General features: G+C 45.3%; 1 protein-coding gene across 1 annotated transcript; it reads right to left on the reverse strand.

Moving 5' to 3' along the window:
- Positions 1-20,218: 20,218 nt before the first annotated feature.
- Positions 20,219-112,576, reverse strand: SLC43A2 (solute carrier family 43 member 2). The gene is made up of 14 exons (XM_075335329.1): positions 112,486-112,576; positions 97,802-97,987; positions 66,506-66,728; positions 66,364-66,419; positions 65,407-65,483; positions 41,151-41,243; positions 39,474-39,607; positions 39,187-39,389; positions 34,881-35,027; positions 27,683-27,818; positions 26,272-26,404; positions 26,072-26,145; positions 24,031-24,154; positions 20,219-23,810 (listed from the first exon to the last, which is right to left on the reverse strand). Exons 2-14 carry the CDS (start codon positions 97,959-97,961, stop codon positions 23,649-23,651), a joined length of 1,722 nt encoding a protein of 573 aa, XP_075191444.1. The 5' UTR covers positions 97,962-97,987; positions 112,486-112,576; the 3' UTR covers positions 20,219-23,648.
- Between the last annotated feature and the right edge of the window lie 27,203 nt (positions 112,577-139,779).

The following is a 139,779-nucleotide window of genomic DNA, read 5'->3' on the forward strand; positions in this document are numbered from 1 at the left end:
TGTTCTCCATCTGCTATCCGTGATCAGTGATAGCACATGGAGATCAGGTATTCCAAATTCACCTGTCCCCGCTCCTGCTGTACGTGGTGCTGAATCTTCGGCACTGCTGTATCACTGCTGCTGCTACTTCCGAGTTGGCTGTGCAGAGCATATTCATGAGTGTAATTAGCCGGTTTGGAAGCAGGAGACAGCAGCGGCCGAACACAGCATCGCTGGAAAAGGTGAGCTTTTTATCACAAAGATATGTTTTTTTCTGGTACTTGGTTCAGAGATCACACCATTGTGTGGTCCGTGGGACATCATTGATGCCAGAATAAACGGACTTGTCTCCGTGCAGAATCATGGACACGCATGTACGCCGCACGGAAACACATCAGTGAGAAATCACTGATATGCGCGCAGACCCATTGATTTTAATGGGTCTGCTTATGTCCGTGATTCTGGTATGTATAAAAGCTGTCATATACATAGCAGAATCACTGACGTGGGAAAGAGGCCTTAGATATACATGTATTTTACATTTCTCTAAGCCCATATCCTAAAGTGAACGCTTGACAGAACAGGAGGTCCACCTGAAGTGACATGGGGTTCTCATGGGTTCTTTATTGGGCTAACTATGGATAAGAGTCTAGTGAATTAATTTGCTTTCATTTGGAGATGTATACTTCACTGAAAGGAATTCCAGGTTGCTGTCCCCTATGTATCTGCTATTATTAATGGTTGATATACAGTATGGAAGACTCCAATATAAAGTATCCAAGCAGAAGAAGAACAGCCCAGTCAGTCTAGCCGGGTTTTCCATCATTTACAGCAGTAGGTGCATAGAAATTCAAAGTAGACACCTGAAAAACAGACATGATCAGCCAACAAGCCATAGCAATGCCAAGAGACATACAATAAAGGAACACCTCTACGTTTGTGGGGGATGTGCCTAAAGAAGATTGGCTACTTGGCATTGACTAGGGAAGACACTTTGGCATGAGCAAGCCCTTTAGCACTAGAAGTCCCAGAGAGGATGAAGGATTTTAGCTAACATCCTATAATCACTATCTTTTGTTCTGTAATTAAGGCCATTACTGTCGCACCACAGGAGGTTGTTGTTTTCCATTGAGGTTAGCCATTTAGTTTCTAGTTAGTTCTATTCAGTTTATTGTATTTGTCATTTGACCCTCTTTCGGGACTTCAGGGGGGAGCTCGAAATTTCTGGGACTTCTAGTGTTAGTCTGTGTGCCATGATGAGTTTTTGATGCTGTGTATTTTCACTGCATTGGAAACGCAGTGTCTTACAATTCCAGCAAAGTGGATGGGATTTATAGAAATCTTATTCCCACTAGGCTGTTTTTTTAATGCGCGTAAACTAACCTGCAGTGCGTGTTTTAAATCCACAGCATGTGAATTTGTCTTGTGAGTACATTGAGTTTTATGTGCAAATTTTACCTTTAGACTTGTATTAGATGCGGAACATCTGCAGGTAAAAAGCACACGTGCTTTTAGCGCTTTTCCACTTTAGCAACGCACTAAAAGCACATGACTGTTTGGATACCAAAAACAAGAATGTTTATTTAATACATGACATGGCAACAAGACAAAAAAAAACCGCATGTAAAAAAACATTCAAAAAAGCAATGAAAAATTGCAAGTAACCTAATTTACAGAATAGGTGCAGAAATGATTCAGAAAAGCTACAATATCAAAAACTCACCAAAAGCTCATCGTGGGAACGTAGCATTAAAAAGCTGAGAATCAGCGCAAGCAAGTAAAAAGCATTAGTTAGAGACCAAGGCGGGCTTTGCACACTACGACATCACAGGTGCGATGTCGGTGGGGTCAAATTGAAAATGACGTACTTCCGGCATCGCATGCGACATCGTAGTGTGTAAAGGCTCAATGATACGATTAACGAGCGCAAAAGCGTCGTAATCATATCATCGGTGCAGCGTCGGCGTAATCCATAATTACGCTGATGCAACGGTCCGATGTTGTTCCTCGCTCCTGCGGAAGCACACATCGCTGTGTGTGAAGCTGCAGGAGCGAGGAACATCTCCTACCGGCGTCACCGCGGCTTCCGTAGAATATGCGGAAGGAAGGAGGTGGGCGGGATGTTTACATCCCACTCATCTCCGCCCCTCCGCTCCGATTGGCCGCCTGCCGTGTGATGTCGCAGTGACGCCGCACGACCCGCCCCCTTAATAAGGAGGCGGGTCGCCGGCCAGAGCGACGGTCGCAGGGCAGGTGAGTGCATGTGAAGCCGGCGTAGCGATAATTTTCGCTACACCAGCTTTCACAAGATATTGTACCTGCGACGGGGGCGGGGACTATCGCGTGCGACATCGCAGCATGCGATGTCGCAACGTGCAAAGCCCGCCTTAGGTTGTCACTGAGCCCAGTGATTAGAAATATCAAAAAACTGACCCTCACATCCAACAAATGTGAACAGGTGCTAACTGAAAAAACATAGTAACTATATATACAGTTGCACACTGAAAAAAGCCAAAAATGTACTAGGAAAAATATGGCACTGCATTACTGCAAAAGAGAGATATTTAGTTTATGTATTGGCCAATGCATGTAAGCCCGGAAACCAAACGGCAAGGTATATCTCTGTATTCCGGGAACCTAACTTAAATGCCACTATCTAGGTTAAAAACATCCATATCTGGGAAAAAATGCCACTATTTGGACTGCAAACCTCCATGTACATGGAGCCCAGTGATTGGCTGCAGTGGTTACATGCGCTGCAGTCATGAAATCACTACAAGGACCGCAGAAAGTTTTTTGTTTTCCTTCAACATGCCTATGGGGAAATAACAACTAATTCCAACCTACCCCTTTATAATATAAATAAATCTTTCCTGTATCTCAAGAACTAAGTTATGTCTCCATCCTCCACCTTACTGTCCAGAGTGGTGATAGGCTATAAAAATTCTGGAAAAAACATACCATTACATTAATATCCTTCCTAGAATAAGATTAGAATTTTTTCTGAAGCTGTAAAAAAAATTTGCAACAGAAACAATGGGAACTAATGTTTGTTTAAATAAAAATAATCATTGCCCCTATTTCTGAGCATGTAATTATCCTAGGCAAATCAATAATATATGGAGATGATTATCCAGAGATGACTCACACCAAGAGATCAGAACAGAACTATGACACGTCTGATACGCTCTGCTTCTCGTGTGCTATAGACCGCTCTTTATCTAGATACAAACACATTTATAATTATCTTGAGATTCTTGAGATTTTCAAAAGCAAATATATATTTTGCATTCTGTTTTTTATCAGGAAAAATTACGCAATTACCTGTGACATAGCCCAAATGGTTTACACTTGAAACACAACTGCATAACTGGTAATTACAAAGTCAAGTTTTCAATTGCTCTTTAGGAAATCAATGTGTGACTAAGCAGACCTGGCAAATGCTGTTTTGGAGAATTTTTTATATGTGTTACTAATTTATTAGAGAATAGTACTGTATTTTTCGGACTATAAAGGCCCCGTTACACGCAACGACATCGCTAACAAGATGTCGTTGGGGTCACAGAATTCGTGACGCACATTCGGCCTCGTTAGCGACGTCGTTGTGTGTGACACGTACGAGCGACCGCTAACGATGCAAAATACTTACCAAATTGTTGATTGTTGACACGTCGTCCATTTCCCAAATATCGTTGCTTGTGCTGGATGCAGGTTGTTCGTCGTTCCTGAGGCAGCACACATCGCTACTTGTGATACCCCAGGAACGATGAATAACACTGTACCTGCGTCCTCCGGCAACGAGGTGGGCGTGACTTTCATGCGGCTGCTCTCCGCCCCTTCGCTTCTATTGGACGCCTGCCGTGTGACGTCGCTGTGACACCGCACAAACCGCCCTCTTAGAAAAGAGGCAGTTCACCGGCCACAGCGAAGTTGCTAGGCAGGTAAGTATGTGTGACGGGTACTAGCGATATTGTGCGCCACGGGCAGCGATTTGCCCGTGACGCACAAACGACGGGGGTGGGTGCTTACACATGTCGCTGCATGTAAAGCCCCCTTTAGGAAAAAATAAATAAATTCAGCTCACCTCTCTTCACCCTAGGGTCCACCACCTATGCACGGAACGCCCTGGCTGGCGGATAAAGACAGTCAGAGAAGAAAAAAATGTTTCCAGCATCGGTATATGGAGAATTGTTATAAAACTAGAACATTTATTTAGTCCATTAAAAACAGGATGCCACACACAAAAAGGGCAAAGGGGCACACAGTGAGAGACACGGGGATTATCCCCATCCTACGCGTTTCAACCTTGCGGTCTTAGTCATGGAATGTGAAAAAGCCCCCTTTAGACTCACCAGACCAGATGCATCTATATTTTAGTGGCGGAAAATAGGAAAAAAAATTGAAGCAAAAGATGTGGTCATGATACACTGTTATGGGGGGTTCTGCTGCTGACACTGTCATGGGGTAATGTCCCCCAATTCTGTAATAAAGCCCCCCCATTCTGGGCTCCTTTCAGGTATATGTGTCCTCCATCCTGGAGTATATGTTCCCCATCCTGGTATATATGATCCTCATCCTGGGTCCATCCTGATATATATGTTCTCAATCCTAGAATATAAGTCCCCAGTTCTGGTATATATATATATACGTAACTAATCCTGATATGTATGTTCCCCATCCTGGTATATTTAATGTCCCCAATCCTGGTATATATGTTCCCCATCCTGCTATATATGTCCCCCATCATGAACCCATTCTGGTATATATGCCTTATGTTATGCCATATATACATTGCTCCCCACACCCAGGAGTATAGGGAGCTGCTGGAGGCTGAGACGAATATGTGTGCCTGTTATTCAAGAAAATGAATATTCACTGCTCCCCACACTCATAATCCCACCTACCTCTCGGCGCCGACTTCAGTGCACCAAATTTGCATCTCCTTGAAAAAAAAACGCACTGAAACCGCATCAAAACACATGTGGTTTTCGTGCATTTTTTTTTGCCTGGAGATGCTGTTTTGGTGCAGAAATGTTTTTAAGCAAATACTCAATATGTACAAATTACCTAATCTGGTAATCTGGCATTGAGTTCAATGACTGCACCTGAGGTGAGGTCATGGAGTTTAATGAGTTCACCTCAGGTCAGTTCACTTGTGGTTACACCTGGGGTACCGTGGGAACCTCTAGCTGTGACATCAGGTGAACTCACTGACATCACCGATCACAGCTGCCGCACCGTCAGTGCGTCTCTGAAGCCAGAGTGACCTGAGATATAGCAGAATTGGGATCGTAGTGGGACATCGTGTGGATTAAGTTGGACCTGCAGGGTGTTTTGAACGTTAATATATTGGAGAAAGAGGGGGGGGTTGTTTGTTTTTCAGGGGTTTTCTATGTGTTTTGTGTTTACTTCTTTTTTACTTCCCGGGTTAGCAATGGGGGGTCTCATAGACCTCTCCCTATTACTAACCTCTGGTTTGATGACACCTGTGATTTTTTGACAAATTTGTCACCGCTCCAGGGCAATCGGGATGAGCAGTGTAAAGTGCCGGAATTGTGGCATCTAATGGATGTGCTAATTCTGGGCGGCTGTGTGCTGCTATTTTTAGGCTGGGGGAGGGGTAATAATCATGAGTTTCCCCAGCCTGAGAATACCAGCCCCCAGCTATCCACTTTATCTTGGCTGGGTATCAAAATCGGGGGACTGCACGCTGTTTTTATAAATTTACTTATTTAAATAATTAAAAAAAAAGCTGCATGGGATCCCTCGTACTTTGATACACAGCCAAGATACCGCTCACAGCTGCGGGCTGCAGACTGTAGCCACATGCTTTATCTGCGCTGAGCATCAATATATGGGACTATATCCCATGTTTTACAGTTATTTATTTTTACACTCCACAACCAATCACGGATGCTGGCACTGTGAGATGGTGAAACAGCTCCCATTGTTCATGGCCAGAAATATGTAACTGGTTAAAGATGTGCATGGCAAGCCCCTGTATCACCTCACAAGCATAGTTTAGACGTATATATTTGTGTCTCATAAATGTGAATTGTATATATTGTAGTAGTCTTATGTTGTAAGGCGCCACCCTGTATAGCACAAGGGTCTCAGCCTCTTCGCTGAGTGTTTGTGGATTTTCCCTGAATGTCTTCCCCTGTTTTGATTGCAATCATATTCAAATTGTAGTAAAGCACTTTTGTTAGTTAATCTAGTTTTGGTGACTTCGCTGTATCCTAAAGAGCCCACCCCAGTGCACGGCTTACAAATTTGGCGTAGTCGGCAGGATACAGCGACCGTTATGGACGGGAATGCGGCGGGAGTCAATTCACCGGCATTAGCAGCACCAGTCCAGGCCCCAGCACAGGCAAGCCAGCTTTCCCTAATGTCACCAGTGCAATCTGCCATGTCACCCCAGGTAGGGTACCTTCCAGCGGGGACTTTGTTCCCTCCCTTGGTTAGGTTTGATGGTAGCAACATCGGCCTTGAGAATTGGATGGAGGGGGTTCGGAGTGCAGCCAAGATGTGTAACCTGACTCCGGAATTACAGGCAGAAGTAGCTCTGAATGCCCTAGAGGGTGATGCCCGACGGACACTGATGGTGCGCCCTGAATCCGAGAGAGACAACATTGAGAAGGTATTTGCCCTGTTCGAGAGGGTCCATGGGGCCCGTGTGCAAGTGGCGCAGCTGAGAAGTGGATTCTTCAATCAGCCACAGCGTGAAGGAGAAACACTTATGCGGTATGCAAACGCCTTGCAGGAAGCAATGCAGGAGATCCGTAGGCGTGACTCAGCGGGCATGGGCGCCTTTCAGGAGCTGGACAAGATCCTGAGGGACTAGTTCATTGCTGGGATAGCCAATAAGTCTTTACAGGATAAGCTCCGAGAGATGACTCGGAGCAACTCAACTCTGACATTTAATGACATCTATCTTTAGAACGGGAGGAGGAGTCAATTCCTGTGATCAAGAAGTGGGTGAGCAGTGCCCATATTGCAGAGGGTCAGAAAGGATCAGGAGAGGCGGCTGTCCTGAGGGATGTGATCCAGACTTTAACAGAACAAATGCAGGAACTTCAACTGAAGGTAGCTCAGGTGTGCGACCGACCACTTCACGCACCACCAATAGCTCCGCGACCCCGAGTCTCTATGGCAACACCGGCCAGGAGGCGGAATTCCATGAGGTACGACACATTGGGATCGCAACCCCACCGTGGGCCCCAATGCTGGTGCTGTCAACAATTTGGCCATATCGCCAGAGACTGCTCTGCACAGATGGGAGGAGCCGAGTCGGCGTTAAACTATCAGCTGCCGCAGTCAAGTCCAGTGTATGACGAACACAACTTATATGCCAGAAGCCCTGTAATAGAAGCCGAGTTCGAAGGTCAATGGTTACGCTGCCTTGTCGATACTGGGTCGGAATGCACGATTATGCCGCTGGAATTCTTTGAGAGACATTTTGGGCACTTGATGGAACCGGAAGATGGAAGTGTCATTAGGCTGACAGCTGCCAATAACAATGAGTTGGATGTACAAGGGATAGTCTGGATGCATATCCGATTGTTAGACCAGAGCATTGGCAAGAAGGGAGTTGTGCTCGTGAACCATCCGTCCCGGAGAGGATTGGACGTGACGCTGGGTATGAACGTGTTGAGAGATCTAGATCACCACATGTATGCCAAGGAAGGGCCTAAGTATTGGCAATGGGCTACCACGCATCGGCCGACACAGAAAGTTCTGCAGCAAATGGTGAGGAGCAAAAGAGCACCAGGCGCGGTCAGCCAATCGGACGAGTGAGGGTGCCGCTGAAGACTCAGGTGAAGATCCCACCACAACAGGAGCAAATATTGATGCTGCCTGTGGGTGCTGGGAGACGACTGAATGGGCTGGAGGTCTTGATTGAGCCTGTCACTCAAGGGGAAGCATTAACCCGACCGCTGGTAGCCCGGGATCTTGTCACCGTAAAGAATGGGTGCGCACCTGTACGATGAATTAATGTCCTAGACAGTGAATTAACCATTCCTGGAAATACTCTGCTGGCCGAAGTCTATGTGCTTGATGGGAAATTCTTCGGCGGAGGGATTTCACGCTACAGCCAGATAGGTCGTCAGCCTGGACTTATGCCGTAGGTGTCCAACAAAGAGCGACCCCGACAGCTGAATGGAATGGCCAAGTGATCATGTCTCTGATGGGAGTGGACCACCGAACCCTCACTCCGGGGCAACAAAAGCTTCTCGAAGATAGTCTTTGGGAATACCAGGAAGCGTTCTCAAGAAATGATGAAGACTTTGGGTGTACTTCCGCCATTGAGCACGAAATTCCTACCGGTGGTGCTGCGCCAATCCGGGAACGCTATCGGCAAATCCCACCCAAGATGTATCAGGAGGTGAAAGATATGGTGGCCAGCATGTTGGAAAAACGGGTGATCCAAGAGAGCCAAAGTCCATGGGCAGCGCCAGTGGTCTTGGTGAGGAAGAAAGACGGATCCCTCCGATTCTGTGTGGACTACCGGAAACTGAATGCCCAGACTGTGCGGGATGCCTACCCTCTTCCACGGATCGAAGAGTCATTGTCCGCCCTAGGTCATGCAAAGTTTTTTTCGACTCTTGATTTGGCCAGCGGGTACTGGCAGGTACCAGTGGCCAAGAAGGACAAGGCGAAGACTGCTTTCATCTTACCCATGTGACTCTACGAGTTTAATCGCATGCCATTTGGCCTGTCCAATGCCCCGGGGGGGACCTTTCAGCGGTTGATGGAGCACTGTCTGGGTGATCTCAACTTTGAGTCGGTATTGATATACCTGGATGATGTGATAGTGTTTGGAACTTCATTCGAGGATCACCTCCAGAAGTTGCGACAGGTCTTAGGGCGGTTGCGAGACCATGGTCTCAAGATCAAGTCCAGGAAGTGTCAACTGTTTCAACATCGGATAGAGTACTTAGGACATGTGGTCACCACGGAGGGGGTACAGCCGGCCGCCAGTAAGGTGGAGGCCGTCCAGACGTGGCCGCGGCTGAATACCCTACGGGAGGTGCGGGCCTTTCTGGGTCTGGCCGGGTATTATCGAAGGTTTATACCCAAGTTTGCTCATCTGGCCGGCCCGATAAACGAGTTGCTGAGGGGCACAGCTGGGGGACCCAAGACTCGGCCCATCGAGTGGGGACCACGTCAGCAAGAAGCCTTTGAGGCACTGAAAAAGGCTTTAACGAGTGCCCCAATTCTGGCCTATGCGCGGTTTGATGCCCCATTCTTGTTATATACTGATGGGAGTTTACATGGTCTGGGGGCAGTACTATCTCAAATGCAAGATGGACGTGAGAGAGTAATTGCTTATGGCAGTAGGTCTCTGAGGGAGTCAGAGCGCAACCCCAACAACTATAGTTCTTTTAAGTTGGAACTTTTGGCACTGGAATGGGCCATGACGGAAAAATTCGCTGAGTATCTGACGGGTGCCGAAGTGACTGTAATGACTGATAATAACCCATTAGCACACTTAGGGAATGCCAAACTAGGAGCTCTTGAACAGAGCTGGATGGCTCGTCTTTCCAAGTACCAATACCACATCCAGTTTCGGTCAGGAAGGGAGAACAGCAATGCTGATGCACTCTCCCGAGTTCCTGTAGGAGTGCCCACCCAGAATGTTGATGAGGAGCTAGAGGACACTGAAACACCGAATCTCGGTCGATTACCTCTATTCCAGAACTTGGCACATTCAAGTGGGGTGGCTTCTGGGATGCCCATGGTGTTAGGGAAGACTTTGGATGATTGGGGGAGAGTCCAGCATGGCTGTCCGGACCTACGGCGAGTGAAAGAGTGGGTCCGGACCAAAGTCTGGCCATGGCCGGAAGAGAGGGCCTGCCTGACCACAGAAGGTTAGAAGTTGCTGAGGCAGTGGGATAAACTAAATGTTATCCAGGGAGTCCTGTGCCGAACTGTATACTTAAAGTCTGAGTTGCAGTACCGACAACAGATTGTTATACCTATGTCTTTGGGATCAGAGGCTGCCCGGGAAGCCCATGAGAGGGGCGCCCATTTTGGGAGCGATAAAACCTACAAGTGGCTCCAACGGCTAGTATATTGCCCTGACTTGGGAGATATGGTAACTGAGGCATGTCTGAAGTGTCGAGCTTGCGGATTGAGTAAGAGCCCCGAACAACGGGCCCCTGTCCAGGCCATCTTCACGTCTGCACCCCTAGAAATCTTGATGATTGACTATGTACAGATTGGGTATTCTGCCTCAGGACACTCAAACTTGCCTGGTCATGACAGATCATTTTACAAAATATGCAGTGGCCGTACCCACCATTGAACAGACAGCAGAGTCAGCAGCTGAGGCAGTCTGTAAACACTTTATACAGGTGTTTGGGTGTCCAAAGAGGATTCATTCAGATCAGGGGGCATGCTTCCAGGGCACCCTGATGACTGAGCTGTACCAGCTTTATGGCATAGAGCGTTCCCGCATGACCCCATATCACCCCCAAGGGAACGGGGCATGCGAGCGATTCAATCGCACCTTGCTCCAGATGCTGCAAACTCTGGAGGACAATCAAAAGGCTCGGTGGCCAGAATACTTACCTGAACTGATGTGGGCCTATAACAACAGGGTACACAGTACCACCGGTTACTCACCACATATGCTCATGTTCGGGAGAGCCGGACGGGAAATCGAGGATCTCCACATGCCTGATCCAATGCAGCCACCTACGAGAAATACCACTGCATGGGCGCAAGAGCACCGGCGTCGGCTGAGAGCAGTGAACAAAGTTGTGGGGGAGCGCCTCAAACAAGTGGTACACCCAAATCCGAGACCCGTGCAAAAAGACGAGTATGCTCCGGGTGACAGGGTGATGGTCAAGGCCAAAAAGCCATCTGGGAAGTTGGATGGGCGGTGGGAGGCGATCCCATATGTGGTGAAAAGAAGGGTAGATCCTGCTATCCCAGTCTATGAGGTGGAGCCAGTGGGGAATGAGGGACCCTCGCGGAACCTTCATCGTAACATGTTGAGACGCTGCACCTTTGAAGAGCCCAAGGCAACAGAGGAGGTGCCTATCCCTACTTTGAGTATAGTGGAAACCCCTTTAGTTGAGGAATGGTGGGTTGTCCCTGTCCCGGGAACAACTCAGGTTCCATCTGTGATAAGCTTGCCACCCAGGGAGGGAGTTGCGCAACCGGCATCCCCTCCCCCAATAAATGTACTTGAAGTCCCTGATCCTACGACCCTGCGTTGGACAACCAGGTCCAATGCTGGTGTACCTCCACAGCGCTATGCGCAAGACGAATTTGTATGGGAAGGGTTGCCGAGGACGTCAACCTCTAGTGGGGTGGCATGTGAGATGGTGAAACAGCTCCCATTGTTCATGGCCAGAAATATGTACCTGGTTAAAGATGTGCATGGCAAGCCCCTGTATCACCTCACAAGCATAGTTTAGACGTATATATTTGTGTCTCATAAATGTGAATTGTATATATTGTAGTAGTCTTATGTTGTAAGGCGCCACCCTGTATAGCACAAGGGTCTCAGCCTCTTCGCTGAGTGTTTGTGGATTTTCCCTGAATGTCTTCCCCTGTTTTGATTGCATTCATATTCAAATTGTAGTAAAGCACTTTTGTTAGTTAATCTAGTTTTGGGGCCGTTTATTTCTCGTTCGTGACTTCGCTGTATCCTAAAGAGCCCACCCCGGTGCACGGCTTACAGCACACCAGCATTTTGACTGAAACCAATCATAGATGGGGAAAGCAGTGACTATGCATGAGAGTTAATGAGCGGACCCGGAAGTAGTGTGACAGCCACGTGAGACTCGGTAAGTATAATTCTCCTGTATTTATCTCTATTTTGCTTCCTTTTAACTTTTTTTTAAAAATTTTTTAATCTGGACTCGAACAGTAACACGGACTTCCCTGAGAAGTCTGTGTTCAGGGTCTGTGCACGGACACTACAGTTCGGGTTCGCCCATCACTACATAGCATGTCTATCTGTTATTTTGTTTGCCTTTGGTTAATACTCTCTGTCTTCACATGCCATTTCATCAGAGAAAGGTCCGAGTGTGGCAGAAACGTCACATTAATGTTTTACCTTAAGTTGCGCTAAAATAAAATTTATCGTTTCTATGCCAGAGATCTGAGTTCTTCCTCAACTGAATATTGTATTGAAGGCTTGGGAGACTAGTCTCTACTGAGTGTGATGCTGCTCTGGATCAGGATGGATGAAATGAGGTCACACCTGTTGCTTCATAGTCAATATTCATTCAGTCTCCATCATTTTTTCCCATGACCCATTTTACTAATGCTATTTATATTCTTGTTTTCATTGTCATGTCAAGTGTTGTCAATTATTTGTGAAATTCTGGTGTAATTGAAAGCATTATCTAAAGATTAAATACCCCCATATACATCAGGCTAAAGTTATCCAAACTCATCAATACTGGGCTGCCTGATTCAATTGACTGATGATGTTGGGGGAGATAAGGATTGGACAGTTTGACTACCTGACCCTTTTGTTTTTCAGGAGATAAGTCACTTGACAGCAGATCTGCACTTTCTCCTTTGGAAACACATCAACTTCCAGAAAAGCTGATTTTTTACATGATTTTGGGAGTTGGCAAAAATAGATGTCAGCTGAATGATCATAGCTGTCCAATGTGTATGGGCTCTGTAGACTTGATGGAGATATGAATGGTTTTATATACTAAAGGCCGCTTTATAGGCTACGCTATCGCTAAAGCGATCTCGTTGGGGTCACGGAATTTGTGACGCACATCTGGCCGCTTTAGCGATGTCGTTGTGTGTGACACCTATGAGCGATTTTGAATCGTCGCAAAAACGTTCAAAATCGCTCATCGGTGACATTACTCCCTATTCCCAATTATTGTTTGTCGCTCCTGTGGCAGCACACATCGCTACGTGTGACACTGCAGGAACGAGGAACCTCACCTTACCTGCGTCCCGTCAGCAATGAGGAAGGAAGTAGGTGGGCGGGATGTTCGTCCCGCTCATCTCCGCCCCTCCGCTTTCATTGGGCGCCCGCTTAGTGACGTCGCTGTGACACCGCACGAACCGCCCCCTTAGAAAGGAGGCGGTTCGCCGGTCACAGCGACGTCGCTAGGCAGGGAAATAGTGTGACTGTTCCTAGCGATGTTGTGTGCCACGGGCAGCGATTTGCCCGTGTCGCACAACCGGTATATATCGGTTCGTGTGACACTGCAGGAACGAGGAACCTCACCTTACCTGCGTCCCGTCAGCAATGAGGAAGGAAGAAGGTGGGCGGGATGTTCGTCCCACTCATCTCCGCCCCTCCGCTTTGATTGGGCGGCTGCTTAGTGACGTCGCTGTGACGCCGAGCGAACCGCCCCCTTAGAAAAGAGGTGGTTCGCCGGTCACAGCAACGTCGCCGAGCAGGTAAGTACGTGTGACGCTGCCGTAGCGATCATGTTCACTACGGCAGTGATCTTCACATATCGGCATAACGATAGGGGTGGGTGCTATCACGCTCGCCATCGCTAGCATCGGCTAGCGATGTCGCAGCGTGTAAAGCCCGCTTAAGCCTCAGTGATGCTGGCTTTTATAGTGACAGTGCATCATGTTTCTTGTCGTCCAGAGGTTTCAGGTTACTTTGATATTTAGGCAATGGAGAAGGATCCACAGGACAATGTAGTCCCACGTAATTCTGCAATGGACAGAATAATACTGAAGTGTAGGAAATAAACAGTGACTCCAAAAATACAATAGACTTAATGCTTTTTGCTAGGACACCAGCAGTGAGCGCGTATTTGTTCTTGGCCAATTATATTGCAATAAATTTCAGAGCCATAAATAATTTAGTCTCACAGTAAAATTCTGAGGAGTTTGCCAAGAGATCTGGTGTAAAATGTATAGGTATGACTTGATCTGCTGACTCCAAAAGTTAAATGGTTGATAACAGTCAAGACGTTTATAGCTTCTACTGTCTGTGGCTAATTGTAGCTGCAGAAATTGAGATCCCTGATTTCATTGAGATGAAGGCTGGAAGAGCATTTTTAACCCCTTCAGCCCCGGGGCACTTTCCATTTTTTGCGTTTTTGTTTTTTGCTCCCCTTCTTCCGAGAGCCGTAACTTTTTTATTTTTCCATCAATCTTGCCATATGAGGGCTTGTTTTTTGCGGGACAAGTTGTACTTTTAAATGAAACCATAAGTTTTACCATATGGTGTACTGTAAAACAGCAAAAAAATTCCAAATGCGGAAAAATTGCAAAAAAAGTGTGATGGCACAATAGTTTTTGGGATGTTTTGTTCACGGTGTTCACTATATTGTAAAACTGTTGTGTGGGTGTGATGCCTGAGGTCGGTGCGAGTTTGTAGACACCAAACATGTATAGGGTTACTTGTATCTAAGGGGTTAAAAAAAATTCACAAGTTTATCCAATAAAAGTGGCGCACGTTTTGCGCCATTTTCCAAAACACGTAGCGTTCTTATTTTTTGGGATCTATGGCTCAGTGATGGCTTATGTTTTGCGTCTCGAGCTGACCTTTCTAATGGTACCATTTTTTCACAGATGCTACGTTTTGATCGCCTGTTATTGCATTTTGCGTAAAACTTGCGGCGACCAAAAAACGTAATTTTGGCGTTTGGAATTTTTTTGCCACTACGCCGTTTACCAATCAGATTAATTGATTTTATATTTTGATAGATCGGGCATTTCTGAACGCGGCGATACCAAATATGTGTATATTTATTTATTTTTTAACCCTTTAATTTTCAAGGGGAAAGGGGGGTGATTTGAACTTTTAGTTTTTTTGTGGGTTTTTTTAAACTTTTTTTTTACATTTTTTTTTTATTTTACTAGCTCCCCTAGCAATCCGATCGCTATTATCTATCTGCTGATCACAGCTACACAGCTGTAAACAGCACATACAGTCACTTTCTTTTTCCCTCTGTTCCGTGCCGAGGAAAAACGAAAGTGAAACATCATAGCTGCAGGCATCATCACATGACCCTGTGCTACGATGGCAACCACCGATAGTCACGTGATCACACACGTGACTTCCGGTGGGGGCGGCGGTAAGTAAAAAACATGGCCGCGCGCATTTAGATCTTGCTGCCAGACTTTGGCAGCAAGATTTAAGGGGTTAATGGCCGCGGGTGGAAGCGATTCCACCCGCGGCTAGCAGGCACACATGTCAGCTGTTGAAAACAGCTGATATGTGTGCCGACCGCCGCCGCCTGCCCGCGGCAGTGGGCGGGGCTTAATGGGACACGCTCCATGACGGATATATCCGTCCATGGTCGTGAAGGGGTTAATGAGGAAGATTCGCTGGATAGCTTGTTTATAGCAAGAGGGAGACAACTAAATAACAAAGAGCCCTGGAAAACGCAACATGCCATATAGACCATGTGATGGGATATTGTGGGTTATGTATCATTTTGTGTAGGATAATATTTTAGGCATGGTGCTCTGTCCATTCTATGTATTAGTTGCCCTGTCTGCAGGTTAATCACCCACTGCCGGGCTTCTGTCCCTAGATGTGGGGGAGGGGGCCTGGAATCCACCCAAACTATTTGCTTACCTGGGGATTATTCAGACTGTCTGAAAAAGAGGAGACAAGCATGAAGATTCATCCTCTGGGGGAGAAGCTGCAGCTACAGGCCGCACCCCAGAGAGCAGTTGAGAAAGCCTGATTTTCCTGGAAAAGGACTGCTGGAGGATTGAGACTCATCCCTGGGACATTTATCCCATTACTGAACTACTTTACCCTCTGTGTGGTGGATTATTTTTATGGACCTTCTGTTTTGCTTGGAATAAATGTTCTTTGGATTGTTCATCCATATCTCACTCTGTTGATTGTGTGATATCATAGAAGGACCCCGTGACTATTGGTGGCAGACTTGGGATCAACAGAGCGCAACCTAATGGAGATCCATCCACAGAGTGAGTACAGACACTGAACCGTATCCAGTCTACAGGAGAGAGCCAGAGATCACGGTGACTCAGTGGTTAGCACTGCAGCCTTGCAGCGCTGGGGTCCTGGATTCCAGTCCCACTAAGGACAACATCTTCAAGGAGTTTGTATGTTCTCCCCGTGTTTGCCTGGGTTCCCTCCGGGTTCTCCGGTTTCCTCCCACACTCCAAAAACATACTGATAGGGAATTTAGATTGTGAGCCCCAATGGGGACAGTGTTGCCAATGTATGTAAAGCGCTGTGGAATTAATAGCGCTATATAAATGAACAAATATTATTATTATTATTATTTTATTATCTGGAGCTGATCTACCAGGGACTGACTAAAGAGGTCTTAATTGATCTGCTGGTGGGTGCGAGCCAGACCACCTCCTCCCAGATGTCTAACGGACAATCACTGGAGACGGGGATCCCTGCTCCAAAAAGCCATTGGTTGGTGTGGTTCGAAGAGATGGCGGTTCTGGGCCCAGATGTATCTCAGGAATATAAGTAGGAGGCTGTTCGCCAAGCACAAGAAGCAATGGAGTTCGTCAGAGGGAGGAATATGAGTTGGAATGTAAACCTAGCGATCCAGGATCCTGTATGGATTACCCGGACAGACTTCAAGCCATTTGATGAGGCTTCCGGAGATGTGGAGGGGTTCTTGAAGGACTCTGAGCACCAGTGTGACGTGATGGGGGTGCCCCACTCTGGCTGGATGCGTTTGTTATTGGGACTCTTGAACGTAAGCCTGGCAGAGGCTTATCGCACCATTGACTGACTAACAGCAGAACCGGGATTACAACATTGTAAAGCGGACTATCCTGGATTATCATGCTATCACCCCAGACTCACATAGAGCACATTTCCGAGTCTTCCCATGCACCACAAGGGGATGCATGCCGGAGATGGCTGGAAGCCGAAAATGCTTTCACTATGGAAGACGTTATACAGGTATTTCTTATAGAACAATTTCTTTACAAGTGACCCTCAGAAATACGGGAATGGGTCAGAGAGCGCACGCCATGCACCTTGGATAGAGCTGCATCCCTGGCTGATGAGACCCTTACTATCCGACCACAATGGAGGAGGCTTCTGGACAATAGGCCACAGCCTGCTCCTGCACCTAAGCCCTCTCCGGTTTTATCTGCCCCTCAAACCAGCCGCAGACCGATGACATCCATGGTTCACAATTCTGGGCCCCAACAGTTCTGATCGTGTCCTGGGGGAATCACAGAGAGGAGATGTTATGGATGTGGGCAACCTGGCACCTGCAATCCAGTTTTCCCACAAATAATCGAAGGAACCCCTACGGTTCTAAACCTCGTCCGGTGCATTTTGTGCATTCCATCCCGCCTGAGGAGGAGGTACCAGCACCTCCACTGGAGTGTACCTCTGACCCCTGCACTATAGATGCCCCTGTTGGAGTGTATGGCCTCCAGCCTTTGTCACCAGGTTCTCCTACTGCCTTCTCCAGAATGTACATTGGAAGGAGTACGATGCAGGGCATATGTTATCGATGTGGGCAGCCTGGGCATTTGCAAAACACTTGCCCTGCTGGTCGTTTGAGGAATGACCTTGTACCAAATCGACCTGTTCATTCTTTACAGCCAAATACAATGGGGGAAGAGTTCTCACCCCATCAAGTTGACTTGCCTAATGGCTCAGACACTCATGGTTGACCACTAGGGGTTTATGGGGTGCGAGCCACAGCCCCGAGTTCCTCTTACCATCAAAGTAAGCACTTACAGGAGGTTGTGCTGGGTGGACAGAGAATCATTGGATTTTGTGACTCCGGGGCATTTCTCACAATAGCTGATCCCCGGGTGGTTTGGCCAGAGGCAATACATCATAGATTATTTGATGGACCTTCTGACTTGCTTGGAATAAATGTTCTTTGGATTGTTCAATCAACTCTCTCTTGATTGTGTGATATAGGAGAAGGATACTATGACAGACCATACCAGAGAAAGTCACTATGGTAGACAGTGATCTGGGAACCATTGCAGTTAGAGGGCTGGGATAATCTAGGCGCTCTAAGGAACAGCTTGAAGAACTCTGTGCAGGCTGTCTCTGAAATAGTGTGTGCTGAGCGTGAGGTCAGTCTTGAGGCATTTCTGAGGACTCTACCGGGGCTATAAGAAGGACATCATTTCACGACAACTAGGATAGGGTTGTGGAAGGTAGTCTATCTGGGAAGGTTACCTCTGGGAGTAATATAAGCTATGCAGGATGTTAGCCTGGGAAGGGTTGATGACCAGTTTGTAGCAAAAAAATGCTGCTATATGGCCACTGAGATGGCCTGGACAGTTCCATTGTTTTGTATGATAGACTCAATTTTAGGAGGTGTTGGTTAGAAAAAGAGCTCTTAGAAACAGGGTCAGGAGCAGATGTGACCCACCTCCTGTTTCACTATTTGAACAAGTTCTCTTCAAATGTCATTGTTATCACGTCAAGTTACAGCAGTCAACATTAGTCTGAGTTATCCTGATATAGTTGACAAAGTTATATTCCTAAATGTTCAAGTAATGGATTTCACTAGAATTTAACAGCATCCTAGTGCATAATAGTGCAGCCTAGTGTGTAGGTACTAGACCCATGTGTGACATTGTTTAAACAAAGAAAAATAATGTTGTTTAACAAAATTTGGTCTGTGACTTTGTCTTAAAAAGGGAATTTGTCAGCAGGTTTTTGATATTTAATCTGAGAGCAGCATGATGTAGTGACAGAGACCCTGATTCTCCCGATGTATCACTTAGTTTACTGGGTGCAGCAATTTTGATAATATGCCTGCAGATCTACTAGTTCTCTGAATACTGAGCTCTTTATACCCATGCCCACACCACTTATTGTCAGCTTTCTCTGTACACTGTGCATTGTAGAAAGATGGTAATCAATGGTGGGGACGGGGTTAAACAAACCAGGATTATTAGGAAGCATGAGTCAGCTAGTCCTCCAGTGATAATCTCCTGCTGTTAAAACACTGATATTATTAAAACAACAACCCACAGCCTAATAAGTGACACATGACTGGAATCAGGCTCTCTGCTTCTACATCATGCTGCTCTCTAATTGGGTAGCAAAGACCTGCTGACTACAGTCTTACAAAGCCCAATACAGGTCATCACATGCCCCTTATGTGCCGACCCGTGCCAGCAGCCGGCGCTGCTCGGATCCAGGGCCTACGGTACGGCTCGAGGGGTTCCCCGGACCCGGGGGTCTCGCGGTCACTCCGAAAAAAAGGGGGATGTATTTGTACGGGATTGATTGTAGAATGTCTGTGACGCCACCCATGGTGTGTGGTGAGGTGGGACACCACCGCTGCTGTTGTGGGATACCCAGGGGAGATGTAATGGCAGCCGGATGTTAACCCCTCCGTGGGTAGGGATGGTTGCCCCGGGGCCCAGTGTCTCTGTGCAGGGTATGGCGATGGGAGGGGCTTGCACGCCCAGATAGACCAGGGGATAGTTGGTTACTCACTATTGAATGAATCATATGAGTCTTTTGGTAAACCAATGTGCTGGTGGTCGGCCGCCGCGGCAGGTTGTACTCTGGTCCCCCACCCGGGCTGGTGGTCGCTGTCCTTTCCTCTGCACTGTTTTTGTGTATTGAACTCAGGAGTCTGCTCCCGGATTTCTGTGTGCCTAAGGAGCCGTGCCCGCAGATGCTGACCCGTGGGATCTATGGGCCCTGGCGGTTGCCCTATCCCTCTCTGTGGGTGGTTGTCTTCTTTCGGACTTTGGTTGGGACAGGATCTATAACCCTGCCCTCAATCGGTTAATTAGCTAGGCCGCTGGTTTCGGTCCTGGCTTCAGGGTCCGAGTACCCCCTCTGTGCACGAATTCCGGTCGGGGTCTCCGGTGTCAGTACCGTTGGGCTCCAACCCTTCTCCGGTCCTCCTCGGATCTGCCGAGCCGTCTTCCCGTCTCCTGCTGACGGAGACCACCGTCTGCCACCTAGCCAAGGTACCAGGGCTCAGACCCTGGCACCGTTCAACTTGAACTTCCTCTGCTGGAGCTACACCTAGCCCCAGCCCACACTCCTCTCCACTTGAACTACAAACTTATCTGCTTGTTTTCCCGCCTCGGGCTGTCTAGACCCCTAGGTGGGCGTTCCCTAACCGCCTGGTCCCGCCCACTGGTGTGCCTGTCTTGCCCTAAGGGGGGGTGACTAGGGTTTCAGGTTGGCTGTGTGTTACCAAGGTGAGGGAAGGTGTTGTGTGGGGGCCTATGTGTGACTGCCTGGTTTGCCAGGGTGTCACACTTACCTCACACACTAATTGCATGCAAAAGAAAATAAAAACAATACAACACTCTGGACAAGGAATTAGTTATAAAAAGGGTTTATTTTTTTATAGTAACAACGAGCACTGTATGTAGATAGTACAGGCACAATAAATACCCACTCATGGGAGCTTACAATCTTTTTTTGCACCTGAGGCACTGAGAGATACAGTGATTTGCTCAAGGTTGCACAGCATCGGCCTTACTGCTTCCATATAGAGATGGAATATCAAGATGTCTTCTCCTGAAGGCCAGCTCAGCACTAGACATTGGGAGAAAATAGTATATTGCTTTTGTGCTCTATATTCCTCGCCACTGATTGCAGTTCAGGAAAAATACTGGTGCTTCCCTGTGGTTCCACTCATGGAGTTTAACTGAAACTTTCTGTAGTTACGTTGTATATGACACCACTAGAAAAAAAAGGAACATGAGAAGATACTAAAATGCACCAATTACCTACAAAGCCTCTACAACGCTGAGTCCTAGTTTTTTTTTCATGATCTGTTATGTAAGTAAAGGGCTTGTCCGGGACTTTAACATTGATGACCTACTCTTAGGATCGGTCACCAATGACTTATTGGTGGGGATGAAACACATGGTACCCCCACTTATCAGCTGTTACTGGTGCCGCCACCGGCTGGAACTACTCATTGCGGACTGCACAGCTCCATCAACTGTATAGTGTCCATGGTTGGGTACTGCATATATGCCCCCTATTTGGATCAATAGGGGCAGATATGCAGTACCTGGCAGCAGCCACTATTCTGTCGATGGAGCTGTGCAGCTCCACAATCATTAGTTCCAGCCAGTGGTGGCATCGGTAACAGCTGATCGGCAGGGTGCCATGTGTTACATTCTCACCAGACATTGGTGACCAATTCTAAAGGGGGCTTTACACGCTACAATATCGTCGGGGTCACGTGGTGACGCACATCCGGCGTCATTAGCGGTATCGCAGCGTGTAACACTTTCCAGCGACTTTAAACGTCCTCCAAAGTGGTGAAAATCGTTCACCATGGAGAGGTCGTCCTAAAACCAAAAATTGTTAATGGTTGTTTATAGATGTTGTTCCTCGTTCCTGCGGCAGCGCACATCGCTATGTGTGACACCGCAGGAGCGAGGAACCTCACCTTACCGGCGTCCCGCCCGCAATGAGGAAGAAAGGAGGTGGGCGGGATGTTCGTCTTGCTCATCTCCGCCCCTCCGCTTTGATTGACCGGCCGCTTAGTGACGTCGCGGTGATGTCGCCGTGACGCTGAACGCACCTCCCCCTTGAGGGAGGGACTGTTCGGCAGTCACAGCGACGCCGCCGACCACGTAAGTGCGTGTGACGCTGCTGTAGCGATAATGTTCGCTGCGGCAGCGATCACACGATATTGCATGCACGACGGGGACGGGTGCTTTTGCGTACAATATCGCTAGCAATTGCTAGAAATATCATAGTATGTAAAGCCCGCTTAAGGATAGGTCCTCAGTGTTAATGTCCTTTAAGTATGTAGGTGACAGGTGCATGCAAATATCCTTACTGGGTCTTTATTTTAATATGGAGAGTAAAAATACTGATTCTAAGGGAATTACCTTAGAGTTATCTGATTTTCATTGATTTTTAATGTTTATATAATAACTATGTTGGATGTTTCTCACATAATGAGAAAAGAAGAAGCCTCTTGGGACTTTTAGGCTATCCTGCATTACAACTCAATGCTTGTAGATGTGTTTTGTTTCAGAAGGTTTATATTAATCTTGTTGAAAAAGAAATTAACATATTGAATAAAGGAAATACTAACATGATCAATATACTTTGAGTGCAACAAATCACTAGTAGACCTGACTGTAATCATGTCTTATACACCCTGTTCTGCACAACAACCGGTTTATTGGGGGTGACCGGAGAGTTACACTTAAGCCTTACAGAAGGGCGCACCGGAGTGAGGTAACGGCAGATCTCCCAATGTATTGGAGGGCACCTATGAAAATGTACACTTTACAACAGCAGATGACCTAAGTAGCAGACAAGCAGATTTTGTCATCTTCTAGTAGTTTGCAAAATAAAACTATGTATTTGGTTGCTTTTGTTTACAGTAGTTTTCATACGTGTCCCCCAAAAATCAGAAAATCTGATTATGTCACACAAATATAATCAGAAACGATCAAGAACGAAGAGACATATAAAAATTTGGAACGAAATGATCAAGGAATAATACAACTGAGGAGGAAATAAAATGTAGCACGCTTCAATTAGATTAGCTGGAGTGATCATAAAAACAAAAAATCAACATAGGGAAGATAGACGTCGGCTTTCTGCTTCACCTCACATATTTGGTTGTCAGGATAAAGGTTTGTTACAAGGAGTTTCTGCAGCTCCATTCATCAGAAAGCACTTCACACAAACAATTCTATGTCCAAATATAAAAAATACCTAATTATATCATGCAAGGAACGTAAAACATCATATTCATATTAGTCATTTATAAAAAAACAAAAAACTAAAAAAAAACAAACAAAAAAAACCCCCAAAACTAAAAGAAATATACATAGGTATTGCTTAGAACACAGACTAGAAATCAGTGACGCCCCCTTGGATGCTGCACCCCAGCTCCATAAAAAAGGTTTGCAGTGACCATCGTGGGGCGTCACAGATCACCAATTCCTGGCTTGTGAGCAGTCGCCAGGTATAAGGATATTATGGCACAACAATTATATATGCATCACATATATATCATCACCTATATTGACATAGAGGATGGATGCGTTATCCCTTTTAAAGTGATATGCCTGCCTTTGTCTACTATAACTATATGTGGAAAGCAGCAAGTTCCATTAGTGCAGAGAAAGAGATAATTCAAGGAACTGGTGCATATTCTCCATTGTAATGCACCAACAAACCACAGGCGTCATGCTGCAGGATAGACGAACACCTCGGGGGGTGCGGAAATTTTCGGCTGTGCTTCCTGCTGGCAAGGTTTGGCTTTCACAATACCCATTCAAGAATGCCCTAAGAATGTAGTTTATCTGGTATTGCCAATTGCACAACAGGCATCAACAGAGCCAGAGATCATGCTAACTGGATCATCATAGAAGTAATCTTGGGTAGAATGATAAATCCTGCTATCACTCCGCCGAGCACCCTGAAAAATCAATCCAGACAGCAGGGGATAATCTCCAGCCTTATGGCAAGTTAGTACATCTCATGTCACCAAGAGTTACTGCAGAGGAAGAATCTCCAGTCCAATCGCTCAAATTAATTCACATATGCCTCTGGATTTTCTTTTGTAGTAGGAATTATTGGATTTCTGTGACGAAGACATTCAGCCTCCTGTTCTAAGTAGAAGGCTGGTTCACCGGTGGGTGGGATGCTGGAATTTGAGATATGTTCTAAGATGGTGACTTTTTATGCTGGAGTGACACCTTTCCAGAGAGCGAGTGGAAAGGAACATTGTGAGGACACGGACCTAGCATCTACCTGACGTCACTTAAACAAAGGCTTCATGATCAGGAGTGCCGTTTATTTTCAGGTACAGTTTAGAGTCTTCAATCTTCTGTTTCCTCTGGCGTTCCAGGCTCCGCTTGAAGAAGACGAGGTAGAGCGGGAGGCAGAACCCGAACATGCTCACTGCCAGCAGTCCGACATTCACCTGTCATTACAGCAAGATACCAAATCAGTCAGGTCAAAGGGTCAGACGTGATGCAATAAAACTATGACATTGGATCATTGCTAAAACCAATATCAGACTAAAAGATAAGGATAAGTCCAATTCTCAGTATATGATCTGCAAAAATTACGTGTTCTTGTAAAGTCAAACATATTTTCAAGCATACATATTACTATGACTGATTGGTTAAATGAATCCTTACCCAAAGTGGATCTCCATTCAAGGGTCCCATCATAGCCAAGAAGAGTGGCTGCTGAAGTAGTGCAAAAAGAGCACTGATCAGAGACTGAAGTCCTGTCAAACTGCCAAAATGTGAGGACGGATATCTGCAAAAATACACATGGACGTGAGAAAAATATCTACAATTCAAAACTATATGCCGCTGAAACAAAAATATCACATTTGTATATGCAGCACCAAGCACCTGAGATCACTGGGTGAAGACCACGCTCCCTGGCTTGGAGGTTATTGCCAGGTGCAGCATTGCACTGGCAGCCATGTTACCTTGATAAATGTCATGTTGCCTTAATAAATGTCAATAACCTCGCGTGTAGTAATAGGTTGTATAGAACGTCTGTGGTTTCATTGGTTTACAAACAGAAACATTGAGGTGTCTATCTGGGATTACTGAAGGCTTATATAAAAATTAGTTCCGATGTGTCATAGTTTTCTTTGCTGTCAAATATATTGTTATCTGCATTTTAATTAGAGGGATCTGTCAGCATGTTTTTGCTATGTAATCTGACAGCGGTATGATATAGGGACAGAGACCCTGACTCCAGCGATGTGTCACTTAAGATTACTGAGTGAAGGACTTGTGATAGATAGAGATGAGAAAACCCCATGTTTGGTGTTCGGAGTTTGTACCAAACACAGAGTTTACAAAAAAACAAAACAGAGTTCAGATTCGGAGTTCGGGTGCTTTACATGTAAACCTGTGCTCAGATAGGCTTGGTCCTCAGCCCAGTGCGAGCCGTTTGCAGTGTTTGAACGACTTGCACTGGAGGTAATAGCAGCACCAAAAAATCCCAAAAAACACAAAACACCTACCTGCCCCCGGAAGTGATCTTTTTATGGCTGGCTGTATGGGAGCGGAGACATGAACTGACCAATTAGTAACTTCAATTGGGGTTCAGGTCAAGTCTGGGCTCCAAACCAAATTTTATCTTCCATGGGTCCGCTCATCTCTAGTGACAGATGCACAGTGTTCTCTACGGCAGATCTAGCAGAACTGAATTGTTTAGCCTCGGTAACCCTCACCACACCACGTGCCCATAGTGACAGAAGGTTCCTTATCAGTACGGAGTGCATGGCTGGACCAGGAGACACAAGGCCAGTTTGTCACCTCCCCACCAGAGACCGCTCCTGCGACTTCTGCTTCGGTCATCAGGGGCCGCCGTATTCCCACCATGGACTGTGTTGGTGATAGGGAAGGAGTCAGTGCCAGTGGCTCTGGTGGGCGCAGGCTCTGCGCATCCACTAGGCTGGTTTTCCCTGGGACCTGCAGTACCACTGGCTGACTGTAGGTGGCTTGTGTCTTCAGCTGACGTTTCCACCTTTCAGCTACAGCCAATGAGAAGACACCACACCCTTCTAATTACCCTACCTGTCTCTTGGTTGCTGCCAAATATAGTTTTGTATTCCTGCCTGTGTCTGGTTCCTGCTCTGTTCTGAATACTGATCTCTGTGTTTTGACCTCTGCCTGCTCCCTGACTACTTTCTTGCCTGCTGTTTTTGTGCCTCGCTGCCATCTCCGGTTTTGACCTCAGCCTGATTTCCTGACTACGCTCTTGTCTGACAATTTTTTCCCTTTTCAGTATTTCCTGGTTTGGCAATATGGAATTGCAGCCTTCCACAGGTAGTGATCTCCGGGGCCATGTACTAGTTGCAAATCCCTGTATAGGTGTTAAAGGGTTTCGGGGTTCTCGGGATCCTGCTTAGTGGGCGGCATCTATACGAGCCAATATTTCAGAGCCAGTCTACTGTTGCTTAGGTCTACGTGGCAGCTGAAAAGTATAGTAGGTAAGAGTCTAATATTGAGGCTAGAAGCCAATGTAAAAATGCATAGATTTCTGAATTTTCTTTACTAGAAAGCAAGATATGGAAATTATTAAAGAAATTATCAAATAATTTGGAAAATGAATTAAAAATTGGATTTAAACATTAGGTCATTTTTGATTGTTTTTCCTTTAAGTAAAGTAGAGGTAAACAAAAACGTATTAGACAGTATTGCAGATACTTACACAGCAGCATACAGCCCTCCCACAGCAGAATGGATGAATCCTCTTACTATTGTGTGCAATATAAATGACAGAATCTGTAGAAGCAAATATAATATGGATGTTATCATAATCATATATTACAATAAGAGGGACAGAAAACAATAAGGAGTTATTATGAAGTGGAGAAGAGACAATGAGTACAACAATAGAAAGGACTTTACCTGTAATGGCAGGTTAGGGATGAGACATGTGATTCCAAATCCCACTAATAAAAAGTTGGTAAAAGCAAAAGCCCTTGTAGCATTTGTGATCTTCTGAATCTGACGATCTGGTTTTTTCTTTTTCTTTGCATCTCTGTAAAATAAATAAATACATTAACGATAAAGAATGTAATGTAGTGTTACATGAGAACATAGACCATTTCCAAGTGCCGCGGCATTCTTGGCAAACAACTGATTTTACCAAGGCAAGTCACGGTCAACCAAGCATTTTCCTTGCAGTGGCCGCTACAAGGAAAAATGAAGTGTTACCTGACTGCCATTTATGTTAATCCAAGGTCGTTTTCATTTTTATTTTATAATTCAATAACACGCCTAAGACTAAAGAACTATGTAAGAACTGGCTGAATCCCACCCCTGCTCATAATGTATACAGAGGGGTTATGTGGGGGTTCATATTGTATGTGGGGGTTCATATTGTATGTAGGGGCTCATATTGTATATAGGGGGATTGTGTATGGGCTCATTTGGTATTTAGGGGGTATCGGCATACTTAATTCTGCTCAATATTAAAAGGAACCAACCACCAGGATTTTGCTATATACAGTCTAGGCAGTGCCCTACTGGCACTACGATTCTGTATCCATGCATTCCTTTTATTGAAAGATCAGTTGCTTGGTTGCTGAAATATTTGTGATCAAAGTTACAGAAATGCACTGCACCTTTGCTTGACATGTGCATCGGAGGCGAGCCTTTGTGGACTGGGTCCTCACTGTAAAGTCAAATCCTCCACCTGCGTCCACTATGGCATGCCCCATTTTCTTTATTTAGATATTGCGCCACTATTGCTGCTGTTGAGGACGCTGGAGGAGGACTTTACAGTGAGGATCCATCCTACAAAGGTCTACTCCCAATGCACATGTCAATCAAAGGTGCAGTGCATTTCTGTAACTTTAATTACAGATATTTCAGCAACCAAGCATCGGATCTTTCAACAAAATGTATGCCTGGATTCAGCATCCCAGTACCAGTATGGCACTGCCTTTGCTTCACATAGCAAAATCCTGGTGGTTGATTCTCTTTAAGTGATACAATTAAAATTAATAATAATACTTAATATGTAAATAGTTTAGCCGTTTGATTCGGCCCTCAACAACAGTCTCGGTCTCTCTTGTGGCCCGTCAGTAAAATTAGTGCCCAATCCTGCCATAGGGTTTAGGCTAGTTCAGTTGAACCAATGAAGATTGGAGTAATGTGGCCTTAGTTCAGACCCTAAAGCAATACAGCCTTCTAAAGCTGGCATAGGTTTCACAATAAAACACATTCCTTAAATGAGTTTACGTTATAGCTTGTGACTCTGGACATAAAAATCAATATTGAAATGTCAAATTCAATTAAGAAAAAGATCACATACGGAGCAGCATCCTTATCTTCATCATCATTGCCATCGTCACAGTCCTTAAGCTTCCAGTCCATAATGTAGCCGATCACAGGGGCTGTCATCAGGCACAGAAGTTGTAACACACCGAAGATGGAAGTATACAGGCTCACTGTAAATGTAAAATACCACTATTAATTTACAGATCCAGATCTGTGATAAATCATCTACTTGCAATGTGATATAAGAAGAAATAGGAAGTACAGTAAGAATATCACAAGTATAGGTAGAAAGTACAGGGAATATAAAGCTGCTTTGATAACAGAATGGTAAAACGACAATCGCACCATTCTACCATGCATTAAAAACGTGGCACCTTCTCTTCCAAGAATTTACATTGTAACCAACAACAGAGAATGAGACTACATGTGTCTGCACAGTGGGGGAAATCTTCAAGGGGGAAATCTAGCTAGAGGCAATTACTTCCTATCTACTGGATAAAGACTATAGCCCACCCCCCGTCACATTTAACGACTTACCAGCGATCCCGAAAACGATGTGACCTGATAAGGATCGCTGGTAAGTCGCTGGGATGTCACTGGTGAGATGTCACACAGTCAGACCTTCCAACGACGCAGTAACGATCAGCGACCTGTATAACGATCTCGGCGGACGTTGGGACTGTGTTAGGAGGTCGTTGGTAGGCGTCAAACACAGGGATGTGTCCTGCCCAGCAGGACATCGCCTTTGAAGAAAATGGTCCCAACCATTCCGCAATGACTAGCGATCTCACAGCAGGGGCCTGATCACTGGTAGGGGTCACACATAACGAGATCGCTGCTGCGGCACGAAAATGGTGATGCAGCAACGATCTAGTTAGCGATCTCGTTGTGTGTGATGGGGCCTTATGTCTGCTGGGACCCCCTTCCCCTTTATCTATAGGACCAGGAATAGGAAGAGTATGAATGGAGCGGCGGTCAATAATACACCCTGCTACTCATAGTCTATGGCACATATGCAATCTGCCATATAAGGTCAATCAGAAGTAAGACGTTTTAGTGTATATGCATATGGAACAGGTAATAGCTTACTATTATGCTATGATATTTATACCCTATTCTTAGGATAGGTCATCAATATCAGAAAGGTGGTCTGACACTTGGCACCCCCACCAAACTGCTCTTATCGCCCCCAGTGGTGGCTGGATGTATAGACTGCAAAAGCACAGGTCTGTTTACTACTTAGTGGTCACTAAACAGTCAGATTAGTTTAGTCACAGGTGTCCAAGAGGAGACAATCATATGTGTGGGTTTCAGCGCAGTCCTGTTCTTTGTGTCCTCACTACACCCAGGGGTGATTGAACTAAACATATCGAATTCCCACCTATTTGTACAGTCATGATAGTGATTGACCACATCACTATATAAACTTTTATGTGAGCACTGACGCTCAGATCATGGAGTCAAGAGATGAATAACTGAAATTCACAGTTTCATGTGGTACAACAATGGCAAAGGAACATAAAATTACTGAATCCTGTACTTCTTCTGGGATTTTGTACATATACTTCTCACATCTTACCCGTGTGCATCACTGTATGAGGAAAGCGAGGCAGCATGTGACAGCAGAGGAAGCAATACAAGAGGACAAGAGTTAGCACAGACGGCAGTAAGTGGTTTTAGAAAAAACATATAATAGTACAAAAGATGAGTAATATAGTTATATGCTGACACGAAACTGGATTCAGCCTCCCAGAGCAGAAAGGAAGCCACAACGTCTTCTGCTTACGTATGCTGACAATAGCGTCTATTACCCAGAAAGGGAAGTGAAAAATGTGAACTATTGGAATTAGAAATGTAGAAATGTCACTCACTGGACCGAACCTGAACGGATATCACTTCACTTGCTAAATATTGTATTGTATATTTCTCTGCTGAAGTAGTGCAGTAATGTCCTGATTTATTTCCCATTACATATATAGTGCCACATACGCTACAGAACTTTACAGAGTCTGTCCCCAATGAATCTCATATTCAGTGGTTTTCCTAACTAAAACATACATTATTATTATTATTATTATTAATAATAATATAGCAGGATCTGGTCCTTGTGAATGCAGAGAAAGATCATCATCACCAAAAAAAAACATAAAACAATCATTTATTGCCACACATTGCAAGCTTAGTGTAAACATCATCAGCAATAAACATGATTGTCATATGATGACCCCAAGCAGCCAGAAGATCAGATTTTTAGGATAAAATTTACCATCTAATACTCAAAGTAGGGGTGGACCAAATCATTGGTGCAACATGTGCAGTCGCACAGGGGCCCAAGAGGTAAGGAGCCCATTTCTACCTTCAAAGCAGGTGGAAATGTGCATTATGAGTTATTGGGCTGCAGAGGGCCCATATACTGTTCTAGTACTGGGGCCTTTTTCTCTCTGTATCTGCTTGTGTACTCAGGAATACTCAGAACGATTTTTCAAACCTCCTATAACTCCTAAGTAAATGGATATTTATCTTTCTAGAGATCTGATCTGGCTCATACAGTACCAATCTGTTGTTGGTCATGTTGGCCATGCCCCTTCTTACTAAAACCTGCCCGCTTTTCTTGCCACCTTTCAAAAGTATCAAATAAAAAGTAGAAAACCATAGGGAAAATGTGGTGTTTTGACTTTTTAAAGATGTAATACCTATAGAGACATGTATTATCTAGAAGACAACACTGTACTCAGCTATCCCTATCTCATAGATGATGTATCATGCCTGCCATTCCATTCATGGAAGAATTTAGGAGGGACTGCTTTAGGACCGCCATTTTAGTGATCAATGAGGGTCTCTGTTGTGGCATTTCCAGCAATCACACATTTCTCACATATATAAGATAGCACTGTATTCAGCCATCTCTGTCAGTCCTATAGACAATAAATGGAGTGACATTACTTATAGGTATGAATGGAGCAACGTGGTTGAGTATAAGTGAGAAGGATCAGGGACTTGTCACCAGCATTCTAGTTATTGGTACCAGAGATAAGTGGCCCCGTGGAAGTTCGTTTTGGGACCCGGACTGCACCTGAATCCCAATGGAAGTCACTGATTGGGCAGTTCGGGTCTCCGCCCACATGCAGCCAGCCATAAACAGATCACTTCTGGGGGCAGGTGGGCATTTTGTGGGTTTGTTTGGTGCACACAACATCCGATCACGTTGTTACCCCCAATGTGAGCCAATCAAACACTGAAAGCAGCTCGCACTGGGCCGAGCACCAAGAGTACCTGAGTATAAGTGGTTTGCATATGTAAAACCCATGAACTCCGAATCCTATTTTTTTTTTGTAAAATCTTTGTTTACTCATCTCTAATCAGCGGTCATACAGCTATCACTCATCATGTAGGCAGGTGATGTTTTTTTATTAATACCCTTTAATTTCATGAAAAAGGAGCAAATGTTATAACATCCCCTCTGCTTCCCTTCTATGATTGATCCGGTTATGTATCCGTGTGGTGTTTTGTATAGGCACGTGCGTTACATGCTTGGCACATCTCTAAGTCGCATTATCAGGTAATGACAGGTTATTAAGCTTTGTCATAGATTAGTCATTATAAGAATCATAACCGAAGCTTGGGCAGTCGCGTTCCTTTCCGTTACTTAGATGTACAGGAGCGGAGACTTCCCATATTATTAGATTGCTGCTCTCTTTATACGCACTTTGTTTTTATCCCTGCGCTTATTTTCTGCTTGTATTTCATGCAGTAATTTCCCCTGACTCGATCCCACAGGACGCTTTCTCCTCACATGACCTTACACATTACGTCTCCTCTTGCACCAACACTCCAGGGCAATATTAGGAAACATGAGCTCTCCGGCCGCGGAGGATGGAAAAGGCACAGCGTGTTCCGAGAGGCACAGCTGGATACACAGGTTATCATCGCCCTGGAATATATCTATGCCAAGTATGGAAACCTGTTTGAATATAACGTGTATTTTTCGTTTTGAGCAATTTAATGATATATTGTAATATGAGTCTGTGATGGAGGTTTCTATTGGACATCATGCGATAAATAAGGAGACTCCATGTATGTCCCTATAGGAAGGCCCTATGTATGTAATGAGGCTGGATCAGTGTACACAGATTCCTGCTCTCTCCTCACGTGCCCGGCTCTGATCTATGTGTGTATGGTTGCACGGCTGCCAGCCTGTCTCATTACATGACTTTCCACTCCTGGTTTCATCGCTCCTGATAGATCAGGCTCAAACTGGATTTCCCTCATTGAACTTCTGCCATAAAGCATTTTGTAATCAGGGGTGAGTAACCGCGGCAAACAGCACATGAATTCATCACTTGCTAAAAATAGTTCCCACACAGGAAGGCGCTGTGGAGTCACGGACGCCTCCTTATTGTGCGGGTATCCGGCAGATGGGCGGCAATGCTGTCTGTAAAGGTCATGGATGTATCTGTGAGGCCTCGCTCTTCTGGAAGGTGGCTGTCATATAACACAGACAATGATATCATACTTGTCTGTCTTATGGCCGGCAATAATGGGAGCTCTGCTGGACGCAGCCTGCTACACTGCGGTGAGCTCAGCTCCGATCAATAGGATCACACAATGTCCGAGTCTGGAAGCCATATTACAGACAAAGTAGACGACCATATGAATGCTGTCTGAAAGGGACCACAGGCAGCTGGGATGTATACAAAATTGTGTTTAAGAAATATTGTATCACTATCTCCACCAAACTGCACTGTATGAACATGGGCTTAGGCATATAAGCAAAGAAAGACTATGACTCCTATCTTCAGGAGTGCAGTGCTCCCCTGCCTCCTGCTTGCAAGTAGTGCTTCGCTCCTGAAGATTGACAGTCTGGAGCAGTGTCATGGCTGCCCACTGGTCCAGACTGAGTATTTTTCCACTGCAGCATGGGAAAAGCGCAGGCACGCTGACATTGGCCAGATCCAGAGATACAGCCAGCTCAGGAGCAGCGATTGAAGGCTCTTAATCATAAAAACTGCAAACAGTCCGCGCACCTTGCCTAGGTGACTAATCACGCCAAGCCCGCAGAGGTGACCTAAGAAACAAGATGTGCACCATAAAATTAAAAAATCCCTCAGTCCCTGAGAGCAAAGAGGAGATTTAGGAAGTGATAAATGGCAAAGTTGTTTAAATACACACTTTGTCCATTCAACTTAAGACAAAGGGAACCTGTCAGGTGTAGTATGCACCCAGAATCACGAGCAGTCTTGGGTGCATATTACTAATCCCTAACAGTCCCAGCCTATAGTAGCATACAAAAAGTGATCTTTAGAAAAACTATTTCTAAAGATCCTTCATTATATGCTGATGAGGCCAGGGACTAAAGGCATTAGTTCCCTTGGCTTTTCGGCCACCTGTGGGCATGCTAACATTCTAATGAATGTGCAGCATCAGAGGTATGGTGGCGCTCACCTCTGTTGCCACCGCATCTGACACTAGATTTCAGCTCAGTGTGCATGATCCCCGGACTTCTAGTCATGCGCACTATGAAGCCGGGTGTACATGTCCTGGCTTCAAACTGGTGTAGTGCATATGACCAGAAGTGTCGGGGACTTCTGATCATGAGCACTGACCCTATATGAGCACTGACCCTATGCCTGGCATTCTGAGGTGGTGCAATGGACACAGGTATGCGTGTCACTGTTGATGATAGGCAGTGGTCATTAAATAGCATGTTAGCACACCCCTGTGGGCATGCTAACATGCTAAGAGAGTAGAATGAACGCAGGAACTAACGCCCTTGTGACTAGTCCCTGCGCTCATTGGCATCTTATAAAGGATCTTTAGAAATACTTTTTCTAAGGATCCCTTTATCTATGCAACTAGATACAGGGACAGTTAGGCAGGGATTAGCAATATGCACCCAGAACTGCTCGTGGTTCTGGTCACATATTGTACCTGACAGGTTCCCTTTAATTCTTAGACTGGGGTTATATAGCGACTAAAGGCCGTTTTACACACTGCGATATCGGTAACGATATCGCCAGCGTGTGTACCCGCCCCCATCAGTTGTGCGACACGGGCAAATCTCTGCCCGTGACGCACAACATCGCCCGGACCCGTCACACTACTTACCTGCCCGGCGACGTCGCTGTGACCGGCGAACCGCCTCCATTCTAAGGGGGCGGTTCGTTCAGCGTCACAGCGACGTCACAGCAGCGTCACTGAACCGCCGCCCAATAGAAGTGGAGGGGCGGAGATGAGCGGGACGAACATCCCGCCCACCTCCTTCCTTCCGCATTGTGGCCGGGAGGCAGGTAAGGAGAGCCTCCTCGTTCCTGCGGTGTCACACGGAGCGATGTGTGCTGCCGCAGGAACGAGGAACAACTTCGTTACTGCTGCAGTAATGATATTTGAGAATGGACCCCCATGTCAATGATGACCGATTTTGCACGTTTTTGCGACGATGCAAAATCGCTCATAGGTGTCACACGCAACGGCATCGCTACAGCGGCCGGATGTGCGTCACAAATTCTGTGACCCCAACGAGATCGCTGTAGCGATCTCGTAGCGTGTAAAGCCCGCTTTAGCTACAACATGCGGCCAAATATCACTCTATGAGGCTGCTACATTGCAGTACAGTCCAACTATTGTGACCCACAAGTGACAGAGACCATGATAAGAAAGTTGTAAAAAGTCAGAATCATTTGGATTTTTTACAACTTGCTACTCACAGTTCTCTGTGGGCTGCAATGCGATCCCATTACCTTGCCCTTTTCTGTAATGTAGCAGTGCTATACAGCAATCTTTGGCTGTGCAGCGTGTCTCGTATCCAACTCGCCATGTAGCCCCAGTCTTATCGTGGAAAGAGTAAAGAAATAAAAAAGTTGTAAACTTAAAAGAGTGCTCAGGTTCCTTCAGGATAAAGATGTAGGTTAAATGACGACCTGTGAATAATTCAGGTGCGAGACAACAAATATTTTTACTATGAATCATTAGCCTACGTGTGAACACAATAGCGAATAGAATAACAACCCCCGGCCTATGAATGGGGGACCCGGAAAGCGATGAGTGTTCTTGATTCTTTTGCGTTCTGTCATACAACATTCTCAAACATAAACAAACATATATGCGAATAACTGACTACGGTTATCAATAAAGCCTCGATATGTAATGTGGATAATGTTTATCTTCTTAAACAATGCATATGGTAAAAATGCAATAAAAAGAACCTGCGAGCTCAGTGGAAGCAAAGCACTTACCAGTCTCCAAACTTCCATCCACCAAAAATTCCAGTATGTTGTTCATGGCTCCCATGTAGAAGATGAGACGTAGCTGAGTAACACACATTGTAATAAGGCTGAGCAATAAGATGGGGCTGAAAACACTTTTCATGAAAGAAGGAGTTGCTGTAAGTAGTAAGCATAAAAACACAATGAATATTTTCACATTGTGTGTGCAGAATGCCTTACGTATCCTATAAGGACAAAACAAGATCACCTTGGCACTCGTTTATATTACCATTAATGTTTGACTAAAGCACCACATTCTGCACTGATTAGTTTAATTATATAGTTTTACAGATCTATTTATTTGATACAAAGTGTTAAATCCTCTGCGTTGAGTTAAATAACACCAGGACCTTATGATTGCACAGACTACAGCAGGCTGGTAATGTGACACACCCCCTCCTGTGAAAGGCAGCTCACTGTCTATAGACATTTTACATAGAGAGCCTGGTGTGGGTGGGGTTAACTTTATCAGCTCTTCTGCATTCTAAATCTAAAAACTCTGATTGTGTCAGAACCCCTGCACAAAGTAATCTAAATGATACATTGTTGGATTGAGAGTCTCTTTGACTACATCATGCTGCTCTCAGATGAGTTATCAAAAACTTGCTGACAGATTCCCTTCAATGATACAATACTGACTACTTGCAGTCACCACTAGAGGGAGCTTAGCACCTCACTGCTTTATTGTTGACTTCAAGCTCTCTCTAGTGGTGGCTTCAGGAAGCCAGGGTTCTATTGTTTAACCCTATGACTATGCAAAGCATTCAAAGCTTTCTGTCAGCAAAAATGGAGCATTTTACCTCCCACACAACCAAAGGGATATCCATATCAGCCAATACTGGGACAACCACGTTTATTGAATATTATATCTGCAATGCTGATGTGGCGCCCCTATGGCTCCAGTCACCAGAGAATACTGCACCTTATTTAAGGTGCGGTATTCGCCTCGGGTAAGGAGGGGGTTAATCACCGGTGTTCCACATTCACACTTTACATACAGCTTAGGAGCCTTCTCACTAGGGAGCTGGACTAGGTTAGGCAGGGGGGTTGGCCATCACGAAGCATGGGACTTTCCCGGTCACTAGAAGAACCACCTTGGGGGCGGGTTCCACTTGGAGTAGAAGTAGGAGCAACCTTACACAATCCTCAGTCAGACTTCCCAGGACTTCAGTTATGGTGGCATGACACCACCACCACCTTCTTCCTTTTTCTTCTTTCTTGGGGCCTGTGGCTTGGAGCAGAACACTCAGCCCGGGTTTCTCACTACTGGAGGGGCAATTCAGACTCTTATTATCGGCTCCCCGCGCCTCGGCGCCAACGGCAGCCGCCACTACTACTCCACTCATCATCCTCCCTGGGGCCGCTCCACCTGTGCGGAGTGATACCATCCTCGCTGCTACTACCATCAGCCCCGGAGGACGGCGACAGCAGTGGTGGCTATTCCCTGGCCGCGTACCAAAGGTGGCGTCACGACAATCATCCATCCACCTCCTATCCCCCTTTTATTGTGGACACCTCGAGGCACAAAACTGGGCAGGCCACTGTGACATCCCAGACCTGACATCACCAGCCCGGCGACGAGTAAGGTTAACCCCATGCCCCCTGGGTTCCACACTGAAACTTATCAGCACAGAATGTTTCACCCATTTTACATTTAGAAATCATTGTATTTAAGAGTTTACATTCATTTTATAGGGGTAGCATATGGATAGGTCATCAATTGCTTTGTGTCAGAAAACTCCTTTATCATCATATAATATAAATGGGCAAGCACTGATTTTAATGCATGTCCTCTAGGGCTTTGAAGAGATTTTCTCGCTATACACTTAATTCGATCCAATTTAAGCCACAATACAAACACCTACAGGTTGGCATTTAAAGCACTTACAGTCAAAGTGTAACACAGCACCATAGCAATAAATATGGATGGATTCAACATTGTACTATAGAAGATTGTGGGTTGTAGCTTTTGAATAGACTAAAATATATTCCACAAAGCAAATTTCACAATGACAACACTACTGTGATAAGAATCCTTTGTTTGTAGAAAGGCCATAATCAATTTATGTCTTCATACCATGAACATAAAACTCCAGGACAGGAAATTATTGATCTAATTTAACAGGAAGTTGAGATCATTCCAAGCAGAAAAGCAAATGTCTAACCGTGGGTAATAAATGTAGAAGAGATGGCTGCAAAGCAATATTGCACTTATAGGTTCCATCATCTGTGCAGTCACTAGTTCACATGTGATTTCCACAGACAGACTCTCTCCTTGCATTTCTAGTTTCTTGCCTAAATGAGCAAGTCTAAACGGATCTTTCAATGAGGCCCTAAACCTAAAAGGTGCCAATATACCTTGTACATTGTGAGCTGACAGTCATCTCTCCTGACTTCCCACAAGCATTCATGTGTTTTCCTTGGAGACAGGGAAGAACGCCGTTGCCAGACATCCCTCATCTGTCTTGTTGTTGTTTAAAATGGAAGGGAAGCCATTAGAGAATAACCTATTGTTTAAATCAGGTCTTTGTGTTAAATGTATTTATTAAAGATTTTTGCCAATGTTTTGTTTCACCTTTCTATATTACAATCTGTATTAAAAATAAAAATTAGGAATGTTTTAATTTTCACACTATTTTAAACCCTAACTTCCTGTTGTTTCAGGAAATAACACATGTACATTAGCCACAATGGTGAGACCACCAACACTATCCTTTGTATTGAAGTGTCTAATGAGCGTGTGCAAATGTCATTGTGAAGGGAGAAGGAAGGTCAGGTGTGTCATCGCCTATTGTGAATGGTTGATCCTGTGTTATCAGATGAGTATAAAGGTGTACTCCTACCTCTGATGATAAGGAGTTTGCTGAAAAGGATAGGAAGTATAAGTTTTAAAAAAAACAAGTGGCTAGTATGAAAATTGCAAAAGTACAATTTATTTTTTTTGTAACACAGAGACCTGATTTTAACTATAGGTCATTTTCTGATGATTGTGTCCTTTTAAACGTACATGTCATGGAAGAGTCAGGAGGCCATCATACTCTATAGAGAAGAGGTTGTAAGTACTATGCTGCATGCCTAGGCGACCAACCACCATTAACTGGCTGCAGAGATGGCAGTAACCTTGACAACGAGCAGTAAACGATAAAATTAAAACTCCCTCTGTTCTTGAGAACAGAGAGGATTTTTAATAACAAGTACTTTTCAAAGTTGCTAAAAGTTTTATTCTGATATTGAGAAAACCTCTTCTAGAATATTTGAAACTTAAGCGGGCTTTACACGCTACAACATCGCTAATGCGGAGTCGTTGGGGTCACGGAATTCGTGACGCACATCCGGCCGCATTAGCGATGCCGTTGCGTGTGACATCGATTAGCGATTTTGCATCGTTGCAAAACAGTGAAAAATCGCTAATCGGCGACACGGGGGTCCATTCCCAATTATCGTTACTTCAGCAGTAACGAGGTTGTTCCTCGTTCCTGCGGCATCACACATCGCTGCGTGTGACGCCGCAGGAGCGAGGAACGTCTCCCTACCTGCCTCCCGGCCGCTATGCGGAAGGAAGGAGGTGGGCGGGATGTTACGTCCCGCTCATCTCCGCCCCTCCGCTGCGATTGGGCGGCGGTTCAGTGACGTCGCTGTGACGCCGCACGGACCGCCCCCTTAGAAAGGAGGCGGTTCGCCGGTCACAGCGACGTCGCCGGACAGGTAAGTATGTGTGACGGCTCTGGGCGATGTTGTGCGGCACGGGCAGCGATATGCCCGTGTCGCGCAACAGATGGGGGCGGGTACGCACACTAGCGATATCGGGACCGATATCGCAGTGTGTAAAGTAGCCTTTACTCTGAAAATTGACATCACAATCCTGAAATGAAAATAAGCATCTTATGAGTGATGGAGTCATAAAATGCTCATTTTGAGATTTGAAAATGCATGTCACAATGGCTATATAATCATTTTTTAAAGTCCAGGTCTAGGAAATCTATGATTATAGGCAATGTGTATTGCATTGCTTGTATTTTATCCATTTATATAGCACCAGTATATTATGGAGTGCTGTCCAGATAATGGCATCATTTTTCACTCCTTGGGGCTTACAATCTAATTGCAAATTCACTTATCAGCATGTTTTTGAAGTTTGGGATGAAACCTTGGTCAAACGCTAATTCAGGACCCAGGGGCTGCAAGGCAACAATAATAACCAATAACAGTTGAATACAATTTAGTTTTCTCAGTAGATGACCCTTAAATATCGGACATGTCAGAATAACATATATACCTGCGTTGTCAGCTTGGCATTTGACTTCCAGATCTACCGTAGACAGGCACAGTTTATTCCCTTCCTGCAATGCTGACAGCTCTTTGGGATTTTTCATGGACCCCCCTACACTCAGTCGTCGGCCCACGGTAGTGACTTGTTTGTAGAATTGCTTCCCTGTAATTTTGTGGTCAAATCCCAACCAGCTGAACTTTATCTTCACACTGTGGACATGATAAACGGCATTAGCATGACTGAAGAGTAGTATCATGGTGGCAGTAATATGGTGGTAAAGATGGTGTCCTTACGTGTAGTCCATGTCCTCTGGGCCGGGGAATGGCTCTAGAGGCCAGTTGAAAAAGCAGTTGAAGAAGACGAGCCCGGCACAAGCGGCCCAGACAATCAGAATAGTTATAAAAGTCACGCCAAGGTCATAGATTACCTGTAAATAAAAGCAGACGCTTTATTTCACATACTTGTGATAGTAAGTCACCAATCTAGGAAATTCTGGCTTGTGTGTTGTTTTTTTCTGAATACAGGGTAAATACATGAATCATCTAAATGATTTCCATTTTTCACTTGTAAACCCGTTGCCGAAGTTTGAAGGGCATTATGGCAAATGAAGAAACACTGACTAGTTATAGTCTTATGACCCGTCTCCAGGTAAGATTTCTAAAGAACTCAAGCTTCACTGTAAATATAGTTTGCATTCTATTTTCCAAGAAAGAACATAAAGCGTGTAATAGTTACTCAACAGGTCGCTGCATAACCCCTTAGGCCTTAGAAACGCGGCTAACTAGAAACAAGAGTATCATTAACAGCAGTGAAAACAGGCTCCTGTATATGGCCCGGGCACAGAGGCACATTTTTGTTTCTAGTGCAATCTTTCCTTAATCCTTGAAGACCCCTGCAGGTCAACAGATGAGTATTTCCCAACAGGTGTGTTCACACAATGCAGTATTGAAGGCCAATATCAAAGAGCTGTCAATTGCTGCATTTTAGCGTTGATGTTCTGCCCATGGACAATATTCTCACACTTCATCAAGTGACAAAAATATAGTGTGAGATGCAGCTTATTTTCCCTGTTAACTTTAATGATAACAATATAGTATAATATGGCGGCACGGTGGCTCAGTGGTTAGCACTGAAGTCTTGCAGCGCTGCGGTCCAGGGATCACAACCCACCAAGGACACCATCTGCGAGGAATTTGTATGTTCTCCCCGTGTTTGCGTGGGTTTCCTCCGATTTCCTCCCACACTCCAAAGACATACTAGTAGGGACTTTGGATTGTGAGCCTCAATAGGGACAGTGTTGTCAATGTATGTAAAGCGCTGTGGAATTAATGGCGCTATATAAATGAATAAATATTATTATATGGTTTGTGCATTTTTTACTAGGCAGTAGTGTAGAAAAGATCTCCAAAAATCAAATCCTCCCCCATGTTTTTCTTCAAGAGAGCATAGCCTAAGTGGATTGGATTTCTGAATAGCCCCTTCACACGTTGCACAGCATGCCATGTCATTGTGTTATGTTACGTCTTGGTCCTATTAGCTTTGAGCTTCATACACGGCCTTATTACAGATCCTTCTGCCATGGATCTTTAATACAGAGACTATACCCTGGTATGGGATCTATTGTTGGTCCACGGGCCACTAATTTTACACATTTTTTTTAGGATTTCATGAGAACTCACAAGTAACAGATTGTGGCATATGGGAATTGTTCCCTAGAAGCTTTGCTTTTTGGGACTACCTATGGATGTGTGAAACGGAGACTTCATTTGCTGCTGTACATTATATTTATAATTCTATTTTTTTCACTTTTTGGAACCACTTCTTACTACTTGCCCCAAATGCTTATACTGTGGAAGGTCCCCCAAACATGATTCGTGCAGAGAAAAACTGCTCTAGTGGATTTAATGTATATAATTCACAGTCACCAAATAAATAACCTTAGAAAGCACAAGTAGATAACAAGTCCTCACCTTGATGAATGGGAAGGTGACTGCGGAGGAGGCATAAGACCCGATCATCAGTGCAATAAAAGTGGAGCGCAGGTCACCAAACATATTGGGAAGCTGTAAGCAGAAAGTGAGACAGTTAAAGGGACCGTACGTAGCAATGAACGCTTCCATACACTCACCAGGGGCGGCAGAGCATGGTTTCAAGAAGCCGTAAGAAGGAATTATTATATTTTATCTGTCCAAAACGGAAATTAAATGATATTATCTGCCTGTGTTTGACAGATGAATGATATGACGGTCCGGGCTTTATTACAGAAGTTTATCATGTGGGTATTGTTCTGGGGTACAACGCACGGCAGGATCCCATAATGCTACAATAATACGCACCGCTGAGATTTCCTGCCATGGCAGCGAGACTTTCTCACCGAGTTTCAGGCAGCATTTTCAGGAAGGTTTTTCCCCTGATACAATGATAAGACATTGATATATAACACATACAAACGCAACCATATTTAATTAGTTTTGCTTTTCACCATCAAAGGGAGACAATGTATTGTGGACATCGGTATATCTTCAGCGCTGACCACAAAAAAAATCTCCATTCAAGGGACTTAATTATAGATAGGAGATCTGACTTTGGTCCGGTAGGTTCTGGTATTGTTCCAAGAGGTATTGCCATCACAAATCCTTAGGGCATATTCATGAGGTTAAGCCAAAAATTTTAATGAAAGGAGATCCAACAGCAGGGACCTAGCCCGGACCAAGAACTGTCGTTACATGTCTCATTTATCTGTTTTTCATGGGAGACTGAGTGCTCACGTTCTCTGTGTAAGGCGGCACTTTAGTCAGGTTATATTTCTAGTAAGATCAAATTTTTTGGCCCATAAATCAGATATTTCATGACAAAACTGACAAGGTGAAGAAAAATATTATGCCTGTATAGTACTTTAGGAGTGTATACTAAACTCAAAAGTATACCCTGTGAGTATCCTAATGGGGGTTGTCACATGAAGGCAACCCCTGTCCATACTTCATATGGAAATCATATAGGGAGATCCCGGATCATGGCCTCTGTATATGAACCAGATACACAGTACGAGCACCTCCCCTCTAACACGAGCCCCCTTGTATCATTCATCTCAGTGACGGTACCTACTGCTGGTCTCAAATTACGTGGCAAAAATCTTGTGGCAGATTCCCTTCAAATGTACTAAAAAATGTATTAAAAACATTGAATCAAATCCGCATCAAAAACACATAAAAGAAGGGAATTTTGTTTACTTACCGTAAATTCCTTTTCTTCTAGCTCCAATTGGGAGACCCAGACAATTGGGTGTATAGCTACTGCCTCCGGAGGCCACACAAAGTATTACACTCAAAAGTGTAAGGCCCCTCCCCTTCTGGCTATACACCCTCCCGTGGGATCACGGGCTGCTCAGTTTTAGTGCAAAAGCAAGAAGGAGGAAAGCCAATAACAGGTTTAAAGACAAATTCAATCCGAAGAAACATCGGAGAACTGAAACCATTCAACATGAACAACATGTGTACTCGAAAAAACCAAAAATCCCTAAGAAAACAGGGCGGGTGCTGGGTCTCCCAATTGGAGCTAGAAGAAAAGGAATTTACGGTAAGTAAACAAAATTCCCTTCTTCTTTGTCGCTCCTAATTGGGAGACCCAGACAATTGGGACGTCCAAAAGCAGTCCCTGGGTGGGTAAAAGAATACCTCGTGATAGGGCCGTCAAACAGCCCTGTCCTACAGGTGGGCAACCGCCGCCTGAAGGACTTGTCTACCTAGGCTGGCGTCCGCCGAAGCGTAGGTATGCACCTGATAATGCTTGGTAAAGGTGTGCAGACTCGACCAGGTAGCCGCCTGGCACACCTGCTGAGCCGTAGCCTGGTGCCGTAATGCCCAGGACGCACCCACGGCTCTGGTAGAATGGGCCTTCAGCCCTGAAGGAACCGGAAGCCCCGCAGAACGGTAGGTTTCAAGAATTGGTTCCTTGATCCACCGAGCCAGGGTGGATTTGGAAGCTTGCGACCCTTTACGCTGACCAGCGACAAGGACAAAGAGTGCATCCGAGCGGCGTAAGGGCGCCGTGCGGGAAATGTAGATCCTGAGTGCTCTGACCAGATCCAACAAATGCAAACCTTTCTCAAATTGATGAACTGGATGAGGACACAAGGAAGGTAATGTGACATCCTGATTGAGATGAAAGGGGGATACCACCTTAGGGAGAAACTCAGGAACCGGACGTAGAACCACCTTGTCCTGGTGAAACACCAGGAAGGGAGATTTGCATGAGAGCGCCGCTAGCTCGGACACTCTCCGAAGAGACGTGACCGCCACTAGAAAAGCCACTTTCTGTGAAAGACGAGAAAGGGAAACATCCTTCATAGGCTCAAAAGGCGGCTTCTGGAGAGCAATTAGAACCTTGTTCAGATCCCAGGGCTCTAACGGCCGCTTGTAAGGAGGGACGATATGACCAACTCCTTGCAGGAACGTGCGCACCTGAGTAAGTCGTGCTAGGCGTTTCTGAAAAAATACAGATAGCGCTGAGACTTGTCCTTTAAGGGAGCTGAGCGACAAACCTTTTTCCAACCCGGATTGCAGGAAGGAAAGAAAAGTAGGCAATGCAAAAGGCCAGGGAGGAACTCCCTGAGCCGCGCACCAAGATAAGAATATCTTCCACGTCCTGTGGTAGATCTTGGCGGAGGATGGTTTTCTAGCCTGCCTCATGGTGGTAATAACATTTCCAGATAATCCTGAAGACGCTAGGATCCAGGACTCAATGGCCACACAGTCAGGTTCAGGGCCGCAGAATTCAGGTGGAAAAACGGCCCTTGAGATAGCAAGTCTGGTCGTTCTGGTAGTGCCCATGGTTGGCCTACCGTGAGGTGCCACAGATCTGGGTACCACGATCTCCTCGGCCAGTCTGGAGCGACGAGGATGGCGCGACGGCAGTCAGCCCTGATCTTGCGCAGCACTCTGGGTAACAATGCCAGAGGTGGGAACACATAAGGTAGTCGGAATTGCGACCAATCTTGAACTAAGGCGTCTGCCGCCAGAGCTCGGTGATCGTGAGACCGTGCCATGAAAACCGGGACCTTGTTGTTGTACCGTGACGCCATCAGGTCGACGTCCGGCATCCTCCAGCGGCGACAGATCTCCTGAAACACGTCCGGGTGAAGGGACCATTCCCCTGCGTCCATACCCTGGCGACTGAGGAAGTCTGCTTCCCAGTTTTCCACGCCTGGGATGTGAACTGCGGAAATGGTGGAAGCCGTGTCTTCCACCCACGTTAGAATCCGTCGGACTTCCTGGAAGGCTTGCCGACTGCGTGTGCCACCTTGGTGGTTGATGTATGCTACCGCTGTGGAGTTGTCCGACTGAATTCGGATCTGCTTGCCTTCCAGCCACTGCTGGAAGGCTTGTAGGGCAAGATACACTGCTCTGATTTCTAGAACATTGATCTGAAGGGTGGACTCTTGCTGAGTCCACGTACCCTGAGCCCTGTGGTGGAGAAAAACCGCTCCCCACCCTGACAGGCTCGCGTCCGTCGTGACCACCGCCCAGGATGGGGGTAGGAAGGACTTTCCCTTTGACAATGAGGTGGGAAGAAGCCACCACTGAAGAGATTCCTTGGCCGCCTGAGAAAGGGAGACGTTCCTGTCGAGGGACGTCGACTTCCCGTCCCATTGACGGAGAATGTCCCATTGTAGTGGACGCAGATGAAACTGCGCGAAAGGGACTGCCTCCATTGCTGCAACCATCTTCCCTAGGAAGTGCATGAGGCGTCTCAAGGGGTGTGACTGGCCTTGAAGGAGAGATTGCACCCCTGTCTGTAGTGAACGCTGTTTGTCCAGCGGAAGCATCACTGTCGCTGAGAGAGTATGAAACTCCATGCCAAGGTATGTTATCGATTGGGTCGGGGTGAGATTTGACTTTGAAAAGTTGATGATCCACCCGAAACTCTGGAGAGTCTCCAGCACAACGTTCAGGCTGTTTTGGCATGCCTCTTGAGAGGGTGCCTTGACAAGTAGATCGTCCAAATAAGGGATCACCGAGTGACCCTGAGAGTGCAGGACTGCTACTACTGCTGCCATGACCTTGGTGAAGACCCTTGGAGCTGTCGCCAAACCGAAAGGCAGGGCTACGAACTGAAGGTGTTCGTCTCCTATAACGAAGCGTAGAAAACGCTGGTGCTCTGGAGCAATCGGCACGTGGAGATAAGCATCTTTGATGTCTATTGATGCTAGGAAATCTCCTTGAGACATTGAGGCGATGACGGAACGGAGGGATTCCATCCGGAACCGCCTGGTTTTCACATGCTTGTTGAGCAGTTTTAGGTCCAGAACAGGACGGAAAGACCCATCCTTTTTTGGCACCACAAACAAATTGGAGTAAAAACCGTGACCTTGTTCCAGAAGAGGAACGGGGGTCACCACTCCTTCCGCTTTTAGAGTGGACACCGCTAGCCGCAGAGCATCGGCTCGGTCGGGAGGTGGAGAAGTTCTGAAGAAGCGAGTTGGAGGACGAGAGCTGAACTCTATCCTGTACCCGTGAGACAGAATGTCTCTCACCCAACGGTCTGTGACCTGTGGCAGCCAAATGTCGCCAAAGCGGGAGAGCCTGCCACCGACCGAGGATGCGGAGAGAGGAGGCCGAAAGTCATGTGGAAGCCGCCTTGGTAGCGGGTCTTCCGGCTGTCTTTTTTGGCCGTGACTGAGTTCGCCAAGAATCTGAGCTCCTCTGATCCTTTTGAGTCCTTTTGGACGAAAAGAATTGGGACCTGCCTGAGCCTCGAAAGGACCGAAACCCCGACTGTCCTCTCCTCTGTTGGGGTTTATTTTGTCTGGGCTGAGGTAAAGATGAATCTTTACCCTTGGAGTGTTTAATGATTTCATCTAAGCGCTCCCCAAACAGTCGGTCACGAGAAAATGGCAAACTGGTTAAACACTTTTTGGAAGCAGAATCTGCCTTCCATTCTCTTAACCACAAGGCTCTGCGTAAAACTACGGAGTTGGCGGACGCCACTGCCGTACGGCTCGTAGAGTCTAGGACAGCATTGATCGCGTAAGACGCAAATGCAGACATTTGAGAGGTTAAGGGTGCCACCTGCGGAGCAGATGTACGTGTGACCGTGTCCATCTGTGTAAGACCAGCTGAAATAGCTTGGAGTGCCCATACGGCTGCGAATGCTGGAGCAAACGACGCGCCGATAGCTTCATAGATGGATTTCAACCAGAGCTCCATCTGCCTGTCAGTGGCATCTTTAAGTGCCGCCCCATCTTCCACTGCAACTAAGGATCTAGCTGCGAGCCTGGAGATTGGAGGATCCACCTTGGGACACTGGGTCCAGCCCTTGACCACGTCTGGGGGAAAAGGATAACGTGTATCCTTAAGCCGCTTGGAAAAACGCTTATCCGGATAAGCGTGGTGTTTCTGGATTGCTTCTCTAAAGTCAGAGTGGTCCAGAAAAACACTTAATTTACGCTTGGGATACCTGAAATGGAATTTCTCCTGCTGTGAAGCTGTCTCCTCCACAGGAGGAGCAGGGGGAGAAATGTCCAACATTTTATTGATGGACGCTATAAGATCATTCACTATGGCGTCACCATCTGGTGTATCCAAATTGAGAGCGGTCTCAGGATCAGAATCCTGATCAGCCATCTCCACCTCATCATACAGAGAGTCCTCCTGCTGGGACCCTGACCAGTGTGATGAAGTCGAGGGCCGCTCATAGCGAGCTCGTTTAGGCTGTCTGGGACTGTCGTCCGTGTCAGAGCCATCACCCTGGGATGCAAGAGACACCCCCGGATCCCGGAGCTGTTCCGACTGAGGGGGACCAGGGAGCAATGAGCTAACAGTGTCCATGGCCTGAGGTACTGGTCTAGACTGCAATGTTTCAAGAATTTTAGTCATAGTCACAGACAATCTGTCAGCAAAGACTGCAAACTTCGTCCCTGTCACCTGGACAGTATTTACAGGAGGTTCTGCCTGGGTCACCTCCAGCAGAGGCCCCGGCCGAGCAAGTGCCACAGGGGCCGAGCACTGCACACAGTGGGGGTCAGTGGAAGCTGCCGGTAGAACAGCCCCACAAGCGGTACAAGCAGCATAGAAAGCCTGTGCCTTGGCACCTTTGCTTTTTGCGGTCGACATGCTGTTGTGTCCTCTGAGAATCTAGGAGGGTATATAGCAGAGGATCCCCAGCGACCGTACAGTGCAATGTAAAGCTGCAAGCATAAAATACAATATACACTTCGGCACCAGTGGGGTCAGCCCTTGAGGGCAGCTTACCGCCCGCTGAAAAGCGGGTGTGTGGGCACCAGAATGCCGTGTCTGGGTCTCCCAGTCTCCTCTCTCCAGCTCAGACTGCACACAGGAATGGCTGCCGGCGTCCTGTGAAGAGAGGGATCGTGGGCGTGCCTCAAACAAAGTGCGGGAACTGGCGTCCCACTGTGCCCAGTGTGAGGGCTGGAGTATGCAAAGCAGACTCCAGCCCTCTGCGCTGACATTCTATACAGCGTCCCGCCCTTCCCCTGACTGTCAGGCCTGGGGGCGGGAACGAAACGAAACTAGGCCGCAGAAAGCCGGGGACTCGAGTAATAAGCGCGGCCGTGATATAAGCACGGCCAGCGCGGAAGTCCCCGGCGCACCGCAAGTCCCAGCCGCGCCGCAGCGCTGACAACAGTGGCCGCGCAGCAGTTTCAAATACATGTCCCCTCTCAGCAAAGCTGTAGATAGGAATGGCACCAGCGCGCAGCGCTGTTGTCCCCGGCGCACTAACACACCCAGCAATGCTGCAGTGTGCGCGCGGACTGTACGGGGACACAGAGTACCTTGTCGTAGCAGGGCCCTGTCCCTGACGATACTCCGCTCCATATCCAGCAGATTCCCCAGGGGCTGTGGACGGAGCACGGTCTCTGTGCCTGGAGACCGGTAAATCCCACTTCACCCAGAGCCCTAAGGGGGATGGGGAAGGATGCAGCATGTGGGCTCCAGCCTCTGTACCCGCAATGGGTACCTCAACCTTAACAAACACCGCCGACAAAAGTGGGGTGAGAAGGGAGCATGCTGGGGGCCCCATATGGGCCCTCTTTTCTTCCATCCGACATAGTCAGCAGCTGCTGCTGACTAAACAGTGGAGCTATGCGTGTATGTGTGCCTCCTTCGCACAAAGCATGAAAACTGAGGAGCCCGTGATCCCACGGGAGGGTGTATAGCCAGAAGGGGAGGGGCCTTACACTTTTGAGTGTAATACTTTGTGTGGCCTCCGGAGGCAGTAGCTATACACCCAATTGTCTGGGTCTCCCAATTAGGAGCGACAAAGAAATGGCAATTAAGGCTATGTGTCCACGGGAGAATGTAGCTGCGGATTTTTCTGCATCAAAATCCGCAGCTTTCCCGCAAAATCCGCAGGTGCGGATTTGCCGCGGATTTGATGCGGATTTTGCGTTTTGTTTTTTTTTTCAATTTTAAAGGCAAAATCCAGATGAAAATCCGCAACAATAATTGACATGTTGCAGATTTTTCCGGATCAAAATCCGCACAAAATCCGCTGCGGAAAAATCCGCAGCATGGGCACAGCATTTCCAAAATGCCATAGAAATGGCTGGGAAGTACCTGTGCTGCAGATTTTAATCCGCGGCTTTTCCACGAGAAATCCGCGGCAAAATCCGCGCATTTTCCGCAGCGTGGGCACATAGCCTAAAGAGCAATTTGCTAATGCATATTTTGATGAGGGCATATGTGGAAAGTGTGACTAAAAGGGAACATGACTTTATTCTACATTTTTTGCAGTAAATATCTGAATGGCTGTGGCTTCACCCAGTAAAACCTGCTGAGTATCAGTGGTGCCAGGACTGCACCTGGGAACCTTGTTCTGAATGTGATTGTCCCTGATGACACACATTCCCTTTTACCATTACCTTACTAGTGGTGTGGCGCCTGTGTGCGGCTGTGTGGGGTTACCCCCTCTTGACCTGCAGGCCACGTGCACACGTTGAGTATTTAGTGAATTTTTTACATTAGTATTTGTAGCCAAAACCAGCAGTGGGAAATAAATCCAGCAGTGGTGCCCGTGTTTCTATTATACTTTTCCTGTGATTGTCCCACTCCTGGTTTTGGCTACAAATACTGAGGTAAAAACTCCCCAAATACTCATTGTGTGCGCGTGGCCTTAGCTTGGTGCTGTGACATGTCCTCACCTGAGGTGTAGTGGGGCTGCATACATTATGGCAGTAATCAGCGGTGTAATGTAGGGTACGTGCAGTACGGAGCGCTCGTTCATATACTCCACATGCACAGGGGTTAATAAGTAACTATATATTATGTTCTTGTATAGGGGGGGCAGAAGTGGGTATACAGTTTAAATAATAGCTGAATTCCAATCTTCTTATGAATTGTACATGATTTTCTTGAATATATCTAATCTTTGGTAACTCCCCCAAAGAAAAAGTCCAGTTTGGTGAAGTTTGGTGACCGTCATGGCCATTCACCATTCACCCAGGCCTCGTCTACCTATCCACTTATAATATAAGAATAACATGAATAGACAGTGTATGCTGTATACACCCCACTATACAGAATTAAACAGACTGATATCCACAACCCTGGCCAGGTAATCAGCGTTTGCCCCTTGTATACCTACAGTAGCCTGTGTGGCCCAAACACCTGCTTACTAGGTCTCATGGGGACAGACTAGGTGAGGCTGCGGATAATCTGCTCTTCCCATACCTAATCCTCTGATATATTGCAGTCTCACCTGCTTTATTTAAAGCTCTAGAGGAATTCTTCCATTCTGAGTGTATAATGACAGCAACTCACTAACCCAACAAACTGCACCTGGTCCTGTCAATCACGGATCATTACAAAAGTGGCAGCGTCGCGGTATAATAGTATCTGCAGGAGGGGAATGTAAGTGTACAACCTCAAGAAGTCACACAATGTGATCCTGCCGTAAACAGATCACAATATACTCACATAGAAAACAGCTGTTTAACAATACAAAGCACCAACAACCTGATTTTCTTCAGTCCCCTGCAATGATATAACCAATCTGCTGTGCAGCCGCCTTGTAATACCTTCTAATACTGTACTAGACTATGACTGGGGAGGAGAAATCATATCCTTTTACAAGTATTTTTGACACATAATGTAAAGACAGAGACCCTGATTCCAGTGATATGTCACTTACTGTGCTGCTTGGTGACGTTTTGACAAAATCACTGTTTTATGAGCAGATTATATTCATATTCATGAGCTCTGTATAAGGCTGGTTTCACATCAGCGTTTTCCTGCCGCACTCCAAGATCCGGCACAAGGGCAGTACAGTACAATACAGTTCACTGGCAAGCTCCGGGCACATGCGGTCATGTGACCAGAGCATGTGACGGGGCTTGCCGCACTGTCTGTGAACTGTATTGTACTGTACTGCCCTTGTGCCGGATCTTGGAGTGCGGCAGAAAAACGCTGATGTGAAACCAGCCTAACCCTACCTCACCATTATTGATTAGCAGCTTTCTGCCTATGCACAGTCTACACAGAAAGCTGCCAATCAGTGGTGTGGACAAGGTCAGTATTCAAAAAACTGGTAAATATGCAGCAGACAAAACAGTGATTTTATTAAAATGGCAGTAAACAGCCCAGTAAGTGACATATCGCTGGAATCAGGGTCTGTCGGACTGGGCAGTGTGATGCAATCCTCGCACGAGTTACATGCAGGTATGACTCCAGCCTAAGGGACACTCACTCTCCGTTCAGTGGTGTAGAAGCAGCTCAGAATCTGAATGCGCTGATATGAATTATAAGCGTACAGTACACAACATTGGACCCAAGGACAATTGAGCCCGGCCTAATCTTTTCCAAGGGCAGTTTTTAACCATGCAAATCTCCCAAACTCAGGCTACAGTCACACAACCATATTTTTGGCCCGAGTGCTGTCCGTGGAAAAAAAATTACAGCGATTGGACTGGTATTATTTAATACGGCCATTCAGATGACCCATTTTATTTTTTTTTTTTTTTTACAAGGACCGAATGTCTGTAAGAAAAAATACAACATGCAGCAGCCTCTTTCATATTTCAGACGAGACTCGCCTTCTCCAGTTTATGGTGGCGCAAAATAAAATGAATCTCATACAGATCAATAGTAACGCATAAGGTTTTTACAGCTATATTGCTTTTTAAATTTTAATAACTGCTGATGTATAAAACGGGTGCGTTACGCATAACTATACAGATGGAAAATTTACCGTTTTTTTGGGGGGGGTGAAATCAGACAGTTTTTATTATGTGCTTGTGTGACCTTAGCATCATAGTGTAGGGACATATAGCACTTAGAACACATGGTTTATTTACACTCAGTGTGTCTGACATACAGTATTTCAGAACGTGAGTACACCCTGCACTCCTCCACATTCCGATAGAGGAGGCCCCACAGATACTCAGTAGGGTTTTGGCTTGGCCAGTCCAGCACCTTTACCCTCAGTTTCTTCTTGGAGGTGCATTTCGGGTCGTTATCATGTTGGAATACTGCCCTGTAGCCCAATTTTTGAAGGGAGAGGATCATGCTCTGCTTCAGTATGTCACGGTACATGCTGGCATTCATGGTTCCCTTAAACTATAGCTCCCCACACCCGGCAGCACTCATGCAGCGCCAATCTTTAGAACAGGTTCCCCCAATCCCCCATGCCGCCTAGCAGTTTAGCCACGGTTACAGGGGTGATGTCTGTGAATGTGTGACTCCATTCAGTGCTTTGAGATTCCCAAATTGAACCATGTACAATCTATCATAAGAAAACACCTTTCAATTTAAATTCCCATTGGGTGAATATTCTGCAGATCATCTTTCCAGATTTGCTGTCAAAAAAAATTCTGCACCATATTACTGTACCACCAAATCCCATCCACACACTGAAAAAAATTCTGTTGTATTATATATGTCATTTCTGACGTAAAGGGACATTTGTAACTCACTTGGTGATATCTGCAGCCAATCTGTATATTACATATGTACATTTTGATGCAGATTTGTCACTGATTTCAACTAAAATCTGGAGTATAAAGTTTCTCTGTGTGAAAGTACCATAAGTAGGAGCCATAAGACACTAACAAGAGAGCAACAGATTTTTATTGCTCTGTGCACATTGGTCTTTGTCATTCTAAACATGAAGATACATTGTAGATTAGAAATGAACAATTAGGGTTCGCTCACATTGGTGTATGTTATAAGATGTTTATACTATGGATGGCACTGTGCCAACATTTTTTCTCATGATGATTTTGCATGGGAAAAAAATAGCAGCATGCTGCGATTGCCAGCGTATATCAGATGGTGCGCATCCATACCTGTCAATGGGTGGATGAAAAACATTGGACTGCACTCACATGTCATCTGTGTGCAGTCCGACATATGCCACAGAAAAAGGAGAAGATGGAGAAATTAAGTTCTCCATCTCCTCCGCACCTGTGATTCGATTCTTGCATACAAGAAAATCAGATCACAGTAAGGCTGGGGTCACACAAGCGTATGAAAAAAAGGTCCCATTCTCATCTAGGAGAGAAAGACTATATTTTCTTACTTATCAATCCGTTTTTTTCTCAGCAACAATTATTCATTCACAGTCATTTACAGGACTATTTACAGTGTTTTATGCTACAAACTAGTAATGTATCCATAAAAACGGATGTCACTGGGATGGTCCATGTGGCATCCGTTTTTTTTCTTGCACCCACTGACTTGTATTGGCGAGTCTTGCATGATTTCGACATCCACTATCAGCATGCTGCAACGTTTTTCTCATCCAGAACCTGGATGAGAAAAAGAACTTACCATCTTCTCCAACTCACTGACTATAATTGGTCCGAATGAAACGTGAGATTTTCTCGCTTTGCACTCGTCCGATTAATACACTCGTGTGAGCAAGGCCTTAATGACACTCGGCTCACGATCGCAGCAGAGACTGATGAGCAGAGTGTAATTTGCATAATGCATCCGATTCTCTAGCATGATGAATAAGTATGAAAGATGACAAAAAAAACGAACTGGAGAAAATATGATCAGCTGTGTTGAAAAGCCCTTTATATCGATTGACAGATGTACAGTCCACTAGTGGAAACCCTGACCACACAGATCATGGAAAAGACAATTTGTCATTTTATTCAGCTGTAGTCATCCAAGACAAACCATATATGGCCGGGTGAAATCCTGACTGTGGTCAGTGTCATCTATATAAGACTAGGTTCATAGGTTGCATATTTGGTGTGGATTTTATGTGCGTATTCTAAACACAAAATATGTAAAAATTCACAGTATCGGCAGAGTGGGTGAGACATAACCCAATCTGACCCAGACTGTACGGTTTGTTTTTTTTTTAATGCAAAGGAAATTAAATTTTGTTCCATGTTTATAAAACCTCAGCACATCAATTTCTGTTGCAGAATCCACAGATTAAACTACTGGCCTGGCTTTTTTTGTTGCGTGCGTGCGTGCATGCGTGCGTGCGTGTGTGAACCTCTGCAACATAAAATGCATGATTTTTGATGCAGAATTGTGAATATGTGAACTTAGCCTTATAGTTAAATTGAAACTTCATCTATTCTCAAGTGGATGTGACATAGTTAGGGAAACTGCTGCAGAATATAATCCATTGTACCAGACAGGATAATACAAAACAATAAACTCCCTTCCATAAAATACTCTTATTTCTCTTAAAAGCTTTTTTAAGGAAACATTTTCAGCGTTTGCCAGTGTCATGCCCTGGACTAGTCAGGTCGTCCCAGGTAGTCCCACACACACCACCCCCCTCCCCGAGTAGGTGACAGCAGCCAACCAAGAAACCCTTGTCACCACCCTCCAGGTTTGATGTCCACACCAGGGGGCGGAGCCAGGTGGTTGGCTCCGCCCACCGAGGAGTTCACAGGCCTGGAGGCGGGAAAGACACAAGTTCAGACAGAGGTTCTAGAGCAGTGTGAGGAGTAACCTTGACAGTGAAGGAGGGAGGACGAGTTCAAGGGCACACCTGTGCTCAGGCCTGCCAACAGACTACTCCGGTGGCTGGGTTGGAGCCCAGTCACCTTTAGCAAGGAGGCAGACGGTGGTGGCCACCTGCAGGAGCTGGGATTACAGTCGGTGGAACCACAGGGACGGGGTCGGGCGGTGGCCCGCCGGTACCGAACTGGGGAACTGATTGGAAACCGGAGCACCAGGAGGGGTACTCAGACCCAGTACAAAGCCCTGAACCGACAGGGCCGAGTCAAATCAACTGATTGAGGACTGGACTTAAGGACCTATCCCCCACAAGACCTGTTAGAAGACAACAGCCCAACCATACAGTGTAAAGCCCCCGCCAAGGCATAGAGACCCAAAGGGCCAGCGTCTGCGGGCAAACGGGCTCCTATAGCATATACCAGTCTGGGAGCGGACTACCGTTGCTTAGGCATAGGAGTCAAACATTCATACAAAGAGGTGCAGGAGAAAGGCGGAAACCACCAACCTATTCTGGGAGAAGCTGCAGCCGGCTGCGGGCCCCGTTCATCACCCCGTTTGGTTTACCAGAGACTCCAGTGTATTGTGTCATAGTGAGTACACCAGTGCCTTCGGGCCACGCACCGCGCCGCACCGCTTCAGCATACGTCCGCACCCGCTCCCACGCCTCAGCACCTCCCTCGGGCCCCCGGGACCATCGCTTCCCTACCCACGGAGGGGTCAACACCAAGCTGCGCAACACTGTTCCCGGGAGGCCTAGTTAACGGCAGCGGTGGTGTCCATCTATTCACCACAACCTGTGGGTGGCGTCACGAACTTACATCCCAAACCAAACCACCACGGCCCCAGCCGTGGAACTCCCCGTCAAGTCCCTGTGTGTAGCGCCAACTCCCTTGCAGAGCGAGGTGACCCCCGGGTCCGTGAGAGGCTCAAGCCATCACCCACCGTACGAGCACGGATCCAAGCGGCTCGGCGGTCGCAGCCGAGCCCGCGGGGCGGTACACCAGCACTGGGGTATATACCCTGGAACTGGATAAGTAGCCGTCTTTCCCAATCTGTTCTCTTAGGGCTGTTTCACACATACGTCATTTCACCGGATTGACGGATCCGGCACACTCCAGTACTGTGTATACAGTACAATGGCATCGCGGCAACCTCCGGTCACATGCTGTCAAGTGACCGGAGTTTGCCGCGATGCCATTGTACAGTATTAACACTGTATTGGAATGTGCCGGATCCATCAATCCAGTGACATGCCAGAAGTGTGAAATGGCCCTTAGCTCCTCTCACTAGATTATATCATCCCAGCTCAGTCAGCAGCAATGTCGTGCTGAAAGCCCAGGTGAATGCTGCTGACAATGCAGGACTGCGTGTGCTATGTGCCGTCATTGATATGCTATCAAAGGAAGTTCAATTCTAGGAAAATTAATTCCTGGTTTTAGTTGTGCTCACAGTTAGAGGAATGGACTACCAGTCTCTTCACAAGCTTCCTTCTAAAAACAGCCTGAAGTCATTGGCCTTGCCCAGTGTTATTCGTTCCTTTGCCTTTTGACAGGGAGACACTTATCAGCTCACCATGACCTGTGTCTGGTAACAAATCCCCCTGTAGATGGGCACATTCCCTGAGTCCTTCCTAAATCTCTCAGCTTTGCCTTTGTAATAATAAACAAGCACATTCTGTCTGACCTCCTAAAACTGAGAACATCAAGTACGTCCCTCCGCCCCCACCACCAAAAGGCAGTAACACAGCACCAGCTCCCCACACAATGATCTATACAAGTTGGACCGCATTCAGCTGATGACAATACAGCCTGTGACGAAGGCCTCACTTGGAGAAAAAAGGTTATCATAAGGCGAGACCTTCTCTGCTCTTTCTACTTCTTCTGCAGGTTAGACTCTATTTCCTTCTGACGTAGAACCTGTCATTAATATCTAGTCTGGTTTTACTTCAAGTATTCTCTTACTTCATTACTAGGGTAATAGGAAAGTCACGGTAGGTACGGGGAAGTACCAAGCGCATGGCGAAAGGGAAGGGAAATCCTGTGTCTAGGAAAAGGGAAGATGGTGACCCCTGCCCAAACCTACTGCTGGTCCTCGGGGTCCCTCACCACCCTAGATAGGTTCTGCACCTATGCGCTGAGCCGGATACCTGACCCTAGGTATCCCTAATGCCAAGCCCTAGATATGGAACGGATGGGATGAGCTCTTCACTAACCCCAATAAACACTATAGACGACACAAGGTGGACACATGGGGGAAAATGCATGAACTACTTATCTACAGATGACTCAGGTAGAAGTTTAGCAAAGCTTCTGCAATTATACCACAAAGGAGTACAAGTCACCTGCTTGCACCCAGGGCTTGAATAAACTGAAGAACATTACCAGCACCAGTCCAAGGAATGAAAGGGTATATAAACATCAAGAGAATACTGATGGTCATCAGCTGGGTGGAAGGCGAGCTCCGGCTGGGTCCAAAAGGGGGAGAGATGAATATAGCAGGAAAGCTACTTATTCCAATGAATACTGACAGCAGAAACAATGGAAAGTAAGGGAGCATTTTGCACAAGCCAAATGCTGTGACCTTATATGGCCCAAAACCACATGACTGTCTGTCTGACACGGGCAAGTAACTGCTGGCGATGGGAACAAAAGGCACAATAGGGTCTTACCCAATATGATGGTTGGTAATATAAAGAGCGGTACACTCACCTGGTGTGGTTGTGCTAGTCACAACCCCTTATGCGCATATGTGAGTGTCCGCGTGGTTCAGCAGCGGCCCCGTGGGTGACGTGGTTCAATATAGATGACAGAGGAAAGCGGGTTTTTGCTGCTCTAAAAACCACTGATGCCGGTATATTAAAAATTCCTTTTTTATTTTACAATCCTACGCGTTTCAGAGACATTGCCCATCTCCTTCTTCAGGAAAAAAGAAATAATCAATGATAATTTCTTTTTTCCTGAAGAAGGAGATGGGCAATGTCTCTGAAACATGTAGGATTGTAAACTAAAAAAGGAATTTTTAATATACCGGCATCAGTGGTTTTTAGCGCGGCAAAAACCCGCTTTCCTCTGTCATCTCTCTGACACGGGATAAGCAAACCTGTGGAAGTTCAGGATCGCCAAGTTTCAGTGGGACGTTAGTTAAAAGTTCGGTTCGGGACCCGGACTTGACCTAAACTTGTCCCCAGACCCTATATAAGTGAATGAGGACCCGAACTTTGGTGCTGTAAAATGGACGTAGTAAAGGCTAGGGGGCTGCAAAAGGAAACAAAATTGGGGATAAGAGCAGGACAATTACCCTGAAAACAAATGTGGATAGATAGGAAGAAAAAAAAAAATGAAGCGGGGTCCCCATTATTTTTGATACCCAGCTCATGTAAAGCAGACAGGAAAAAAGGATCTGGTGGGTCTATTGAATTCTAGAAGCATATCCTTTTGTTAGGTGCGGAGATAAACCACCACCGGAGGAGTCTGGCAGCGTTTCCCTCATAGAGAACACGAGACGAGTATTCTCGTGTATGGGAGACACCGCTGTCACAAAACTTTCATTTGGCCTACTATTCTCCGATGCGTATGGCCAACTATAGCTTCATCTCACAGATTGGGATTTACATGTATAAATTATGACTATTTGCTTACTATTGGTGTTCAGATTTGCTATCATTGCCTTTATTACTTACATTTCCCTAAGTATTTAGTATGCCTGTAATGTATGGCTGTTATAGTCCAGGTAGTGTTGCTGGTTCACCCTACATACACACAGCTGTCTTACTGACTTCTATGATATGGCTTATAGTGGGTTTCCTGTCCAGTATTGTAATGTAGGACTACTATATTAAAGGGAACCCGTCAGCAGGGTTTTACAGATGGGAGCAGATTTGAGGCTGTTTAGGTGCTTGTCCCTAAATAAAAATGGTTCCTTTTTTTGTAGAGCTGTGATGTGCCAGTCGTGAGAATACTAGTGTAGACGTCATATGTAAATCAGGCTGGAAGTGCGGTGTGGGCGTGTCCATGAATTTCAAAGAAAGATTCTAGTTGCAGACACGCCCACATTCCACTTCCAGCCTGATTTGCATATGATTTCAATACTAAAATTCCCATGATTGGCACAAGGTATAGTTTTTATTGAGGGGCAAGCACTTATATAGCCGCATACATAAGAGAGTGCCGACATGTTCCACCTAATAAAGGAAAGTTATATAGGTTCTCTTTTGTGAAATTTTAGGTAAAATGCCATCAAGACAAATAAGGACAAGCTTTTCTGTGCTGTCTACCTATAGATTAAAGACGTTGAGGGACGCCACTTATCGACAGATGTCAGTACCATGGGAGTGGCACTGAATCACTTATCTCTTTGTCCTTTTTTAACCGAAGCAGTCATTATTGCTGTCATCTGCCGTTGTGAATATGTATGTTTGAGGTTGAAATATATTGGAGAAGTTTTCTATGCGTCTAGATAGTATACACTACTCATAAAAAAGTTAGGGATATTTGGTTTTCAGGTAAAGTTTCAGGATGATCATAAAATGCCCTCCTACCTTTTCAGGTGAACTTAATCTAAACTTTTGGATGCACATGTCCAAATGTTTAATATTTCAGTACTTTTGCACAACTTGTTTTCTGACAAGGAGCCTAATGGCAAAAATCACAGCAGGTGTTTGATCCAAGAATTGGCCAATAAATTTCGGAGTGCAAATAGAATTGATATTTAAACAGTCCTCTGCATCATGCTGTTCACATTTTGACGTCATGAGACCAATACAACACCTAACAATTGATGAACATTACCTTGCCATTACGAGGCTTCAAGCAGGATGTTCTCAGATGGAAGTGGCCACTGAGCTTAAAGTGTCATCAGCAGGTTGCAACAGAGATACAGAGAGACTGGAAGAGTCACAGAAAGGACAGGGCCACACGGGGACTAATGCGATCCTCACACGACACTCGGCTCACGCTGGCAGCACAGCGGGAGCCGAGTGTCATGCGAGTGTCACGTCGACTGAGGTCCGATCATGCGATCGGACCTTAGCTGTGGGGAGCGGGCTGGCACTCAGGAGGGGAGGGCTGGCTCTGAGGAGGGGAGGGATTTATCTACCTCTCTCCTCCGTTGCCAGCTATTGCCATTCTCGCACTGCACTCACGGTACACCGGTGTACTGCGAGTGCAGTGCGATCTTTCTCTCGCCCCTAGACTTGAATGGGTGCGAGAGAAAGAGACTCGCCTTACAATCGCATCATGCTGCGATTGTTTTCTCGGTCCGATTGGGGCCGAGAAAATAATCGCTCATTGGTGCTGGCACATAGATCAATATTGGTCCGAGTGGAATGTGATGTTTTATCGCATTCCACTCGCTCCAATTTTCATGCCGTGTGTCTTAGGCCGAAGACAGAGAAGGGGACGTCCTTTAGCCACATCCCACACTGATGTCCGCTTCATTGTGAACAATGCCCCTCAGAACTGGATGATGAATGCCACACAATTCCAGGCACGTATAAGGGAATTGAGAGGCTCTCAAGTATTGTTAGACCATTCAAAATCATTTATACCAGTGTGGTTTGCATGCCAAACGACCTGCAAGAGTACCTGACCACACCACCAGGCACAGGTGTAATTGTCTTGCTGGACGAGGGACTAGTGGGCCTCAGTGCTGTTCACTGATGGAAGTCAATTCACGCTGACCAGAAATGATGGCTACCAATGATGTTGGAAATGTCAAAGAGAGCACTATGCATCAGCCAATGATGTCACTAGACGAGCCTTTTGTAGTAATGGTGTTACAGTGTGTCTAGTCAATACAGAGCTGCCCTACACTTTGTGAATGGTGCAGTGAGAAGCCCCTAATACTGGAATAACATTAATCCAGTCATTGTGCCTCTGTATGAACAACACCGGCCTAATTTCATCGTCATGGATGACAATGCTCCATATCATTGAGGTTGCAACATTAGGGAATGGTTGCTGAAGCCTGGGGTACCTTAAATGGAGTGGCCTGTACTTTCTCCAGACCTGAATCCCATAGAAAACCAATATGATCAGCTGAATCGTCGTGTAGCGGTTCGTAACTCTGTACCCCAGAACCTCAATGACCTGAGAGCCGCCCTTCAAGAAGAGTGGAATCCCATGCCTCCGCAGACAATAACTCCACTTATGAACAGCAGAGATGTCATTGTCAAGTTGTAATTGATACTCATGGTCACATGGCAAGTTATTTAGACGTTGCCATTTTGGGGGAGTATAACCACCACTGTTGTTGGCTTTTGTTTCAATAAATTGTTTGAGATGAGGATATCACCATCGCATAATTCTACATGCTTCTTTACATGCCCTACTTTCATGATAAAAAAAAATCAGTGTAGTGTGAACTTTATATTTTCCATAAATTTGTGTTTGTTGGGCATGTAGCCGACCCTTAGGCCGACTTTGCACACTACGACATCGCAGGTGCGATGTCAGTGGGGTCAAATCGAAAGTGCCGCACATCTGGCGTCACTTGAGATGTCGTAGTGTGTAAAACCTTTTTGATACGATGAACGAGCGCAAAAGCGTCATTATCGTATCATCGGTGTAGTCTCCGACATTTCCATAATGCCGGTGCAGCGACAGTACGATGTTGTTCCTTGTTCCTGCGGCAGCACACATCGCTGTGTGTATAGCCGCAGGAGCGAGGAACTTCACCTACCTGCATCCCGGCTGCAATACGGAAGGAAGGAGGTGGGCGGGATGTTTACATCCTGCTCATCTCCGCCCCTCCGCTGCTATTGGCCGCCTGCCGTGTGACGTCACTGTGACGCCGCACGATCCGCCCCCCTTAGGAAGGAGGCGGATCGCCGGCCAGAGCGACGTCACAGGACAGGTGAGTGCATGTGAAGCTGCTGTAGTGATAATGTTCGCTACGGCAGCTTTCACAAGATATCGCTGCTGCGACGGGGGCGGGGACTATCGCGCTTGACATCGCTCCATTGGCTTGCGATGTCGCAGCGTGCAAAGTACCCCTTATTATTATTACACAATCTTTATATTAAATCACAAGAACTAGAGGTACATCATTGTCATCACTAATCAAAGGCCTATGAGGTATTTCATTCTGTGATAAAGGGTACATTGGGGTACACAGTATTTTTACTTATTTGTGACTATTTTCTTAATACATAAGGTTTAGACTTTATTCAAACTTAATTAAACTTGTCAAAAAGGGAGGAAATATCATTAGCGGAAACAGGGAAATCTCACATTCCAGCTTTCCTGTCCTGGGTTTTTCTGCCAAACAAATGCAGAGTCCTCACTTAAGAGTGTATAGAGCCTAATGTACAATGCTAAAGGACTCCGGTTCTCATTTCCTAAACTAAAAAGTATCACCCGTCCCATCAAACTTAATCCTAAACTGGATGATATTGTTTTGGCGAACAGGATCCAGAACAGGCCTGGTCAAGAAAGGGTTAATTAGAATGCCGTGAACCTTCCAGATTACATACATCATTCTAGAGAAAATAATGACCATAACGTCCGGCTTGAGATAGCTGATCTACGCAGGAATGACCCTGGGTTCATTTTCTAAATTAGCAATAAGTTATTCAGGAACCTGTGAGCAGGAATCTGCAGACGCGGAATAACTCTGTGCTGTTAGATGAACATAAAAAGACATTGGCTACTCTGTCCTATTATAGGGTTAAATGGTTATCTTATCAAAGGCATCTGGGCATTTCTTTAGGCTATGCCACTGAGGCCAGGTTCAGACGGCCATACTGAAAATCTTGCTGGTCCCGACTGCAAAATGCACCTTTAATTGTATGCATTATGCGGGTCTGTAAAATGGACCAAAGTAGTGCATCTGCAAATTTTTCCACACAGACCATTGGACAATTGGCCAATTAGCTATAATGGGTCTATGTATTCTCTGTGTAGTACGTGGTGCAGAAGGACAAGATTATGCCCTCCTCTGACCAATGCCTAATGCCACATAATTGGTGAAGGTTCCATGTCCGAAACGTCTCACCTCCCAGAACAATATGACACAATCACTTTTCTCCAGACATGAACATAGGCTGACTATAGAGGCCATCCATGTAGCCACCTGGAGAAAAGTGAATGGAGATTAAGGGCACAATGTTTTCCTAGCACTGCTGTCACCTTCAGCGGGTGTCATAATGATTCAGAGATTAGTGGATTATCCTCAAGATATGCCTCTAATCTCCTTAATGAGATAACCACTTTAATAGCAATATTGCTGATAGTTTATACTGGGAGCCTTTCATAGGATGTACCCAAATTATTAGCTAAACTTATGAGGAAAGAGTATAATGAATAATGGTGCAGTCACACTGTGTCTGCGCTGTACTTTGGGGGTATCGCTGGGAGGATTTCCCCACATTTACCTCCAATGGATGCCCCTGTACAGATATACGACAGCATCCACTGGCAGTGTAGACTTTTTACTGGATATCTCTGTCTGGAATAGTGCAGTTGATGACGCTATTCCATATCTTTTTTTTCTGCAGATTACTCATTGTCAGCAAAATAAAATGTAGATGTGTTCAATTTTGATCTGATTTGAGAAAATCTATGTGTCATGGAAGTACTGTCCGTTTTTACATTGGTTGAATAGTAGAGTCTTGGAAACTGTATTTTTTGCATAATAGAAACACAGGTGCCACACGGATAGTAAAATAAGACACGGACTGAAAATCGGATAATAAACACACTAAAAATCGATCCGTTTTTCTATGCATAAAAAATAAAATTGGACGTGTAAAAATGTTTTCAGTTTGTGTAGTAAGTGGAATGGTATTTATTGGGGTTATTTGGTATCATTTATAGCAATGTACTGATACAACATAGAAAAAAATCATAAGCCATAAACTAACAAAACAATTTGGACTTGGTGCCCTAAAGGGATTAGTGTAAGTGTTCCATAAACAGAACACTTATATAAAGAAGAGAGCGGGTACTGAAAAGCAAACAAGGATCACACACATGAGCAAACCCATTTGTTCATTAGGGCAGTGACACAGAAGGGACATTATTACAGAGAGTGCGACCCATTGCCTCTCCGAGCAACCAGACCCGCTGGTGGAGCAGCCATTATGGCATCTTATCACAAGGCTGGTATCAGCTTATAGTCATCATGTAATCGCATGGACATGAATGTAGTAACACAGCTAATTTAAAGGAGTATCCGAAGAAAACTTTTATGGCATGGCAGAGTGTGTTTGAGATTGTTCCCCAACTATTCTGGAGAGTCACCTCAGTGAGACGATGACTGTATGCGTCCTTTCCAATGAAATTAATGGGTGGTTAGGAAAGAGCTTTCATTTAGGGGTCTCATACACAGTTAGGGTATGTTTACAGTGTATTTTTTAGGAGTTTTTGGAGGAAACTCTCCAAATTCTCCCATAACACATCAAAAACTTAGGGGCACTTTGCACACTACGACATTGCAAGCCGATGCTTGTGATGCCGAGCGCGATAGTCTCCGCCCCCGTCGCAGCTGAGATATCAAGGTGATAGCTGGCGTAGCGAACATTATCGCTACGGCAGATTCACATGCACTCACCTGCCCTGCGACGTCGCTCTGGCCAGCGAACCGCCTTATTAAGGGGGCGGGTCGTGCGGCGTCATAGCGACGTCACACGGCAGGCGGCCAATAGAAGCGGAGGGGCAGAGCTGAGCGGGACGTAAACATCCCGCCCACCTCCGTCCTTCCGCATAGCCGGCGTGAGCCGCAGGACGCAGGTAAGGTGATGTTCCTCGCTCCTGCGGCTTCACACACAGCGATGTGTGCTGCCGCAGGAACGAGGAACAACATCGTAACATTGGTCCTTCCGAAATTATGGAAATGACCGACGCTACACCGATGATACGATTTGGACGTTTTTGCGCTCCTTAATCGTATCAGAAAGGATTTGCACACTACGATATCGACTTCGACGCCGGATGTGCGTCACTTTCAATTTGACCCCACCGACATCACAACTGCGATGTCGTAGTGTGCAAAGTGCCCCTTAGAGTTTCCACTCAGTGTCCTTTCCAAAAACTCAGAAAAAAAAAGTCTCACAGTGTACATATCTTGTAGAAAAGGGTTTCTATACCGCGCCAATGATCACAAGTCAGGATGTCGGATTGATGTGGCTTTATTGTAGCACAGGTCTACGCGTTTCAGGCGCTCTGCTCCCTTCCTCAGGACCATAGGAACAACATCAAAGTGATTTGATGTTGTTCCTATGGTCCTGAGGAAGGGAGCAGAGCTCCTGAAATGCGTAGACCTGTGCTACAATAAAGCCACATCAATCCGACATCCTGACTTGTGATCATTTGCGCGGTATAGAAACCCTTTTCTACAATTAATTATTATTATTAATTATTAATTTTATTCATTTATATAGCGCTATTAATTCCACAGCGCTTTACATACATTGGCAACACTGTCCCCATTGGGGCTCACAATCTAGAGTCCCTATCTGTATGTCTTTGGAGTGTGGGAGGAAACCGGAGTGCCCGGAGGAAACCCACGCAAACACGGGGAGAACATACAAACTCCTTGCAGATGGTGTCCTTGGTAGGATTTGAACCCAGGACCCCAGCGCTGCAAGGCTGCAGTGCTAACCACTGAGCCACAATTGTCTCTGTTATCAGCTACCCTGGGTTGCCGCTGCCTGGATCCATCTTTTAATGCGAATACAGTAGTTGTGACTATCACAACTACAGTTGAAGAGTATTAGTGCTCCCCTTTCTGTTGCCCTGTGCCTGTAAGGGTAAGACTCTATTGCGCTTTCTTTTCCACAGCTCCTCTTCTTAGTGTACATATCTTTAAATGGCTGTAGGCTACATCATCATTCATCCGGCAGCTTCCTCTTCTAACTCCCTCTTCTACCGAACGTTCCTAGCGTTGGTTTATGTCACAGAGAACAAAAGGATGGGCAGTCCGAAGTCAGACATCCCAGATCCTCATCTCCCTTGACCTCATCTGTCAGGGGAGAATTGAGAGGCCCCCAAACACACTAGTCTGTCATCCGAACCTGCAGATGTCAGCGGGTTTGGCCAAAGTTAGTCCAATGTGTATGGGGATTTATATAGGTTTCTTATTCATACATGGCCACATGTGTTTGGCCCCTCCTAACAAGGTTGAAGACCAGCTTGGTATCTGTAAATGTTCTTGCTGCTAGACCACCACAGATTCACAATTCATGACGACAACCTGTCTAAAATTACTTTAAATGAGAAAATTATTCAGCAATTGCAGATAATGAGTGTCAAATTTGTGACACATTTATGGTTAATTTTGCACTTACTGTTAGAGAAGTGAAGGTCATACACATTCCACCAAAGCCATTCAGACATAAGGCTACGAAAATCAGCACGGACAGAGCTGTAATGGGAACCAAGAAAGCATAGGCTTATAATCTGACATTTTATTGTGGCATGCTAACCTGTTAGCAATATGTACCCTTATTTAAGCAATCTGTTATTTTGTTACTGACCCCACCAATATTTTATTCCATATGCAAGTGAGTGTGAAGTGCTCTGGGTGTTATTGGAGACGTGCCCGAGCCTCAGCCTCCCCGGCTCTAATCACCATCTAGCGTAACCTTCTTTTGCTTGCCTGACAGCTCACCGGCTGTGCAGTAAACAGGGTATTCCCATCTCCAAGATCCTATCCCAATATGTAGTAGGTATAATAATAACATTAGCAAATACCTCCAATTAGAAATGTAGTATAGTTCTCCTGATTTGCTATGTCTCTTACCTCATGTGCAGAGCATTGCAGCTTAGGTATCAATGGTTGCGACCATGAGCAACAAACTAACTGTCACTATACGAGTTGTCGTAACCATGGATACCAAAGCTACTGCAATGCCCTGAACATAAGGTAAGAGACACAGCTAATCAGAACTATTTTTGATCGCGACAATACCAAATGTGTGTATATTTTTTAAACTCTTTAGTTTTCAATGGGGCAAAAGGGGGTGATTTGAACTTTTTTTAAACTTTTTTATTTTATTTTACTAGTCCCCCTAGGGGACTATAACGATCAGCAGTCTGATCATTTGCTCCTTTCTCACGATCAGAGCAGTCCCTGTCTATAAGAGCCATCCATGTGGCCTCCTGGATACCTACAACTAGCCAGACAATAGGGCTCCTCTGTGGTGTCAAGGTTTAGGTCTCTGATTATAGACTTTACCATGTACATAACTCATATATAAAAGGCACGAAGAACTACAATGTATTGTCAGACGGATCTTACTTACAGTTGGGATTACTTGCTCCATAGGCTATTAGAAGACAAGAAACACCAAAACTGGCACTGTAAAATAGAAAACAAGTAATTACATTTTATTATCTCGCGTATAAACTGCAGACTTGATAAAAGATGTATAACACATCACACACCTTCCACTAAGCCTCAGCTTGCGAGGTCCATACTTGTCCATGATGATTCCCAAAGGCAGGGAGATGGCGCTGAGAAGAAAAGACCCCACGGTGAAGGCCAAGTTCAGCATCTCATCCTGCTCTTTGCACACCAGCCAGCCATTCAGTTCAATGATTTGTTCTTTATCTGTTTCATTCCCAAAAAGTGAGCTGCTGTTGGTGGAGTTGTCCCTCGTATAGTTATCTAGGGTTATGAAAGTGAGAAATAAGTGAGAGAACAAAATTTACTATGTATATACAGTATTCAGATACACATAATGAACTACATTGGAGGTGTTGTCCACCATTATAAAATGTCCCTTTGCACAGTGTCACTCTTGTCCATGTGCTGGGTCTGGTATTGCGTTTAATCCCCAATTGAAGTGAATGGGGCTGCGTTGTAAGGCTATGTGCGTACTTTGCGTCGAGGTAGTTGCAGTTCTAAACGCATCCTCTGGCAGAAATGGTTGCTTTTGATCACAAAAACGGTATGAATACGCTTGCGTTTTTGCCACGTTTTGGCCGCGTTTTTACCGCGATTTACATGCTTTTTCATTGCTTAAAGTCAGATGCGTTTTGATGACAAATACACTGCTAAATAAAGTTTAAACATTCAAACACTATGAAAAAAATGGGAAAAAAATTATAACAAATATCAAGATTAAAATCATAAGCAAAATAGCTGATTTTATTAAAATGATAAATGCTTGTTAATATTTATGTATAAAATAACGTTAAATTAATGTTTTTCATAATTTTAATTGTCAGACTATGTCTGTGTAAAGGGACATATCATGCCTTTAATATAATGTCAAAAACACATGCAATTAAATTATGGAAAACGATTGTTTTCTGCATCAAAAAAGCATGTAAAACGCTAGGATTTTGATGTAGAATGCGTTTTGCCACTTCTAATTGACTCTAATGTTAGCAAAACGCTGCCAAAATGGCAAAAACAATTGACATGCTGTTTCTTTAAACGCTGAGTTTTTGCCCAAAATTATGCAAATTAAGCGCAGCATTTAGAACAGCATTGTGCACACAAGAAAAACCTATTTGCCATAGACTTTGCTTGAAAATCAAAACACATGCCTTTTGGCATTAAAATGCTGCAGTTCAAAACGCTGCAGAAAGGCAGGTAAAAACGCAAAGTGCGCACATAGCCTAATAGTCAATGGAGAAAAGTGGCACTATTTCTGGAATACTCAAATTTTTCTAACATTTTTCAAACAAGTATTTAAAATGCTTCTGAAAATTCCAAGGTCAACAATATAATGCAAATGTAAACTAAATGTCTGTATAAACTAGTACTGAGTACAAGGTGACAAAAGATCTGCCTAATCTTCTGTATAGAAGTCATGGTCAAGGATCTTCTAAGCAGGATTGGGAAACAAATGTCTATTTATTATATAACGTAGAGCGAGCAATGAATGTGCTGGCCATAAACATCGGAATTCTGCAGTAAGAAATGCAATATCTATTAGGCCTGGTTGTCACTTCCTTTTGTTCCTGCTTTAATGGACACAGTGAAGGCCGCTCTTGGGTTATGTTATTGCTGAATTTTTTAAGCAGAATCTGAGCCGAAATTCTCAAAATCCTCCTCAAAAAACATGAAATCTTAGCTCAGTTTCTGCTTCAAAACTCAACAAAAAGATTCAGTGTTCACATACCATTGTATAGAAAACTTTCTGTCCTGGCTTATAAAAGGGGCTCCCAACCAGGTAACCAATTATATCCATACATCGCAATGGGGCTTATGAACAGGGATTGCCAGTGTGAGACAGCCCCTTTAAGGTGATAAAATCCTTGGTAAACAGTTTATATTTATTTATTAGAAACAAAACATCATGTTTTCTTTAGACAACTTTATAATTGGTCCCCTATGTAAAACCTTGAATATATATAATAGTATATTGATAACATCAAGTGCATTCTTCTGCACACCAGCGGTAAGGGCTCAATGATTAACAGATATTCAATCCTTCTTTAAGGGAAGAAAGTAAACAAAATGTATATTAAACAAACCCTTGCTGCTTTTAGTGATTTGTTTTCTTTTTCAGGATTACCCCTGAAAGGGTGATGTGCTGACAGCCATATTTGCGTAATGATTTTCAGGACTTTTCTAGACAACATTATGTTAACTCAAAATACTATTTATTCTTCTGCGTATTGTGGCATATTGGGCCACTAGATGTAAGAAATAACATTACAAAATAAATGTCAAATAACATTTTTAATCATGGAAATATTCAAAGTAGCTTACACCAGCCAAACCAGAGAGCACTGTTTCAGGTGTTTTGCCCCTCATCAGTGCAGGGAAGAGTATTGGTTGACTGAATGATATGAGCTATTCTTCACATTTTTCTTTCGCCCATGTAATATTGTCTTAAAAGAAAGTCTGCATTAGAGAAGGGAGAATCGATTCGCAGCACTCCATGTGATTGGCCAAGGCACGAATGTGTGACTACTGGACAGGAGGCCTGTGAATCTCCATATCTACTGGCCTTCACAACTCTTTTGTTTAGCCGGTATGGCACAACATCGGGTGTACATCACGCCACATTCATGACGTTATGCCAGCCCAGATAATCAAAAGAAGAGCCAGGAATGGCAGAAGGTTAGGAGATTTGCAGTCTGATGGACTGGAGTTCTGGGAATCGATTCTTTTATCTCTACTCTTCATACAAAGATCAGTCTCTTTAAAGGGCTTTTGTCACCTAATCTGAGAGCAGCATAATAAAGAGACAGAGACCCTGATTCCAGTGATGTGTCACTTACTAAGCTGTTTAGTGTAGTTTTGATAAAATCACTGTTTAATCAGCAGATTATCATTAGAGGACTACTTGGTGTGCTGCCAGGTAGTCCAGCGTATTCATGAGTATAACACTGGATTCACATGCAAGTGCATCGGATGCGATATGCTAATGACCCTCGGCTCCCGCTGTATTGCCAGCGTGATCCAAGTGTCATGCAACTGTGATCCGATCCTGCGATCTGATCACAAATGCAGAGGAGAGGGATAGTGCTGCGGAGGAGAGGAAGGGGTTAATCTCCCCATCGCCTCCATTGTCAGCTGGAGCGATTATCGCACTGCACTTGGATGTCATCCGAGTGCAGTCCAATGTTTCACTCGCACCCATAGACTTGTATGGGTGTGTGTGACACGGTTCTCACTGAAAATTGCAGCATGCTGCGACGTTTTGCTTTTTGCTCAACTAAAATCTGGATGAGAAAAAAGCTGACCATCTGTTCTCCCTCAGTGAATAACATTGGTCCGAGTGCAATGCGAGATATTCTTGCATTGCACTTGTCTGAGTCATATGCTCGTAGCAGCATACCCTAACTGTTAGATCTGCAGCAGAGAAGACATTGATTTTATCAAAATAACAGCAAACAGCTCAGTAAGTGACATATGGCTGGAATCAGGGACTCTGTCTCTACATCATGCTGCTCTCAGATGGGGGAGCAAAAACCTGGTGACAGATTCCCTGTAATGACAGCAGGTACTTCCTTTGATCATGAACATAACTTTATCCAAGAATTGGAAGGCTATCAGATTGTTAGAAAGAACAAGCTATTTACATTTGTGGCTAGGATGGAATATCGTTGTCCATGAGTCATAGCAAAAAACCACAGTGTTGTGCCGATTCCAATAATTGCAGCGTAACATTACTTTTATTATAATATTGAATCATCGACGTTGTAGAGATGCCACAAATTACTCCACTTGTGGGTGATGTGGAGTTATTAGTGGGAACCCTCTATGCTCGCGCTAAGCTCCTGCATTGTGTTATGGCTTACAGTCACGCCACAATCACAGAATGGCTGCCATATTTATTCATTTCTCTCTAGGAAGTAATTTCAGAACAGCTTTCAGAAGCTCACTCACTCACTCACTCAATTTCAGAAATTGTGAGTGCGAATCTATAAACCATGATCATATTTTTTACATGTGCTTTTTGATACAGTGGAAAATCTAAAAAAAAAATTACAAAAAATCAACCATATTTTAGTAGTGAATTAATTTATTAAATGACATTTTAAAGGAACAGTATGCAAAATAAATAAATAAATAATAAAAGAAAAAACACAATGTAGCTGTACACATACGGATCTCCATACCGCAGGAGGTACATTAAGGCACCCACATATTATCTTCCTTTACTTCCCATCCCCCTTGTCTATGTGTCAGGGATAAGATAACAGGAAACAGATGTAGGTGAAGAGTCAGATAAGCAACCAAGGAAGGGTGCTGGGTCATATGTAATGTAAAAGACAATGCAATATGGTGGCACTTTCCAATATTGTCTTTGTTCTTTTAATTTTCCTTGGTAGCAGGTCGTGGTTGGCCGCGGTGTTGACACCTAAAGCCACAATCAGTAGGTCAATACCAGCACTATTGAAAACTCATAATGTGAGCAAGGTATGTCCAAAAAGATCATTCACTTTATAATTATATTTTAATTATTTTTAATGATTAATTAATAAAGACATATCACATTATAAAATACATGAAGAGGCAAAACAGACGACAGGGTAAGGAATACAAGAAAAAAAAAACTTGAGGGGGTTAAGTGGAAATCTTTAGATATTATAGCACGTGATATGTCTGATATGATGATTAAAGAAGTCATCTTTTTGTGTTTGCCTCATATTATGTGAGATCTGTAGATAGGCATAAGGAGGTGCGGGTATAAGTTGACAGTAAACAAGTCTGTTTGAGCTCTGGAATGGAACAGGCTGTCTGCAGGAAAGGTCTTCGCCCATGTCCTCGGCACTTTCAGACTGTTTTGAAGGATCCTGGCTCATTTCCCAAAATAGAAAAGGGTTTGTTTGTATTACAAGGCATGATAATTTATATCTTAGTACATCATTCACTAAGACACGAGCGGTAATCTATGGCAGAGATTCACAGTATGACCCAAGTTATGTCTATGAGGCTGGAACGACATGAGGACTTTTGAAACATTTCAAAAAAGTGAGGTGTACCGCCCCGCTCTCAGCAGCCGAGCTGCTCCGATCCGGCCCTTCTGTGGGTGGCTCGAGGGTCTCCAGACCCGCGGGCCTCATGGTCACTTCAAATGAAAAGGGGTAGTGATGGGATGGTGGATTTAGGACGTATATGTACGGGCTGAGCCGTATGGAGTTCGTGACGCCACCCACGGTGTGTGGTGATATTGGACACCATCGCTGCAGTTACGGGGCACCCGGGGGAGATGTTGTGCAGCAAGTTGTTAACCCCTCCGTGGGCAGGGATGGTGGCCCCGGGACCCATTGGGAGTTTGGCGATGCAGGGAGATGGGCGACCGGAGGGTGCTGATGTACTCACTATTAGAAACACACACGAGTCTCTGGTAAACCAAGGTGATGGCGGTCAGTGCCCGCAGCCGGCTGCGTTCGGGTTCCCCCACCCGGCTGGTCGTCTCTGTCTTTCTCCTGCACCTGTGTAAGATGGTGGACTGCCTGTGCTTGCAATTTCAGGAGTCCACTCCCGGCTTGTGGTCGCCTGAGGAGCCCTTTGCCCGCAGACGCTGGCCCGTGGGATCTCTGAGCCGTGGCAGTGGCCTTTTATCCCCCTCGGTGGGCTGTTGCCTTCAGTCGGGACTTTGGGTGGGACAGGACCTCTAGTCCTGGCCGCAATCAGTTAATTAGCTAGCCCCCAGTTGCTTCTGGACCTAGCTTCAGGGTCTGAGTACCCCCCTTTGTGCTCCGGTTTCCGAGTCGGTTCCCCGGGTTGGTACCGGCGGGCCACTACCCTGTCCCGGTCCACCTCGGTTTCACCGAGCCGTCTTCCCGGCTCCTACAGACGGAGACCGCCGTCTGCCTCCTAGCCAAAGGCACCAGGGATCCTACCCTGGCACCTGTTCAACTTGGGTTCTCGCCTCTGCTGGAGCTGCACACAGCTCCAGCCCACACACCTCTCCAACTTGAACTCTCAACACTTGTCTCTTCTACTTTCCCGCCCCAGGCTGTCTAGGACTCCTCGGTGGGCGTCTTCCAACTGCCTGGTTCCGCCCCCTGGTGTGTATATCAAGCCCTGAGGAGGGTGACTAGGGTTTTGTGGTTGGCTCTGTGTTACCTGTGAGGGAAAGGTGTAATGTGGGGCCTTATTTGTGACTACCTGGCCCGGCCAGGGCGTCACACTAACACCCCATAAAATATGTATTATAGACATTCTCTAAGCGATCAAATTCAATGTGCCAACATGGCCCCCCACAGGCAGGGCTGGCAATGTGTTATATGGTGTCTGGCATGGTACCACCCCGTCCCATACTGTGTACTGTCATGCACTGTACAAAAGTCACACTAAGTTGTCAAAATAACAATGATATAGTACCACCCCCATCAAACACTACAAAAATAATGTACTGGACCGTGACTGGGTAATGTTACAGAGTAAATATCGCCATACAGTGCTTATTAATACAACCATATGGTGACCATAAAACACAAGTATCTTCTGAAGTGCTTCTCGCTGGCAGGGGGACCTGGGAGGATGACTTGAGAACGCATTGAGGACCCGATGAGAGGATCGCTGTAGAACTCATAAAGACCTGCAGGGAGCAACCGCTGTGAACACATCGAGGACCACTGTGGAACATATGTGAACCTGCTCAGAGGACCGCTGTGGGACGCACGGGGACCTGCTGGGAGCGACTGCTGTGGAATGCACGAGGACCTGCTGGGAGCGACCGCTGTGGAACACAGGAGGACCTGGGAGCCACAAAGATGTCCGGGGTCTGGTAAGTGCGATTCTCCAGGGGGGTATCTGCTTTCTTTTGGGGGTAAACTTGCACCAAACTAAGTTTCTCCAAAATATAAAAAGAATATGTTATCACAGCTCATCTAGACCTATATGTATCTCAAATGGTGGACGGTGCTAGGCTCCTGATGTAACAGCGATGATCAAGAGAAGTGAAAAAAGCCAGCAACTATCTTGGAAAAACTTTGAAGCTTTATTGTGAAAAATCCATAAAAAACATACAGTGTTATCCACTGTATGTTTTTTATGATTTTTCACAATAAAGCTTCAAAGTTTTTCCAAGATAGTTGCTGGCTTTTTCCACTTCTCTTGATCAACTCCAAAAGATAAGCCCTACCCTGAAAATAAACTCTAGTAAATTTTTCGGTGCAAAAAATAATAAAAAGAGAATGTCTTATTTTCGGGGAAAACACTATATCACTGTGCTGAGATTTCTTCCATTGTCAGTGAATTACGCCTCCTATAGTTACAGCATCCATTTTCAGTAACTGTAGCACTATCATTTAGCCACACAGTCATTCAGGCATCATAAAAATGCACAGTTCCAGGTCTGCTCCCACCTCCCGCCAAGAAATGCACAGTTCCTGCTCTCCTCCTACTTCCCGCCTATCTCTATGGGGTTGTGACTGTTCAATGATAAGCTGGGTTTGAAATCTTGACAAAACAGGTAAGACATACTCCTCTGACCGCAGTGATAGGATACATGTATACACATATTAAAAGGATGTCCACTGTCTTTGACGAAGACATACTTGACATTACTACTCAATAATCAATTTCTTGCAATTTCAAGGCCTGCTTTGGACATTCCTGTGTGTGATGAAATGTGAGGTGTGGCCACGGCTGTTTCTGCGGTTCTTCATCTGCCAGTAATTGTTTATTGTGAGCAGTGATATATTCGCTTATTTTCTTCACGTGGGAACATACTAAGCAGTAAATTCAAGTGAGACCTGTTCTAATACATGAGGTGCTCTATAAAGCATTAAGTAAACATTCTCCAGCCTGAATAACATGGGTATAACTTGTTATTCCAAAGACTCCCTTAATGCTTGATTTAGCCTGCATCGTGACTAGTCTTGCCTTCAACAGGTGGAAAGTTCAACTTATCTGCCCTAGACCTGTAACTAAATACCCTGGCCAAAGCAAAGTCTTTTATATGCACCCCCTGGCACTCAGTACCCGAGGCACATGCCCTGCCAGCTACCTTTAGCTGTGCCCTTGATTTAGCTAATTCCTTCTATAGCTGAAAGTGTCAGCAAACTTTATAAATATAAAATTAACTTTTATTAAAGGGATTGTCCAGGACCTATGTATTGATTACATATTCTTAGGATAGGTCATCAATATCAGATAGGCGAGGGTCCGTCCGACACCCGACACTCTCAGCAATCAGATGTACACAGTGTATGGAGAACATCACTGGTGAAATGGCCACTCTCAGGTACTGAAGCTCAGATCCCATTCACTTCATTGATCTCCAGTAATGAGAACGGCCATTACATCTTGGACGGATCTGCCTGTGGGATCTGGTAACAACTGATTTAAGGATCTCATTAACACCCTGGGGAACCACTGCTTGCTACTAAGTGTGGGTCCTCCACCGCCCTGATACTGATATTTAAGTCCGTGAAAACCCATGACGGTCATCTTAAATATTTTTCTTCATTTTATTGGCTTCTTGTACTTAAAATACACATACTGCTGCAATTTCCCACAGCCGTCAGTGCCAGCTCTCCGGTCTTTGTTGATACGGCTGCTGATGTCACATCGACAACATATGACTGCTACAGCCAATCTTTGGGCTCAGCAGTAATGGCACACAGGTTTTTTCCCTATAAGCTGCGGCCACCACCAGTGAGCAATCCAGAATACAGTATATATGAGATCAGGCCGCGCTGTATAACGTTAAACGTATTTTTATAATACTTACCTAGGGGCGGGGTGGTCCGATGGGTGTCACTGGTCTCGGTCTGGCGCCTCCTCTTACCCAGCCCCGAATGCATGAGGCGTCCTTCGTCATTCACAGAGAGGCCTCCATTGTGCTCCTGCGTATGTGCACTTTGATTTGCTCTGTTGAGGGCAGAGCAAAGTACTGTAATGCGCAGGCACGAGAAAAGCTCAAAGACCGCCCCCGCATGCACACTACAATACTTTAAGCTGTCCTCAGCAGGGCAGATCAAAGTGCGCATACGCAGGAGCGCAATGGAGGCCTCTGTTTGAACGAGGCCGGACGCATCATCCACATGGGGCTGGGCAGGAGGACGGTGATCCCACAAGATAGAGTAGGTATCGGACCGAGACCAGCGACACCCATCGGACTGGACCGCCCTCCCTAGGCGAGTATTATATAGCTGTTTTTTACGGTTATGCAGAGTGTTCTGGGATCTAATATACAGTATTCTGGAATGCTGTATATAAGGGCTCACTGGTGGTGGCTGCAGCTTATAGGGGAAAAACCTGTTGATAGGTTCCCTTTAAATCACATAAATACTTGCCTCTATAGGACACATCCCTAAGTAGGAATGCAAAATGTTTAGAAATGACAGTGCTATCTATCCCAAGAGAGGAAATACCAGATTCATGTACCTTACTAATTTAGTTGGCTTTGTTGACACAACATAATTCTATGGTGATTCACATTTGGGATTACCTTCTAGTTAATCTGTAACCACAGTTAGCTTTTTGCAGTATAGTAGATTCTTTAAGAATGTGACCTCTATGCTTAAAAAGAACTAAATGAGAAATGTAAATTCACAACTACACAAAAAAGGCTATTAGTAATAAAAATATGTCAAAATACAGTATAGAAAAACAGAGTTTGGCAGACTCAAACATGGTTACTGTAAACGGAAGACACTGAAATACATTCTTTTTTCTTAGGCCTCATTCAGATGATGTTTCTCACATGCGTATTTTAGTTGTGATTATGTATGGAGCTGTTCACAAGTCTATGTTTTTTTCTGAACTGTGTGTCTGCAAAACAACACAGAAATATGTCCAGTTTTGATGCCCTTAACAGATCAAAATCATCCCTACAAGTCTATGGGTCCGGGAACATCATGTGCAGCACATGGAGGGCATCATTGTGTAGTCCATTAATAACATGACAATGGATAGGAGAAGCTTTACAATTTATTTATTAACTAGCTGTAGTAGCCGGCATTGCCTGGGATAGTAACTAAAGCTCCCTCTCTCCCACTCTCCCTCTCTTCCTCTCTCCCACTCTCCCACCCTCCCTCTCTCCCACTCTCCCTCTCTCCCACTCTCCCTCTCTCCCACCCTCCCTCTCTCCCACTCTCCCTCTCTCCCACCCTCCCTCTCTCCCACTCCCCCTCTCTCCCACCCTCCCTCTCTCCCACTCTCCCTCTCTCCCACCCTCCCTCTCTCCCACTCTTCCACCCTCCCTCTCTCCCACTCCCCCTCTCTCCCACCCTCCCTCTCTCCCACTCTCCCACCCTCCCTCTCTCCCACTCCCCCTCTCTCCCACCCTCCCTCTCTCCCACTCTCCCTCTCTCCCACCCTCCCTCTCTCCCACTCCCCCTCTCTCCCACTCTCCATCTCTCCCACTCTCCCTCTTTCCCTCCCCCTTTCCCTCTCTCCCCCTTTCCCACTCTCCCTCCCTCCCACTCTCCCTCTCTCCCTCTCACCCACTCTCCCTCTCATCCACTCTCCCTTTCTCCCACTCTCCCTCTCTCCCACTATCCCACTCTCCCACCCTCCCTCTCTCCTACTCTCCCTCTTTCCCACTCTCCCTCTACTCGACATCTCACCACAGAAATCATATTAACTGACACATAAGCTTCTTATACTAAGAATGTCCTACGTTGCCTATAGCAACCAATCAGAGCTAATAATAATGACTTCTAGCAAAATAGAAGCAGAGCTGTGATTGGTTGCTATCGGCCACCTGATAAAATATCCAGGCTGTCAAAACAGCCAATATATTACCTCACAAATCCAAACAGTACGTAAGTGGGGTTTTTGACTAATAAATGTAAAGCGTGAGGTTAAAATTTCCCCTCAAAACATAGTCTATGACGTTCCCTGAGTCAAATGAGGTGGTTGTGCAAATTTTCGTGATTGTAAATGTGCCGATGCGGATTCCTCTAGCGGACATACACACACATACACTCAGCTTTATACATTAGATTTTTTCATTAATGAAAATCTCAGACACACTGAGCAAATAATGATCAAACGCAGACTAAAACTCACTGATGAATAACGGTACGTGTTGTCAAGTCCGAGAAAGATCACGGACACTTAAATGTGACCTAATAATGATAAGTCTCAAACATTGCTGGAGGCCTAAGAGGGCTGCCTGGACATTTGTTTTTAAGATCTTTTTGGAGCGGATCAGCGTAAAAATTCTCCCCAAAAAACACTTAAAAAAACTTAGACAGCTTTTTTAAATTAATTTTTATGATGGGAAATACCCTTTGCTGTTCATATGAGGAGCTTTTTGAAATAAATAATTTGAAAAATGCTGGGGGAGGTGGGGGGAGTGCTTGCTCCTTTTTTCAAGTGGATCCTGATTGAATTGGCTCCAACTAGTCACTGTGAAATCAAAAGACATCAAATAAAGCTCCAGGGGAAAAAAAACAGCTTCCAAAACTTCTTGAAAACGGTTTTGTGCTATGTGCACTTGGGATTCTGCCTGAAATCCACCTGAAAACACGCTGCAAAAGCATCCCATGAAATGAACAACAATGTCAAAAAATATCTCTATAAGTGATCCGTCTTATGTCACCTCTTTCAACCGCTTTGGCATCCGGTAACCCTGAAGCGGTTAGAAGTCACATGCTTATTCTTCAGGTGGCTTCCATTAATCCACCACTTCTGGAAGATGCCTCCATTTAAGAGATGCCATGTGCACATAGCTTTGGGAAATATTTTAGGAAAAAAAGCATTTTTGGACGCCTCAAAAACTTTGTGTGAGCATAGTCTTTGTGTGCTAAGCCACAGAAGACTGAGTCAGACTACCCGTGTAGAAACATTCTGCCTTGCTTTGTAATTCGAGTATTTTCCAGGAAAATAGGAAGTGCCGAGTCACACTGGCTGTGCTTAGCTTCCAAATCCTTTCCTGCTTCTTTTCCTACTGGACACATGTTGTGTATCTTAGGCTAGGAATATAATCTGCATGCCCACAGCTAGAATGCAACCTTCATGCTCATTCACAGTTATTGGTCATGTGGAGAAGTAATGGCAGGAATCTAGACGATGACATAGGGAGGTCCCATTTTTTTCTGGGATGAGAGAAGATATGGAGCAGGAAGTTACTTTGCATGCATGATACTATAATGATCTGCCAAAAATAAGAGGAAAAAAAAAATCACTCCATAAAGAAGTTCATTGTCCAGCAGGCCTTAGCGATTTCCATGAGCGTCACAGTCAGGAACCATTAGTTCCCGATTATAAGAACAGTTCCAGGGATACATGTGTTGGCAGCTCACCGAAGAGGAAACAGACGCTGTTGTTGTCTCCATCTAAATTTAGATAAAGTGTATGATAAAACCTGACTACTTGGAAACAGTGAGCAGTGGTATTGGCCACATAACCAGAATATGAGGGCTTGATTAATAATAAATGCCAATATCGGTATTTGCAGACTTGTAATGATCTCATCAGGCACTGGCAGAGATACACTGGGCAACTATAGATTAGTCTGACTTCTGCAATACCTGTAAGGCCTTGGTTCCACTTGCATTTTGCACTCTGCAATCCGATGAAATATGGGCTTGTTCTCACTCTAGTGCAAAACTATGGAGCAGTGTCCATCTGTGATTGATTTCTCATGCCATACCGGCATGAGGAATGAATCGCTTCATGCTGCGTTTGGCAGCGAGTCTCGGCTCACACGCACCCATACAAGTCTATGGGAGTGTGTGTGAAGCATCGCACTGCTCTCGCATGTCATCCGACTGCAGTGCGATGTACGCAGAGACAAGCAGCGGAGGAAATGGGGAGAAAGTGTTCCCTCCCTCTTTACCGCAGCCGTGATCTGATCGCAAGATCTCATCACAGTCACATGACCCTCAGGCTCACACTCGCAGCAGAGGGTCATTAGCATATCGCTTCCGATGCTCTCGCATTGGAAGCTATGCGCAAGTGGAGCCGTACCCTTAGTTGGCTAACCCTCTAGTTTCACAGGAAGTCTATTACAGATTTTTGCAGCGGATAATACTGTTTATGGAAAGAAGGTTTTCCAAAATCTCATTAACATGCTGTAAAAAATATCTGTGCAGATGGGAGTGCATCCTCGGATGCAGATTTTTACAAGACTCACCATGGATTTGACACGTTCCAATGAATAATTATCGATACTACCAGAGCATTTTAAACCCATAAAGAAATACGAAAGAGTTCTCAAAAATGGATTGTCTTCTTCAGTGTTTTTAGATTATTTATTAGTTGAGAAAAACAAAATTTACCCAAATTGTTTTCAGACCCCAAAGTATAATACACTGAGAGGGAAGAGATGTAAGATAAAACATTATACTCCCCTGTCCTAGGCCCTCACATGTCCTATGCTGCCTCTGCAGGTCCTCAGACCTCCACTTTGGTTCTTTGGATGCTGAGGCCACTGAAAAAATGAAGAACGGTGTGGAGGACTGAGGAGATGAGGAGAGCTGCAGCGGCCTGAGGATAGGGGAGAATAATTTTCTTATTTTAACCCATTCCTAGCACATAAAAGAAGACACCAAGGCTGGCTGACGACTATTGTGCTGGATTAGTGTGAATCAAGTCCCCCAAATTTTTGATTCACACAAATCCAAAACTTTTGAGAAATTTGGACAAATTTGATTCCGTTATGGATCCATTTGCTTATAAGTAATTATTACAATGTTACAAACATAAGATTTAATCTGTTTCTGTGTTGATTAATTTAAAAAGTATATAAACGGTACTGTGATTAAATTCTCGGTGTTCTGGGCACCTGACCGAACTTATGTAAGAGGAAGATATGTACATTTCACAAGCCTTATGTTATTATCACAGCGTAAAAGGAGCAAATTCCACACGAGTAAATTTTCCTGGAAAGGTCCTTAACCCCGGCTTCCCTGTAAAGAACGTATATACGTGTACAAGGAAAAATGGCAGCACAGTCCTATTGCTGTGAGTGCAAAACATCAACAAGCAACAGGCCAAAAACCTCCAAACGCAGAAAAAATAGAATGGAAGCAGCACTCCTGTTAAAATAAGTAAAAAAGGAGGACTTTATTTACCCAAATAGATGGGACGTTTCTGATCCTCACTTGAAGCTTTTTTCTTTTCTCAAACATCTCAATGGCCAACATACACTGGCCGACTTCAGGCAGTAATGAGAGCGGATCACCTATGTATTAGGCCCGTTTCACACGTCAGTGAAAAACACTGACGTTCTTCACTGACGTGTAAAACACGCACATGTCCCTCCGTGTTCCGTGATTCACGGCACACGTGGGTTGTCCATGTGCAATCCGTGATCCCGTGATTGCACATGGACATTACTCACCTGCCTTCACTGCTGCTGTCCATGGTGCTGATCTCCTCGGCTCTGCAGCGTCCGCCCACCGCTCTCAGCACCTACTTCCTGGTCGACAGTTCCTGCTTTCATGAATATTCATGAGCCAGGCAGGAGCTGCCGAGAGCGGAGCAGGCACAGCGAATCGCAGGCAAGATAAGTTGAAAATATTTAATATGGCTGTGATTTTCTTGTACGTGTTTCACTGATCACACACGGATTACACCATAGTGTGGTCCGTGGGTCATCAGTGATGCCAGGGAAAAACTGACATGTCTCCGTGCAGAATCACGGCCAAGGGTGCATGCTGCACGGAGACACGTTCAGTGAAAAATCACTGATGTGTGAGCAGATCCATTGATTATAATGGGTCTGCGTATGTCAGTGATTCTGGTACGTTTAAAAAAAAGCACAAACGTACCAGAATCACTGATGTGTGAAAGGGGCCTTAGATGTAATGGTTTGCTCGTTCGTCGGATGATTGCCGCCATGTGTACACCAGCCGAGCGTTCCCATGAAGCCTTGTTCGCTGATTATCAACTTATTTAAAGGGTCTTTTAGGTTGTTTGCACACATTGAGTATTTTGGCAGCAAAAGCAGAGTGTTGGCAGGAAAAACGCTGCCTAACATACGCACATTTTTTTATATAATACGGCAAAAAACACATAGTGTGAACAAGACTTTAGGCTACATTTCCACAATGAGTATATCATGAATTTTGATGTTACAGATTTTCTGCAACATTTCTGCTCCTATTAGGTACATTTTTTTACATGAGTATTTATCACGTTTCTGATGCTGCGTTTTTTTGTCTCTTTTTGGTGTTATTCTTTAGCTGCTTTGTATTGTTACTTCCTGTTATTTGGCTTTGACAATACTTTACTGATAGAATCGTGTGCACACTCAAAAACTCAAGAAACAGTCCCAAGAAAGAGATTCCCCATGAGGATTTATGATCCCTAATCCAAATAACCTTCCCATCTGTCACATTATCTAGAACATTTTGTGTAATGAACTGTTTACGTGTTGGGCCCTTACCCCCTGCCTGGCACAGCCAACAACAAATCATTGCTTTATACTCTAATGTACTAATGAGATTGTGAGCTTCTAATTACACATAATGTGGACAAACGACTGCTGTTGATGTTTCTCTGTTACTCATTTTCAAAGGTTTATTTAATCTCAGCCATTTTTACCGTATCCACACGACAAGCGGTCCTATATAGATAACAGGACACCATCTCACTGTGAATGGAGATGTAGGAATACCCATTAAAGGTACCGTCACACATAACGAGATCGCTAGCGAGATTGCTGCTGAGGCACGGGTTCTGTGACGCAGTAGCGATCCCGTTAGCGATCTCGTTATGTGTGACACCTATCAGCCATCAGGCCCCTGCTGTGAGATCGCTAGTCCTTGCAGAATGGTCCAGGCCATTTTCTTCAAAGGCGATGTCCTGCTGGGCAGGACACATCGCTGTGTTTGACACTGTGTGACAGGGTCACAGTGACTGCTGAGATCGTTATACAGGTCGCTACTGCGACCTGTATCGTTCCTGCATCGTTGGTAAGGTCTGACTGTGTGACATCTCACCAGCGACCTCCCAGCGATTTACCAGCGATCCCTATCCGCTCGCATCGTTTTCGGGATCGCTGGTAAGTTGTTGTGTGTGACTGGCCCTTAAGGCTCATGTAGACCATCGTATGTTCAGTCTGAGTGTGATCTGCCAAAACATCGGATTGTACTTGGATGACAACAGGCCTGAAGCTCAGCAGCTCTGAGCGGATCGTACCATCGACTGAGACAGAGCTGCTGAGCTCCGCTATTGGCGGTGGCGTCATCAGAGCTGTAGAAAATAACAGACACTGGAAGTAGTGGCAGAGACTCAGCGCTGGACCTATGATGGGGAAGTAAAGCAAAGTTTTGTTTTTTCCTTTTAAAGCAAACTGCAGCTTGGGGACAGCGGTTTTCTAAAGCCAGAAATTCCTTTTAAAGTAGTTTCATGAATATAGTTCAGCAGAAGTATAGTGAGATTCAATGGACAAATACTAGACAGAAGCATAGCATCTGAGGAGACTCCATTACTTATAACTGCTCTGTGGGAATAGTGCACGTATTGAATTACAATGTGGCACTTTACATTCTAATGGGTTCATCATTTCCACTAGTTTGCATTCCAATACAGACACTAAATGTAGAAGGTTACCTTTACTAAAGTGCAGAACAAAACACAATGGGGTCTAGTTTCATTCTTTGCTATAAATGAACAAGTAAAAGCAATGAATGCTCTCCGGAGAGAAGCCTTCCCTGCTACTCAACATGTGAACTGTCAGGTCCAACAGAGACGAGTGAAGGGTGGGGATGCTACACAACCCTCTATCCTGGAGAGAAATACTTAAAGGGAACCTGTCACGTGAAAAAATGCTATTAACCTGAAGATACGGGGTTAATCTGCAGGTTGTGTCATGAACCTGCACGGCGCCTGCAGATTAAACCCCGCTGCTGGGAGGAAAATAACTTTAATCCTCCCGGTAGCATTCGAATTTCAGTCATGGAGGCGGTGCCAGCACGAGTTCAGTCATTGCTCTGTGTATGGAGAGCAGCAGCTGTAACTGCATCCCCCGCACTGACTGACAGCTGGTTCTAATGCTCAGCGGCTGTCAGTCAGTGTGGGGTGGCACAGTTATAACCATCACTCTCCATACACAGAGTGGTAACTGAATCTGCAATGGCGCCACCACCTCCATGACTGAAACCCAAACGCTGCTGGGAGGATTAAAGTTCTTTTCCTCCCGGCAATGGAGTTTAATATGCAGGCGCTGGGCAGGATTCAGAATGCTAATAACCGGCATATTAAAATAGCATTATTCCACATGTCTGGTACCCTTTAATTATAATGCATACCTAGCTAACATTAGCCACGGGTATTTCTACTACATGAGAGTCCTTAAAAATGAAGATTATATAAACTGTAGCTTAGATTATAATGCGTGTAGGGCAGCACATATCATACCAATGTACTCATAGGGTAAATGTAACATAACATTTATTACGGACAGTTGGGTGGTTCTAGACTTTTATTTCATAAGCAGTATAAATATATATATATATAAATAAATAAGACTACTCTTTCCCAACTTTCTGGAATCAATCAGCAAAAGGCCCTGAAAATAGTGTCGTGATTCTGAGAAGATCACCTTATTTCTCAAGAACACATTCCTGATAACTAGGGGGTCAGTATGAGGAACATAATGTCGGTATTGTCTGCAGAATGAAAAGCCGTTGAAACGTGCTCTCATGGACATCGATAAAGAAGTGTTCTTCCTTCAGCCCCAATGTGACTCAACAGTTTCCATCTGTCATAAATGCTGACAAAAATGTACTTTTTGTAAAGATTAGATCCTTAATGACTTCGGGCACTTAAGTTCATAACAAGTTCAACTTACAAGAATATTTGTGAAACCAGGCAAGAAACACAAAGGAAGAAAAATGCAATGTATTTACGAGACGTAAAAAACAAAGTCACCTCTAACAAACTGAAACAAAGGCAGATGTACAAGTATTGTGGCTGCACGAGTACAGAAGAAATTATAGAAGTGCATAGTTTTTAGAGTATGTGAACACAGAATCTTTTTTGAAGGTTTCTAGCAGAAACTGCTTCAGGAAATGTTCCTTCTTTGGAGGAGTGCTTCTTTTCCTGAAGAGTTTTTGGGGGTGTTTTTCGCCTGATGTGATTTTTGCAGCCTTTTGATTGGACAGTGCATAGTTTGGAGGAGATTCCATCAAAACCCGCTTCATAGTAGTGACATGCACTTTCTTTTCTCCAAGCAGGCTTTTTTCAAAACCTCAAGTGGAAAAAACCCCACTCAAAACACGGAACATATGAACCTTTTACACAAGAAATGCAAAGTATGAATATTTCATGCAGTTTTTGAGTAAGGCTATGTTCACACAGGGCATCTTTTATTACATTTTCGAGGTCACAAAGATACACCTAAATGCATGCATTTCCTTCTCCCAGCAAAGTCTATATTTTGATTTTGCTGTCTACACTGGGCATATTTTTTTGGCTGGATCTTGGCTGCATTTCTGAAGATACAGAAAAGATGCAGCATGTCAATTCTTTTTTCAGTTTTGCCAGCATTTTTTTAGCCCTTCCAGTCAATAGATTTGACTTTAAAAAACCCACATTGGGCAAAATTCGGTAAAAACGCATCAAAAATGCTTCATCTTTGTGGTTACAAAAGATGCACTGTGTAAACATAGCCTTATTCAGGCATTTTTTTGTCGATGGATTTTACAAAACTGCACATAACCTAAGGCTGTGTTCCCACGTTGCGTTTTTGCAGCTTTTTTTAATGCAAACTAAAAGCAGCTTTTTACAATACTAGCTAAAGCTATAAAATGTGAGAAATCATGCACATGAATGGTTTCTTTTTTCCCTTAGGGCCCCTTCACATTGCGTTTTTACCTACGTTCAGTGGTCCCGTCGGCGCTTCCGCCCGAACACCCCCGCAAAACGGGTTTCGGACGCATGCGCCAAAGGGGCTATAGACTATAATGGAGCAGGCGGATTGAGCGTGTGCTCTGTCTTGCACCATTTTCGGAAGTATACGCTTTCTGCAGTTGGACACCCAGCGCAAAAAAGCAACTAAGCACTTTTGGTGAATAAAACAAACTAATAAACCTGTGCTGTAGACAAATTATACAAAAATCTGCACCAAAAAAGCAGCAAAAATGTTGCAAATGATCATTCATAAGGACGCTTATACCCAAACGAGCAAAACGGCTGATAAGTTCATGGGGTTATTCGAGTATGTTTGCCTGCAGCACATCACCCCATGGATATAGCTGACAACATGTGTGCTGTATGCGGATGGACGATCGTAATAACAATTGTTCTGTGCTCATACAGTTTTAGTCACCCATGTGTATAGATCCATAAATTAGCACCAATCGAATTGTATAAAGTCAATTAGTGTCCTTTATGTGCAGGGATCGTCCAATTTAAACCTGCCAAAAATACTTGAAAAAACTGTGAATGTGTTTCCTAGTATTATCTACTCCTTCACCAAGGAATAAATGCAGTATATGTATCAATAAAATCCAGCTGGTGAGTTTGGACAACTTTTTTGTTTATGTCTTTGAAACCCATGAAGAATAGCATGAACCGCTCTATAGGAGTAGTCATTGTAGCTCGACTTTTACTTTAGACTTTCAAAACCAAAGTGCACAGAACAAAGCGTTTATGTGCAAAAGTTCATTGCTGTACCACAGGATCAGGAATTTTAGTGCGTCTGACTTCAGATACCAGTATCTACAAAATCATACAGAGCATGAAGGCATTACGTGTCTGAACAGACTTGTATCGCTAGTAGGAGAGTATAATTCATTTCACCTAATGATCGCCCTGATTATATTACGTATGTAAAGCTTCTCACCGTTAATTAACCAAAGACTTATCTTAACAGAGGCACCATTGCTGGGACTAGAGCTAATCTCTAGAATATGGACCCCCCATTACCCGTCCTACGAAATAAGAGGGAAACTAGAATGACAGGGGACACCCATTCTACAGAAAAGTGTGCGTTACTGAGGTAGGACACCGAATATCAGACATCCAGAGGATGCGGTGGAGACGCCGGTGCCTTATGGCCAAAATTCCACCAACATGACTGGAGCTGTTGCTAAATGAATTCGAAAAATGGATTGCTAAATGATTGATGAATGTCAATGGTGACGCGATATTCCGGGTACCCTGTAATATGGCCATTATCATTTATCAATTATTTAACACTTTATTTCTATGACTCTGTCTGAACACAGCACCAGGATAAAAATTAAACAAGGGAGCGCATGTGAAGGTTCTGGGAGATAGCGGTGAGGAGAAGAAAAGGAATCTGCTCACCTGATGTGGTTGTGCAGCCCTCGCACAACCACGGTATAAGGCAGGAGTGTGGAGTCAGTGATCTTCTGACCTGTTAGCCCACGATGTCCATCCAGGGAAGCAAATTCCTGAGGAGCTGGTCACATGACAGATCACTGGGCATCTCTGGTAATCTGACCTCCGTATCAAGCAGCTCTTGCCGTGAACCCACAGGGGGGAAGATCAGCAGTAAAGTATAGAAGCATGGTCTGATAGAGCGCTAAGGAGGCCACAGTATTAGATTAATTTTTTTTTAGAATTTATTGTTTTCTATCAGCCACAACGCGTGTATATCGAAACGCGTTGTGGCTGATAGAAAACAATAAATTCTAAAAAAAAAATTAATCTAATACTGTGGCCTCCTTAGCGCTCTATCAGACCGTTCTTCTATACTTTACTGAACACAGCACCAGGCTTACACAAACACAGAGTTTACAGCTGCATTATGGCCACATCTCTGCCATCTAGTGCCTACCCTGTGCGATCCGACAAGAATAATGTAATGCGTCTACACACATTAGATTGTCCCCACAATGCACTGTAAGGCTGGGCTCACATGTCCTGTAGTCATCTGTTATCACGGATCCGTTAGAGATCCGTTTGCAAAAAAGTTCTGCAAATACAACTATTTTCTTCGTTGTTAAATAACAGATGTTGGCCAGATCCGTTTCTAACATGTGTCTTCTATGGACAACGGATCTGTTAACGGATTGTTATTTTATCGTCCATTGGTAATGGATCTGTTAAGAAACAATGGATCTGTTACAAATGCAAGTACAACGGATGGCTAAATAGCAATCCGTTAACGGATCCGTTGTCCATAGACTCCCATGTTAAAAAAACGGATACGGCAGTAATCAGCTTCCCAACAGATCCCGTTCTATTGGATGACTACTGGACATATGAACTTTGCCTAAATTAGTTGCTCTGTCAACATATATGGACCATAGGTGTGATTTCAGATAGCTATATTTTTAGCTATTTGTCGTTCATGGTTGTCATGGTGAAGGTTGTAGTTCTGATCAAAGCTAAAACAACACATTAACAATTGATCTCTGCCATGATCTGTGTATTGGTTTGAGCTTCCACTGATGGGATGCAGATCTGATTTTTTTACATTAATGGCCTTCCAATCTCCTCAGCAGCTAATAGTAGCCCCAAAAAAAAGCCATCACAGCAGTATCTGTCTTTGGGTGTAATTGCTCAAAATCATGTGAATGTCAGTAATAAATATATATCTGCCTTTTTGTACATCCACATTCTCTAGGTTACAGTCAGCTTAAAGGAGTTCTCAGATGAAAACAAGTGATCACCTATCCTTTGAAGTAGCCATAGTGTTGCGTGTCTCTGGTATATACATTTGAAGCTGTTTGGATGTAGCATACCTTGTGCCATAAAGACAAATGTGCCGTGCATTCTTGTGCACTGTATATTGAGGCATCAGGAGACTGAGCAGCTCTAATGAGCTGATTCATGTTTCCAGCGACTGAGCTGAAAGACTTGGATGAAACTGCCTTTTTTCTGGCCAAAGTTCAGTGGAGTACTCAGCAGATTCGGGAGCTCCATGGACTGACAGCTGAGGTTTACTTTGCAGTGCAAAGGGCAGCTCCAGGAGTGCTGAGATGCTTTTTCTGGACTGATTAAATATAGCAACACTTCATGCAGATGTGATCAGAGTCCTTCTTTCATAACCCTTTTTTATGCTACATCTACTCAATTTCTTGCCTGTGGCAGCAGCTTTTAGAGCAAATTATGGCTAAGGCGTTGCCTGAATTACTTACTGGATTGCTAATGTAGGAGAAATGTTCTTGCCCTCTGCCCGTGTGGTAAAGTCAAATGCTAATGAAATAATATGACTTGGGGGCAGAGTGTAAAGATTTTAGACGAGAGCAAGCCACATAACATCAGATGCCATAAAAATGACTGCTATAACCGTACCACAAGGACATGAAGGTAAAATATGAAAGGCACACGAGCAGTGAATCCACAGGTGCATCCAGGACCAAGAAAATATTTACTAAAAAAAATGAATCGTTTAGCAATGAACAAATGCAGGTTGGTTTATAAGACAATAACATACTATTTTTTTTTTGGGGGGGGGGGGGTGTTGGAGAAAATGCAAGAATGAAAAGAGCAGACTAAACCCGTCAGGATGTTACCTGAGGTCAGATTCTTATGCAGGACTCATGATGTAAGATGACAAGGCTAGCCCATGACAACACACATGAAGGTCCATTTATATACCGTATTTTTCGCTTTATAAGACGCACCTGATTATAAGACGCACCCCCAAATTTGGTGAAGGAAAAGAGAATTTTTTTTTAATGTTAAATGGGGTCCATCTTATAATGCCAGTGTCCGTCTAACAAATCATATAGGGTATATGTCCCTCATAGCCCCCCCATCCTAAAATGAGCCCCCTTAATCTGGATATGGCCCCCTTATATTGAATATAGCCCCAGTGTGCTGGCACACGTTCCCCTGTGCTGCCTATGGCCCCCTATGGATTGCACACATTCCCCTGTGCTGCCTATGGCCCTCTATGGATTGCATACGTTCCCCTGTGCTGCCTATCTCCCCCTATGGATTGCACACTTTCCCCTGTGCTGCCTATGGCCCCCTATGGATTGCACACCTTCCCCTGTGCTGCCTATGGCTCCCTATGGATTGCACACATTCCCCTGTGCTGCCTATGGCCCCCTATGGATTGCACACGTTCCCATGTGCTGCCTATGGCCCCTATGGATTGCATACATTCCCCTGTGCTGCCTATGGCCCCCTATGGATTGCACACATTCCCCTGTGCTGCCTATGACCCCCTATGGATTGCATACGTTCCCCTGTGCTGCCTATGGCCCCCTATGGATTGCACACATTCCCCTGTGTTGCCTATGGCCCCCTATGGATTGCACACGTTCCCCTGTGCTGCCTATGGCCCCCTATGGATTGCATACGTTCCCCTGTGCTGCCTATGGCCCCCTATGGATTGCACACGTTCCCCTGTGCTGCCTATGGCCCCCTATGGATTGCATACATTCCCGTGTGCTGCCTATGGCCCTCTATGGATTGCACACATTCCCCTGTGCTGCCTATAGCCCCCTATGGATTGCACATGTTCCCCTGTGCTGCCTATGGCCCCCTATGGATTTCACACGTTTCCCTGTGCTACCTATGGCCCCCTATGGATTTCATACGTTCCCCTATGTTGCTTATGGCCCCCTGTGGATTGCACACATTCCTCTGTGCTGCCTATGGCCCCCTATGGATTGCACAGGTTCCCCTGTGCTGCCTATGGCCCTCTATGGATTGCACACATTCCCCTGTGCTGCCTAGGCCCCCTATGGATTGCACACGTTCCCCTGTGCTGCCTATGGCCCCCTATGGATTGCATACTTTCCCCTGTGCTGCCTATGGCCCCCTATGGATTGCATACATTCCCCTGTGCTGCCTATGGCCCTCTATGGATTGCACACATTCCCCTGTGCTGCCTATGGCCCCCTATGGATTGCACATATTCCCCTGTGCTGCCTATGGCCCCCTATGGATTTCACACGTTTCCCTGTGCTACCTATGGCCCCCTATGGATTTCATACGTTCCCCTATGTTGCTTATGGCCCCCTGTGGATTGCACACATTCCTCTGTGCTGCCTATGGCCCCCTATGGATTGCACACGTTCCCCTGTGCTGCCTATGGCCCTCTATGGATTGCACACATTCCCCTGTGCTGCCTAGGCCCCCTATGGATTGCACACGTTCCCCTGTGCTGCCTATGGCCCCCTATGGATTGCATACGTTCCCCTGTGCTGCCTATGGCCCCCTATGGATTGCACACGTTCCCCTGTGCTGCCTATGGCCCCCTATGGATTGCATACATTCCCCTGTGCTGCCTATGGCCCTCTATGGATTGCACACATTCCCCTGTGCTGTCTATGGCCCCCTATGGATTGCACATGTTCCCCTGTGCTGCCTATGGCCCCCTATGGATTTCACACGTTTCCCTGTGCTACCTATGGCCCCCTATGGATTTCATACGTTCCCCTGTGTTGCTTATGGCCCCCTGTGGATTGCACACATTCCCCTGTGCTGCCTATGGCCCCCTATGGATTGCACACATTCCCCTGTGCTGCCTATGGCCCTCTATGGATTGCACACATTCCCCTGTGCTGCCTAGGCCCCCTATGGATTGCACATGTTCCCCTGTGCTGCCTATGGCCCCCTATGGATTGCATACGTTCCCCTGTGCTGCCTATGGCCCCCTATGGATTGCACACGTTCCCCTGTGCTGCCTATGGCCCCCTATGGATTGCATACATTCCCCTGTGCTGTCTATGGCCCTCTATGGATTGCACACATTCCCCTGTGCTGCCTATGGCCCCCTATGGATTGCACATGTTCCCCTGTGCTGCCTATGGCCCCCTATGGATTTCACACGTTTCCCTGTGCTACCTATGGCCCCCTATGGATTTCATACGTTCCCTTGTGTTGCTTATGGCCCCCTGTGGATTGCACACATTCCCCTGTGCTGCCTATGGCCCCCTATGGATTGCACATGTTCCCCTGTGCTGCGTATGGCCCCCTATGGATTGCACACATTCCCCTGTGCTGCTTATGGCCCCCTATGGATTGCATACATTCCCCTGTGCTGCCTATGGCCCCTATGGATTGCACACGTTCCCCTGTGCTGCCTATGGCCCCCTATGGATTGCACACGTTCCCCTGTGCTGCCTATGGCACCCTATGGATTGCATACGTTCCCCTGTGCTGCCTATGGCCCCATATGGATTGCACACGTTCCCCTGTGTTAGATATCACCCCCATGCTGCTGCCCATAGTAAAATAAAAGACTCTTTCCTTACCTCCTCCAGCGCTGATCTCCCTCCTGTCTCCCTCCGTGCTTCTGTTCCTCCACTTCCTGGTTCTTGGTGCCGGTCATGTGATCGGCACAGCAGAGTGACTTTATCTCTGCGTGCCTGCCTGATCACAGTGGAAGCAGGGACACCGGGGAGAAACGCTGGAGGGGGTAAGTAAAGCTTTTTTAGTTTAGGATGAGCAGCAGCCTGGGGGCCATATCTAACACAGGGGGGCGTGGGCTCATATAATATGCTCCGCTGCCCCAGCCCGTCACTGCGGTGCGGTTTCAGCACCACGGTGATGGACAGCGGCTGTGCATATTATATGACCGGGAGCAGGAGATCTAAGGGTATGTGCGCACGTTGCTTTTTACCTGCTTTTTACCTGCTTTTTTGCTGCTTTTTCTTCTGCGCTGTTTAATGCCAAAATGGATGTGTTCTTCTATTCAAGCAAAGTCTATGGGAATTTGGGTTTCTTGTTCACACTATGTTGTTCAAAATGCTGCCTTTTTGTGGCAGAACTTTGGTCAAAAACTCAGCTTTGCAATGCAAAACCCAAATGGCAAAAACAATTGACATGTTGCTTCTTTGAAAAGCTGAGTTTTTGACCAAAGTTCTGCCACAAAAAGGCAGCATTTTGAACAACATAGTGTGAACAAGAAACCCAAATTCCCATAGACTTTGCTTGAATAGAAGAACACATCCATTTTGGCATTAAACAGCGCAGAAGAAAAAGCAGCAAAAAAGCAGGTAAAAAGCAGGTAAAAAGCAACGTGCGCACATACCCTGACGCTGCCGCCTGCAGCGTTCACCTGCACCCAGCAGCGCTTAACAGCTGCCCCCACCTCCGCTGGACCCTGCAGTGTACATATATATATATATATATATATACATACACCCCCCCCCCCGTATATTCGGCTCAAAGACGCACCCCCTACTTTCCCCCAAAATTTGGGGGGGGGGGGAAGTGCGTCTTATAAAGCGAAAGATACGGTAATAATGCAAGGAAAGGCTCGGACTGTCAAAGGGGCTGTTTGTTCTGGTTTATAGAGGAGACATCTCAATCATTTTAATAGGACATATGGACGGTGTGATGGCCATGAAACAAGATCATTTTTTTAAAGGCGTTATCCCACCAACAACAGTTATTATCTATCCATTGGACAGGTGATCAGTGTACTGCCAGGATTCCCGCATCTTTGCTGGAAATCGATTTGCACCTCCCATTCCATAAGACACAACAGTGGTCTGTGGCTCCTGTGATGGGAGAAGGAGTACTGCTTCTTGCAGGGTGGATATGCGGCTCTTCCTTTGATTAGCTGGCCTGGCGTGACATTATCATTGCAGTGTGATACACATGTGATGTTTGCCACAGACCTGCTAACCAAAATAAAAGCTTGTGGATGTTGCCAGATAAAAGGCGGTACTCCCTCTCCTGTCCAGCAGCTACAGACCACTGTTGTGGCCGATGGAGTGGAATGTGAGAACAAATTCGCACCAACTCTAGTAATAAATGGTCTTTCTGGGATAACCACGGCCATTATGAGAATGAGAGGACACATTGGACTGTTACCAGGGTGCATTTACCAAACATGCCTCATTTTTCTGGAAAAATGAAAGCTGTGCTGTGATAACATGGCGAGATTTCCTATATGTCAGTTTTCATAGATAAGTGTGTTATGGTATTACTGTGTTGTGTAAGTGATGTTTCATTCTGAATATTTAGCTAGAATTGTTAGCGGTAGAAGGGCACTGACATAAAGACTCTGCAGCTTCAAGATCATGGCTTTCACACTAATTCTTGTAGGTTACATACCTGACTCACGAGGAACAATTCTCCTGACTGAATCTATTACCAAGCAGGAGGTATAATTACCCCGCTCTTCCGTGAGCTGACATCCAGTAGGCTACTTATGTGTTTCACTTACCTAGCTCCAAGTACATTTGCTGACAATGGGATAAAGAGGTCATTATAACTACAGTCTATGTAATAAGCATATACCGAGACAGCTCTAAGGTTAATGACAGAGAAGATGTGCCGTCCTGCAGTATATTACATGCTAAACTTAGAACTTCAGACTATATCGTACAACAACTAAAAGTTAGACAGCTGTTGCACATTTGCTCATTCAGCTATTTCTCCAGACCCCCTCATACACATACCATCAGGAGAGAGGTGGGACATGCCCAACATTGTCCTGTCCAACCAATACACACTGCATGTGAGAAGGACACAACATCCGTATAGGCTGTGGACATAATTGGATGTCGACATCTGGAGCTTTTTCCAGATTGATAAAAACATATATAAAAATATATTTATCAAAGTTATAAATCCTCCTTAAATGCTTTATTACTACAAAAGGAACTGGGTAAGACGGAATAAAACGCCGTACGTCACACATGGATGCAATTGTCCGGCACATCTAATGGAGCATGCTTAGTGATGAACACGACACGACGCAGCAGAACCAGTCGTCTAATGTTCTGTTCTTGTTAATCATCCTTGGAGTTTGTGTTTGCAGATCTAAAACTAACAGATTCAGTATTGATCCCAGACATTGAGCCTACTCACAAATCTGAGATTCACATAGAAGACATGAATGACTATCATCATATCGGATGGTCATCCGCCTCGGTTTACCAATTAGAAGAATATAAGCTTCACTGGGTAATGAGAGGTATGGAAGCTCAATCCTGAAAACATGCTGCGATCGCTTTTGAGATTGTTTGTTTGTTTTCCTTCCCTTTTTCTGTTTCCATTACTAAAGTTGATCTCTATCTCTTCTGACCTCCCCATACACATTACCGTATTTTTCGGACCATAAGACGCACTTTTTTCCCCCCAAATGTTGGGGGAAAGTAGGGGGTGCGTCTTATGGTCTGAATATAGGGCTGCGGGGAATGTGGGTGCTGCGGTGGAGCGGGTCATCGGGGGCACGAGCAGGCTGTAGCAGCCTGCCGTGACCACGTGGACCCGCTCATTTAATATGCACGCCCATCCCCCGCCCATCATCCCTCAGCGCTGAAGCCGGCGCTGACAGGTGGGCGGGATGATGGGCGGGGGATAAACAGCCGGCTCGCATGATCACCCCTGGCAACTACGGCCTGGAGTGATCATGTGCGGCTGTATTCACTGCTCCCCGCGCGTCATCATCAGCGCGGGGAGCAGTGAATCAGTGAGTGTACAGTACTCACTGTTCCCTGCAGCATCGCTCGTCCTTCCGTCAGTGTCAGCGGCAGCGCCGCTGATTGGAGCCGTCCCCATTACCCTGCTGGATCGCGATCATCTCCTGTGTTTGTGCCGGCAGCTGAGTGGAGACTAGCGGCCGCACAGCGATGACGTCATCGCTGTGCGCACGTGTCCACACGCAGCCGCCGGGACACTGGAACAGACACAGGAGATGATCGCGATCCAGCAGGGTAATGGGGACGGCTCCAATCAGCGGCGCTGCCGCTGACACAGACGGAAGGACGAGCGATGCTGCAGGGAGTGAGGTAAAGTGAGGTGAGTATGAACGTTTATTTTTTTTATGTGCCACAGGATGCGGCCATACACCAGGATGGGGGCATATTATGAGCCGGATGGGGGCATATTATGAGCATGATGGGGGCATATTATGAGCAGGATGGGGGCATATTATGAGCCGGATGGGGGCATATTATGAGCCAGATGGGGGCATATTATGAGCCGGATGGGGGCATATTATGAGCCAGATGGGGGCATATTATGAGCAGGATGGGGGCATATTATGAACCGGATGGGGGCATATGATGAGCCGGATGGGGGCATATGATGAGCCAGATGGGGGCATATTATGAGCCGAATGGGGGCATATTATGAGCCGGATGGGGGCATATTATGAGCAGGATGGGGGCATATTATGAGCCGGATGGGGGCATATGATGAGCCAGATGGGGGCATATTATGAGCCAGATGGGGGCATATTATGAGCCGGATGGGGGCATATTATGAGCCGGATGGGGGCATATTATGAGCAGGATGGGGGCATATGATGAGCCGGATGGGGGCATATGATGAGCCGGATGGGGGCATATGATAAGCCAGATGGGGGCATATTATGAGCCGGATGGGGGCATATTATGAGCCGGATGGGGCATATTATGAGCCGGATGGGGGCATATTATGAGCCGGATGGGGCATATTATGAGCCGGATGGGGGCATATTATGAACCAGATGGGGGCATATTATGAGCCGGATGGGGCCATATGCCATGATGGGTTATATAGCAGGATGCGACCACATGCCAGTATATAGCAGGATGCGGCCATATGGCAGGATTACGGTGTATAGCGGATGAGGGACATATACTGTATATACCAGGCAGGGAGGATCATTACCAGGATGCGGCACCTTAGTAGAGAATTTGGGGACATTACCCCCATAACAGTGTCAGCAGCAGATCCTCGCCCCATGACAGTGTGTCATGACCACATTTTTTGCTTAAAATTTTATTTTCCTATTTTCCTCCTCTAAAACCAGGGTGTGTCTTATAGTCCGGTGCGTCTTATAGTCCGAAAAATACGGTAGATGGTTGGCTGGTCTCCAGAAAATCAGCGGGTTCCAAGGACTTTAATCTAATGTGGTTAACCAGTGAATTTCCTGCAAACAGTAATTTTTAGGTTAACATAAAATATGAGATCAATGACAAAAGATCCCGATTCACTTCGGCGGCAACCCGATCCGGATCCGTCAGACTCAGATTATAGCCGATCCGCTCAACTCTAGTCACGACAAGAAAAAAAATCATCCACTGTGTAATGCCTGATGCAGGCCACTGGCAGTGTCTCTCCTTGCTGATCTTCCAACCCTGTGCCATATACCGTACCACCCCCCCAGGGTCTACAATAGGTATAACAGCATTTAGACATCAGGATCCCTTCTATCAGCCACAGCAAAGATCCACTCACAGAGATTCTACCTACTCCAGCAGACCCCGACTATCCTTGTATTTTTAAGACATCTTATGAAGACACAAATCTATGGAGCCGACTGCATGGATGAAATCTCTCTTTAAACCACCCAGCCCATACATAAGCGCCCCTTTCATAGTGCAAATTTTAACCCTTATCCGTCTGTAATGTGAATTTTAACATAGTGTATCTTTAAAAGTAGAACATGTCCAATGCTTATTCATCCTGCTAGAAATTGGGATTATAATTGTTATTGTATCAGCAAAGGTGCATGTAGATGATCTCTGCCCATTAACAGGATTATGATATCAGTAGCACATCCCCTGGTTAAATGATTTTTATGCCTGCATATATGATCCAGTCACCGAAAGAACGTCTGCTCATTTGGCGGATGAACACTGACATTTTTGCACAGACCACCGTGCGGTGCTGCCGCCCAATCTACATCCCACCTACTGTCTCCTCCTCAAATCCTATAGAATGTAAGCCCGCAAGGGCAGGGCTCTCTTCCCTCTGTACTAGTATGTCTACTGTAACTTGTGTATGTATTCTATATGTAACCCCTTATCATGCACAGCACCATGGAATTAATGGTGCTCTATAAATAAATAATAATAATAATAATTCTTACAAATGATCGTTCATCAATTGTTGTCCATCTAAATGCACCTTTAAATATGGTCTCTCATTTTTTGTGAGATGTAACCATGTCTAGTGCTATGTATACAATTGTTTATTTCACATTGTCACATTTCACTGTATTTTTGGTCTCTGTTAATGAATGAATGAATGAATGAATGAATGAACAAAAGTGTTGTCTTACTCTATGCACCAAGTTATGCATTTCATAAGCAGAATTGTTAACACCACACTTGCTATTTTAGTCATTTCTCTAACTGATGTCACCATAAATCCTTCATCAAATCAATAATGGCTTAGAAAATATCCTGAGTAACTGCACCATAATGAAGAGATGTGTCACATTGAGTGGGAGAGCTCTACATACAGAGCATCCAAGCAGCAAGCCATCACCGTTTATATTCACAGAATGATGGGTTGCTTCTTAGTTACATAATCTAGTGGTAAACTAAGGGTCAATCCATATAAAAAATGCCACTTGTCATAGGCAGCAGTCTGAGCCCTGTGAACCGCGTCGTTCAGCAGCAGGAGGGGGCTTATGATACTGAGCTGCTGTATAAGATACTGTACATAGCTGGTTAAGGCCAACAATGTTTAGATCCTCAAAAAACTTTTAAAATAAATTTTACAATAATGATGTTTCCAAAGTTATGTAGTACCTGGATAGCTGCACAGGTTAGAGTAGAACCCCTCGGATTTCAGCATGATAAGCAGGGATCCCCAGCCTAGAAGTACTGCAGAGAAGAAGAGATTTTCGATCACGGCAGTACATGCCATCCACCACCGACGCCGATGCGCTGTAGCTAATGTAGGTGCCATTTTCTTTTCTTCTAGTGATTGTCAGTCTGCAAAATTGAGAAATAAACATTATTACCAGCAGATATAATTTGGAGAAACACTATAAAGTGCTTATTTCCCATCTGTGCTGATGCAATCCTGCATAGATCAATGAAACCAATCTACATCCAGTGGTTTCTATGGATGCCGATCCTCCAGAGCCTAAAGTCACACTAACCCCACCTATGTGTCCTAATAGACATATGACAATGGATGCAGCAAGCTCACGTGTGCACTTCTCATGGATGTCAGTACTCATTATTCAGGTCTGTTATTTGAGCGATCCTTCCCTTTTGCAAGGAGGGGGCAGATAACTCGCTGACATTTAATTCTCGGTCAGTTCTAGTCCATTTGCTGTAAGTTAAGTTGTTTTCTCCATTCACAAGCAGAGATACTTATGACACAATTCTCCTAGTATAACATTGTCTAACATGTGACCAAGTCATCACTATCAGATTGGTGAGGGTCAAACACTCGACACCTCCACCGATCAGCAGCTATCACAGCAGCTGGAACAAAACTGTAGGGAGCAAGGACACCGCAGCTTTTAACTCTGTGCAACAGCCATCCTCCGGTACTGCTCCCACTGATCCGATATTGATGACCTATCTAAATTGCTATCCTGGACAACCCCTGTAAGTGGATAGCTGTCATCAGAAGGGTAGAAACTGCTGTACCCCAATGCAAAATCTGTAACGGGACACCTTACCTGTCTGTTCTTGCTACCGTCGGGCTTTTGGGTTTCTTCAGCTACCTCATATCCCCCCCTTCAGCCAACCCCCGCCTGTAAACCCAATGCACTTCACTGAGGATTAAAGCTAAATCCACAATCTACTATACTGTCTGGATTGCCAATGTACCATGATATAACTAAAAAAGTGGCGCTGGAATAAGTCATGCAAACAATAAAGTATCTAAACATTGTCATTGATATTGATTCTGCAGAATAATGTAATTTTGTAGAAATTACACATATATAGTCCTTTTTCATTAGTAATTCTACTACCTAAAGACGTCCCCACCTGTTTCCGTGTCTTCTCCAGGTAATTGTGAATTCCTAACAGCCGCCTGTTTGTACAGCACCACCATGTACACAGATCAGAGCAGACACAAGGCGCAGGCAGGGAAGCAGTTAGCAAGCAAACACAAAGTCATTGGGTTCAATCTTATCACCTTCATGATATAAAGAGGGGCAAAGATCTATTGGCTTAATTCCTCAAGATTATAGAAGTGGAGACTAAAAAAAAAAACAACAGATAAGTGACTGCTTCCCCAAGGCTTCTAGCCAACAAACAAGGTGGATACAGATAAGATAGGGATCCTTAACCCAAGTCCAATTGCTTCCCATTCTGATATCTTTCTTTTTCTACACATATCATAAAAAAGGTGACAAACATCCTTTAACCTGTCCACACACACACATTTATACAAACAGCTCATTACTAGACCGTTTCGATTAAGGATGAGCCCAGATGGGGCAGCTGAACGCACCTGTCTGACCTCCATCTATCAGAACGGGGGTCCTTGGAGTGGTCTTCTTTCTCCAGGCAAAAGGGTCACCATATCAAGATGCGGAATATAAGAAGCACTGGACACATACATATGTCAAGCTCCCATATACTCAAATGGAAAAAGCCAAACACATAAAAAAGAAATCTTTACACTTATCCGTCAGCTAAAGAATATGCCATTAATATGTGACAGATGCGGCCCCTGTCCTCATAAGGCTGCTTTCACACATCAGTTTTTTTCCATCAGGCACAATCCGGCAAAAACATGAAAAAACGGATCCAGCATCTGATGCCGTCAGATCCGTTCTTTCCCCCATAGACTTTCATTAGCGCCGGATTGTGCTGGATGGTCTTGCGTTTCATCCGTTTTTTGTCCGGCGGCCGGATGAAACGTTGAAGTGAACGTTTTTGTGTCCGGCAAAAAAAAAACGGATTGAGCCGGATCCGGTGCTGTACGGCTGTTTTATAATGGAAGCCTCCGGCCGCCGGATCCGTTTTTTCTGAACTGAGCATGCTCAGTATCACACCGGATCTGTCAAAAAACTGAAGGAACTGATGGAAAAAACTGATGCAACTGATCCGTTTTTCGCCGGATCCGTCGCATCAGTTTTTTCGCCGGATCGTGCCTGATGCCAAAAAACTGATGTGTGAAAGCAGCCTAACACCCATCGAATTCACCCCCGTTTTGGATGTGACGTCGGCGGCAGTCAGGGGACACCCGCATCTCACAAACATTTCTAGCATATCCTGTGGATGTGTCCTCTGTGTCAATGCCCCTTTAAGTCTTATCTTCATGTGCTGCCAAGTTGTCTGTTTCATTTACATTGAGTGTCAGTGTGATGACTGCCAGGAAGTTGAGAAAAATATCAGCCCATAATCAATACTTGATATCACATATCTCCTGTACTGATATTTCTTGTTAAAAGTCTTCATTATAAGATTTTACATGTTTTGTATTATTTTAATGTCCCTTTTTATGTAAATTTGATACTGCTACTAAAAGCCAATGTAATCACATCTACTCATTTCTACCTAAGCGGTGATTGCAGATTATGGGATGGATGTCACATTAGAAGGTCACATGGTTTTTCCAAAACTTTATGGCCTCAATACAGAAATAAAGGAAATGTTTAAACATAGTCCTAAAATAGTCCTCCACCAGAAATAATATCTAGCTGCAGCTCCGATAATAAATGACGGCTCATACGCCTCCAATGGAATTTTTAGACTTCGGTACTTATTAAATCTTTATTCTCCGGTACTGAGAAGCTGCATCTGACTGTGTCTCTAACATGTGTATTAAGAGCAAATCCAGAAAAATGAAGAGGTCTGAATTATTTACTAGAACAAGCAGTTCAGCAAAGGTGCAGCCTGACGGTAAGAGCAATCCAACAGGATGACATGACATGGATGGCTTATATTCCAGGCACCACGGTTGTATGTACTGAACCTTTGTACCAGGGTAATGCATTGGAAATATGGAAAGTGCAAGGAAAATATGACATTGCTCTGCAGAGTGATGTCATAAAGGAGAATGTGAGTTAACCCCTTTAGCACCATGGACGTACCTATACAACATAGATTTTCAAAATAAACATCAAGTTAGAAAAATCTGATAATACAGCATTGCAGGGTGTGAATCTAAAATCTAAGGACTGAAGGGTTTTGTCCCCATAGTTTAGGTCACAAGATAAGAATGGTGGGGGTCCGACACCTGACACCCCACCGATCAGCTGTTAATAAACACATTAAAGGAAACCTGTCAGGTGCAATATGCACCCAGAATCACGAGCAGTTCTGGGTACATATTTCTAATCCCTGCCTAACCGTCCCTGTATACACTAGCATAGATAAAGAGATCTCTAGAAAAAGTATTTCTAAACGTCCTTTATGATATGTTAATGAGCACAGGGACTACTTGCAAGGGCGTTAGTTCCTCATTCCGCCCTCTTACAATGCTAGCATGCCCCTGTGGGCATGCTAACATGCTATTCAATGCCCATTGCCTTGCATCAGCGGCAGTGACGCGCGTACCTGTGTCTGCTGTCACTGCTGATCAGAATGCCCTGTCACTTCCGATCATGACCGAAAGCGCTGAGACTTCTGATCATGCGCACTGACTCTAAACCCGGTGTCTTAGGTGGTAACAGTGGACACAGGTACGCGCGTCACCGCCGATGACGCTGGGCACTGAGTAGCATGTTAGCACGCTCCTGTGGGCGTGCTAACATGCTAAAAGGGCGGACTAGTTGGGGGATATAACGTCCTTGCGACTAGTCCGTGCGCTCATAGCATATCATAAAGGATCTTTACAAATACTTTTTTTCTAAAGATCCCTTTATCTATGCTAGTGTATACAGGGACACTTAGGTAGGGATTAGCAATATGCACCCAGAACTTCTCATGGTTCTGGGTGCATATTGGACCTGAACGGTTCACTTTGAACAGAGTTGGACTGCACTATCTGAACAATGAACATGTGCTTTACGGTCTCAGAACCTTCAAACCCTTAAAAGATGTAACAAAAAACTGAACGTGTGCACAGCAATGTTATTTTTACATTGCTCTGCATCACAGTTGCCATCTTGACTTGTTATTTTTTTCTGGACAGCTGATGAAAAATTCAGGGACAAGCAATATTTTTATGGACACATTGGAAACCCATAATAAATCATTCTAATTATAAGTGATGCATGTCTCCAGCCCATAATTCTGATATGAAGACATCAGCTGCAATCACTGTAAACTGCAAAATGAAGATAAATAGTCATAATAATCTGTATTATTTCCTTCAGCTTCAAAAAAAATAATCACACATGCCTTAAATTTTTTATATTGAATTGGTAAAAAAAAAAAGCCCTATCCTGGAATTTCTGGACGCTTGGAACCCTACTGTGCATTAAGTTCCTTTTATGCGATGCTATTTCAGGTAGGTTATAGGCAGAATCTGCCTTAAAAAGACGCTGTGTGCACATACCCTACAATACCAACAAAGTGGACAAAACTTTCCTAAATCTCACACTAAATCCTCGCACTCCATAAAAAAAGTCATATAATGCTGGTTTCTGAAGCTTCTCCCATCAGTTGGTATCTGACTGCTATCCAATGTTTTCCCAGACCCATAGACTTGCATTGGCGAGATTGATCTGAGAATTAGATCACCAGACAAGTCTCCAGGATTTTGTGAGGAGCAACTCAGCCCACAAAAAAAAACATGGACGTGTGAACAGGTTATAGTACTATCAGTGCAAAATACAGATTGAACACGTATGCAAAAAACTGATGTCTAAATGATCCCTAAACGATTCACTGCTTATAGGACTGGAAATATTAAGTGTAGTAGAAGATGATCTCTTTTCAGATGCAGTTTTATTTTCTTGGTGAGTTTTATATAACGTAGGGGATGCCGAGTGCTGCTGATCGGTGGAGGTCTGTCCGGAGACCCTTACTGAGGTAGACAACTCCTGCAGGAGAGTGCACAAAGCAGTGTATAGGGGGCTTTACACGCTACGATATCGTTAATGTTTTATCGTCGGGGTCAGGTTGTTAGTGACGCACATCTGGCGCCATTACGATATCGCAGCGTGTGACACTTACCAGCGACCTCAAAAATGGTGAAAATCGTTCACCATGGAGAGGTCGTCCCAAAACCAAAAATGGGTAATGGTTGATTATCGATGTTGTTCCTCGTTCCTGCGGCAGCACACATCGCTATGTGTGACACCGCAGGAGCGAGGAACGTCTCCTTACCTGCCGCCGGCCGCAATGCGGAAGGAAGGAGGTGGGCGGGATGTTACGTCCCGCTCATCTCCGCCCCTCCACTTTGATTGGCCGGCCGCTTAGTGATGTCGCTGTGACGCCGCACGTCCCTCCCCCTTGAGGGAGGGATTGTTCGGCAGTCACAGCGACGCTGCCGTAGCGATAATGTTCGCTGCGGCAGCGATCACACGATATCGCACACACGACGGGGGCGGGTGCTTACACGCTCGATATTGCTAGCAATTGCTAGCGATATCATAGCGTGTAAAGCCCGCTTAAGAGCTGATCAGTAAGTCTAGGAATCCGTACAGCACTCTGTGAGGACAGTGTATGACCCAGAGACCGCTCTGTGAGGACAGTGTATGACCCAGAGACCGCTCTGTGATGACAGTGTATGACCCAGAGACCGCTCTGTGAGGACAGTGTATGGCCCAGAGTCCGCTCTGTGAGGACAGTGTATGGCCCAGAGTCCGCTCTGTGAGGACAGTGTATGGCCCAGAGTCCGCTCTGTGAGGACAGTGTATGGCCCAGAGTCCGCTCTGTGAGGACAGTGTATGACCCAGAGACCGCTCTGTGAGGACAGTGTATGGCCCAGAGACCATTCTGTGAGGACAGTGTATGGCCCAGAGTCCGCTCTGTGAGGACAGTGTATGGCCCAGAGTCCGCTCTGTGAGGACAGTGCATGGCCCAGAGTCCGCTCTGTGAGGACAGTGTATGGCCCAGAGTCCGCTCTGTGAGTCTGTGAGGACAGTGTATGGCCCAGAGACCGTTCTGTGAGGACAGTGTATGGCCCAGAGACCGTTCTGTGAGGACAGTGTATGGCCCAGAGTCCGTTCTGTGAGGACAGTGTATGGCCCAGAGTCCGCTCTGTGAGGACAGTGTATGGCCCAGAGTCCGCTCTGTGAGGACAGTGTGTGGCCCAGAGTCCGCTCTGTGAGGACAGTGTATGGCCCAGAGTCCGCTCTGTGAGGACAGTGTATGGCCCAGAGTCCGCTCTGTGAGGACAGTGTATGGCCCAGAGTCCGCTCTGTGAGGACAGTGTATGGCCCAGAGTCCGCTCTGTGAGGACAGTGTATGGCCCAGGGTCCGCTCTGTGAGGACAGTGTATGGCCCAGAGTCCGCTCTGTGAGGACAGTGTATGGCCCAGAGACTGTTCTGTGAGGACAGTGTATGGCCCAGAGACCGTTCTCTGAGGACAGTGTATGGCCCAGAGTCCGCTCTGTGAGGACAGTGTATGGCCCAGAGACTGCTCTGTGAGAACAGTGTATGGCCCAGAGACCATTCTGTGAGGACAGTGTATGGCCCAGAGACTGCTCTGTGAGAACAGTGTACGGCCCAGACTGCTCTGTGAGATCGGTGTACTGCCCGGACTGCTCTGTGAGATCGGTGTACGGACCAGACACTGATCTGTGAGAACAGTGTAGGCCCAGAGACCGCTCTGTGAGAACATTGTACGGTCCAGAACGCTCTGTGAGAATGGTGTACTGCCCAGATCGCTGTGAAAATGGTGTGGCCCAGATACTGCTCTGTGAGACGGTGTATGGCCCAGACTGCTCTGTGAGATCAGTGTACTGCCCGGACTGCTCTGAGATCGGTGTACTGCCCAAATCGCTCTGTGAGAACGGTGTACGGCCCAGAACGCTCTGTGAGACCTGTGTACGGGTCAGAGACTGCTCTGTGCATTCTCCTGCAGTTGTGATTTGGGCGATCGGTGGGGCTCAAAGGACATGGACCCCACTGATCTGCAGTGCAAGTTGCAGTGCAGTATGGAGAGAGATTTATTGTGAATGATGGGTGCACAGTAAATACAGGCATCTTTTGGCTAAAAATACATTTTGAAATAGGGTTAGTCCAAAACCTGTGTAGGACTGGAGCAGAACTTAGTCCTGAGTTTGCATATCCTGTAATCATCCTTTAGGATAGATCCTGCAGAGATCCGGTGGAAAAAAGTTCTGTAACTTAAATCGTTAGCCGCTTTCACATTGTGCTTTTTACCTACATTCACTGGTCCCATCGGGGCATCCGTCCAAACCCCTCTCCCGCAAAACGGGTTTTGGATGCATACGCCGACGTAACCATTGACTATAATGGAGCAGACGGAGTCAGTGTGTGCTCTGTCTTGCATCATTTTCGGGCATATACGTTTTCTGCATGCGGACACCCGAACGTGGTCTACTACATTCGGGTGTCCGCCTGCAGAAAACGTATATGCCCGAAAATGGTGCAAGACAGCACACGCTGACTCCCATCTGCTCCATTATAGTCAATGGTCCCGTCGGCGTTTGCGTCCAAAACTCGGTTTGCTGGGGGTGGGTTCAGACGGATGCCCCGACGAGACCAGTGACCATAGGTACAAACGCAATGTGAAAGGGGCCTAACTGATGTCTGCTGAATCCGTTTTTTTAACATTGCAGTCTATGGAGAACAGATTTGTTAACGGATTGCTATTTAGGCTGCTTTCACACTACGTTTATTTAACATGCGTCCTGAACGTTTTTTTAACACAGAAACGGATCCAGTGCAAATGCATTTTCATTTCAATGCATTTGCAATGGACTCGCGTTAACATGCGTTCACCTGCGTTTGCGTGCGTTATAGTGAGGATCCAGCGACTTGCAGTTTTTTAACATCTTTCAAAAACGCTACTTGTAGCGTTTTTGAGCTGCGTCCAACTTCTGCAAATTGCTGGATCCTGACTTAGGCTGGTTTCACACTACGTTTAACATCCGTCCATAACGTTTTTTTGCTGCAAAAGCGGATCCTGCTTTTACAGCAAAAAACGCATGCAAACGCATGTCTTATTTTGCAGGATCCTGTCACTGGATGTTTAGAGGCGGGCATTGGAGTCATGTGATCGGGAGTGAGGGGAACTAAACGTGCCAGACTGGGAGCCGGCATCTGACAGCTGCGAGGCTGTAACCAAGGTAAACATCGGGTATTTACTTTGGTTACAAGCGTCTGCAGCTGCTAGGAGCCGGCTGCCTGCACACGTTACCAACGTAAACATCGAGTAACTAAGATAAGTGGTTACCCGATATTTACCTTGGTTACGAGTGTCCGCAGCTCTCAGGTGGGGGAGAGGGAGGGGGGAGACAGAGAGAGAGGGAGGAGAGAGAGGGAGAGAGACAGAGAGGTAGGAGAGAGATAGACTGATCACGGAGGCTGGTTCTGGGCATGCTCAGTAGAGCAAGCAGGATCCTGCCTATCAGTATGCCAGCGTTCACCTGCGTTTGCATGCTGTTTAGTCAGGATCCAGCGATTTGCAGTATTTGGACGCAGCTCAAAAACGCTACAAGTAGCGTTTTTGAAAGATGTTAAAAAACTGCAACTTGCTGGATCCTCACTATAACGCACGCAAACGCAGGTGAACGCATGTTAACGCGAGTCCATTGCAAATGCATTGAAATGAAAACGCATTTGCACTGGATCCGTTTCTGCGTTAAAAAAACGTTCAGGACGGATGTTAAATAAACGTAGTGTGAAACCAGCCTAAACAGCACGCAAACGCATGTGAACGCTGGCGTGCTGATAGGCAGGATCCTGCATGCTCTACTGAGCATGCCCAGAAGCCAGCCTCTGTGATCAGTCTATCTCTCTCCTCCCTCTGTCTCTCCTCCCTCTGTCTCTCTCCCCCTCCCTCTCTCCCACCTGAGAGCTGCGGACACTCGTAACCAAGGTAAATATCGGGTAACCACTTATCTTAGTTACCCGATGTTTACGTTGGTAACGTGTGCAGGCAGCCGGCTCCTAGCAGCTGCAGACGCTTGTAACCAAAGTAAATATCGGGTATCCAAGCAAGTATACCCGATGTTTACCTTGGTTACGAGCCTCGCAGCTGTCGGATGCCGGCTCCCAGTCTGGCACGTTTATTTCCCCTCACTCCCGATCACATGACTCCAATGCCCGCCCCTAAACATCCAGTGACAGGATCCTGCAAAATAAGACATGCGTTTGCATGCATTTTTTGCTGTAAAAGCAGGATCCGCTTTTGCAGCAAAAAACAGTTCAGGACGCATGTTAAAAAGACGTAGTGTGAAGGCTACCTTCACACATCCGGCTTGAGCTCTGCGGCTCAATCCGGCTGTGCAAGCTATGCAACGGATGCGGTGAAAACACCGCATCCTTTGCATAAGTTTTTCCTTTGCGGCCAGTCCGGTTTTTGCCGCTTGCGGCATGCTACTGAGTATGCGCAGTGGCAAAAAACGCATGCGGCGGCCGGATGCGGTTATTGCCGCATCGCGCCGCATCCGGCCGCCATAGGCATGCATTGAAAAATGCACCGCATCGGCCGAATGCGGCGCGATGCGTTTTTTTTTTGCCGCACGAAAAAACGTGCCAGGCAACGTTCCATCCGGCCGCCGCATCGGCTAAATCTGCCGCATGCGGCAAAAAACGGACGGAACGCAAGGCCTTGCGGCACAATGCGGCACTAATTAAAGTCTATGCAGGAAAATCGCAACCGGCAGCAAAAATAAACGGTTGCGATTTTCCTGCAAAGTGCCGGATTGTGCCGCATAGCTGAAACCGAAAGTGTGAAAGCAATCCATTTTTCTTGCCTTTGTAATGGATCTGCATTTTTTCTTACAGGATCTGTTTCAATTGAAAGATAAGTAGCAATCTGTTAATGGATGCACCATGTTAAAAATCAGATACAGCATAAATCATTTTCCCAGTGGATCTCTGCAGGATCCCTTCTAAAGAAGCACATGTGAACTCTGCCGATACTGTACTGCAGCACCCGATACTTTTCTGAGCCGCCACCTGCAGTTACATCCTGTCCGTTGGTTTCACACACTGCGGTTTTCACAGGAAAACGCTGACTTTTTTTTAGTTTTCTGTTGCCCACAGGTGCCAGTCACGTGTTATATACTTCTCTATGGGGACGCGCCAGAAACGCTTTTCGTGGGTTTCGTGGGATTTTTTTGAGTCACTTCGTCTGAGGTGACTAATACTACACAGGAGGCCGTAATCCCACAGGACCAGGGGCCGGCTCCGCAGCCGCTCAGGTGTCGTTATCCCACAGGCCATGGTGCCGGCCCCGCAGTCACACACACTGGCCGTTATTACACAGGACCAGGCGCCGGCCCCGCAGTCACTCACACTGGCCGTTATTACACAGGACCAGGCGCCGGCCCCGCAGTCACTCACACTGGCCGTTATTACACAGGACCAGGCGCCGGCCTCGCAGTCACTCACACTGGCCGTTATTACACAGGACCAGGCGCCGGCCCCGCAGTCACTCACACTGGCCGTTATTACACAGGACCAGGCGCCGGCCCCGCAGTCACTCACACTGGCCGTTATTACACAGGACCAGGCGCCGGCCCCGCAGTCACTCACACTGGCCGTTATTACACAGGACCAGGCGCCGGCCCCGCAGTCACACACACTGGCCGTTATTACACAGGACCAGGCGCCGGCCCCGCAGTCACACACACTGGCCGTTATTACACAGGACCAGGCGCCGGCCCCGCAGTCACTCACACTGGCCGTTATTACACAGGACCAGGCGCCGGCCCCGCAGTCACTCACACTGGCCGTTATTACACAGGACCAGGCGCCGGCCCCGCAGTCACTCACACTGGCCGTTATTACACAGGACCAGGCGCCGGCCCCGCAGTCACACACACTGGCCGTTATTACACAGGACCAGGCGCCGGCCCCGCAGTCACACACACTGGCCGTTATTACACAGGACCAGGCGCCGGCCCCGCAGTCACACACACTGGCCGTTATTACACAGGACCAGGCGCCGGCCCCGCAGTCACACACACTGGCCGTTATTACACAGGACCAGGCGCCGGCCCCGCAGTCACACACACTGGCCGTTATTACACAGGACCAGGCGCCGGCCCCGCAGTCACTCACACTGGCCGTTATTACACAGGACCAGGCGCCGGCCCCGCAGTCACTCACACTGGCCGTTATTACACAGGACCAGGCGCCGGCCCCGCAGTCACTCACACTGGCCGTTATTACACAGGACCAGGCGCCGGCCCCGCAGTCACTCACACTGGCCGTTATTACACAGGACCAGGCGCCGGCCCCGCAGTCACTCACACTGGCCGTTATTACACAGGACCAGGCGCCGGCCCCGCAGCCGCTGTCGGGGACCGCCCTTCTGTCACTGAGCACAGTGTCTGACAGTGAGTCGGGGATGACTTCCCGGACGAGCGCCCGGCTGTGCTAAAAATGAGCAAATAGGCGCGCTCCTGTGGGACAAACTCCGCCTCCAGAACAGTAATTGGTTGACCAAAACTTAAGAGTTTCCTGTGATTGGTCGGTCAGTTGAAGCCGGGCAAGGGGAGGGGGACAGGTGTCACAGCAGCCGGTTTGAACCGGCAGGCGCGAGGCTGCGGCTCTGCGGAAGAAGTGCTCGTGAGGGAAGACGGGAGAGCGCGGCTGGGCACGGAGGAGGGAGGGTGTGTGCTACTGAGGGAAGGAGAGGGGTCCGCCATGGACCGACAGCTCGGCGCACGGCTGTAATACGGTGTGAAACACTGAGGACAGTACACAGGTGTCAGTGATGACGGAAGTGTATATAAGAACGGGCTCTAGTCCGTCACTTCAGCGACAATCCGGAGAATGGAAAGGACGAGGTGCAAAATAAGGAAAGGAGCTAATCAGGACGCGGTAATGAGGTGGACACCGGGACACAGACATGGCGGGGAGAAAAGCGGGCACATCCCGCATATATAATACCCTGTATATATAACACCCTGTATATACGACACCCCGTATATATAACACCCTGTATACGACACCCTGTATATATAACACCCTGTATATACGACACCCTGTATATATAACACCCTGTATATACGACACCCCGTATATAGCAGAGGAGTCCGCGGACAAAGGAAAACAGTGTAGACGCCACACTGGAGAATTTACAGCGACATTCAGTATCCGGGAGAAGTGATACGGCTAAAGGGGATATGGCGCACAGCTGCTCATAAATGACGTAATAGGAGAAAATATGGCGCAGAATACACGGACGGTATAGACAGAGCAAAGTATACAAAGGACAGTAAAGAGATGAGCAGAGTATATAGAGGCAGTATAGAGATGAGCAGAGTATATACAGGCAGTATAGAGATGAGCAGAGTATATACAGGCAGGACAGAGATGAGCAAAGTATATACAGGCAGGACAGAGATGAGCAGAGTCTATACAGGCAGGACAGAGATGAGCAGAGTCTATACAGGCAGGACAGAGATGAGCAGAGTATATACAGGCAGGACAGAGATGAGCAGAGTCTATACAGGCAGTATAGAGATGAGCAGAGTATATACAGGCAGGACAGAGATGAGCAAAGTATACAAAGGACAGTAAAGAGATGAGCAGAGTATATACAGGCAGTATAGAGATGAGCAGAGTATATACAGGCAGTATAGAGATGAGCAGAGTATATACAGGCAGGACAGAGATGAGCAGAGTCTATACAGGCAGGACAGAGATGAGCAGAGTCTATACAGGCAGGACAGAGATGAGCAGAGTATATACAGGCAGGACAGAGATGAGCAGAGTCTATACAGGCAGTATAGAGATGAGCAGAGTATATACAGGCAGGACAGAGATGAGCAAAGTATACAAAGGACAGTAAAGAGATGAGCAGAGTATATACAGGCAGTATAGAGATGAGCAGAGTATATACAGGCAGTATAGAGATGAGCAGAGTATATACAGGCAGGACAGAGATGAGCAGAGTATATACAGGCAGTATAGAGATGAGCAGAGTATATACAGGCAGGACAGAGATGAGCAGAGTATATACAGGCAGGACAGAGATGAGCAGAGTATATACAGGCAGGACAGATGAGCAGAGTATATACAGGCAGGACAGAGATGAGCAGAGTATATACAGGCAGGACAGAGATGAGCAGAGTATATACAGGCAGGACAGAGATGAGCAGAGTATATACAGGCAGGACAGATGAGCAGAGTATATACAGGCAGGACAGAGATGAGCAGAGTATATACAGGCAGGACAGAGGAGCAGAATATATATTCAGGCAGTACAGAGATGAGCAGAGTATATACAGGCAGTACAGAGATGAGCAGAGTATATACAGGCAGGACAGATGAGCAGAGTATATACAGGCAGGACAGAGATGAGCAGAGTATATACAGGCAGGACAGATGAGCAGAGTATATACAGGCAGGACAGAGATGAGCAGAGTATATACAGGCAGGACAGATGAGCAGAGTATATACAGGCAGGACAGAGATGAGCAGAGTATATAAAGGCAGGACAGATGAGCAGAGTATATACAGGCAGGACAGAGATGAGCAGAGTATATACAGGCAGGACAGATGAGCAGAGTATATACAGGCAGGACAGAGATGAGCAGAGTATATACAGGCAGGACAGATGAGCAGAGTATATACAGGCAGGACAGAGATGAGCAGAGTATATACAGGCAGGACAGATGAGCAGAGTATATACAGGCAGGACAGAGATGAGCAGAGTATATACAGGTAGTATAGAGATGAGCAGAGTATATACAGGCAGTACAGAGATGAGCAGAGTATATACAGGCAGGACAGAGATGAGCAGAGTATATACAGGCAGGACAGATGAGCAGAGTATATACAGGCAGGACAGAGATGAGCAGAGTATATACAGGTAGTATAGAGATGAGCAGAGTATATACAGGCAGGACAGAGATGAGCAGAGTATATACAGGCAACAGGGCAATCTTACATAATCACATTATGCAGCCAAATTACTGGCACAGATCAGTCTCTACCTGTGCATACAAGGAGGCAACAGCGCAACTGACGTCCTGCTGTGTGGATAGTGGGCACTGTGCGCTGGGCTCCCGGGCACTGGTGATAGTGGGCAATGGTGATAGTGGGCACTGTGTGGATAGTGGGCACTGGTGATAGTGGGCACAGGTGATAGTGGGCACTGTGTGGATAGTGGGCACTGTGCGCTGGGCTCCCGGGCACTGGTGATAGTGGGCACTGGTGATAGTGGGCACTGTGTGGATAGTGGGCACTGTGCGCTGGGCTCCCGGGCACTGGTGATAGTGGGCACTGTGGTGATAGTGGGCACTGTGGTGATAGTGGGCACTGTGTGGATAGTGGGCACCGTGCGCTGGGCTCCCGGGCACTGGTGATAGTGGGCACTGTGTGGCAGTCTCCCGGGCCTCTCCCGCACCTCTCCGCCCCCCGCTGCCCCCGCTCCATGCCGGGACATCAGCTGTCTTGCCGGCAGGACCCGTACTCACCGGTGCCGCCGGCTGTGATGACAGTGGATGCTGCCTGGGATCCTGGACGGCGCAGGGCTTTTTCTCGCTGATCTCGGCGGTGCGGGGCCCGGGGCTGCCTCTTTCCCTTATTTGGACCGGATCGGTTCCGGTGCCGCAGCCTCTTGTTGCCTTTCTCGGGCCCGACCGAGTTGTTTTCTCATTTCTCTTTATTCGGGTCCTTTTTATTGCGGAGCTTCTGAGAAAAACAGTGCTCGGCTGTGATTGGCCGACAGGGGCTAGAAACAGAATCCAGCCAATCGGCAGGCGGCTAGATAGAGAGAAGTGATGAACAAATACATATATAACCAGAGAATAAAGTGAGGAGAGTAGAAGGGGAGATCCAGGAGGGACCCCGGAGCCCACATCCCAGGCGGCCAGGACAGCACTCACCTTGGCATAGCCTCATTACACTATGGCATGTCAGTACAGGGCAGCTACTGCTGGAATAAGCAGAGCATTGTACTGACATCTGAGTGCTGCTCAACAAAGAGTCCAGAAGCTGCAAGCTGACACCTTCTAATACAACCACATAGCTGCACAATGGAGTACACAGCTGACAGGCCACTATGGCACAGCAAGATTTACCACTCTAATCACTGGCTCTAAACTCAGCATTATGGGTCCAGAAGAACTGCATTACTTAGAGATGGAAGGACATATGGAGACTTCTAGACGTCCATTGTTGTTTTGTTTACTTAAGAGGAAACCTGATCCATGGACACCGGCCAATGAGATTCCACAGCAAAGACAAAGCGGACAAGAGAAGGAGACCATCACCCAACAAGACAAGGAAAACTCTCTTGACCATCAAACAAAGACTTCCCTTCATTCCTAGAGCAAGGCAATATTCCTGAAGTCTGGAGAGCATTGGTTTTCCCACAGGATAAGTGATATGTGGATAGGAGATAAAAGTTTCATTGCTGGGGGCCCCAATATTCATTCAAACAAAGGTCCTGAACCCCATTTCTATTTATTGTATGACCGCATTGATGAGCAGCTACCGTAGAATAGATTGTGGTCTCAAAATGAAAAAAATAAAGGGATGTGGACAACAACTCCAAGGTTTACAACAGTTTGAACAACCCCAGTTCTTATGACTTATTAGGTCCTGTGGATGTCCCTCATATAGAACCCCTATCCACTAACCTGGGTCAATTTTTGATTACCCAGAAGCTTCTGATGAAATGGAGTAAACGTCTAATGGACATTTGAATAAAAATATAGCCAGTGATCTTCCTTAATAAAAGAGCATACCTAACACATCTGTCAGCCATTGCTAAGAGAGAACCCCCACACACACACTTTATGAATGGCTGTAAAAAAAAATATCAGGTTTTTATTTAGCATCAATTATGGCAGTATCTGACATAGGGCCGGCTCCAGGTTTATGTGGGCCCTGGACGAAAGAGTCTCAGTGGGCCCCATCCACACATAGACATGCACAGATACATACACATACAGGCATACATATACATACATATTTAAAGAGAAATTCACAAAAACACATATAAATCTATACACAGCCATATACACTGACATGCGTAGATACAAATCATACATGCACACACAGACACATTAGAGATATTTCTAATATTGGAAGCCGGCAACAGCCTCATTCACCTACCCAGCTTGTCGCCATCCAGCTCCTCCTGGTCATGTGTCTGTGCCACGCTGATTGGTAGCCGTCACTAACAGACATGGCCGCACATAGAGAACACTGACACTGCTGTATATACATCACAAGAGAAGCTGGTGACATACACATTACTGGGGGACATAAATATTACTGAGGAAAGGGGTATACAGCAGTGGGGGGCATACAGCTTCAGAGGGGGGCATACAGCTCTAGAGGAGGGCAGTAGCTCTGGGGTGGGGGGACAAACAGGTCTGAGGTGGGAGGTGACATGCAGCTCTGGAGGTATACAGCTCTGGGGTGGGGGGGGGACATACAGCTCTGGGGGGGGGACATACAGCTCTGAGGGGGTATAGAGCACCGGGGTGGAGGAGACATACTACTCTGGGGGTATAATACCTACAATGATGACACAGGAATCTAGATTGCTTTCAAAAAGTGAAAAATTATTTTTATTTAAGCAATATATATATTCATTATAATCAGTGACATTTCACAACAGGACCATAGTTTAGTGAAAAATGGAGGGAGAAGGTATAGCCACACTAAAAGTTCCTATGGTGGTGTACCCCGAGTAGGCAGCAACCCTCATTGGTATACCAATTCATTAAATGCCAGTTATGACCAAATAGCAGACTTGCCTAGGCAATGATATCTGAAAGACTATGCATATGTGCCCAGATATCTCCATGCATAAATGCTAAACGACCTCATGTGGTCTAATAGTAAAATTGCATATATGTGAACTGTAATTACCCCCAACCTTAGGTTAAGTTAGGAGCTCCACATAAATACCGTAAGAGGCGTATGCAAGAAGTATACAATGGGTTAGTTAGTATGTTCACCCAATGCTTGAATCAATCCAGGGAACATGTGGATACATTCCAGATAGAAATTGTATGGTAAAAAAAACCAGTTATACCCTCAATACGCCTGCAATGCTGACATTTTAGTCCATACCTGAAGTCATATCTAGTGATGGTTAGAGGGTCACCACGTAGTCGGGGTCCGTCACCAGAGAACCTGCCTCAACGCGCGTTTCACCGCTTCGGTTTCGTCAGGAGGCTTGGGGGTATAGTAGTATGCAGCCCCCATATTCCTTTATATAGTGTTATGAAGCCCCCATAGTCCTCCATATAGTATTATGTAGCCCCCATATGGCACTATGCAGCCCCCATATGGCACTATGCAGCCCCCATATGGCACTATGCAACCCCCATATATCACAATGCAGACCCATATAGCATTAGGCACCTTCATGTAGTATACTGCCCCCATATAGCACAGTGCAGATGCAGACCCAGATAGCATTAGGCACCCTCATGTAGTATACAGGCCCCATATAGCACAATGCAGAACCAGATAGCATTAGGCATCCTCATGTAGTATACAGCCTGCATATAGCACAATGCAGACCCAGATAGCATTAGGCACCCTCATGTAGTATACAGCCCGCATATAGCTGCATATATCACAATGCAGACCCAGATAGCATTAGGCATCTTCATGTAGTATACAGCCCCCATAATTGTCTGGCCACAGTGATTAACACATACTCACTTTTCCTCGTTCCCCCGCTGCTTCGGTCTCCTCAGCGTGTCCACTGCTGTTGCTCTGACCTCTCAGCAGGCGTGCAGTGTTGACATCATCGCATTCCGCTGCTGAGCTGTCAGCCCGCTGAGAGACAGAGCGGGAGAATGATGAGAGAGGAAGCGCGTCGCTCCATCTCATCATTCATTGCTTTCAATTGTATCGGCAACTGCGATGTCGATACAATTGAAAGTGCAATACTCGGCGGGGGGAGGCCGGTGACAGCGCTGAAACCATGCCACCCTGACTAACGGTGATGTGGCCTGCCACTGCGAGTGGGGACCCCGGCAGCCCAGGGCCCCGGCATTTGACCAGGTTTGCCGGGTGCTGATGCCGGCCCTGATCTTACAAATATCTATAAAGGCTCCCAAAAAATAACAACAAGGGTTTGGAACAGATCTAATTTTTTGTGTGTTTTAATTTTCCCTAATTTATGTGATAAGAAGTTAGGGGGAGTGTGGGTTTCAGAGGTTTATTATTTTGTGATGAAGTATTATAAATACTACCACTTTATTGCTAGGTGATCTCATTATGGATTTTAACCCCTTAACGACCGCGGGCCGTAAAATTACGTCCTAAATGACATAATCTTACTGCCCGCGGTCCTCCGGCGGCAGCATGCTGCGATCGGCACACATCTCAGCTGATTTTCACAGCTGAGATGTGTGCCTGCTAGGCACGAGCAGAATCGTTATCTGCTCGTGCCGATTAACCCCTTATAATGGCGCTGTCAATACATGACAGCGCCATTATAAGCGCAATCGCGGTAAAGTTTTACTTACCGCCGAAACCGGAAGTCACGTGACGCGATCACGTGACTCCCGATAGTTGTCATGGTAGTACAGGGTCATGTGATGACTCCTGTACTACACATGAATTGGTTTCACTTTCGCTGTGCCCGGGGCACAGCAAAAGAGAAAGACAGCGTATCTGCTGTTTACAGCCTTCCAGCTGTGATCAGCAGATACTGCAGAGCGATCGGAATGCTGATCGCAATAGCCCCCTAGGGGGACTAGTAAAATAAAAAAAAAAAGTAAAAAAATAAGTTTTAAAAAATTAAAAAAAAACAAAAAAACCTAAAAGTTAAAATCACCCCCCATTCGCCCCATTGAAAATTAAAGGGTTAAAAAAATAAAAAATATACACACATTTGGTATCGCCGCGTTCAGAAACGCCCGATCTATCAAAATATAAAATCAATTAATCTGATCAGTAAACGGCGTAGCGGCAAAAAAATTCCAAACGCCAAAACGACGTTTTTTTGTCGCCACAACTTTTGCGCAAAATGCAATAAGAGGCGATCAAAACGTAGCATCTGCGCAAAAATGGTACCGTTAAAAACGTCAGCTCGAGACGCAAAAAATAAGCCGTCATTGAGCCTAAGATCCCGAAAAATGAGAACGCTACGGGTCACGGAATATGGCGTAAAACGTGCGCCACTTTTTTCGGACAAACTTCCGATTTTTTTTTAACCCCTTATATAAAAGTAAACCTATACATGTTTGGTGTCTACGAACTCGCACTGACCTGAGGCATCACACCCACACATCAGTTTTACCATATAGTGAACACAGTGAATAAAATATCTCAAAAACCATAGTGCTATCGCACTTTTTTTGCAATTTTTTAGCATTTGGAATTTTTTTGCCATTTTCTAGTACACAATATGGTAAAACTGATGGTTTCATTTAAAAGTACAGCTCGTTCCGCAAAAAATGAGCCCTCACATGACCATATTGACTGAAAAATAAAAAAGTTACGTCTTTCAGAAAAAGAATGGCGAAAAAAAAAAACGGAAAGCGAAAAATCGGCCGGTCGTGAAAGGGTTAAGGCTATGTGTCCACGTTGCTTTTTACCTGCTTTTTTTGCTGCTTTTTCAACTGCAGCGTTTAATGCCAAAATGGATGTGTTCTCCTTTTCAAGCAAAGTCTATGGGAATTTGGGTTTCTTGTGCACACTATGCTGTTCAAAATGGTGCCTTTTTGTGGCAGAAATATGGGCAAAAACTCTGCTTTGCAGTTCAAAACGCAAATGGCAAAAACAATTGACATGTTGCTTCTTTGAAAAGCAGAGTTTTTGCCAAAATTTATGTCCCAAAAAGGCAGCATTTTGAACAGCATAGTGTGCACAAGAAACCCAAATTCCCATAGACTATGCTTGAAAAGCAGAACACATCCATTTTGGCATTAAACGCTGCAGTTGAAAAAACAGGTAAAAAGCAACGTGGACACATAGCCTAAAGGGAACCTGTCAGATCCCCTATGCCCTCCAACCCAGCAGCATTCATATCTGTATGTCAAAATTCCCTGCCTAATCAGCCCTGTATGATGTTATTTACTAAAATTAATGTTTAAATAAAGGACTTATAAACTACGAATGTTCCTATGGTAATTAGAGCACTGACTTGTCGAGGGGGCGTTAATCTGTCCTCTTTTAATGTTATCACCTCCAGCTCATGGAAATTTTTCACATGTACGCGGCTTTGTTCACTCACGTTGAGCCTCCCCTGAAGCCGGGTGTACGCGTCTCAGCTTCAGTGAGGCGCAGTGCGCATGATCGGAAGTGCAGAAGCTGTTGTTCCAATCGTGTGTCTCGCTGAAGCTGGGACGCATACACTCGGCTTCAGGGGAGGCTCAATGTGAGTGAACAAAGCCGCGAGTATGCGCTATATTTCCAGGAGCTGGTGGTGATGACGGCTTGGGGAAATCATGTTATCGTGCCCACGGCAGCGTGATAACATCGAAAGAGGGCCAACTAGTCTGGGGAACTAACGCGCCATCTACTAGTCATGGCCCTAATTAGCACAGGAACATTGAAGTTTATAAGTACTTTTTTTCAACATTGATTTTAGTAATAACATACAGAGCTGGTTAAGGAGGGAATTTTGACATACAGCTATGAATGCTGCTGGATTGGAGGGCACAGGGGACCCAACTGGTTTAAAAAAAGTACATCTATGGCCAGCTTTACTTCTACTTCATATGCATAAATATGCATAAATACTAAGGAACCCCATACACATTAGACTTAAAGGGGTATTTCCCTCTCCAAAATCCTATCCCAATATATAGTAGGTGTAATAATAACAAATACAGTACCTCCAAATAGCAATATAGTATAGTACTCCTGATTAGCTGTGTCACTTACCTCATGTGCAGGGCATTGCAGCCTAATATTATTATTATGCGTACTATATATTGGAATATGATCTTGGATATAGGAATACCCATTTACATCTGCTTAACTGAACATATCGACAAGTTCAGCTGACAGACTAATGTGTTTGGGTGTAACGGCCAACTGATGGTCAGGAGAGATTTTGATTACGCATGTCTGATTTCAGACTTCTGGTCGCATTTTTCTCCCTGAAATAAGCCGCCGGATGACATGTCAATTTGCCGTTTTCTCATAGACAACACAGAACCACTCGGCCGAACTAAAGCTCTTGTGTTTGGTCTCCTTCACACAAGTGTTTTGGCCTCCTTCACACTCCGGTACTTGTGACGTCTGTTTTCACACGTACCGGAGACACGGACATACGTAGACCCATTAAAATAATTGGGCTTGCGCACATGTCCGTGTTTGACATGGACCGTGTGAATCACTGCATGTCCATGTGCTCCACATGGTGACATGTCCATTTTCTGCTGGCAGCATGGATATCACACACATGTTGCACACCGATGTGATCCGTTTGACATCATTGTAACACTTACCAGAGGAAACACAGGACACTGAGGAATAAAAGTATTTCCATACTTACCTGTCTCTGACGCAGCTGTCACACTTGCTTCCAGGACCGCTCATTATGCTCATGAATATTCAGTGCACTGACTGCGGACCAGCAAACAAGTGTGACAGCAGCTCCGGGGACAGGTAAGTATACAAGTTCGTGCTGTCCGTGTGCTATGTGGATGTCACACAGATAGCACAGGTACAGCAAATGAAACACATACGCACGGACCATGCAAAACGGTCGTTTTTTTTACATAGACGTGTGAAGGGGGCCTGTTGGTGAGTCAACTGAGATGGCGGTCAGCCAAAACATTGTTCAACTGACAGCCATCTAGTATGTAAGGCCAGCTGGAAAGGAATCGGTTACCAGGCTTTTGCCACCTAATCTGAGAACAGCATAACGTAGGGGCAGAGATCCTGATTCCAGTGATGTTTTACTTACTGGACTGCTTAGTGTAGTTTTGATAAAATCACTGTTTAATCAGCAGTAGGTTATCATTAGAGGACTACTTGGCTGTTGCAGGTAGTCCAGCATGTTCATGAGCTGTGTATAACTACTAGATCTGCAGCAAAGAAAACAGTTATTTTATCAAAATCATAGCAAACAGCTCAGTAAGTGACACATCGCTGAAACGTAAAGTAAAGCATTTCCCTGCCTGCTTTTATCAAGTCTTTTCCCTAAAAAAAAATAAATAAATAATTTGCGATCCCCTGCTGTAATGTCTGTATACTTTTTGTTTCTTCCCCTGCTCATGAGATGAGGTATGATCAGGCCATTTTCTGTGCAAAGTCAGAAACAGCCATTACACAGAACATAGCAGGGGCACACATATAAGATTATCTCAGAACAGGAACATTTTTTTTAAAACACATCCAAATGTGCAAATTATTATTATTCCGAGCTCTTCAGTATTGATCAAAATTAACTCTGTTTGTGGGACAACCCCTATAAGGGTGATATTTATGTGAATGGCTCACCTTCAAAAGGAGGCAATTAGTGATGAGTGAGTGGGCTTGCCACTGCTCGATACTCCATCGAGCTGCTTTGCAGGTGCTCGAGTCCCCACCCCGCATGTTTCCATGGCTTTTATACAGTATAGCTAATGAATAATTTTTAAAAGGTCATCAGGCAGACTTCTCTCCAAAACTTAAGAGGGTAAACAGGTGCCCCTCGTTCAGAATCTTTAGAGCGTCATCAGGTGACCCTAGCTCAAAATATTTTGAGGGTCATTTCACAGCCTTCACTCAAAATCTTTAGAGGTCCATCAGATGGCCCTCACTGCAAATTTTAAGAGGGTGAACGGGTAGCCTCACTGAAAATCTGTAGAGTCATCAGGCAACCCTCGCTCAAAATAGTTTGAGAATCATTTGGCAGCCTTCGATCAAAATGTTTAGCGGATCATCAGGTGGCTCTCGCTCCAAATTTTTAGAGGGCCATCAGGTGACCCTCGTTGAAAATTTTAAAAGGGTAAACAGGTGGCCCTTGTTCAAACGTTTTAGAGGATCATCAGGTGGCCCTCGCTCGAAATTGTTAGAGGATAAACAGGCGGCCCTTGCTCAAAATATTTACAGGGTCATCAGGTGGCCCTTGCTCAAAATTTTTCAGAGGGTCGTCAGGCGGCCATCGCTTCAAGTTTTGAGAGGGTAAACAGGTGGCACGCTCTCAAAATCTTTGGAAGGTCATTGGGCAGCCCTTTCTCCAAATTTTAAGAAGGTAAATAGGCGGACATCACTCAAAATCATTAGAGGGTCATCAGACGGTACTTGCCCATATTCTTTAATGGGTTATCAGGCGGCCCTTGCTCAAAATTTTTAGAGGGTCTTCTGGCGGCTATCGCTCCAAATTTTAAGAGGGTAAAGAGGCTGCCCACTCTCAAATTCTTTAGAGGATCATCAGGCGGCCCTTGCTCAAAATGTTTAGAGGGTCATCAGGTGGCCCTTGCTTAAAAGTTTAAAAGGGTAAACAGGTGGCCCTCACTCATAATATTTAGAAGGTTTTAATGTTTCTAAGATGTGCATGATGCCATCCGTCATAATTTTTTCAGGATGTGTATGAGGCCTACCTCTACAATTCTCTTACATATATAGATGTAAACCCCCAAAGGTATATGTTTTTCAGCCCTTGCAATAAGCCTCTGCATAGGCTTTACCAGTCTAGGAGTTCCACTCCTTAAAAATGGGGAAAAATGTTTTCTGAGGCCTTCCTCTAGGTGTTTTCAAGGGTGTATTCCAGTCCTTCTAATTTTTGGCAGCGCTTTCACTTAGTGCATAGGCTTTATTAGTCTAGGAATCCCAATACCCAAACATTTTAACAGACTGTATATGAGGCCCTCCTTTATCTCCAATACAGGGTATATTGGAGTTCCTCTACTTTCTAATTTTTGACAGTTCTTGCATTGTCCACATAGGTTTTGTGAGTTTCAGAGTCCTGCCTTCATAAATTAAACAGGATGTGCCTGACCATGTCACATACACCACATGCCCAGATAAGGTAGTAGAATGTTAAAATTATATTTATCGGTGACTACCGATGGGTGTAATTTTATTTTCCACTCTATGTCATCTACTGTTGTCATAGGAGACAGGGACATACGGTGAGAGATGGGCCCATCTATTAAGGGGTGGAGGACGCCCTTTTTTATTTTCTTTTTAATTTTTCCTTACATACAAGTCATTATACAAAGAAGAATGTTTCCTAACATTTTTTTTTTAAATCCATTTTATCTTTGGTTGTACCGTATATATTTTATTGTCAGTCTGTAAAAGTGGGGTAATACAAGATTGTTCCCAGAAGTGACCTGGGATTCAGAGATATGTCCAAGCGTGTTCCCCATGCTGCTTCAATTTTCATTTGAGTGCAATTTCCATCCACTTCAGAGATTTTCCTGCCTCTCCAGCTCTCCTGTTAGTTTTTTCCAGAAAAATGCTTGAGTTTCTCATTGACTTCTATCATATCTGTTATTTTAATCCAGCCCGTCTGAGCGTCTGACCTACTCGATTTGAGTATCACTCACTCAAGCTTTTTAGCGCTCACTCATCACTAAAGGCAATCGAAGATTAGAATAAAGGGGTTGTCCAATATTTTTATATTGGTGTCCCCTCTGTTGAACATGTTATCAATCTAAGGCCATGCTCTCACTTGCATTTAATATGGACGAGTGCTATCCAATAACACATCAGATTGCACTCGCACAAAGTTAAACAATAAGGCATGATTTAAAAAAAAAAAAATTCAGCATGCTGTATTTGGCAGCATGTCTCGGTTCACTCGCACCCATACAAGTTTATGAACAGTGAAAGGATTCTAGCGCATAAGGTAGGGATAAAATCTTCATTCTTTATTACAAACCATTAAAATGATATATACAGTGGCACTGGCACCAACCAAACCCCTCAGGGGGCGTATCCGACGCGTTTCGATAAACGTTGAAACTTTCGAATAAAGAATTAAGATTTTATCGCTGCCTTCTCCACTGGAATCCTTTTACTGTTTCTTCTGAAGCTGAAGCCCAAGCCGTGTGTCTGGTGACTCCTCTCAACAGTATCCTAGAGGGTGAGCTGGCTTTCTACTATATCCATACAAGTGTATGGTTGAGGGTGAAACACTGGACTGCACTCGCATGACAGTGCAGTATACGCAGAGACAGGTAATGGAGGAGATGGAGAATTTAACCTCTCCCTCTTCTACACACCTGTAATCCGACTCTCGTGTGCAAGAGAATCAGATCACCATAAAGGCCAGAGTCACACTCGCAAGAGTCTCTCAACACATTACCCGGCACGGCCGCACACTCTCCTGACAGGAGTGAGTCGGCTGCATGTAATTCTATGCAGCTGAGACGTTCGTGTCCAGAGAGTGTGCGGCCGTGCCGGGTGATGCGCGCGAGTGTGACTCCGGCCTAAATGAGACTCGGCTAACACTCTTGCATCAGATGCTGTATGCTAATGTGAGCGAGGCCTAAATTTGGTTAGGGTCTGAAGCCCAGCGACCCCACTGATCAGCTTTTATCTCTCCTGGTTGTGGTCGGATTTAGACAGTGTATGGTGCAGTGTATCTGCCTATCATCTCCTATCCTGCACATTGTATGGAGCTGTACTGTTCCACTGCCGGAGGTGATAACAGTTCATTGGTGGGACTGCCCCCCCACTGATCTTATGATGATGATCTATTCTGAGGATGTGTTTTATATACAAGCAGTGGACAAACTTCACTGAACTTGACTGCACATACAAGCTTATTGGCTGCGGCCACCTTAAGGCCTAGTTCAGACGACTTTCTTTTGCCAAAAATGGAACACATGCACATTATATTCTCTGGGCCCTGTGACATGCATGTTTATGATTTTCAGACCATTGGTTTTCAGATTAAAACAGAGACCATTCCAACTTTGATCCAATTTGCAAATCAAAATGGCTCAATCAGGTTGATGATAAAAAAGGACAGCACACGGGAGGCCACTTATATTGCATCTTGGCGCTTTCTTTTTCCTAATGAGTAGAAGTTTGCAAATCTTCATTATTTTTTTTTGCATGTGATAAAAATGGATGCACATTTGTTGTAAAACTAGACACATAACAAAAATAGAAAAAAATAAGATCCAGGACACTGATGAAAACTCCATTATTGTTACCTCATCCTGTAGCTGACAGCTAAGTAGATCATCAGTTATCCACGGGGTATCATGACCCACTATCTGGAACAACTTCAATCCAAAGGTCAAATATGTACAGTGTAGACAGTCACATATGCACACATACAGGGCAGCAGCAATGTAACTACAGAGCAGTCTGCAGAAAAGTAATCAATAATGAAGGTTACACATACAGCCACGTTCTGTGTAGTGCACTCATCTTACAAATAAAAACATTGTACATTGTAACCTGTTTGCCTTACAAAATAAATAAAGATTATATTACAAGCGTGGCTTTAGAATAGCAATTAATGGTGTCTAATCTACTTCTTTTAAGCCCTAAATTATGAGGTTAATAATGTCAAACATTTAGATGATATAGTACTACTGCTACAGAGCTGGACAACCCTTACTAAGAATATCCCCTTACAGGGGTTGGAATTTCTCTTACTTGACCACTTGGCAGCCCGGATTATGTAATGGCTATTATGTCAAAGGCAAATCGTTTCCTCATAGGAGAATAGGGCTCCCCAGGAGAACAGTTTTGCTTCTTTCCTCTGTATACAATAGAGCGGCAGGCAGTTGCTTTGGAAGTTTTTGTTGTGAGGCTAAAATGTGCATCCATGCAAAAGTGTATCGTCCACTAGAGTTTCTCTAAAGCTGAGACCGCACTTTGCGGTTCCACCTGCGTTTCAGGTGCTTTTTAGGTCCGTTTTGAGATGCACCTTTTTCATGTCAAAAGGCATGCGTTTTGATTTTACAGCAAAGTCTATGGAAAATGTAGATTTCTAGACCGCACGTTTCGTTTTAAAACGCTGCGTTTAATTTGCATATTTTGTGGCAAAAACCATGCGTTCAAAGAAGCAGCATGTCAATTGTTTTTGCCATTTTGGGTGCGTTTTACTAACATTGAAGTCAATGAGAAATGGCAAAAAACAAGAAACTTCAAATTTCCTGCATTTTACCTGCTCTTTAGGTACTGAAAACATGCGTTTTTTACTTCAAAAACGCATGCTTTTCTGACATTCAAATAATGGAATAATATGTCCCTTTACACACACACATAGTCCGACAATTAAATTAAAGAAAATTTTGATTTCATTGCTATTTTAACATTAAATATTATAAAACCGCTATAATTTCATGAAATATAAATATTTTCTTTATTAATTTCAAAATTATATGTTTTACTTTTTTTCTCTTTTTTCATGATGTTTGACTATTTAATCTTTATTTAGCAGTGTCTTGATGTTAAAAACGCATCTGTCAAAACGCAGGTGAAAAAGCATGTAAAAAGCGCTAAAAACGCATCTAAAACGCAGTAAATACGCATGCGTTTTCAGCGCTAAAGTTCTGAAAAAGGCAACTTTGGTCAAATCAATTAAGCCCAAAACGTGCGTTTAGAACTGCAAGTAGGAGAACGCAAAGTGCGGTCTTAGCCTAAAGCAGGGATGTCAACTCAAATACACAGAAGGCCAAAACTTGGACACAGTCTTAGGCCAACCTAGTCACGGGCCCCACATAGTCCTCCATACAGAATAATGGGCCCCACATAGTCCTCTATACAGATTAATGGGTCCCACATAGTCCTCCATACAAAATAATGGGCCCTACATAGTCCTCCATACAGATTACTGTGCCCCATATAGTCCTTCATGCAAAACAATGGGCCGCACATAACCCTCCATACAGAATAATGTGCCCCAGATAGACCTCCATATAGAATAATGTGCCTCCCATAGTCCTCCATACAGAATAATGGGCCCCATGTAGTCCTGCATACAGAATAATGGGCTCCACATAGTCCTCCATACAGAATTAATGGGCTCCACATATCCCTCCATATAGAATAATGGGCCCCACATAGGCTTCCATACAGAATGAATGGGCTCCCCATAGTCCTCCATACAGAATAATTGGCCCCACATAGTCCTGTATACAGAATAATGGGCTCCACATAGTCCGCCATACAGAATTAATGGGCTCCCCATAGTCCTCCATACAGAATAATTGGCCCCACATAGTCCTCCATACAGGATAATGGGGTCCACATAGTCCTCCATACAGAGTAATGGGCTCCACATGCTCCTCCAAACAGAATTAATGGGTTCCATATAGCCCTCTATACAGAACAATGGGCACATGGTATCGCAGGGAAAATAAAATGAACCTGGGAGCCAAATTTGGACCACAGGCCAGAGTATAACATATTTGCTCTAAAGGCTCCCATACACATTGGTTTAACAAATCGGCAGTCATAGCCAACAGTGTAATATTTGTGGGGCCACCCAACTCTGCCGTGACAGCTGGTGTCAGGAATGTTTATGGGGCCACCTGTCTTTTCTTCTGACAGATGATGTCGCGGGGCTAAGAACCCAATATGTCCAATTTTGGACTGCCATTCCTTTTGTTCTCAGTGAGATAAGCCTTGCACAGAGAAGTCTGGCAGTGGGTCTCGTAGAAAACACAGAAGTGCTAGGCATTTAAAACTGCAAATAAATTGGCACTGATTCTGTGGCCAATACTGTACCTTATTTATACAAAACCTATTCCATCTTTCAGGAGTTTTCTGCAAGTTTTAGAATAAAGGCCGCTTTACACGCTGCGATATCGGTACCGATATCGTTGGCGTGCATACCCGCCCCCATCGGTTGTGCGACATGGGCATATCACTGCCCGTGGCGCACAACATCGCGCGGACCCGTCACACGCACTTACCTGCCTAGCGACGCCGCTTTGACCGGCGAACCGCCTCCTTTCTAAGGGGGCGGTTCGTTCGGCGTCACAGCGACGTCACTAAGCGGCCGCCCAATCAAAGCGGAGGGGCGGAGATGAGCGGGACAAACATCCCGCCCACCTCCTTCCTTCCTCATTGCGGGCGGGACGCAGGTAAGGAGAGGTTCCTCGTTCCTGCGGTGTCACACGTAGCGATGTGTGCTGCCGCAGGAACAACGAACTACATTGTTACTGCAGCAGCAACGATAATTGAGCCTAGGGGGGCATGTCACCGATTAGCGATTTTGAACGCTTTTGCAACGATTCAAAACCGCTAATAGGTATCACACACAACGACATCGCTAACGCGGCCGGATGTACGTCACAAAATCCGTGACCCCAACGAGATCGCTTTAGCGATGTCGTAGCGTGTAAAGCGGCCTTTAGGCTATATTCAGACACTGCATATTTTCTTAACTGCGAAGATGCAGCGTTTTTGGCCGCAAAAACCGCACCCGCGGCACTGCACTCAGCCCCATTTAAGACAATGCTGCTGCTCAGATCTGCACATTTTTCCGAAACCCTAAACAGACTGAGGAAAAAAATCGTAGCATGCTGCGATTGTCTGCAAAAGCCATGTCACTCACACCCGTACAAGTCTATGGGTTCAAGAAAAACATCGGACTACACTTGTATGTCATTCAAATGCAGTGCGATATATGCACAGGCTGAAAATGGAGGAGATGGGGAGATTAATGCCCCCCCTCCGCTGTGACACGATCTCCGGAACAGACCACAGTCGTATGACACTCTGCTCACGCTCGCAGCAGAGAGTCATTAGCATATCGCATACTGCTCTCACATCAGTAGGGATATGCAAGTGTGACTCTGCCCTTAGCCAAGGGTAGAGAAGATCTGCAAGTTTTTTCTCACCTGTATATACGGGATGAGAAAAAACTTGCAGCATGCTGTGAGTGGATGCGTAGATTGCACTAATGCAAGTCTATGGGTGCGAGAAAACAAAAAAACAGACGACACATGAACCATCCGAATGCCGTCCGTTTTCTTATGGATACATTACTATTCCATAGCATAGAACACTGTAAATGGTCCTGTAACTGACTAGAATAATAGTTGATGAGAAAAAGAAACACATGTCATACAGATGTGATACGCATATCATACAGGTGCTAGGTGAGAAAAACAATCACACAGTCGCACAGCACTCGCATGACATATGGAATACAAAACCAGTTTCACTCATCCTACTCTCCTGGGTGAAAATCGGTCATATTTTTTTTTACGCTCGTGTGACCCCAGCCTTAAAAGCATGGTTTAAAAAAACTCTACCCAAAGTAAATCTTGTACAGGGTGTTTAAGGATAAAGTGAGTGAAAAATGCTGAGTGATCAGTAAATACACACTAGTTTGCAAAGTGATGTCAGTTTGCTCGTCACCAATGTGTCTGGAACTTGGAACAACCCCAAAGGCATGTGGCAGAGTACAAACAATACGGAAAGTTTAAAAGGTGCACCTGTCTGTGTCACTTGTTAGGACAAATGGTCTAAAAAAAATAATTAAAAAAAGGGACCTCTAGGATCCTTATTTATTAGCTGTTAAAATACTAACACTCATTCTGGAGGACTTAGCACCAAGATATATTTAAGGCTACGTTCACACTTCCGTTGTTTTGCATCAGTCACAATCCGTCACCTTGAGGAATTATGGTATCCTGCTAAATATTTTCCAGGAATCTGTTTTTCCCCATAGACATGTATTAACGATGGATTGCAACGGATGGCCTTGCGTTGCATCCACCGCGTGACGGATCAGTCGTGGAATGACTGACAGTCGGGCGTTATGAACGCACAATGTAACGTTTTTTGGAGCGGCAAAAAAAATGCACTACGCAGGATTCCGTTGCAATCTGTCAAGTGCTATAATGCCTGTCTATGGTGCTGGATTCCGCCGTAATCCGTCACACAACGGAATCCAGTGCTGGTTTCCGTGATGCTCTACTGAGCATGCCCAGCATGTTTGGCACACCCATTGGACTGTCCCAAACACAAACGGATCACGTCGGATCCGTCAAAAAACGGACACACAGCGGATGTAACGGAATCCTGTGAAATAACACATCCGTTGTGTCTGTTGACATCTAAAAAAATGACGTATCCGTCGTTGCGTCGCAACGACGGACCTGACGGATTTAAAACAACGGAAGTGTGAATGTGGCCAGGCTCATCCTGCAGAGCGATGTGGACATGGCAGCAGAGTCCCCCAGTGTGACTCCCGGCGGTCTCATTGGGGGCTGCTGTACAATTAGCCTTGTCTTGGTGTACAGTGGAGTTAATACATTATTTTTCTGCAGATGTTCTGCTTTTCCAAAATAACAGATTATTGCTTCATCGGAGTTAAGGGAACAGAAAGTGTACGAATTACTAGACTTGGGCAGAATTTTAAATCCCTGACTGTATTTGTTTAAAAAAGAAGCCAGCTGTAGTTTTTGTTCTTTACAAATCTCCTGGAAAGATCTGAGATTAACATGACTGTTTAGAAGCTGGAGAACACAGCCTTACATGCTTTGCAAACCAGTTGGTCTGGAATAAAAAGAGAGGCCACATAGCGCCATCTGGTGGAATTGTTAAAAAAGAAAAAAAATTGAACTGTTAAGAAAATGTGATATTTACTTAACTTATGACTCTCATTTCAATTAAAATCCCTTTGTAAATATCTCATAACTTTCTTTTTAACAAGAATATCATTTTTGGATATTTATAAGATCACAAATCTATAGCTCGTCCATTCTTGCACTGCAGTCTGGAATTAGTTCCTATCAAATGATCTAAAATGAGACTAGCGGACACTAAGGGTATGTGCGCACGTTGCTTTTTACCTGCTTTTTTGCTGCTTTTTCTTCTGCGCTGTTTAATGCCAAAATGGATGTGTTCTTCTATTCAAGCAAAGTCTATAGGAATTTGGGTTTCTTGTTCACACTATGTTGTTCAAAATGCTGCCTTTTTGTGGCAGAACTTTGGTCAAAAACTCAGCTTTTCAAAGAAGCAACATGTCAATTGTTTTTGCCATTTGGGTTTTGCACTGCAAAGCTGAGTTTTTGACCAAAGTTCTGCCACAAAAAGGCAGCATTTTGAACAACATAGTGTGAACAAGAAACCCAAATTCCCATAGACTTTGCTTGAATAGAAGAACACATCCATTTTGGCATTAAACAGCGCAGAAGAAAAAGCAGCAAAAAAGCAGGTAAAAAGCAGGTAAAAAGCAACGTGCGCACATACCCTTACTCACACGAGTGTAATATAGCACCATATAGCCTTTCAGTACAGAGACCTAGGAGCATATCTATAGTGAGTGCAGGGGCTGCAGTTACATCCACACCATGGAACCTGGGGGGCTATTAAATTGATAGTTGGAGATCTTGCATTAGGATCCACAAAAAAGAGGTTATCCACTACATTTACATTGATGGCCTATCCTTAGGGCGGCTTTGCACGTTGCAACATCGCACATGCGATGTCTGTGGGGTCAAATCGAAAGTGACGCACTTCCGGCGTCACTTTCGAGATTGTAGTGTGTAAATGCTAGATGATACGATTAACGAGCGCAAAAGCGTCGTTATCGTATCATCGTTGCAGGCTCCGACTTTTTCATAATTATGCTGCAGCGACAGGTACGATGTAGTTCCTCGCTCCTGCGGCTGCACACATCGCTGTGTATAACGCCACAGGAGCGAGGAACATCAGCTTACCTGCCACCGGCGGCTATGCGGAAGGAAGGAGGTGGGCGGGATGTTTACATCCTGCTCATCTCCACCCCTCCGCCGCTATTGGCCGCCTGCCGTGTGACGTCGCTATGACGCCGCACGACCCGCCCCCTTAGGAAGGAGGCGGGTCGCCGGCCAGAGCGACGGTCGCAGGGCAGGTGAGTGCATGTGAAGCTGGCATAGCGATAATTTTTGCTACGTCAGCTATCACAAGATATCGTACCTGCGACGGGGGTGGGGACTATCGCGTGCGACATCGCAGCATCGGCTTGCGATGTCGCAACGTGCAAAGCCCGCCTTAGGATACGCCTTCAATGTCTGATCAGCTGGGCCCAACACCCCGCAGCCGCACCGATCAGCTGTTCTCAGTGCCGGAGGCACCAGGCGGCCGGGAATGCTCAGTTCTGGAGTTGCCCCATCAACTGATACTGGCTGTGGCCTGGTACTGCACATACGCCTCCCATTCAAATCAAGAGGAGGCGTATATGCAGTACCCAGCCACTATCAGAAGACAGAGCGTCTCCAGAACTAGAATTGCCTGCTGCCGCTGCCGAACACCTAATTGGCAGGGTGCAGGGTGTCGGACTCGGGCCGATCAGACATTGCAAAAGTAGTGGACAACCCCTTTAAGTTACACCACTATAGCACGTAGACCTTTACGGAAGAGATTTCATATATATATGAAAACAATTGTACGTGTTCTAAGTGTTAAGGCCCCGTTACACACAACGACATCGCTAACGAGATGTCGCTGGGGACAAGGAATTTGTGACGCACATCCGGCCTCGTTAGCGACGTCGTTGTGTGTGACATGAACGAGCGACCGCTAACGATCCAAAATACTCACCACATCGTTGATTCTTGACATGTCGTTCATTTTCAAAATATCGTTGCTAGTTCTGGACGCAGGTTGTTCGTCGTTCCTGAGGCAGCACACATCGCTACGTGTGATACCCCGGGAACGACGAACAACACTGTACCTGCGTCCTCCGGCAACGAGGTGGGAGTGATCTTCATGCGGCTGCTCTCCGCCCCTCCGCTTCTATTGGTTGCCTGCTGTGTGACGTCGCTGTGACGCCGCACGAACCGCCCCTTTAGAAAAGAGGTTGTTCGCCGGCCACAGCGACGTCGTTAGGCAGGTAAGTACATGTGACGCGTACCTCTGATATTATTTGCCACGGTCAGCGATTTGCCCGTGACGTACATACGACGGGGGAGGGTGCGATCGCTAGTGATGTCGCAGCGTTTAAAGCGGCCTTTATGCTTAGTGTAGGGCATTTTTCTGTTTTAGACTAATAATCAGCAAACATCTCATATGTTGCCACATAGAGTGCGTAAAGAGTATGCATTCTCATGTACAGCACCATGGACTCAATGGGGCTCCATAAATACATAATAATAATATTTAAAAAAAAAAATCAATCTGATCCATGAGGTTGTTGATATTCTAGCTATGAAGGACCCATGGTTGTTTTGCTGCTATACTGAAAAATGACAAATTATTTCCCTATATCACTGAGACTTTCAGTAATTCTTCACGGTTTAGCAGACATGCTTGACATATTCCATTATTGCATATTGTAAAGGTTGACTGAAGGGACCATCATTCTGCACTGCCACCTGGTGATCTTCCCTGGAACGACATGTTGTTTTTGTATAATTTATCATTTTGCACATTATTTCTGACATGTTGACCACAGAATGTTCCATTGTCTCGAGATAATCTGCATATTTGTTATGGAAAAAAACTATTTTCAGACTTGAATGTATGTACATAGAGGGGTAATAGTGGTATTGTTTTGTTGGCTGATTTCTAGTCACTCCTTTTATTTTCAGGACTTGATTTTCTTTGTATGCTTCCTCGTCAACAATCAGGTTTAGAGCTTAGTGGGGCTTCTATGTGACGGGTTATACATGACTAGGATCAGGATAGAAGCAGAGCTGGTTTGTAATCTGCAGCCATTGAGCAGAAACTGCATTAAACTGGTAAGTCATAAATCTGCGGAGGATACGTATAATTAGGGCTGTTAGCAATATTGCTTCATTTTTTATTTCTGATATACAAACCAAGGGTTACCAGGAGGCAGTGGATGGCGTCCTATTGACTGATCATAGAGAAATAATTTAGAAAACTCCTTTAAACAGTCAACACATTGCTCAATGATTTACATTGTAACCCTGCAGAACTGGGGAACTGGGGTCCGCATTGTACTCGTATGTTTTATCCATGTTTGCAAAAGGTTCTCTCCAACCTCCTCAAAACAATCCTAATAGGTTAATTGGCTTTATACCATTATTTTATTGTGCGCTCCATTGGTAATAAAGACTGATATGCGTTATGACATACCTCCCAACTTTTGAAGAACAGAAAGAAGGACAAGTTATGCCCATACATACTGTACATACATAGTACCGTAAATTTTGACCATACCCATTTGCCATTTCTTTCTACCCTGGCAGGAGGAGATATCAGAGGAGTGATGGTAGTGAGGGACATTCAGCAGATGCCTGAGACTGCAGGGCGTAGATCCAAATCCTGGACTTTCTGCTGTATCCGGGACACTTGGGAGTTGGGACTACAGATAAGCGCATCAATTCATGGGACTCCAGTCCAACATCCTGGCAAGTGGTACCCGGCGGCTGAGCGGGAGGCCTCAAATCTCTCACTTTCTGGCGTTCCCGGAGCAGCTTTTGATTATCCAGGGCTGGTGTAAAGTTATCTGTGTGTCTTGCTGATCTCTAGTTGGGACCTGTGGAGTTACTTTTTGTTCATTCATTCATTCATTCATAGTCATAATAGCCGGAACTTTCCCATTCTTATATAAATTCACTATATGACATGATGCTTTAAGGCTGTGTTCACACATTGTAGAAATCAGTGTTCAATTGTAGCATAAATCCTGTGTTTTTCTACACAGTAACATTCTTCTCTGATTATTGCTGCATTTTTTATATCTCTCCTCCCTTATTTGATGCATTTTTAAGTGTTTGTTATATGTAAAAAAGTAACTGCAGCTTTTTACATGCATTTTTTAGGCTCCACATAGAAGCCTCTAGAGAAGAACAAGCACCAAAACTGCACAGATCAGCAGCGTCTTTAGACACACAGGGGGGAAGTTTTCATGGAATCACATCCACTTTATTTATGAATATGTCCCTCCTTGTGCCGTGATTTTGGCATACGTGTGATCTCCGTGTGCTACCCGTGATAATACCTGGAGATTAGGCACTTATACTCACCTGTCCACGCCGCTTTTATCTGTGGTGCTATCTCCTGCTATGCTGTGTCCGGGCGCTGCTGTCTCCCCACTGCTGTTACTTCCGGGTCGACTGTGCAGTGAATATGTATGAGCATAATTAGCCAGCATGGAAGCAGGAGACAGCAGGGCTGGAGACAGGTGTGTTTAAAAATCTTTTTATTTTAATTGTACGTGTTTCTCTGGTACATGTTTCACGAATTCCAGCACTGTGTGGTCCTTGGGACATCAGTGATGGTAGAAAAAAAACAGACTTGTCTCTGTGCGGAACATATGGACACGCATGTGCATCGCACAGAAAGACGTCAGTGAATAATCACTGATGTGTGCACAGACCCATTGATTTCAATGGGTCTGCGTATGTCCGTGATTCTGGTAAGTATAAAAACTGTAACATACATGCCAGAATCAGTGACATGTGAAGGGGGCCTCAAACACAGCAGAAATTCTGTGTAAAAAAAGCAGCAGAAAAAACTAAGCATTTACACTACGTTTAAACATGGCCTAAATGTCCAAGCAAAGTTGATGTGATTTCATGAGATCTCTGCCTGCTGGAAATCTAAAGACGCCACTGATCTCTGCGATTTTGGTACTTTTTTTTTTCTCTATAAGCTTCTATATGGAGAAAAAAAATGCAGGTAAAAAAAAAGGCTGTTGAATTTTTTAGCGCAAAATGAAAGCTTTTCTGTAGTAATAAAAAAGCATTAAAAACACGGATTCACATCTGAACCAAAAGATATGCAGCAAACACAAAATAATCATAAGATTGTTATCGGATGCGGATATTGCAGAAAACATGCAGAAAAAAACAGTAGAAAAACTTAGCATTTATAGCATTTACACTACATGTGAACACAGCCTAAAGGGTGCTTTACACGCTGCGACATCGCTAACGATATAGCGTCGGGGTCACGTCATTAGTGATGTACTTCCGGCGCTGTTAGCGCCATCGCAGCGTGTGACACCTAGGAGCAACGATCAACGATTGTAAAAAACGTTAAAAATCGTTGATCGTTGACACGTCGCTCCTTTTCATAATATCGTTGGTGGTGCATGCCGCTGGTTGTTCGTCGTTCCTATCGCTATGTGTGACACCGCAGGAACGACGAACATCTCCTTACCTGCGTCCACCGGCAATGAGGAAGGAAGGAGGTGGGCGGGATATTCCGCCCGCTCATCTCCGCCCCTCCGCTTCTATTGGACGGCTGCCGTGTGACGTCGTTGTAACGCCGCACGAACCGCCCCCTTAGAAAGGAGACAGTTTGCCGGCCAGAGCGACGTCGCAGGGAAGGTAAGTCCGTGTGACGGGTGTAAGCGATGTTTTGCGCCACAGGCAGCGATTTGCCCGTGACGCACAACCGACGGGGGCGGGTACGCTCGCTAGCGATATCGATAGCAATATCGCAGCGTGTAAAGTGCCCTTTACTTTTTTAATGGATTTAATAGAGAAAAATAATCAGGCCATTTACGCCTTTTACCGATCACTGTAAATAATCTGATCACTGTGTTAGGATCATTAGCGATTAGAGGGACACCAAATATATCTGTTATTTGCTGATTTGAGATGTTTTATTTCTTAAAACAAGCACATTAAAAATTATATTATTGTAATTGTTTTTTATTTTTTAGTAATTTTATAGGAAGAAAAAAAATCTTTCTTTTAGTCTCTCTCTAGAATACAGGAACTTTCAAATACACTGCTATATATCATGTAACTCCATGTACCTGTATAATTTGTCTGGGTTCAAAACATGAAATGCAGCTTTCAGTATACGAAATATTCTTATGGATGTTACTGGAACATGGCATTATAAGTTACATGCAATTATAGGGGTTGTGGGTTTAAGTTGCAAAGAGACTCAAAAAAAGAGAAAATTACATTTTGCAAAAGTTTTTTTATAATTTTTTTTAGTAATTATATAGGAACAAAAAACTAAATTTTATTTCTTCACCTCTAGAATACAGGGACATAGAAATACATTGCTAGGTACAGACGTATTTCTATGTACCTGTATAATCTGCTTCTAGAGTCACTGTCTGCAATAGAGCTCAAATTCTCATGTCCTCCTCAATGTGGTCTGTGGCTCATAGCTAGAGCTACTGCCTATGGACATCGAAGGTGTGTGTTCAGAAGAGGATTGTTTATTTGATTTATGTACGTACGGAGAGATACTCAGGAGGAGGCACTTCGGAGCCAGCAAAGAGAGGGAGAGGAAGTCAGGAGAAAACCCTGACAAAGCTGGACTGAGTCCTGTATTCGGGACAGTCCCACTGAATCTGGGACGGTAGAGAGCTAGTACAGACACATACCAGAAGGTAGGCGAAGATGGCCCTTCCAGGTTAACAATAACATATTTTATAATGTATACGTTTTGCAATTTGGTGGGGCCGTGGAACCATGAAGATAAATGCCTCTTTGTGTATGTTGTGATACACACCATATGGCCATAAGTGTTGTGACATGTAGACATTAAACTCCATGTGCTATAACAGCTTCCACTTTTCTGGGAAGGCTTTTTACAATATTTTTGGTGAGTATTTGTGAGAATTTTTACCCATTCATCCAGAGGAGCATTTGTGAGGTCAGGCAATGATGTTGGACGAGGTGGCTGACTCGCACTCTAGTTCATCCCAAAGGTGTTGAATTAGGTAGAGGTCAAGGCTCTACATGGCCTTTCAAGTTCTTCCACACTATATTCACCCAACCATGCCTTTGGGGACCTTGCTTTGTGCACTGGGGCACAGTCATGCTGGAAGAGAAATGGGCTTTATCCAAACTATTACCACAAAGTTGGAAACTATGATTGTCCAAAATGCCTTGTATGCTGAAACATTAAAGGGAACCTGTCATCAGAAATTGAGCTTTAAACCTAAAAGATTCCCCCTCTGCAGCTCCTGGGCTGCATTCTAGCAAGGTTCCTGTACTTTTTGTGCCCCCTTTTAAACCAAATTAAACACTTTATAAAGTTGTACCTTTTTGCCTGCAATTCTTGTAAATTCTCCATGTGGGCGGGCCGTCTGGTGTCGGTTACTGTCCCTCCTTCTGGTTTACGCCGTCCCCCATTGCTTCATTTCATAGATCAGGACGCCGCCCACAGCGCCCGAGGTCCCGTGCACGCGAGGACTGCTGGTGACGTGGTCGCAGGCACGATATTATGGGCGGCGCTGTGAATGCATCACAAGTGCCCGCCCATAATACCGTGGCCGCGCTCTCCCCTTTGCCTCCTGCGTTCTGCGCAAGCGCTGGCCAAATAATCCGACGTCACCTTTCCCATCTTGCCCTGCAGCAGGAAATAGATGGGAGGAGCGGATCAGGCCACCACAGGTTACGAGGAGACGCTTGCGCAGAACGCAGGAGGCAAAGGGGAAAGTGCGGTCACAAGGTTATGGGCGGCACTTGCTGATGACACTCACACCGCCCATAACCTCGTGCCCGCGCAAAGCGTCACCAGCGGTCACACGTGCACACAGTGCACGGCACCGCTACAGTCGCACAGCGCATGCGCGGGACCACGGGCACCCAGGGGCGGCGTCCTGAGGTTTGAAATTCAGCGTTCGGGGGCGGCGTAAATCGGCAGGAGGACAGCAACGGACACCAGGCAGCCCGCCCCCATGGATAATTTTCAAAATTTGCATACGAAAAGGTACAAGTTTATAAAGTATTTATTTTAGTATAAAAGGGGCCACAAAAACTATAGGAAGCTTGCTAGAATGCAGCCCAGGAGCTGCAGAGGGGGAAACTTTTAGGTTTACAGGTAAATTTCTGATGACAGGTTCCCTTTAAGATTTCCCTTCATTAGAACTAAAAGGTCTAGGCCAACCACTGAAAAACAATCCTACCGCATTATCCCTATACCAAACTTTATAATTGGCACAATGCAGTCAGGCAGTTAACGATCTCGTGGAATTGAAAAAATCAAGACACAGCTATTAGACCACCACGTAGAGAAGTGTCACTATACAGAACATGTTTCCACTGCTCCACAGTCCAGTGGTGTCTGCTATATTCCACTCCAAAAATTTGTCACTGTGCTTGGTGATGTAAGGCTTTCGTGCAGCTCCACAGCCAAAAATACCCATGCCATGAAGCGTCTGGTACACTTTTTGTGCTGATGTTAATGCCAGTGGAGGTGTGACACTCTGTAGTTAGTGAGTCAGCACAGGTTTGGTGACTTTTACGCACCATGTTCTTCAGCACTCTTGGTTCGTTGGCTGTTGTTTGATAAGAACACCGCCATCTCGTGCCATGCCTTCAGACATTAGAGTAGACACATAATCACAGATGCACCTATTGTAATGGAAAAGGATATAATGCCTTGAAGATTAGAAATGGCACAAGAATGTGAGCGCAAACTGGGAACAGGATACATGATGATGCCCCAACATGGAATGTGCATAAAATATCCATACTCTGCTTGTAGCTGAGAATGTAATTTGCCTGATAAAGCAAGTTTGGTATGGCTGGTATAGTGGCATCAAAGGGGCATACAACTTTCAAGGAATTTAATGGAGTATATTTACGATGCAATAAAAAATAAATAAATGACAGTTACCCTGTAAAATGATCAAGTCTAATATGCTATTATTAAAAGGCCTTGTCTGAGTTCTCATAATTAGGATTCTAGACTAGGGTCTTATAATTTAGAGCCTACTTGGGGTCAGAAAAGTTAGTCTACTCTAGGGGGCTCTGATCTGGAGATAATTTAAAGGCCTGGTCAGAATGATTAGAAATAGGCTTTTTTAAAAAAAGAACAAAATGCAAAATGATAAAATTAAACCTGCAATTCAAATTAAAGATAAATAAAAAATTAACGTAACCTACACATCAGTCCTGCTGCTGATCCTGATGCTCCACCCTCGTCGTTCCTGCAGGGATAAAGTCATGTCCATTACTCACATGATTGCAGTAGTCAACATCTGTAAACCAAAGACTCAAAAAGGAATAATTAAAGGCAGCATATCAAAGCTAACAGAACCTACCATTATAATTATAAAAATACAGCTTTATTAATTAATTTAAAAATTGCATTATCCCACAAACATTATAGACACAAAAAAACATACAATTAATAGAATACCCCAGGTACAATATAAACGGAGCTATCAATATCATTAACCCCTAAAGAATAGAATACCGGGGTCAACGATAATCGTAGACAATATAATAATAATGGGGAATAATACTAAATGATCCCTAGGAGAACGCTGTCCACTAACTATCAATGGAGATGTAACAATGAAGTTACACGCACCCTAGGGTTCAAGTGGTGCCCCCATTCCACAGCGGCTATCCCTAAGAAATACAGTCAGGGCCAGAAATATTTGGACAGTGACACAAGTTTTGTTATTTTAGCTGTTTACAAAAACATGTTCAGAAATACAATTATATATATAATATGGGCTGAAAGTGCACACTCCCAGCTGCAATATGAGAGTTTTCACATCCAAATCGGAGAAAAGGTTTAGGAATCATAGCTCTGTAATGCATAGCCTCCTCTTTTTCAAGGGACCAAAAGTAATTGGACAAGGGACTCTAAGGGCTGCAATTAACTCTGAAGGCGTCTCCCTCGTTAACCTGTAATCAATGAAGTAGTTAAAAGGTCTGGGGTTGATTACAGGTGTGTGGTTTTGCATTTGGAAGCTGTTGCTGTGACCAGACAACATGCGGTCTAAGGAACTCTCAATTGAGGTGAAGCAGAACATCCTGAGGCTGAAAAAAAAGAAGAAATCCATCAGAGAGATAGCAGACATGCTTGGAGTAGCAAAATCAACAGTCGGGTACATTCTGAGAAAAAAGGAATTGACTGGTGAGCTTGGGAACTCAAAAAGGCCTGGGCGTCCACGGATGACAACAGTGGTGGATGATCGCCGCATACTTTCTTTGGTGAAGAAGAACCCGTTCACAACATCAACTGAAGTCCAGAACACTCTC

This window comes from Anomaloglossus baeobatrachus, chromosome 2 (assembly GCF_048569485.1).
Source record: "Anomaloglossus baeobatrachus isolate aAnoBae1 chromosome 2, aAnoBae1.hap1, whole genome shotgun sequence".
NCBI classification, from domain to species: domain Eukaryota; kingdom Metazoa; phylum Chordata; class Amphibia; order Anura; family Aromobatidae; genus Anomaloglossus; species Anomaloglossus baeobatrachus.

Excerpts from the sequence above, each read along its gene's own strand:
- SLC43A2 (XM_075335329.1), bottom strand. The coding sequence starts at position 97,961 with ATGGCACCTACATTAGCTACAGCGCATCGGCGTCGGTGGTGGATGGCA. Across the intron at positions 39,390-39,473 it reads CCAGAGGACATGGACTACAC|TGTGAAGATAAAGTTCAGCT; the intron begins GTAAGGACACCA and ends TCATGTCCACAG. Across the intron at positions 26,405-27,682 it reads GAAGATAAGGATGCTGCTCC|AGATGCAAAGAAAAAGAAAA; the intron begins GTATGTGATCTT and ends TTTATTTTACAG.